The sequence below is a fragment of the Vanellus vanellus genome (assembly GCF_965231255.1).
Source record: "Vanellus vanellus genome assembly, chromosome: 18".
Classification (NCBI taxonomy): domain Eukaryota; kingdom Metazoa; phylum Chordata; class Aves; order Charadriiformes; family Charadriidae; genus Vanellus; species Vanellus vanellus.
This window is the reverse complement of record NC_138923.1, coordinates 10,958,966-11,100,880: the sequence shown is the minus strand read 5'-3', so window position 1 is coordinate 11,100,880 and position 141,915 is coordinate 10,958,966. Positions and strand designations below refer to the sequence as shown.

At 52.2% G+C, this 141,915-nt stretch overlaps 2 protein-coding genes across 2 annotated transcripts in view; one reads left to right on the top strand and one right to left on the bottom strand.

Moving 5' to 3' along the window:
* The window catches only part of TTLL11 (tubulin tyrosine ligase like 11), a 51,727-nt gene extending 48,170 nt beyond the window's left edge, over positions 1-3,557 (top strand). The window contains exon 9 of the mRNA XM_082492604.1: positions 2,587-3,557. Within this exon, the coding sequence (XP_082348730.1) occupies positions 2,587-2,876 (290 nt within the window). The 3' untranslated portion in view covers positions 2,877-3,557. The remainder of the gene's footprint in view (positions 1-2,586) is intronic.
* Positions 3,558-21,754: 18,197 nt separating this feature from the next.
* On the bottom strand, positions 21,755-78,739 carry DAB2IP (DAB2 interacting protein). Its single transcript, XM_082492459.1, has 14 exons — positions 78,693-78,739; positions 70,390-70,543; positions 62,772-62,870; positions 60,043-60,597; positions 48,625-48,769; positions 46,276-46,420; positions 41,826-42,062; positions 39,986-40,187; positions 39,185-39,363; positions 36,720-37,593; positions 33,698-33,850; positions 29,776-29,978; positions 28,978-29,065; positions 21,755-27,327 (listed from the first exon to the last, which is right to left on the bottom strand). Exons 2-14 carry the CDS (start codon positions 70,531-70,533, stop codon positions 27,160-27,162), a joined length of 3,192 nt encoding a protein of 1,063 aa, XP_082348585.1. The 5' UTR covers positions 70,534-70,543; positions 78,693-78,739; the 3' UTR covers positions 21,755-27,159.
* Between the last annotated feature and the right edge of the window lie 63,176 nt (positions 78,740-141,915).

Sequence of the window (141,915 nt, the reverse complement as noted above, 5' to 3'; positions counted from 1 at the left end):
CTAATATTCCCATCTCGAACAACAGCAACTAGAAATTGGTTCCTAACCATTTTTGAGCCATTTGTATAGCGAGGAAACACAGTTGGAGTATTCTTGAAGCTTTTATACCACTGTTCCTTGTGGCAAATCAGAGGAGGTAATTCACTACTAACAGTGGTTCACTGGTATAAACTGGCATGCTGGTCACAGAGCTGCAAGCTCACGTCTCCCAGAAATTATTTAAAATATATTTTTATATAAGAAGCTGAACATGGGCATCGGTGTATATACTCCTGCATCTTTTTTTTTAAATGCTAAAATAGCAGAAGAATCAAAAGTCTCCAAGATGAGACTGACTTTTGTATTTGTTATCCCACACCTGTAAAATACATCTGTAGTTCCCTCCTGCATAAACATCAAGAATCTCAGTGATACACATAATATTGTGAGAGTGTGGTCAGGTTATGACAGCAGTAAAATTATTTGTACATAACCTTTTTTTTGAATATTTGAACGTGCTTCAGAAATGTTAATGAGGCTTATATTTGTATGAAATAGGTAAGTATTATTTTGTCTTGCTTGAACATAGGTATCCTATAATATCCTGTAGAGTTTGTGTATAGGAATTCAGATTAGATAAGGCAAAAGGAGAGTAAAGTAAAATAGACTGTTCACATGGCTGATGGAAAGAATAAGTCCAGACCTAAGATTAAAAAGGGAAAAAATGAAGGTGTAGTGCAGAGGAGATAATATGGTTCGTTATACATGAACTCCTGCACTACTTTAGGTAGGTTAGGGTCACCTTAGTTTCACAGCTGTGTAAAATTTGAGTATTTGCATTTAGCATTTCGGTGTGGGTATAAGTCATTTATGTGGTTAGCTGATAGAATTTCGCTAGCAAAAATAAAAGAAATGCAAGTGAATCTTCAGGCTTTCAGAAATTAAGAGATTCGTTGAGTGTCTCAATGAACCAGATGTTTTCTAGATGTTAAACCACAAAATACTCCACCTTTTCTGTTGGCTTTGCCTTTGGCCCACTTCCAGCTGTAACCAACACAGTCACTATTTCTGTTGTTGTAAAACACCAGCTTCTAACTTTTTTTTTTTTTTCATTAAATGCTTCACATGAGTATCACTTCTGGGGGAGAAAGTGTATATGCTACCAAAGGTGCTTTCCCTGCCTGCAGCTCACCGTGACTGATAAAATAATTCTCTGAGCTGGCAGCTGCTGCTTTCAGATAACCCAACAATTCCTTTGCGACTGTTTGACAGCCGAGATCGTGAGCGACCCCAGCTGCAGCCGTGGTTGAGAGAAATTATACTTCCGAATGTAATTGTAATATTTTGAAAAGGTGCCTTTTCCTGCAGCATCAATAAGCCAACATTAAGTTAAAAAACCCAAATCTTTCAATGTCAGCCTAAAATAATAATCTTAAGTGTATGTTCAAACTGGGAGAGCCAGTTAAAGCACAAAGCAGCTATAACTGCTCCTCGTTGCTGCCGTTCTGCACAGCCGATTGTGGTCTGGCTTCTTAATTAAGAATTTAAGTAGATTTTACTTTAAAGTTTTAAATGCAGTAATTAGCGTTAAACATGCAGCCCCTCTTGCCATTGGCTGTGGTAATGTGTTATTAGTAAGATGTGATCAAGCAACACCTGAAGAGTCTGTGCTGCAGCCTGAGGTTTCTGTGGGGCGCTTCTGTTTGGGAAGGGGCAGAGAAGAGAGTTTTATTATAGCAGAGAAGTTTTTGGCACTGCGCCGCTTTCCCTTCATACCCACTTCGACTGTTTTTCATTCGGTTGAAAAAACCCCTAGTGCAGAGTTACTGGATATGGCTGAAAAATGGCCTCATCGCCGCCCATTGAAGGCTGAGGGTTCGTACCGAGCACAGTCTCTGCAGAAGGAAAGCGACACTTCAAATAAACTCACTTCTGCGATAAGGTGATACTTGGTAACGAGGTTACCTTTATAGTGCTACAGACTGAAATACCATCCTGTTTCAGTAGGTCTACATTTGAACTTTTGGGTTTGGTTCATCTCTAAAAATACAAGGTTTAAATTGACCCGATTTGGGTGCCGATACAAACTTGGTTTTCTCTGCAGGTGGATTGTTTTCCTTGCAGCTCAGCATGTTACTGCGTCTCTGATTCTGTTTCAACTTAATATTTGAGGCAGCAGAAATCAAGGCTGATGTTACGCCAATTTAATTGCACAACATCTTAAAATCAGCCGTCGCTGTCCCGGTTTGCCTCCGGATGCCGGGCTGCGGGGCAGGCTGATGGCTCAGCGACAGTGTCCCCCTCTGTGTCCCAGCCTGGGCGTACCCTCTACTGAAACTCTAAATGAGCTCATGGGCATGTTACATCCAAATAAAACCTTGTCTTTTGGTTTTTGAAGGACAGGCAATTTCTTTTCCTAGCTAGCATTCTAGATGGCTGCTGTTTAATTTAAAAGCCGTTAACTAACACAATTGTATGTGTCCGTACCCAGCACGTACCCGTTTGACCTTGGTGCTTAGGGAACAAGAGAGATCGGTATGTTTAAAGAATGCAGTTTGCTGGAGAACACTGTGCTGTGAATCTCCTATAAACACCTTTTCCTTGCAGGAATGTGTTTGCAAGCCTTTGTCGAAGCTTTCTTCTGCCTGGCTCAGAAAAAATACAAGTCCCTCCCACTTCATGAGCAAGTGGCATCGCTGATCGATTTTTGTGAGTATCACCTGGCTGCCCTGGATGAAAAGCGCCTGGTTTGTGGCCGGGGGATCGTGGAGCGACGAAGTGCAGTAGTTCCTTGTCAGACAGATGGGCTTCACCTTACACCAGCTACGCATACGCCCCTCCTGAGTCGCGCCGCCACAGCTGGTAAATTTGCAGATTATAGAAATCATCGCTATTAACGGTGCTAATTCACCAGGACAAAACTGAGAATTAATCCCCAGGTACGTACGTGTACTGCAGGAGGAGAGACAGACTCTTGAATTCCGTCATCTGATAGTCACAATTATTTATTTCAGCTTTTTTTAATTTATGCTCTTCAAAAAGTCTACCGCAGGGTCCCGTTCTCAGATAATGATCCTGGCAATGGCTGTGTATTTACCTCTCTGCTGGACCTATAGCACACCTCGTGACAAACTGTGCTTTCATCCCGAGTGTACGGAAACCCATGTGTGACGACAAGGACCAAAATACAGCGGGATGGTACCTGGTGTCATGGGGTTGGTTGTGCTGATGGAGAGGCACGCTCGTACCGAAGGAATTACATTGCTTTGTATGCACTGGATGTGTCACGGAAACCAAGTAAGGAGCTGCCGTCCCAAATACCAGTTGTGGACTTTGGAAAACTGAAACCTGGAATTACGTTTGTGGTCAGACTTCAGGCTTTGACCCTCTTCTTCCACGGCTTGGACTGCACGTGTTGGAATTAATACAGATTTGATCATTGTCTATGTACTTATTTTTTAAAGTTGGTCTTAAAACACTGAAATCACATTTTGCCGTCTGCTTCTTTGTACATGTATTTGCCATGACAAGTACTGTTAGTTTTTTAAAGAAAACCTAGAGATGTTTATCCTTTTGCTTCCACAGAACCAATAAGCTGACACTTATTCACAGAAAAAATTTACTTCATGAAGTCAAATTTGGTGAATCAAGTGGTGGTTTTGTCTTCAGGTACTAAGCACTGCTTCTGCGAAAAGCTTTACAGTGTGAAGGCCGAAGAGTCCATGTAAACTCCAGTGCAACCAATCCTGGCACTGACTTTAGGCTAAACTAATGGTATTCTAGGTTTGCCTATTTTTCGCCATTTGCGTGCTTGTCACCCAGTTTGGACCTGGAATAACATCTAGAGCAGATTTGTTTGTCTTTGCACATATTCTTAATTTCTCCCCTTAAATAATAGTATAAGTCTGTACAAATTAGATCTATATTATTTATCAGGATATTTTGTGAAGGATGCTGGACTGTACCACTGGAGTTGTACAGAGTAGTCTTTATTTTTCAAGACTTCCATAATCACACTCCTCTCGCGGGGGCCGAAGCAGAACTTGAGACTGGCTGAAAGGACGTGAGAAACTTGGAACTTCAGGGTTGTTTGGTCAAATTCGTTTCAGTCTCATATTTTATTACAATAACGTCTGTCTGCATCTGAATTTGATTTTCCTTCTTTGTTCTATTCTTCAATGTTAATGAATCGAGTTCTGTGCAAGTGTTCGTACTGTCAGAAATGGCAAAGCCGTAAGATGCCACAGCCTCAGGGCATTTAGCTTTGGAGCGGAGAAGAAATGACCTGAGCTTGCTATCGGCACGTTCCCACGGCCGGTGTGTCAGAAACACGACCTTAAAGGAAGCACACGGTCAGTGCAGAGGGAGTCCACCCATTTAATGTCACAGACTAAATTCACACACGGTGTTGAGTGAGTTTTTACTTCAGGAAGAGTTTAGAGTTCCTTTTTCCTGATGTTAGTTTTTGACAGCATGCGTTTTTCCTCAGTGGCAATCAGCAGCATGGCAATACAACGCAGAGCTCAAGCTGAGCCCACCAGAAACTAATACCCGGCATGTGTTGATATCAGACGTGGGCGTTCCTTCTTCTCTTTGTCTTTTTCTGTAACACCTATAGGAGTAGCAGTCGGTGATCTTTTTTTAGTTCAACGGCTAGACTGTTTGAAATGTTATGTATTGTACATAAGAGGATGATTGTAGACTAAAGCCACTGCCCTCAGCCTTGTTTAAGTTTCATAAAGATTATTGCAGTATGAAGATAAAATGCCAAACTCCAAGGTCTGGCATCTGTCAGAACCAATGAAGCTGAAAGGGTCATTTTTTTCACACTTTCGTTGTAATATATTTGAAGACATTCACAAGTTGAAAAATGGTTACTTCTCATTTTGTGACATCTGACATTTGTCTTGCGATTGGCAGTGTGTTACTAGAAAATAGCTTCGGTTTCTCTCATCTTGTGATTGATGTCCTGTAAAGACGGAATTATAGAAGAGTCGGATTTGGAATGCTACAACTGCGAATGCCTTTCCTTACAACTTTCAAGCAGTACAATCTGTGGCCTAAAATACCCGGGTTTTACTAGTGTATGAGCTACCGTGATATCAATGGAATAAATTAACTACTGTATATAATGAACACTGGTAAGATCTCGCTCTGTTTCGGAGATCTTTATATAGTCTCTGGGTCTAATACAGATTTTTATGGCCCATGCGTGCAGAGGCTGATGCAGTGTGCCCTGTTTATCTCCCACTTCAAATATGAAGGGTCCCTTGCAGAACAGTCAAAATATTCAATTATCTGCCTCTAGTAATCCAGTGTTCATGTATTTATATAATTGGAAAATTAAATGCCATGTTATTCTCAGGGGGAGGAGGGGGATGAAACAGGAGTGTACTTCAGAGACTTAATGACAAAGTCACATTTCTCTTCCCTGCCATCTAATGCAATTTCCTCTCAATATTATTTAGCATCCAAAACAGTTTCACGTAGCCTTTAAATTACCAGTCTGTGCACGTGCAAAAAAATGACCAGAGACACTTTATTCAGAATATGAAAGCTAACACACTGATAGTCTTTTAATCCTGAGATACCTTTCTAGCAGAAGAAATAATACATGAAAGGTAGTAGGTGTTGGTTTTTTAATAGTACTTTTCTGTGTATTCTTTTCAGAGAATAATACAGCACTGACTACTCCATTTATGGAATATGCGATATGAACATCGCATATCAGTGAAATCTTTCTTGTTACCAGACGCGCTGGGCCCGGTATTCCTCACTGGGTATAAATCAGAATAAAACACTTCAACATCTAAGGAAGGTTGGAGGCAGGTGAGTCCAGAATTTCAATCCAGACATCCCCCTTCCCTGCAGGCATGTATCGCCCAAATGGGCCTAAACTCAGCGACTCCTCATTCAGTTTTGAGTTCTTTCCCTGCACAGAGCTGATTGTGGGCTAAGTCACTTGAAATTCATCTTCAGCCTAATCTGGATCGGGCCCTTGACACTTAATTACCCTCTGCCCGAATGCCCAACTGGCCCCATTACAGCCGTACGTTTTGAGAACGTTTCCTGCATTCTCAGCAAGCCGCTTCACTTGCCATGTGCTTCTGGCTACTTTTAAAGCACAGCTGGAGGGGGAGGTACTCGGCTAATTACACAGTTCATGCCCAGGTGAGAGACGCAAGTGAGTCCACCTGCTTCAGGGTTCATCTCCTCACCTGGAGCTCGTACCCCGGCCATCGGGTGACTCCATTTTACTGGCTTTACCCCTCTGGTTGCATTAGTCTCGTGTTCAGCCCGTCGTCAGGAGGCCAAAACATCCTTCCCAGTTGATGGCAGTTGGGAAACCCCGGTGATGGGGAGGGATCTAGTCCTCATCCCTCTGAGCCTCGCACAGCTCTCTGGACCAGGTCGGTGCAGATCCTCCTATTCCAGGTGCTCGGGTCGGAGGGGGATGGAGCCTCTGTGGTGATTTTGGGATGTGAGAAGGGCATTGCTCCGGCACTGCTGGATGTGGGAGCTCCCAAGGGCTACACTAAGGCTGTAGAAGAGCTGCCAGCTGGGTCCCACCTGCATGGTGCCTCACATCCGTTGCCCTTGCTATGGCATGAGCTGTGAATGACTTCCACAGGCGCCATCACAGCTCCTCGTTTCTGGCCGGCCCTGTGTCTGACCTCACTCTGATCTCTCTCTGATGGTCAGTGACAATCTGCTTCTAAATATTACCCCGTTCTCTCTAATTTGTTTTCTTTTCCATCATGCTTTGCTGTGTTTCCTCCTAATTTCGTTTCTTAGCTTGCCTAATAAACTCATGTGGTTGATGTGGCTGAATCCATTAGTTCAGCTTCCTCTGTTGCTGTACAACTGTTTCTGGAAGACGCGTGTCTTCATTTTGAGGTGAATCTACCCTGCGTCATCTCTTCAGGGTGTTACTGTGCCTCAGCCTTTGCTCAGTCAATGCATCGGTTGGAGTTTTTTTTCTGTGGGTGGGTGGAGGACTGATCTCCGCAGCCCTGTTGGGTGGGTGATGGCCCTCCAGACCCTCTTCTCAGTCCCACTGCCATGGACACACTGGTTCCCAGCGCCCGGGCTGCCTTTCAGTTCCATGGAGCAGAAATGCACGATGAATAATATTTGGTCAGGTCCAGCCCTAGCAGCAGGAGCCTCCGTGGGCTTCCGGGAGCATCCCTACGCAGGGAAATCACCATGGCTGTCCCTGCCCGGTTCCCTGTGCCCTTCCAGAATGGCTCCAGCAGTGGCTGCTGTTGTGGGGAGAGGCCATTTCCCACCCGGGGGACCGTCCTGCAGCAGTAGGTTTGTCATGAGTGAAGTGGGCAATTCGTTAAAATTGTTGCTGTTTATCATCAGTGAGAAGGAAGCAGACTGCGGGGCCTGCCGGGGCTCTGCCCGCTGGCGCTCGGGGCGTGAGCCGCAGTGCTGCTGCGCAGTTCGTTAGTTTGAAATGCGGAGACGAGGTTGAAGCAATTGGCACGTCTGGTCTGGACTGTGCTTTTTTCCAGCTCCGTCCTCCGTCCTCCGCAGAGGCCAATCAAGGCCTCCCGCGGCAGGGAGCTGTGTGCGGCCTCAGCTGTGAGGTGGGGACATGGTGAGGATGTTGTGGTGGGGACACGGTGGGGACGGTGCGGTGGCATCAGCGGGTGGATCCTCTCCATTGTGAGCTCCTCACAAGCGCTCAGTCAGGGCTGTGCTTACCATTGGCTTTGCTGATACTATTCAGTTGCTATTAAACGGACCCAAATGCGGTAGCTATTTATAAATATTGTTAGGAAATGCATCGGTAACAAGCCCTGGGCAGGTCATGCTGAGCCCCGGAGAGGATGTGGAGATGCAGGTGCTGGGGCTGGTCGCTCGCCCAGCGGCTGGGTGGGGGCACAGGCAGGAGGGCTGCCGTGGTGCTCGGCGTCACAGTGAGCTGCCCGCACGAGTCCTCTTTGGTGGAACATAAACACATCTTTAGAAAAGTGATTTTTTTTTTTTTTCTCTCCCCTCTGCTCGCCCATTGCCCTCTGTTTTAATCAAAGAACTTTACTTCGTTTATTTTTTTGTTAAACTCTCATTCTCACAGCTTTTAACTTCTGCCTTTCAACTTTCACTTTTACCTCTGCTTTTCCCTTTTATCTTCCTACTTTTCCCTCCCTTATTGTCATGGTGAAGGAGGGGAGAACTGAACTCTCACCTTCACTCTCCTAATCCTGGGGGTTTTTTTGGTATTATCAAGAAGTTAGATTACTGAACTCTGTAGTTCGCACTGGTGTCTCCCGGTCTGGGGAGGTTTGCTTTGCAGGAGGCTCTGCCGGAGCCCGCGGGCGCAGCCCGGCTCCCCGGGCAGGGAACGCGGCACCTCAGCTCCCTCTGCGCCCGTCCGCGCCGGCGCTGCCGGCTGCCTTGTCCCTGCGTGCCCAGGCACCTTGTGCCGTCTGTGGCCGCTTTGCGCTACCTGATGCCGTTATCTGCAGCCGTTTGGCTCCGCGGGCGACTCTGCCAGCCTCGGCCACCCTCCGGGCGGGGTTTGTGGCCGTCACAATTTCTGTGACAAACAAACAAACAAACAGGTCTGTGCACGGTTACCTTAGGCTGTATCACCTGTGCTTACCAACTGACTGTAAAAATCCCTTGATAGCGAAGTCAGCCGTTAAAGCAATGGTATTGAGTGCTGCCTTATAAAAAGGTTTAGGAACAGCCGCTTTCTCGGCTCCCGTGGACGTGCTTTTTTGCAGCCCCACGCTGCCATCCCTGCTGCAGCCGCCGCGATGCCCTTCTCACCAGCCCACTGTCACAAACAAGCTGTGTGCCCGTCCCTCTCCATCGCTGTCCTGCAGCTCCTGCTGGCCCGGCGCGAAGCCTTCGGGTGCCACTGTGCCGCCAGGCGCGAGCTGGTTGTGCCAGGGGTGCTGTCTGTCCTGCGCAGCTCAGCTCATGGGCACCGGCTTTATCTTCTCTTCGTATTAGCGGTCCTGTCTTGGACCTGGTGGGACCGAGGTGTGCCTTGATATGGGCTGGGATTGATAAACTGTGAAGTGCTCCAGATGAGTCTCCCAGCTGCGTTGGAGGGCAAGGACCTGGGGACTGGAGCACCTTTCTGATGAGGAAAGGCTGAGGGACTCGGGGCTTTTTAGTCTGGAGAAGGGAAGACTAAGGGGGGATCTTATCAATGCCTATCACTACTCAAAGGGCGGGTGCCGGGGGGATGGGAACAGGCTTTTCTCGGTGGTGCCCAGTGACAGGACAAGAGGGAATGGGCACAAACTTGACCATAGGAAGTTCCACCTAAACGTGAGGAGGAACTTCTCTCCCGTGCGGGCGGCAGAGCACTGGCACAGCTGCCCAGAGAGGGGGGGAGTCTCCCCCTCTGGAGCCATTCCAAACCCGCTTGGACGTGTCCTGTGCCACTGCCGGAGGTGCCCCTGCTCTGGCGGGGGGTGGCACTGGGGGAGCTCCAGAGGGCCCTTCCAGCTCCCACCAGTCTGGGATGCCGTGTGACTCCCCATCCCTGATGAAAATAAAGTGTCTGTCCACCCGTTGACCGGCACTGCCCTGAGCTGCGTCGCCTGTTGCTCCGTTGCGCTTTGCTGTCGTGCTGTGTGGGTTTCTCACTGCTTTAACTATTGTAAACTCCTAGAGAGCTTTCTGCACAGCGATAGACTCGTCCAGGCTTTGTGCTGGGCCAAGCCACTGCAGCTCTGGCAGAGGTGCGGCTGTGTCCGCAGGCACCGGGCTGTTCCTCCCCGGGATGCTGCGGCGTGTCCCTGGGTGCCCGCTTGGGCAGGAACGCGCTGCTGCGAGCACGGGCTGAGCACTCGCTCTTCTCGGGTAATGGCTCTGTTTATATAGCTGTCACCTCCTCTCGGAGATGCCGACTGGCGTGACAGCTAACGCGCCTCTGCCTGCGAGTGCACACAGGTTCTGTAGCAAGCATTCGAGTGTGTTCAGTAATTAGAAACCTGTCCAAAAAAATGTGAGTGCTGTCACCACCTGTCTCTGTGCCCGTGTCTAGCAGTTCTGCTGCTCAATTACTGGTTTCGTTACCTGTCTCTGCTTTCAAACTTGTTTTTGTGTGGGAGAGATACTTATTCCCCTTTTCTTTTGGTGCACAGGTTTGGGAGGAGGAGTGAGCATAGTTCCCTTCTGAGCCAGTTTACTCCCAGCAGAGGCTTCCAGCGGCAGCAGACCGCGCAGAGGTGTAGGATGCCCCAGCGTTAGCCAGGCAGATAGAAGAGCACAGCCAAGACACTTAGCAATGGTTTGCTGTGGTTTTGGCTGGAGCTCTTTTCTGTACCCATGTTTTCTTCCTGAGGTTACTGCCGTAATCTAGAGGCTCAGGAACACCTACAGTGCTTGGAGAGGGACCTGTCAGTCTCAGAGGCTCCTTTTGCTGACACCCTTTCATGTCAGTGGGCTGTTCAGATCCATCTGGGTGACAGTAAGAGTTGTCTGTAAGGAGATGATGATGGCAAGAACGGACCTGATTTCCAGGTCCGGGCTGCGTGCTGTGTCTGTGTCCCATGCTGTATTCGAGGTAGGGCTGGTCAAACGCCAGAGGAGCTGTTAACCGTTTCTGGTGACACCAAGGGTCAGGAACCCGAGCTCCTGACTCCTTGACTCTGGGAGGGACTCTGATGTGTCCTCTGTGGTGCAGTGCTGTTGGCCTTTGGTGCCAAGGTATGAGTGTGCTGGAGGAGTACCTGTACCAGTGTACCAGTACCGGTGTGCAGAAGGAGCCACATCTCTCCCACCCCTACTGTGCTGCCCTGTGAATCATGGCGCTGGGGAAACGGGGTGGCTGCTGGCTGGGGCAAGAGCTGGTTGTGCACGCCTGGTGCTGAGACGGACGTGTGTGGGCAGCAGCAGCACGGTTTGGTCTTTGTATACCATTATCATCAGCCGCTGCAGGTCGCTCTGTGCACTCTCCTCACTTGTGTCTTCTTGAAAGTGTTGGTACGTGCTGGCATGGGAGAAGCAAGGGGGTGGCATCAGCATCTCACTGCATCAGGATTCCCCATGGGAAAAAGCATGCTGAGGCTGGCACACATACAAGACGGTGTGAGTGCTCGCTGTTTGTGAAGGAGAAATGAGCTTGTTCGGAGCCTCGGACAGTTTCTGGCTTTCATGTAATGAGGGATGTGTGTACCGGTCCCACTCACAGAAACGTGCAGCATTAGGTTGGCCCAGCTCGGAGCAGAGGAGAGCGATGTTACCGTTCACTTGTCTTATCTGGCTGCATCTCCATCTTCAGCCCACCGCTGAGATTTCCTTCTGTTATGAGTTTCTCTCCCGGCGGGAGCCTCATTTTTCTGTCAGTCCCTGCTGCAGCAGTGGCGTTATTCTGTGCCACAGACACACGGAGTAATTGCCCTCCCCTCTGCACGCCGGCAGTGGGCACGTTGCACTCCCAAGAGTGCGGGTGCTGCACAGGAGCTGTTAAAGCCTCTCGGCCAGATGTGGCCCCATAAATCCTGTGCCGGTGTTTGCACAGCACCCCTACATTTCAAGCAGTTTAATTTAAGCTTTATTTATTGCCATCTACTTTTTTCCATAACAGTCATTGTCTAATCTTGCGTCTGCTCTTGAATTACAAGGGTGAAAGAACTATGATTAGCTTGGACAATTAAAATTCTTCGATGAACGTGCCGTCATTTGGTGATTTACAGTAAGTGTCAGCCATGTGCCACCTTTCTCTTCATAGAGAAGTGCTTTTGTTTTCAAGGATGAGGTCATTTACTTGAATGCTCTGCTCTGAATTGAGGAGTTTCCTTCTGGCTTTGGAAGCCTGTAAGAGGAAGGGCTGGAAAGCAGATTTGCTGTGAGTGCCACAGCATCGTTCCCCCTTGCACGGACCCGGGACAGGGAGGACCCTGCAGCCTCCCCGGGCCGGGAACCCGGCTGTCTGTTGGATGCGGTCAACTCTTGTGTTTAACTTATACTGCCATTTTCCCTGTTTACAAAAACGTGAAAACTGGCATCAGCGCATGGTGTTGAAAGGGGCACTATGGGGCACTGCCACTCTGCTTGAAAACAGCTTGTCCGGCCCGTCAGCGGCCCACCCGCGCTCCGCTCAGCTGCCCCATGATGGAGATAGTCGTGTTCCTCACTGCTGCAGCCGTGCGCTCTCGGGGGGACGTGGTTAATCCCCGGATCGTAGCGGGTTACAAATGACCCTGGTCTTAGTCCAAATAAATAACAGGGACTGCAATTGAAACCTTATTAAATATCCTTTAGGGCTAGTTCCCTTTCTACACTGAGCTTCTGACTAATTTCCGGGACCTTTAAGAAAAGTTTGGTTTTCGGTTTTAACAGCGAAGTGCTGTGAATAGCTGCATTGTAAGGAAAAAACCTCCCGTGGGAAATTTCTGTTTTATGATGGTAATGTTTTGTGTTTTCAACCAAAGACCCACAAACCCAAACACTGATAACCTGTTTTTCAGCATCTCTAAGTGAAAATTCTAGCAAATTGAGCAAAAAGTGTGTTTTGACTTAACTTTCTCATGACCAGCTGAAGTACCGCGAAGCTGAAATCTGGGGGAAAAGTGATTGGGATTTTTTTGGATGTCCTAACCCCCTTTTTTTCCCAAAGACATTTTGTTTTAACCTCCCAACAGATACCCTCAGAGTGAGCTCGAGGCGAGCGCCGTAGGGCGTGCGCAGCAGTGCCTGCGTGGGCAGGGCGCTCGGGGCAGCAGGGACGGCCGGGGGGCACGGGCTGTCGGAGGCCGTGGCTGTAGCCCAGGCTCCCCGTCTCCTAGAGGACCGTTCGCTCTGTACGGGCTGTGTGCTGGGATGCTTTCCCCAGGCCATATGGACTGTGGAGGCAGTGCTACCCCACAGCTCCTGGAGGACATGGCTGCCACGGAGGACACGCGGTTACAGGGGGTCACAGTTCAGCAACTCTTGTGCAATTTTGAAGGCAGTGGGACAAACATCTCTGCTTTGGTGAGGGTTGGATGCTCACAGAGAGGAAGAGCATTTCTGTGGCTGGGCACGGGACCGATTTAATTCCTTCGTGTGCTGCAGAGGTACCGGGTGGATGAGAGATGGCGTTTGGGCTCCTAAATCCTGCAGAAATCTTGGAAGTTAGGTGTCTGCGTCTGCTCCGGCTCTTTGCCCAGCCAGGCTCAACTTGTCTCGCTCTGCCCTCTGCTTGTTCCTCCATAAGGTGAAATCAATAATTTCTTTTTGCCTGACTGTCTCCGCGAGTGCTGTGTGTGAGCGTCCTCCTGCTCGCTTGGTTTGTTGCAGCAGGACGAGGTCCCGAGCCTTCTGCTAACCCTGCCCTGACTGCGTACAGCCGAGCTCGTGCTTTTCTCTCGGATTATTTCTGCCTTACTTACCTTCACTTCACCTTAAGCACACAAAAAAAAAAAAAAAATCATCAGCACTACCCAGATAAATCCATCTGGTCTCTGTCTCAGCCTCATTTAACCTCCCATTGAAGAGATTGTATCACATGGTATTCAGCTGAAACCTATTACCTCGCATGCCCAAGCATATCATATTGAATTACCTTCGCCCATAGGCCTGGAGTGTTTGCTAATAGCTAATGGCATCTTTTTAAGTTTGAGGTGATTTATTTGAATGCGCTTCCATTCCGTAGTGCAGCAGGGGATGCGCCTTGGTGTGTTAAGCAGAGCTCGGCGAGGGAACGCCGGGGCGCTCCGCGGGAGCTGAGGGCTCCACACCCCCGAGCGAGGCAGCGCCGGGCGCTCGCCCTTCCCGCTGTTCCCATGCCTCCCCGCTGGCCCGCACAAAACAAACCTCAGTAACTGGGAGCGGAGCTCCTGGCTGCACTCGGCGAGGGATCCAGGAGGGCACAGTGCTCTCTCTGCGGCTGTCCCCACCCTCGGGGTGCCGGGGACTGCGTGGCACACTCGCGCCATCAGGAGTTCCCCGGGAAGGAGAGGGTGCCACGGACGTCCCCGGCCCCGCCGTTCCCTACCCTGTCCTTAACTGGCTCTGTGGGAGATGGGTATTTTTTGCAGTTCTGATGGCAGAAGCAAGTTCATTCATGTCATTGCTGATTTTTGAGAATTTACTGCAGGTGCGGGGTAGAACCGGTATGAAATTGTCGTGAAGTACGAAATCGAAATCCTATTATGGTGATGTGATGTAATTTTCCCTCCTTTTCCTCCTCCCCACCAGTGGAAGTATAAAAGCCCTTCTGTAGGTCAGGGTCAGGTGCACGAATGAACCAGCAGCCCTGGGTGTCGTCAGGGGTGTGAGCAGCCGTGCCGGGGACACCAGACACAGGGATCTGAGCTTCTGGGAAGGTACGGCAGCGGTTCAGGAAGGGGAACCAGGGATTTCGATGAGTGGATGGTTTCCATCGTGCTGCAGAAGCCCCCTCCAGCATGCCCATGACTCCCGGCCAGCTGCATGCGCTCCGGCCACTGTGCCAATGGCCCAAGGACAAAGCGCCCGGTGTGGGTAGTCCTCTGCAGGAAGGAACAGGGCTGTGGCTCTGTAAACCTCCGGGCTGATTTCTTATCAGCTCAGCGAGATTTCTGTTAAAAATCAACCCATCGACCCCGTGCTGAGCTGTGTGATCGCTGTGAGGTTGGGCTGGCCGGGCTGAGTGCCAGCAGCACTGCCTGTGTGTGCGAATACGCTGCCCCGCGCTCGCTGCGCAGTGGGATGGGGGATATGCATCTTCATGCCCCCCCAGCTCCCTGAAGCCAGTGGCAGTGTGGCAGAGGGGAGAGAATCATAGAATGGTTTGGGTTGGAAGAGACTTTGAAGATCATCCAGTCCCACCCCCTGCCCCGGGCAGGGACACCTCCCCCCAGCCCAGGTTGCTCCAAGCCCCGTCCAACCCGGCCTTGAACCCCTCCAGGGATGGGGCAGCCACAGCTTCTCGGGGCACCCTGCGCCAGGGGCTCACTGCCCGCACAGGGAAACATTTCTTCCTGATATCTCATTTAAATCTCCCCTCTTCCAGTTTGAAGCCATTCCCCCTCATCCTATCACTCCATGCCCTTGGAAAAAGTCCCTTCCCAGCTCTGCTGTAGCCCCTTTAGGGAAGGGGCTCTAATGTCCCCCCAGAGCCTTCTCTTCTCCAGGCTGATCTGGATGCGCTGGAGCTGGGTGCTGTGTGCCTGCCCATGGGGCTGAGGACTCGCAGGGACCCCAGGAGAAGGTGGGAATGCCAACTGCAGACACGAACCCGGCTGCCTGGTTTGCAGTTTGCAGAGCGAGTGTTGATCCTCACCTGTGTCTCGCCGGCAGCCCGGGTCCCCCAGCACACCGCTCTCCTCGCTCCGCACGTGAGGGAGAACCGGGGCTCCCAGCTGGGAAAATAGCGACTGTAATAAATCAAAGTCAATCAGCTTGGGACCTCTGTTATTCAGGTTTCATTCCTTGAAGATGTGGCACAAAAATCCAACAGTCGAGGTTATTCGATTATTGCTCACATCAGCCAAGGGGAAATCTGATACTGTACCAGGCCTGCATCAATATTATTTATGCGAAGAGGAGCTGCGCTTGCTGTCAGGTGGGAAGCGGCAGAAATCCTACAGGTGTCCGAGTCTTTCTCTCTCTTCCCCTCACCTCCTTTTTTAATAACCGAATAACCTAATCTGATGTCTCTCCAGGATCAGTAATAGTGCAGGGCACATAGTGACAAACTGGAAAACGCTTCCCCCCGGCAAAGGGAGCGCGTCCCAGAACAGAGCCCATGAGCAGGTCTGGTCCCGAGGCGGCATGGCAGAGGCGGCGCGGCACAGTGAGGGATGGCAGCGTGCCGCCCGCTCCTCCTGCCCTCCCGCTGTGCCCACCTTGCGAGCCCAGTAACTCATCCGCTCTTTCTCTGCTAATGTCGGTCTTCATTGGTATTTCAAGGTAGTGTTTGGCTCCCACTCAGCAGCCTGTGTGCTCCTCCCTGTGCTGCGCAGAGCGGGGGGACATTGCCCCCCGTGCGGGGCGCAGGCAGCGCTGGCCTGGAGCCTCCAGCCTTAACCCTCCCGCCTAAGGGCTGGGAGGTCACGTCTGAGGATACGTGTTGTCTGCTCCGGTGCTCAGGGTGCTCTGACTCCTTATCTGTGCAAGCAGAGGAGAGCGGGGCTGTGCGAGACCCTCTGCAGCTGCAGAGGTGCGGTGGGGAAGGATGTGGTGCCGGTGCGGGGGCCGTGCCGCCAGCCGTCCCTTCGGGTCGCGGGTTGTTAGTGTAGCCCCACATCCAGCATGGAGCTGGTGTCTGCGGCCAGCGTGGCTGCTCGGGCGCTCAGCGCTGGTTATCCGCGTGTTACAGTGTGGGTCGGAGCCTCTTTCCGTCTCATCTGTGCAGGGGGCAGCGCTTGCAAACCTTTGCCGTCTCTGACCGCTCGCAGGCCGTGCCGTGCGGCCTGTGCATGTGGTGCCGGAGCAGCGGCTGCAGCTTCGCGCCGGCTGTAGCCGTTCCCTGGTGCTGGCGCGTGTGGCTGTGGTGCGGGCTCCTCGGGGGGAGAGTTCAGTGGCGGCAGCGAAAGCACCACGAGGCACGGCGCGGAGGCGGTGCTGGAAGCGGCTGCGGGACGCGGGCAGCATCAAACACAGACTCTGCAATGTTTATCTGCCCGGTGCCAGGCTGCTGGCTGCCAGCGTGGGGGAGAGGAGGAGGATTAAGGAATGTTATGCATAACATTTCACACTTCTTTGCAAAGTGATGTTAATTACACCTACTACAAACTAATCTGCTGTCTGTTCTGTGCCCTCTCCCCTCCCTTCCTCGGGTACCCAAAGGGCCATGGTGGTCACCTCCAGCACCCAAAGGGCCGAGATGTTCACCTCCAGCACCCAAGGGGCCGAGGTGGTCACCTCCAGCACCCAAAGGGCCATGCTGGTCACCTCCAGCACCCCACAGCGCAGTGCAGCTGCCCCCGAAGGGAGGAGAGCACCCGCTCTGCCGCCGGCAGCTGTGCCAGAGGAGTGTGCGGGACAGGGAGAGTTGACGCTGACCCAAAGGGGATGCGTGTCCCCTTGCCGAAACCTCATGCCCATCCTTTGGCTGCATGGGTGAGCGCTGGACGGTGAGAAGCGAAGGGAGTTTGCTGCTGGGAAGGAGAGCAGCCTTTGCGCCCCAAGCGCTGCAGTTGGGGTGACTGGTTGTGTTCCTCTCCGGCACCTGTGTTCGCCTCCTCTCGCTGTGGTGGCCACACGGTGCTGGGCTGGTGCTTGTTGTGGTGGGTCAGGTCAGAGCATCTGACCATCTCCGTCCCAGCTTGGCTGCGGGCCGCATTGCCGGTCCTTTCTGCGGGACGTGGAAGAGAGTGGGCAGTCGATAGACACGGATAAAATAAAGTTGTGAACAGCAGCAGGAGCTGAAATAGCAACATCAATAGCAGTTTCCAGATAATGATCTAATTAGCACAAACAACAAGTTTCCACTAATGACTCTTGTTCTTCCAGCCCCTTCCTTTCTGCTCGCCTGTCGTTATTGACTTCCCTGGCAGGGAGCGGCTGCGCTCCCCCGTCTCTCGGGCCAAAGCTTTGGAGGGTTGTTTACCGCCTGGCTTTGAATTACTTCTCCAGGGGATGTTTGCTCTGGAGCTCGGGCTGACGTCTGCGGGATGGCTGCGCACAGGAGGGGGAGGGAGGAGAATCAGCTGTCTGGCTCGGGTGGCTCGCTGGGGGCCTTGGGAAAGTTGTGCTCCTGCTGCATGTCCCCAGGTGTAAAAATAAGGATGGTGATGTTCACCCACCACAGCGGAGGGTGGGAGCTGACTGCTTGTGAAGGGCTTGGAAAGCTGCGAGCACAGGGTGCTTGGCAGGAGCAAAGATTAGAGTTTATTATCGCAGGAGCAGAAACAATCTGTTTCTGTCCATGCCCTCCCTCACTGTAAGCCTCGTCTCTGCACCTCCCTCCTTCCCTCCCACTGAAACAGAAAGGCTCTTTCTTGCCGTTAAGGCCCCCGATTGACAAGTGTTGACTTAACACTGTCGTTTCCTCAGTCATCGGTGGCCGTGGTGTTGGCTGCTGCTTTGTCCCCAGTTGCGTGGTGGGCAGGACCCTCACATTTGCCCATTTCAAAGGTGCTGGAAGCCTGCGGCTGCCCCGGGTTGGAGATGTTTGGGGGGCGGTGGCCGAGGGGAACTGATCCCCGGCAGGTGCCCTGGGGAGCAGTGGCTGCTCATTCCCGGGATGCGCAGGGTACGACCGGAGCCGCAGCCCGCAGGGACGGGAGGTGGGACGGTCTCTGCCCTGTTACTCAGCGGTGTGGGGATCCTGGCGAGTGAGACTGGCGATGAAAAGCTGCGTTACAGGCTCAAGGCAAACACGCTGTGTTGGGGATGAAGTAGAAACTCATGCAGAGCTTGTTGAGGGTGGCAGCGTCGGGAGAAAGGCAGTGCTGGAGTGCTGCACGGGGACGGCACTCCCGGGGATGCCTACGCTCACCGGTGGCTCGCGGCAGCCTGGCGTATCGATATTAGCCCAACTTCCTGTAGTAGAAAATAGAATCGGCTGTTTCCATGGCTGTTTGGGTTTCAGTAACTTCTCAGCAGGGGCTCTGGACCTGCGCTGGTGAGGAGACCTGAGACCAAGTTTGGTTTTTTTCTTTTGTCTTAATCCCTGACCCCACTCTCCCCAGGCCCATCTGCGCATTCATACGTGGGGAGCACGCACATGCACACGCGCACACACACACACACTCTCTCTCTCTCTCTCTCTCCATATAAATATTTTTTTAACTTGTTCCTGTTCACAGAAGGTCTCTCAAAGCAGCTTTAGCCGACGCACCAAATCACTTTGCAGTGATGCTCTGCTCTGCGCGATGTCCCACTGTTACGCGCCCCCGGCTGGTGGGGATTTGAGTCCACTCTGGTCTGTAAGATCGCCAGTCCAAAGTGTTTAATAACCAGGAATCTACCTGTAAGGCTGGCTTAAAAATCACAACACTTATAAATTATCTCGGATGGTTGTTTTTAAGTTTGTCATCTGCTTGTTAAGGTTTCAGCGTGTCACCGCCAAACTTTGCCCTGCCTCTGCCAGGGCTGGGACTCCCCGCACAGGATCAGGAGAGCCGCTGGACTCATGCCTACGTCATGCACACGTTTCATCGAGTTTTACTGTCTTTGGCCAGTGGTTTTTTCCTAGGTCGGTCTCGCTGCGGTGCCCCAGTGTTTGTAAGGGAGGGCCAGCGGCACGCCGGTGGGGCGGGCTCAGCCCCGTGTGTCCCATCCTGGCACCCCACGCGGCCCGTTGCTGCTGTGGCGGTTTGCTCCACAGCCTCGCCAGGGCGATGGAGCGGGACCTTGGCTGGGCAAAGGCTCTGCTGCTTACGGGGCTGTGGCGGAGAAGACGCTGACTGGCAGCAGGAGCAGCCCACAGCCTGGTGACTCCCGCTTACTGAACTCCACACAAACCCTGTCAGGGTGTAATTACTAGACCATCATTATTGCTGATGAGTCTTGGGCTGAAATGACTCTCCGGATTAAACAACCTCAAGCGTAGCAAACATCCGCGGTGCCCAGCCCCCAGCCCCGTGTTCCCTGGGCTGTTCTGGCTGCTGCTGTCTGGCTGGCTGCTCCCAGCCCTGTCCCTCTGCGCCAACCTGCTGCGGCGGCTGCGGCGGCTCGGGCGCTGGGCGCTGTCGAGCGCGCAGAGGCGTTCTGGGTATTTTTAGCTGAGAATTTAGTTCTGCTCTAATGAAGCCATTACAGCCTGCCGAAGAGGTTTTATTCAAATCAAGGCGTTGCTGACTAACCCCTCCGTGCAGCAGCTTCTGCGATGCTCTCTGTTTCCTGGGCTGTTTTTTTCTTTCTCTCTCTGAACCTTCAAGCTTGAGAAGGTTAAACTTGGAGGCACAAGAGTTCCCCAGCCCGGCCTGGGAATGCCACAGAGCAGAGACGTGGGTTGGTGGAGCCGGTGGGACCTTCCCGTGCGGGCTGTGCCGCAGGGCCCGGGCTGCGGGCACACAGCCCGGTTCGGGCAACAACCTCGCCGTGGTGGCCAGCGGCGGGCAGTGGTTGAGGCTGCAGTGACCTGCAGTGAGGACCAAAGGTTCAAACCTCCCCCAAAGCACAGTTTCCGTGCCCGGGTGCATCGTGAGGAGGGGTCAGGCGTTCGGGTGCACGAGTGTGGTGCGGAGGATGCTCGGGGCTCTGGCAGCTGTGGTGGGAAGGGCAGCGGGAGCAGTCGCTGCCACCCAGACACTGGGGAGGTGCTGGAAGAGCGGCTGCCCGGGGACCTTCACCTTGAGGTGGCACAGGAGGAGCGCGAGAGCAGAACAGGCTGTGTTGGCACTCCTGGAGTGGAAACGCTGCCTCTTGTGCAGCCCTCTGCGGGGCCACGGGGCTCCTGCCCAAAATGCCGGGTGCAGTTAGATGCGGGTGACTGTAAAACGCTGCGATGTGGCCAGGAGGGACCGGAGAGGGGGAGGCAGGGCCTGGGGGGAGGATTTTAGCCTGGGTGGCTTTTCCCTTCCCTTCTTGGGCAGCTGCCGGCTCCTGGCAGGAGCAGCAGAGGGTTCTCTGGCCTGGCTGGCTGCTGCCGTGGGAAGCCAGCAGACCCCAGTGACCAGACTGGGTCCAGAGCGGCCGCCTGCGCGCAGGAATCGCCGCAGGCGCTCTCTGCATCCCCAGTCGTCCTGACGCCGCCAGCCTGTCTTCCCGCCTCTCGGAGGAGCTAATTATGGTGACGTTAATGAGGCAGAGGCGCTGATGCTGCCCAGGGTTTTAATGACTCTCCTCCAAGTTTTCTGCTGCTTTTCCTGGCGAGACGGGGGGAGGGCGGTTTGGCAGGAGCGGTGGGCCGTGGCCATCGCGGGCCGGCTGTGGGCAGCAGCAGACCAGCCTGCACGGGGTCGGCCGGGCAGTAACTGCCTGGGCAGGGGCTGGAGAAGGGTTTTCCTGGGATGGCAGGGACGGGCTGGTGCCGGCATTCAGGCAGCCTGCCCTCCCCGTCAGCAGAGGGACTGGTGGGGTGTTTTGCCCTCTACTGAGTCCAACCACAGTCCTCTGCTGTGTCTGCCCTCGCGCTGGAGCTGCCTTAGTCCCCGGGAGCGTGTGTCCAGCCTGCTGCGCACCTTCCGTCCCGGCCAAAGCTGGGCTCTGGCCCTCAGCACACTGCCTGGTGTCAGGGATGGCAGAGTAGCTGTGAGCATTTCATAGAATCACGGAATGGTTTGGGTTGGAAGGGACCTTGAAGATCATCCAGTCCCACTCCCTCAGCCCAGGTTGCTCCCAGCCCCGTCCAGCCTGGCCTTGAACACCTCCAGCGATGGGGCAGCCACAGCTTCCCAGGGCAACCTGCGCCAGGGGCTCACCGCCCCCACAGCAAATAACTTCTTCCTAATATCTCATCTAACTCTCCCCTCTTTCAGTGTAAAATCATTCCCCCTCGTCCTATGGGTCCCCTCCCTGATCAGAAGTCCCTCCCCAGCTCTGCTGTAGTCCCTTTAGGCACTGGAAGGGGCTCTGAGGTCCCCCCAGGGCCTTCTCTTCTCCAGGCTGAACCCCCCCAACTCTCCCAGCCTGTCCTCCCAGCAGAGGGGCTCCAGCCCATTTGCTGGTACCTTCCACAGCATATTCTCCTTCTGGCCTCTACTGCTGCTGCAAACATGCCCAAAATGGGGATGTGGCTCCTGGCCAAGTCCTGGGGGCTGCGGGCCCTTGGAGCTGCTTGTCCCCTTCTCCTCCCCTCGTGCCCAGCCCTCCCCCAAAGCCGGGCGATGGGTGCAAGGTGGGAAAGGGGTGGTCAGGCATGCCACAGCCAAAACGCTACCACGAGTAGTCTGGGGGGAGAGACAGGACAAATACTCGCGTCTGCGTGCGCGAGGATGCGCTAGAAACTGGAAATGACTGAGCTGAGGTGCTGGAGCACTTATATAAAATATCTAAATAAATCTTTAATATTTCTAATTGCAAATGTACATAAATTGCACGGCCACATCATTTCTTTAAACACCAACAACTTTCTCTGTACATTATTACATAGTTTAAAAGGAGCTGAAGGAGATTCAGCAAACACTTCCACTTTGCTTTTTTTGTTGTTTTTAAACATACTTACAAAAAAAGATTTGTTTTTCTTTATAAGAGGATATAAAACATAGCGACTGCTTATCAGGAACAAGTATCAGCCTAAGCAGATATACAGAGAGAGGTATATCTTAAGACACAGTGATGTATGATAAAGGAATACGTGAACGTGAGACTGCACTCTGGGTACTGGGAGCTGATGCAGAACCACATGGCATTTACAGCAATGTCACAGCTCAGGTGATCTGTGATAGTCAATGCTTGAATGTGACACCCTTTTTCAAAGCGTGGCGGTTTCTGGATGTTGTGCAACGCCCTCGAGATTGGATTTGGTTTCTAAAGCCCACGAGCTGCACCTTAGCATGCTGCTGTTGGCCTCCCTCTCCCCCATGTGTGATTTTTCCCGAGGGAAAAGAAGAAGGCAACAGTTCTGGGTGCAGGGGCAGGGTAGGGCTGGGCAGTTCTGGAGCAGGGCAGCACCACACGTCCAAGCCCCGTGGCTGCACAGCCTCCTCCGAAATTGTCCGGAAGAGTCAGAGACCTACGTGGAGATGGGCCGTGCCCCTTCTTGGGGCCGGTTAAGGGATGGGACATGGTGGCCGTGAGGCCATGTCGGGTCCCAGAGCTGGCCGGGCTGGAGGCTGCATTGCTCTGAAGGGAAACCTTTGGGGAGGAGGTTGACCCCAGCAGCCAGGGGGGTGGGAAGGTCGGAGTGCCGCACGGGAGCCCTGCCGCCCACCCCAGGGACGCTGTCACGGTTGCTCCCTCTGGACTTTCTGCTTGGCGCTCCCCAGGCAAAGCTACACGTTAGGGCCGGGGCAGAGACGCGGTGGAGCTGCCGGACACCGCGGGGCAGAGGTGCTGCTGGCAGAGAGGCGTCTCCCGGGGCTGCTACCCCCGTCCTGGGAGCGCCGGGGGAACAAGCCCTTGCAGAGCACATCCGATCCACACCTCGTGGCCGTCCTGGCTGAATGCATCAGTGCATTTCCCATCTCCCGGGACTAAAACTCCTCTCCTTGTTCCTCACACAACAGACCTCGGTATGTTTTCTAGTGCATCTGGGTATGGACATCAGTAACAGGGAAAAAGCCTACGAGTGCTCTAAACTTTGGAAGGATCGATTACTCGCTGCTTGCTGTCCTAGGAGAGCCCGTGCTGCCTCTCTTGGGTCCACCAAGTCCCTTCTCCCTTGAGGACTATCTAGTAGCAGAACCCATGTCCTGCACCCTGCAGCAACCGACGGGGCTGGCTGCCAGGCCAGAGGATTCAGCGTGTTCTCACAGTGCAATCAGTGCTTTACAACTGCAAAAGCAGAAAACAAAACCAACCGGACTCAAATGACAATGCAGAGTGACGCGGGACTCTTTGGATGGTGGCAGGATTTGCTTAAACTGGTGCAAAAAGGGGCTGGTGACTACACTGTGGGATTAGTTGGTGTGGGGAAGGACTTTGGTCCCTCCAATCTTTTGGCACTGAAGCCATAATCCCTGTCCCAAATGACGATACTTACAGTCCGCAGAGACCTTGGGAATACTGTTCAGTCCATTTCATCCCCCTTCACACGAAACATCACTTTTTTTTTTTTTTTTTTTTTTGAGGTGTTCACTACAGTTTAACAAAACCCCAAATCAAAACTCTTAAAACAGAATCCTTGAGGTGGACCAGCCCCAAACCTGGACCCCTGCCTTCCCTCCCTTCCCCTTCCCTCAGATCCCCGAAGGGAGGAGGCTGAATCAGAGCCCGTCTCTGGATCCAGATTTGGTAGTCTGAGTCCCCCTCTCCAAAACAGCAGTGAGATACAGCCAAATCCTGACCGAATAAGCAGCACCAGAAGTAAGTTACTATATACAACTGTTAGTGAGATAGATACGGTACAGTAAACACTGAAAACATTTACAAAAAAATATTAAGACTCGTATTAAGATAAAAATCTGAGTGTGTTTCCATTTTGTTTACACTTTAACGAGTTTGCACTAGAACAGCCTCTTACTGTAGAAAGCGCAAGACGGAAAAAGAAAACGGAGCCGATCACAAAAACGTTACGGGTAGTGGTTGCTTTGCCGGGGTGCTCAGGCACCTCCTGGGGGTGCCGCCGGTATTGCTACGCCGGTACCAGGGCCGAGGCCACGGCGGGTGACCTGGGCAGGCAGGGCTCACGCTGGCTCCCTCGCACTCGCTCACGCACGCACGCGTGCGCGCACACACACGCACACACCACACACACACACACGCGCGCGCGCACACAGAGAAATGTACAGTTTATAAATAACAGAAACACAAAGTGAAGTAACAGAACTGAACTGAGCCTGGATCTGAACGCCCACCCCCGAGCCTCGGCAGGGGAGCGCCACGGTCAGGTCCAGTTGTTGACCGTTGCAGGGGAAGGAGACAAGGGGAAAAGGGAGGGGGGATCTCTACGGCAACGAGACTTCGTCCTGATTGCAATTTCTTTTCATACTGGCTCAGGAAACTAAGCAACAACTCCAGAAGGCTGCAGAAGCACTGGAACTTCTAAGATTTGTAATAACTCGCTGTGGAAGGATCTAAGCGCTCCTGCTATCTCAGCAGAACGACGTGTGTTCAGTAATTTGCAAGTCTGAGGTTAAGCAGGAGTTTCTGACAGATCAGGGCTGGGGGGAGCAGTGCCTTGGCTGTGGCTGAGGAGAAGATGTACTGCGCTTAGCTTCAGTACTAAACAACTGTTTTGTGACCGTTTCTTTTTTTCCAGCTCTTACGGAGAGCACTGACTGCATCCCAAAATTACTTCCATGAATGGAAACCTGTTGCTGGTGGGGCGCCCGCCCCCGGGCCCTGCTAGCGTTTCCATTCCTCTACGTTACTTCTCTCTTGAAAAACTTCCGTCTCTCGCAACACCAATATTTTGGAACTCAGAAACAATCAGCTCTAAACGTACATCTCAGGGCAACAGCGGTTACAAATAGTCTCTTTGCAGGGTTCTTACAATGTATTTGGCTCTGAGCCAATGGCGGCTGTGAGTGTACGCACCCAACGGTTCACAGGACCCTGTGCACTCCTAACCTGTCTGCGTCTTTCTCCCGTTGTAACCTTGTCAGTTTTGTGAGGTTCTTCAAAGCCATCTGTGCTAGTCTCCAAAATTCAAAGGTGACTGTACTCGTCATAAATACTTAGTTATTACTTTTCTCTGAGGAGCTCCGCTTGGGGTCTGCGGTGCGACTGCGCCCCTCTGCAGGCGTTGGCGGGCTGTGGAGACCTCAGTGCAACACGTTCGCTCCTCCAAGGACCGAGCCGCGCCGGGCTTGGCCCAGGGCGTCCGGGGAACAGAAAAACGTTTAGGAAAAAAAAAAAACAAAAAAGCATCTTTAGTTTTGAAAACAATTGCACGTGGCAGAATGCTGTTAACGAGCCTTACGGCTGCGGGGCAGCACGGCAATGCAGAGCTTACTGGCAGCAGTGTCCTGCTCAGGCAGCCTCGGTAGCGTGAGGCTGGAGACGGTACCTACGCTGCGCGGAGCCCAGTGAACATCCTAGTCCCTTTGACTGTACATTACACATGGCGGGAGGAGCTAGGACAGGCGTTGAGCAGTGTATTAAACTTTAGTGGGAGGAATAGGCAGATGTCCTGTACACTGTACACTGTCATCCGTGTCTCAGAGAGCTCTCTGGCTCTGAGAGTGGGAGTCAGGAAGTACTAACTTAAAAAAAAAACAACAAACCACAAACCAACAAACACACCGTGGCGGCAGGTCAGCGGCACAATCCCCCGTTAAGGAGGTGACCCCTCCGCTGAGCACAACGTGTCTGAGTGTGCCGAATCTGCGTTTCAGCAGTAAGGAAAGTCTAATCCTGGCTTATGCCTGCACAGTGCTCCTGACAAGGGGGCTTTCGGTGGTGGCTGCTGTTCCTGTCGGTTACTCCCTTATGACCATGTTTTACATTCTTCGAGCCGGTTAATTTCCATGCAGTGCTCATTCCCAATTTAAAGAGGACAGTATTCCAGAAAATGGGATCTTTTTTTTTCTAATGCATACTGTGAAAGAAAAGAAATACAATTACCGATCTTCATGGTTCTTCAGGGCTTTTTCTTGTTTCTTTGTCTGTTTTTCTCCCCAGAAATAGCAAAAAACTCTGCACAGAGCATTACATCCCCATAACGCACCCTTTGTCAAGCGAGAAGCCGGCCGTTTCACGTAGCCCCTCGCTCCCCCTCTACCACAAACGGCACCGGGACATCCAGCCCTGTACCTGCTCCACAGCTCGGGGCCAACCTCGGGCAACGCTGACTTTACTCCGTGGCTAGAAGCGCGTGTGGGGACACTGCCCCGGGGGCTATTGCTTACAAAGACTCTTCCCCACTGTGAGCGAGCAGAAGCTGGAGGGAGGACTCCCACGCCACCGCTCAGCGGGTGCCAGCTCCTCCCTCCGCTGGCGTGCCAGGGCCGGGGGCTCGCTCCGCTCCCCCGGGGTTGCCCAGGGACCCCCAGGAGCCCCAGCAGAACCAGTCATGCCCTTCTCCACTGCCCTGCCACCGCGGTTCCCTGCGCACAACCCCTTTGGCTGCCACATCGCACAGAGTGCGCCCTGACCTTTCATTGGGGCTGTGCTCCCTACATGGGCGGAGTGAATTAAGCACTAATTAGCCGCGTAAATGCCCTGTGGACAGTCACCCGCTGCAAGAGTCGGCGGCCTCCCAAAAGCCACGTAGGGAAAGACGGCTCGGGGTTTGTTTTGGGAGAGGGCTGTGCTCCAGGGGCAGTCAGGAGGAGCGGGCCAAGCTTCGCTGCCGCCCCTCGTACGGCTGCGTCCAGCAGCACACTTTAACTGGACTTACTGGGCCATTGCCTGCTGCAGGCTCTGCCCAGCTCCCTTCATTTCGCTTACTGCAAGGACAAGGACGTTATTCCTTGCCGGGAGGGGTGAGGCGTATCCTTTGGGCAGTTTAGAAGGAAAAGGTTACTTTTGTTTAAACATTAAACACTGATTTAAATCCAACAGCGACAGCGATTCTCAAATATGTGTTATTTCCTTATGCCACTCATCTCACACTCGCTCTTCCCGTCCCCTCAATGTGCTGGCATTAGCATCTCCCACAAAGGCTCAGTCAAGCGCGCCGTCCGCAGCAAGGAGCTGGTTTCTCTGGGGGGAGAGAGCAGCCGTTCTTTGAAGCCGGGGCTCACACCTGCTGCTGCACGGTCTCTCTGGCCAGGCCTCCTCTCCTGCGGCAGCGCCCTCCACGGGTTAACAATTACTGCTGTTTCTGAATTCTCCATTCTCTGTAATCTGCAATTTAGTTGGGTTTGTGGGGGAGATCCCATTACGTGTCTGCATGCTGTACCTCTCTTTCAGCTGAGTAAGGGCACTCATTAACCGTGCGTTGGCAGCATCCAATGAAGCAATGCGTTTCTCCTGCAACCGAACAGGCAGAGGGGAAGAGTCAGTGGAACGGCACGGAGCCCTCTCCCTCTGTGACGCCAGCGCTCGTCCTCACACAGCGACCCAGAGGCCTCCTGCAGCAGCACCTTTCTCTACGGCATTCTCAGGTGGGGGGGGTTAAGTGCTACGCGGCATTTTTTGAAATCTGCTTCTATTAGAAGGGCCACAAAGGTACTTTGCAATGTGAGCTAAATTCATCTGAGCATCCTGAAGAAAATGGAGATAATATAGTTTCTCTAATTCTTCAGTTATACAGAAATTCACTGTACTGTTTGCTCTAACTGCAGCTGTTAAAAAGATGGTAAGATCCCTTTTCTAAAACCAAGCTCTCCCAAGATAGTTATTCCTGACAGTGTTTAATTGATTTTGTTAGTGTAAATTAATAGTTTAAATGACTTGTGGCCTCCCAGGATGGCTTTGATGGCAGCTCTCACCGATTACAGTATCGTCAGGATGGGAGCATGAGCTGCCGTGTTGCAGCCTGATTCTGCCACTCCTGTTCTTTGCGACGCTGAACAAGTCATCATCCTTCTCTGTCTGCCATTAGCAGGAGGGAAAAGAAACAACTCAGAGGGGCACAGTAGTCCGCCTCTGTCTAACTCTGAAGGTCCATGTATGACCACATCCAACACTACCGTACAGCCTGAGATGACAAAAAGAGAAGAGTGTAGACTGGCTCATGGTAAAAGCCTCACATGTAACACACGGGGCGGCAGGAGACAGGACAGCCCGTCGAGAGCTGCTGGCAGGCTGCGGGCTGCACCGCTCACACCTTACGGACACCCCTGTATCTGCTCGGCTTTGCCAGCGTGCAGAAGGGAACGCGATGATTTACTAGCTTTGAACAAATTACCCTGCAGAAAAACAGTGATTTCTTTTTTACAAAGTTACTACTGTCTCATCTCTTTTTTAATTAGCTATACAGTAAATTAGTCATGAGTAGTGACTCACAGGTGCTTAATAGGGCTGTTAAGAACAAGCCTAGAATATACTATCACCTAGCCACAACCTGTAGGAAGGCCTAGATGCTGAGAAGATGCCGATCTCTGCCTCGACAAATAAAAAGAGTATGGAGCGTATTTACATATTCCCTTTCCCAAGCATAGTGTTTTGCACCCATCACCTGATGCTCCTCTGCCATTGTAATCTATAGCAACAATTGAGCTTAACGATTCTGCAAGCCACAACCCAAAGGCTGAAAAAACATGTTGGCTTTGCTCTGGCCAGGCTTTGTGTTTCTTGTATCCAGGTCCTGCAACAATTACTGGAACATGAAGCACCAAGCAAAGCTCCGGGAACCTCAGACTGAGCCAACAAGGATCTGATCCTCCCAAAAACTGACCAATTGTGGGCATTATCCTTCCACAAACGGCCACCCCCCGTATCCTCTGTGTCACCTGCCAAGCTCCAAGGCCGGAAGCAGCAGTACGAATGCGAATGCTGTGACAATAAATCGCATCCTGCTGAAGTCTGACGGGCTCTGTCCCTGACTGCAGCTTGCTGCTGACTCACCCACGCGTGCAGTCCCGCCGTGACTGCGCTGGCACTGCCGCACGGCAGGGAGGCTGCATGTTGGCAGACGCACCCTGAAAAGTGCTGCAGCCCTTGGTATCACGGACTCACCTGTGCATCAATAATCTTCTGCTTGGAATCCACGGCAGCCTGCATTTCTGCATGGTCCTTCTTTAACTCCTCCTCAACTGACATCAGTCTGGTAACCGAACAGACAAGAAAAAAATTACATTTGTTGGGCTCTGCTAGGCCCAGATATTAATCTCATACACATCTAAATCAGCCACCCAGAGTGAATGATACAGGTCATGTCCTCATTTAGTCCTTGACACCAAGGGAGCAAAGGGGTGGTGTGATGTACATCTCTGAAGCACATAGGAAGAGATGTGAAATAGCAGAGAAGCCAGTCTGCAGACAGAACTGCCCTCACACACCAGTTCCCATCACCCATACCAGGTCAAACCATCTCATCTGAAATTGCAACGCCGAAGCACACACCGAGATGCTCCCAGGACCCGCAGCTGTGCATTCGAGCCCAACGGAGACACACCGTCATTGGCACTACCTCTTCTTACGCACAAAAGAGTAGTTCAGAACCAGTCTTTTTCTCTTACTCTTCTCTAGAGATGTCTATAGCAGACTGCCCCAGAGCTTCTGTGATAGAGAACCGTGAAGGCCAACCCATTTATGAGGGCTGATTAACAGCACTACGTGGGCTTGGCTCAGGTTAAGGTGAAGCTGGCTGCACCAGAACAGTCTATGTCCTGGACAGATGTAAACACCACATCACACGGAGAGAGGGAAAGGGATTTACAGCTAGGAGTAATGGGATGGTGACATGAGATCTTTACTCTAACCGCAGCTGGGCTGCCCGCCTTACTATCGCCAGCGCTCCCACCTCCCCTGTACCTGCTGATGATGCCCTTCATCTGGATCTCCTTATCCTCCTGCTGTCTCCGGAGCCGCTCCTCGCTCTCCTCCAGCCTGGCCTGGTACTCCAGCACCAGCTTCTGCGTTGTCTCCTCCTGGCACTTGAAGCGAGTCTCGTATTCCTCCAGCTTCTTGTTGGAGATGCGAAGCTTGTCCTGCAGCACCACCAGGTCCTGCTGGTACTACAGCACGCAAGGACAGACACAGGAGGAGAAAACACATGTGGCATGTTACCTAGTAGGGCTCTGCCCTTGCCAGGGTTTCCCCATAACCCGATTATGCCCCTCTCCTTGCATTAGACTAGCTGCAAACCCGTGTCAGATAACCCCGCTTGCCGACACCTCCTCTTCAGTCTTCTCCACGCTGCGCTAGGAGCGATGCTGCGTTCCACTGGGCGGGCAGGTCACTGGCAGGTTCAGAGAATGGGTTGTTAGCAGAGTCTGGCATTTCACATGGGGAATGCAGGTTAGAGCGAGTGAATGGCAAACGCATCCGGCACCTTCCTCACGCTAACAGCGCGGGGCTAAACACAGGCAGAAGAAACTGCACTGGTGGGATTTTGGGTTTACACGTGAGCTCTTCAGTCTACAACAATAAATGTGGGTGTTTTGGAGCTGCTGGAAGCCAAGCAGGAGCTGTGAGCGCCGCGTGCCTCCTGCCAGGCAGCAGCAGGGACAGGCGCAGGCCACTGCCGGCTCGGCACACAGTGGTCACCCTTCATCGAGGTGAGGGCAACTGGCTGGCGTGAGCACGGGCAGTGAGCGCTACTGCCTTTTGGAGCCCTGCATCTTAAACAACGAAATCGAACATCAAACCAGGGTTCAATCCAAGAAGAGCTGCTACGTGAAGCCAAGACCCCACAGTTGTACTGTTCATTCAGATGAAGCTAAAAATCAGCAGCAGAAGCACCACATAAAGCAATTATAAAAATTAAGAGCTTTCTAACTCAGTAAAAGTAGGTTCAGTTATTGCAGAAGCACAGCATACAGTACAACTTGCTTTGTTAAAGGAAAATTCAGTGTGTATCTGTACAAAAAAAACCCCACTTTAATTTTAAAAAATGATCTTTGAAAATTGTCTTTAAAAAAAAATCTCGACTGGAGTAACCTTAGAATTAACATGCAGCTGACAATTTGACAAGCTGCTTTGAAAGAGTCAGATATGGGAAAAAGACTTCCATCTGACTCACGAAGTCTATTACAAAGCTACAAGTGTTATTCATGAACTGACAAAAATGTGTATTGACTTGGTTAGCTGAAAATACAGCCTTCCCCTTTGGCCATCGCCACCCGTGTAAGCGCTCAAACGATGGACTTGGTCATGTCCCAGCTCTGAGAGTCCTGCCGGGGAGCCGGAGCAGCAGATCAGCTCTTGGTGAGAGGGGAAGGCAGCCGGGCTGCTGCCCGCGCCCCGCTCAGCCCGACCCCCCTGCGCCCCGCTCAGCCGGACCCCCGGCCCACGGAAATCCACGGTGCTTTCCTAACAGCACTGCCTTAACTGACCGGCTGACAGCAGAAGTAACTGTAACTCCCAGGGATAGAAAATTTATGATGCTGATGGTCCTCCCGAATTGCCAAAGTATTCGAGCCGTGGCGAGGAGACGGGCAGGACCCCTGAGCTCCTTCTGCCTGGGCAGGGTCGGGCACAGCCGATCACTCTGTTTTTCCTTTAGCAAAGCTTTTACTGCGGCACCGAAACAACACAGTTTGCACACGTAACCTGGAGCGATGAGGGAACACAGACGCCCATAGAGTTACACAGAAGCACTGAAGTCAGACAGAAGGGAGTTGCTTGAACAGGAAAGATTAAATACCTACCCTAGCCTTAAAATAGGAGCAGCGTAAGTGAGCTCAAATGATAGCAGGAGAGGCCTCAGAGACCGAAGGAGTCGCTCCTGTCTCTAGAACACTTGTCTCATTCTCGGTTACCATTCACGTCTTACAGTAATGGGGAGAGAGATTATGCTAATGGCGGTCTTTAATGTCAGTGACTGATGTGACAGCAAAGTAAGAAAAGATGCTGCATGGGAATGAGACGGCAGGCTCCGGGGGTGGGGGCTCCCTCTGAGCTCGGGACAGGGACCGGTTTGCTGCAGTACCCTCAGAGTTGGTAATCCCACCCTCGGGTACCTTGAGCAGGGCCCGCGCCGGCGAGCCCCTCTCTGCCCAGGAGAGGGCCAGCCGGGCACGTCCCAGGGGGGCAGCGGCCCCTCGGGCCAGCGTGGCAGGAGAACGTCCCCCTGTGAGTGCCCACCCGGTAAAAGCCGAGTTTCACAGGAAAGGGCGCCAGGAAGGGGATTAGTGACAACGCTTGGCATGCACCGCGTCCACACTGGAGGCCATCTGCCCGCCGGCGGGAGCTGGCAGGCGTGGGCTGGGGGAGGCCAGCACACCGCTCTCGGCGCCCGTGCTCCTTCGGCGCCTCCCATGGCTCCAGTTCCACTGGAACAGCAAAGCCTGCCACTGGCGTCTCAATTACAGACTCGAATGAGCACTGAACCCTTTTAGAAGTCCTTCAATGACTAAATGCAGCAATAACCCAGTGCATGATGCACCGGTCTGAGAACGCCTCCTCTTTGATTTGCCGCCTGCTAGCGTCTCCGCTTAGGTGGTACTCCAGATTTCTGTAGCTCTGCAAACCAAGTCTGCTAAACATGTACGTGTTTCTGTCTCAGCTGCTGTCTGATCAGTCCACGCCTGTGTCGCTACAGGAATACCCGAGGAGCAGAAAGCCAGTAGGAAAGGGGCCGAACTCTCACTAAGCTCTGCTGTGCTCTCCCTGGGGCAGCCGGGAGCCGTTGCCTTGTACCTCCCCGTCCCTGCGATACCTGCCCTTGGCATTTCACCTGAACTTGATAGGTGACAGTCCCAAAACGATACAGCACAGAAAAACAACAGGAAGGCTATTGTAACAAAACCAGAAACCTGTCTGTGCTGGAAAAACAGGAAAGAGATTCAGGGAGGGTGATGTCTGCCGTTCTGTGGGAGCGGGCGGTAGCACACGGCCGGTGTGACAGAAGAGCAGCACCATGAGGAAACATCCCAAATGGTAACTGTGCCCAACTGCAGCGGTCCCGGCAGAGCCAGGCTGCTGAGAAAGCACCTGGCAGAAGCAGCAAAGATGGGATTTTCTCAGCTCTTGACTGCTGCATCCTTATTTCTAACCCTCCTTCACCCCTGGCCAGGCCTACTCGGTCTCTTCCCTGCTTGTCCCACCGCAGTCTCCCCCGGGAAGGGGGGGCGTGAGCAGCACAGGGCCCCTCTGGGACGGTGGGCTCCGACTGACTGCTCTGGAACTGATGTCCTGACAGAGCTCCAGACTGGTCAGGCTCTGGTTTGTGTGACACAGCCATGAGCTCGGGGCAGTGTCACTGCACCAGTGAAGTCACCCCAGGCGCCAGTGCTGTCTCTGAGACCAGATCTGGACTTAATTTTTAGGTCTGTTTACAGCCTTTTGACACAGAAGCTGCTTCTTGCTACACGTCCTTGTTGAGAGGCACAAGGCTGCCGGTACCTTACTCTCATCTCTTTTATAGGTGTGCTTAATTCACTTTTTCAGCTTTCTCCCCCTGCAGCCGGGGGAATAGGAATGGGGAAGTAACGGGCACTGGCTGCCTTCAGAGTTTGCTGCGGAGCAGCACCAGCACTTGATTCCTGGCTCCTGTTTTTCTGACTCGCTTTCATCTGAGGGTAATTCCAGTCACTGAGGGTGTGAAAACCTCCCAAACCTTCCCCAGAAGTGCCTCGTGAGGCTGAGCAGGGCACAGAGCACCCTGACGCCCCTCTCTCCTGGGCAGGGACGTGCCACACAGCCCACCTTGTCCCCAGGGTGCTCAGATGAACGACATTCAAGGAAATCCTCTCTCTATTTAGAAACTTGTTTCAATCCAATCAGGTTTTACCTTTTCTGCTTGGCTGAGCTCGTCCTTATTCCTGAGCTTATCCCTGTGCTTGGAATCTGGGTCAATGCTTTCATCTTCTAAAAACTGCATGTTCATATTCAAAAGCCAAGCAGCAGTGCGGTCCAGGGCATTGGGGTTCACAGGAGAAGGGGCCTACAATGAAACATACAACCATAACAAAAGAAAAACCTGTAACAGAAATGGTCATGAAGCTGGAGAGAGAGAATTTCCTTCCAAGCAGGCCCTCTCCCATGCTGCTCAAACAGCAACGAACAGGCTGAGCTACCGGAGTGGTTGGGGCTGGGGTTTGGAACAGCTCCGGGTCGGCACCTCACGGTACTTTAGGTCAAACAGCCTTTGACAGGCTGGGTTCTTCCCTGTGCCGCCCCCGCAGGACAGACGTACAACGGCGCGCTGCAGCGGGGTCCTGCTGAACGGCACAGGCCGGGTTTCTGAGCAGGTCCCGTCACCTCAGGAGGACATGGCCTGAGCAGCGCAGAGCTGTGGGCGAACGGAGCGGCTCAGATGTGACATATTCACTCCGTAAGCAGAGATTTCACTCAACTCTTCAGCCTCTTTTACTGAGCCGTCTTTTGCCTTGCTGTGGAGATTTCGTACAGATAAAACCAGATCTGCAAACTGAAACGCTACTTTTGGTCATGCCGGTGCCTTCTTGGAAAAGGTCGGTTTCTTTTTGGCTGAGACTACACTTAACGATGCTGGAGAGGTCTAAATGCGCGACATCTTAGCAGTTCATCTCTCGGTTTGTTCATGTAGCTATCTGTGGGAGCTCAAGGAGCAGTGCTGTTCTACGCTCAGTGAGACAGAGCTGCTGCTTTTCACTCCCCGCCTGGGCAGGGACTGCAAATGGCATTGCCGAAATATTTTCCAACCACATTACAAGGTAGAGGAAGTGAATCTCCAGCTATTTCCCCTCCGTCCTGGCTCATTATAAACTGCAGTAAACAGTTTCTTGGATGAGCACGAGGGATCTGGATGACTTGGTCGAGGGAATTCAAGTTAACCAGTCGGAAATGTTGGGGACTTTCTCCTTCATTCAAACCTCTGGACAGCAGAGAAACCTGTCACTGGCGAGTGGCAGAACAGGAGGTTCTGTACTTGGAAGGAGTGGGGACCAGTTTAATCACCTCACTGGGGTTGGGGGCTTTCCCATGCCATCTTCCAGTCTGGTCTTCTACTTCCATAATTTTAAATCAGAAGTTTCGGACTCAGCTCATGAACATCACTTGCTATAAAACCTCACCCGCCTTGTGGCTTTCTGCTTCGACTCGCATCTCCGGTGCGGGCACTGCGCTTGTGGCAGCTGCTCACTGCCCAGCCAGGCTCATTTCAGCAGTGCTGGGGCCACCACTCCAAGGCTGTCAGTGAACAGAGCTCAGCCCACTGTGCACGAGTCCTTCTGCCTCTTTCTTCTGCCTCTGAAGAAGTAAAAAAGGGCATCTGCTCTGGCCTGGGACAGTCTGGAAGTCAGTTCAGCAGATGAACTCACAGAGGTAGAGGAAGCGCTTCTGGCTGGTAGGAATGAAGTTCATGACTTCTACTAAAACGGCCACCAAACAGGATTTCTTTGCTCTCAGACAGCATTTGATACCACCAACTATTAGCAAGCAGTTTCCTTATGGTTCACAGATGCTGCTAACATACAACTCAAATACGCAGATTAAGGGTAGGAGAGACATTCTGAGGACTTCAGGTCTTGAGAGAAACTTTGAGAGGACAATAGGAGTGGGCGGAGGAAAGATCTGCAAACACAATTTGGCCAGGGCCTTCCGAAGGTCACCCGGAGTTCACCGTTCTCTCTTTCTGCAAGAAACTCTGCTACCAAACAGGCTGCTGCCGCTCGCAGAGCTCGGTGCCCTCTGCACCTAATGAGTATTGATCCACTTTACACAAATGCTGCTACACGGCATGCTTGCTAATGTCAGCGCTCGTGAATCAATACCGTATGAACAGGTCGGCTCCTGATAAAACAGCCCGCAATGGGCAGCACTGGCGACGGCCTCTGCGGCTGCCCTGCCACGGAGAGGTATTTACACCAACTCTGTTGCTCCTTCAACACTGCGCTGCTGAAGAGGTGTCTTAGCACCGTGTCTGGGCTGAGACGCAGCGAGCTCTTGCCAGCTGTCCACATTCTCTGGGTTGGCATTATTTTTAAAACGCTTCCTTTAGGCACCGAGAGGCCCTACTGTGTTAACTTTCTATAGGGTTAGTTCTGAAATGTAGAATGAATAAATGAGCGCTAGAAAAACAATTTATCCATGCCAGGAAAACCAGAGGGCCCTGGGTCTGTGACCTGCTGCTTTCGATTCTGGCACCACGGGTAAGTGAAATTTGTTTCTGTGCAGACCAGCAGGTGGTCTGGGACCCAAATCACTGCAGAGCTCTGCACAGCAGGACCTTCGCTCTCGGCGGGAAGCACGCTCCTTCCTCCCCACGCTCACCTCCCCAGACGCACTGACAGGAGGGTCTGGGAGAGCAAGCAAACAGGAGTGTCCAGGAGGGCCATGGCTCTGCTAGGACGGGGCGGCAGCAGGGAGACTTTTAGTTACAAGAGGAGAGTAGGGCCTGGTCCAAGTCTGGGAGATGGCGCGGGTTGGCTATGGCATGGGATGAGAGCCTGGGCATGGAGAGGCAAAGCAGTGACAAGATGGTAGCGCAGGACAGAGGCACGGCTGCCATGGCCCTCGTGTCTCTGCCACCTACCGCCTTGCGGCAGTCACACGCCAACATGCCACGCGACGGAGGAATACAGGGAACGAACACTGGTCTGTGTCCCCTTCCCTGGAGGGCCTCCGTCTCGGGCCGAGCTGGGTGCAAGAGCCAGGGTACATCCCCACACGCAGCGCCACCATGGGGTTGGCACTGATGGGGTAACCCAAAGCCAGGATAACGTCCCCTCCCATTGCAGCAATCCCCACCAGCCAGTTTCTTCTCCGAGCCCACGGGCTGACCCCTGCCTGGCCCCTTCAACACCCGGGGCTGGCACAGCCCCCAGACTCACCTGTTTGTGCATCGTGCGCTGCTTCATCTCAGGGCTGTCGCCCTTGGAGGAGGAGGACTGCTGCCGGAGGCGGGCCCCGCTGCCGGGCCAGTCGGGCGAGGAGGACATCATGCTGCCGCTGGAGGGTCGCTGGTACTGAACCGTGTTCAGCAAGGAGGGCGGCGTCCGGCCCCGGGTGACAGGCGGGGGCGGCGGGGGCGGCTGGTCTATCCGCCTCTGCGGTCCCGCGCTGTTCTGCCGTGGCATGGTGGGCTGGCCGCCCTTCTCCGTCAGCGAGAGCTGCCGGCGGGCCAGCTCTCCCGTCCGGCGGGTGAAGTCCTCGCTGGCGGCGGGGGCGGCGAAGCCGTGCTTGTTGGCCGTCAGCTCCTCGCTGTTGCTGTGGGAGCTGAGCGAGCTGTGGCACTCGGAGCCGGAGTCACCCAGGCCGCGGGGGGAGAGCGGCAGCCCGGCGGCCATCTGGTAGACGGGGTTCTGGAAGGAGAGGGGCGCCAGGAGCTGGGGCCGGCCGGGCGCGCTCTCGCCGCTCGGTGTGGTGGGGGTCTGGCCCACCCGGCGCACGGTGGCCATGCCCGTCACGCTGTTCTGCTGAGTCCGTGTGGTCCATACGCCCTGCAACTGCCCGAGGGACGACTGACTGTCATTGAGGGAGTCAGCCGTGCCGGGCGCGTTGGCCCCACTGTCCAAGAGCCGATTGTCCTGCAAGTCCACCATGGACAAACTCTTGCTGCCATTAGACATCTGCACGTCGGGCTCATTGGCCTCTGAGTAACTGGAGCTTCGGGCAGGCGAGGGCTGGGCCCCAGCAGACCTTGTGACAAAAAACAAGTCCTTGTTTTCAGGGGTTGGAGATGGTAACCGTGTGAAATCTATCAGACTGCGGGGAAGTCAGTGCGTAAGGAAGAGGAGAGGAAAACAAAACAAAAAAGAAGAGTTGTGAATGCTGCACTGGAGCAGGAAAACGAAATCACTCAGAAGAAATCAGTGTGGCGCAGCTGTGCGGGACAGGGACGTAGCCCAGCCCCTGCGGCAGTGCTGGCCTGGCCAGGTCCGCCTGCGGGGAGGGACAGTGCCGGGGAGCGGGGAGGACGGGGGTGCAGGGAAGCCCTGGGCCAGCCCCGCAGGAGCAGGAGGCGCAGGCAGGGGAGCGAGGGGCGCGCGGATGCCGGGGAGAGCTGTGCAGGAGGCACCGCGGACACGCTCTGCCCCGCCGGCTGGATCTGCTCATCGCGCTGGCAGCACGTGTCACCCTTTCTGCTTCCAATTGGCTGTACCAGCGCCACTCTCGTGTCCCCTGTGCTGGACCTGGGCAGCAAGCCCCTGAGGGCACGCTGGCCAGTGTCTGCACAACACGGAGCACCCTGGGGGCCTGATCCCCACTGGGCCTCCAAGGGTCAGACAGAGAGCTGTACCAGCAGAGCTAAAGCCTGGCAACGGAAGGTTATCCACCCATTGCTCCCGCTGTAACACCCGTTCATGCAATATTGATTTCTTGGGGATAGGAAGAGAGCTTTGCCGCAGCTTAATGTGAATATATCACTGATCAAAGATGGTGCATTGTAAGCAAGTATTTGGGTGAAAGCATATTGTCAGAGATCCTCCATAGCATTACATTTAAATAATTGCACCTCACGCTGGGAAGCATTAGAGATGAAAGCTCTGATTAGAGCAAGTCCAACACCATTGCTGCCTTTCATTCTTAATTACACTGTTAAATATTATGTAGTTTCCACTTAGAAACTATATTACTAGCACAGTCTTTCAATTTGTGTGGGCTCCATTTCATTTGCCACAAACACAAACATTATAGGTCTGCAACAGAGTCATCTTCCCCATGAATGAAACTCCTTACGTAATTAGGCCAAAAAGCATGTCAAGTGACTGTGTCTGTGAATCACTGCTCATCATTAAAAACACCCACTGTTATAAAAACTGGACAGAGTAGACTGGAATTCTTTGTTAGGCCTCTACCGCTTGGCAACTGGTAGAGGAATGTCCAGATTTGGATCTCAGTGAATTCAGCACATACCCTATGTCTTACAAAGATGGAGAAAGCCAATCCTATAAATATTGCATACTCAGGGACCTAATGAACTTCATGGCAATACCCACCACTTAAAGTTTAGCACAAACAAGTCCTCAAAGGATGCATGTTCTGCTTCTGCAGCCACATCTCAGCAGCTGAGACTGGAATGGCCAGGTTCTTGGTCTCCCAGACCACATCCCCAGTTTTGGCTCTCAAGGGACCCAGGATGGAGCCATGTGCTTCCACTACCGCCCACTGCTTTCTCTAGATTCAGAGCTGAACTACATCCAGTACCAGTTCTGCAACTGGAAAGCCTAGTCAATGGCTCAGGCAACTCCACGCTACACCCTGCCCCGCCTGTCCCTGCAGGTGCTCAGGTTTTGGCAGCAGATGAATATTCCGTATTTCCCTGGTCATGGCCAGGCCACCTTTAAGTTCTTACCCAGATAAGTCATTCTCTATCACCATTTTCTGTAGCCCCGCAGAGATGCTGTTGCCGGCGTTAGGCGTGGACGCAGTATGATCGGCCGTGACCGAGACCTGCACGCAGGCCGGGTTGCTGAGTGCCGAGTTGACGTCCCTCAGGATCCGAGGCAGAGGCCCAAGTTTTGTTGCAGTGGCCTAGGCAGAAAAGAGAGCAGAATTACTACCAGCACCTTGTATTTTTCCTAGAGAACTGTGGGCTTTGCCAGTTTCTGGACAGTCTCTTCAGTGAATCACATTAGCATTCATTTTCTCCATCATCTACCCCCTCCTCTGAGGCTATGGGATGTCCCAGCAACCATTTGCTGCTGTGGGGCAGAGGAAGCAAGCATGATTAACAAAGTTCTGATACACAAGACGACAGCTATAGCCAAGGCTGGTCCAGGTCTCTTGACAAAAATCCTTTTAGTTAAAAAGAAACCTTTTGAACCTGCTGGGACAGACAAAATCCTGGTGTTCAGCATCTCTGCCTTCTCATCCCACGTGCTCCTCCATGCTCACCCCTCGATGATAAACAGCAGAGGAGGGAGAGAGCTATACTTGCCTGCTTCAAAGAAGGATGTAAAGAGAATAAGCTACTTCTGCAGCACGTGCAAAGGCCGGGGAGGCGCTAAGGGTTAGTATCAGCTGTGCTCTGCACACACACAGCCAACGGACTGGTACCTGCTGGACATGGGGAGGTGTGCGGTGCGGTACGCATGCCCAGCACTGGCCAACTGCGCTTCCCCCACAGCCTGCCCCTGCGATTCCCCCCAGATACCTGCTCCAGTTGAGAAATGACTTCCCAGAGCAGCGAGTGCAAAGTGGACAGTTCCCGGCCCAGGTCAATGTAGCCTTCAAAGCCAGCTGTGTTTGAGATGGTTTCGGGATTGGAAATCTCCAGTAGAAATCTCTGCATGTTAGTCCATTCATGTTCCAGGAACTGATTCATAAAGGACATGTATTCCTCTTTGCTGCCAAACCTATGAAGACAGCAACACGAATTTCAGCTATGTCCTGTAAACAGCAGTGCAGTCACCAGAACGGGCAGGTATATACGTAGGTTAAGAACGCCAGAGCCCTCCTCTGGCATCTGAACCCTTCAAAGCCTTTGGGATCCCCAGGTTGCTAGCAGGCACCTGGTACACCTCACTGACCGTGAAACCAAAATTAACTCCAGCCTAATCCACCTAAGTCCTCGTCAGCATGGGATCTCCGCAGCAGAAATGAAGGTGAAAGCTAAAGAAACAAAGCCGCTCTTGGTACTGGAGCGATCTAACTGCTGGGTCAGGGCACAGCCTCCAGAAATAGGACCTGTCACTGGAAATAAAGAAATCGTAATACCAAGCACCATCAACTGACTGAAGCCCAGTGAATGATGGCGGTAGGAATCCTGCACTCTCCCCGCCCTTCCACGGGCACTGAGGATAACCCCGGCTATGCCGGCGGCTGCTGCCCCGGCACAACCGCCCTGGGCATCACCCTGGAGAGCCATACCCACAGCTGGGCCAGCCCGTTTGTCCCTTTGGGCTTCCTGCAACCTCCTTCTGCCCTCCAAGCACTCCGCCCAGACTTTGCTCTCAGTTAGATGTCTTATTTAGAGCACAACAGGGAGGGCCTCGTGGTTCAACCGTACCAGCGGCAGTTGGTGCTCTGCCAATGCCAGCGACCCTGCGAGGAGAGGCTCGGCTGTGTGCCATCGACAGCACAGCTCGGCTTGATCGCTTGGGCTTGACTAATGTCAGCTTAGTTAAAGAGTCTTTCCTGCAAAGTGCTGAAAATCTGAAAACCCTTTAGTTAGGGATTGGTCAGGAATATAGAGAATTTCTGTCATCTAGTGTAACACACTTGCACGTCTTCCGTCTGCGTCTGCGTGCACGTACGCGCATTCCTGACTGCGAGCCTGTGTACTAAGCTAGTTTCCAAATCTAAGAAGCTTTGGACAGAAACTGTCCATTCATGTTTCGGAAAGCTCATCATTTTGTTATCAGAGCTCAGGATAAGCAGCTCAGAGCTGCAGCCAGTGGAAAGGTTTTCAGAAATCTCTCGCTTTGTTTCCATCAAACCAATGGGCTTAGTCGGAAATTGATAGCGTCCCCGTTCCCTCTTCACACCTTCCCAGTTCAGACAACTGCATTTTAATAGCAGGGAAGGTCCCAGAGCTCCCAGGAGGGAAAGACCAGTTCCTGAGCTATGCACACCATTGCTGTCGGGGTTCTGGCCCTGCTGGTGCCTGAGGGGACGCAGAGGGGAGGCAGGCAGTGCCCTGCCACCAGCCGTGTCCTGCACAGCGCTCACGGGACCAAGGGCCTGGCTGTGCTGGGATGGTCCTGCTGCCGCCCTGCCTGCTCGCCTGTGCAATCAAACCAGCCTGTTTTCCTGCTCACAAAACATGTCCTGTTTTGGAAACTTAAATGCTCTCCCTGACCCGACAGTGGGGGAATGGGTCCCAGAGAGACGTCGGGGAAAAAGCCAACAGGAAACAAACAGGCCCTTTCCCTCGAGGAACGGAGCGGCCAGCGTGGGACTCCTGGTGCCGCAGCCGTGGCTCTGCCTGCACCCCCGGAGTTTCCGCCCCCCTCTCCCGACCTGCTCCGTCCCGCTCCCGCGCCCCGGCTTACTTGGCGAAGTTGGCGAGGTTCTGGGTGACCTTGGCAATGAGGGTCAAAGTGCGTGCAGTGCGGTCATCCGGGTACTCCTGCAGGAGACTGAAGAGGGACGGGGACATGATGGCCGGGCAGAGGAACCGGAGGAATAGGGAGGCACTGATCAGTCGCTCACTGATGTCTGGGCGGCCTCGGTTGCTGCATTCTTGTCTCCATGAGGCAAAAACTTCTTTGAGCTCCCTTGGGAAGACACTGAAATGACAGAAAGACATGAAGGGATGGTAAGTTCAAGGCCAGGGTGTTCAACCTGCCACACGGCCTTAACTAAACATGGTACATGGCAGCTGCGGGACACGACACCCAGACCTGTACGACGTAGAGCCCTCTCCCCCTGCTGACCCACAGCAGCACCGCTACCTACACAGGCTCTTGGCCTTTTTTCTTTTGCCGAGTGTCCATTAGGAGACTCAAACTGCAAAAGAAAACGCAAAGCCGCTCCGTAAAGTTGTAAGAGAAGCCGCTTTCATCAGACAGATGCTCCTGGTTGTGCTGGGTGCCAAAACCCCACACAAGTGGAAGGACAGAGATATGAAACAAACCGTGCAAAGCGGCTCATCGCAAGCCGTGGCTGTGTCACGGGCCACTTCGAACCGGGGGGAAGCTCGGCCACCATGGTGGAAAGTGTCTCCTGAAGAAACACAGCATCGTGGGACCCCTTGGCAGAAACACCAGCAGCACCGGGGTCACCAGCACAGCCGGTGCTTGGAGGGAGGGCTGTGCAAATTGTAATAACTCCTATTCAAGCACCCGGATCAAATCCCACTGTGACTAGCATAGACGCGGAGCCCCACTGGAGTCACCCCAGCCCTGTAACTGCACGGAGCTCAGCCTGCCTTTCCCGGATACCAGCGCTCCCCCGGGGCCGGCCGACGCTCGCTGCAGCAGCCCTTATCGCCGCAGAACGCGCCGCCTGTTTCTGCTCGGCCCTCCCCAGCTCCCTGCTCCCACCTTATCCTGTTCCCAGCGTGCGTTATTTATTCAGCTGGAATCTCCCACCCGTGGGAGCGGGCTGGCAATGGGTCCCACCGCGGGCCCTGGGTCCCCTGGGTCCCTGGGACACAGCTCCCCACCCGCCCCGGGGCCGCCCCGGCCACCAACCACTGTCTTTGTTTGAGAACCAGAACTGTTTACCGACAGAGCTGCACGGTACAAAAGCAGACCGAAGAGGGGTCAGACTCCATTTTAGGCCATAAATCTCCTTAACAAACAGCCATTTCAGAGGACAGTTTCCCGGTTTTGCTGCAGGGACTACGTGGGAGAAGCAAAGCAGTGTCAGCCGGCTTCTCCCTGGCCTGCCCCCCCCCGGGACCGCCTGCCCCGCGGCTGAACCTCGCGCGGGTCGGGGAGAAGAGAAAACTGTGGGAGTTGCCCGGCCAGAGACACCATCCACTATCCCACAGCAGCAAGAAACAGGTGGGAAACTCCAAAATGGAGGAGCACTGAGAGCGAAGAACCCCCGTGGCAGCACCACCAGGCCTCCGGGCGAACACAAGAGCGCCCGCCCTGCTGCCAGCACTCCCCGGCCTCCGGCCTCTGCTTCCCCGGGCTACGGACACGGACTTCCTCACGGCCAAGTGACCGCTCCTCGCCACAGCTGCAGCACTCAGGCCCTGCGGGGTTCGTGGTCCATCAGAGCAGCACGTCCCCCGCAGCCAAATGGCCGTGGCCCCGAGCTCTGCGGCCGTTCTCGGAGCCAGCAGCGTGCACGCTGAGCGGGCAGAGCCCTCGGCCCTCAGTTCACCCATCTGCCGGCGGCAGAGCGTGCTGCCCGGCCGCACGCCCGGGTCTGGTGCTGCCGCCGGTAACGCCAGGCTGGGGGCACCCCGCCGCGCACGGCCCGCCCCGGGCAGCCCCCTCGGCGCAGCACTGCTGCATTCGGAGGACCACGTAGCTGTGCTCCGGGTTTTCAGGTTTTGCTCCGACCTTCTGACATGGGCGGTGACACTCCGTGGAAGCGCTCGGCAAATGCCGCCATCACGTTCAGCCTCTGCTCCGTGCTGGCTTCGTGCTTTCACACTCATGAGCTTTTACCCTGTGCTTTATAAATAACATTAGCCAACGTCTTTGGCTGGATAAATTCTCCTCTGTCTTTGGCTTGATCCACACAATTGGACAAAGCCCTTTTGCTTCATGGTATTTGCCCAGAAACAGGAGAATCCTTTAAGCAATTTAAGGCTTGAATGATCAGGACAGGTTGTACAGTTACTGGAAAGTAAACCCTTGAAAATGTATGCACCGGCTGTGTACAGCCCATGAGTACTGCTCGCTATCGCAGGCTGGGAGACCATAAAAGTTTAATTGTGTAACAGCGGATGGAATTCAGTTAGCCGGCTTTATGTGACAAACGGGCCCGTAATTCATTACCCAACTTTCCAGTAACGAGCTTCCACATGCTGAATTTCTGCTTACACTGAAACTTTCCAGATGTCCAAATTATGTCATAATTATAACAATTTTCAGTTATTGTAAACCTTTTTCCTCTCTCTGACTCTCTCCGGCAGATAAGTATGCACACTCTGGCACTCTATTTAAAGCAAGATTGTTAGCTGTCAGGATACCTTGGCCAATCCCGAACCCTCATCAGCCCAATTAATCCCCAAGAACCGCTGAGCGCAAAGGACCGAGGGGGAATCACTCAGAGCAGCAGCTCAGCTCCTCCGGCCTTCCTTGGGAGGACAGGGCAGGAGGAACAAACGGCCCGTGCATTCCTCACTTCCCTTAGGTCACTTTTCAAGCCTATTTTTAGAGTGACCTTTTAGTGCTGCCTTTGGTATTTTTAGGAAGATGCTAATTCAAACAATTAAAATCCACTGGTGACTAAAAGCAGTGAATCCCTCCTGGGAGAGCAGGTGAACGCCATTCCTGAGTCGGGGAGTTATTAATTGGCCCAGGATAAGGTATAGGATACCTGTACAGAAATCTGCCCTTTGCTTATTCGTGTTAGGTAAAGGAAGGCCGAGCGAGCCTCTCGCTGCTCGGCCTCTCCCTGAGCAGTATCAGGAAAAGCAGTTCCCTTCCCGGGCTTGCAGCAGGGCACGCTCCGTATCCTGGGAGATTCATTACATAGAATGAGTTTTCAGACCTCAACACAAGAGCTGGGATAGGAAGGAAAATGAGAAATCCTTATTATCCCCGACTTCCTTCCTCCGATATTATCCGTAGTTGATGTTTTGCAACAACAGTGTTGCTACTAAACATGTTAATGAAAACTAAGCCCAGACTTTTAAGCAGGAAGACTGCAAATCCAGCAGGAAGACAAAAATGATCGTTCTCTCATGCGATCAGGACAAGAGTCTCTGGGTATGTTAGCAAAAAGCAGAAATAAAATATTTTTATTTCCCTAGGTAAAAAGAGTCACAGGCCCATTTTTTCCCCCGTTCAGGTCATGTTTGCAGGCAGCAGCTGTAACAGGCCCGCGGGCTGCCGGCTGCCTGTCCCCCAGGCTGAGCAGTAGGTGACACCATGAGCACAGCCATGCTTGACGGCCACCTCCACAACACGACACGACTACCTTACTCCGATCAATTTTGCATATTCGGCCTGTCCCAACTGGTTGCCAGAACCTTTACCCTGAGAACAAACAAGTAGGAAATGCCTCAAACTGCATACCAGGCCTTGGGCCAAGGAGGCAATGGGCTCCCCATCCCCGCCGCGGCGAGCGCCCCGCGGCGAGAGAGAGGGGTTAACCCAGAGGAATGCAGGATGCTGAGCCAAACAGCAGCCCAGGAGTAACAGCATCTCCTCCCGGGCTCCAGCACTCTGCAACAAGAGAACATGTGCCTGAACACAAGCTCCCTGTGCCGGTGGGGCTGCCTCGCAGGCGGGAGTGCCACAGACCCCGCCTGCAGCCCAGAGGATTTCCAAACTTCACCTGATGCTCTGGGAAGGCAGGCAGGGTCCGTCAGTCTGACCCACGCTGAATTGTCACATGGGCAGGAGACCCAGGACACGCATTTCTGCCCTTCATTCCAGACCTTCACATACAGCTGGCACCACGTCCCTCTCTGAACTGGTCACACTGGCAAAGGCATTTTGTGTTCCTTGACTCCACTGCCCTCTCCCCGTGTCTGTGTGCCAGGAACCCTTCAGCACCCACCGCAAACGAGCGTGACGGAGAATCAGTGGGGCTGTCGCACCCCCAGAGCAGATACTCCAAACTCCGGCAGAGTGGGAGCTGCCTTGTCACCTCCTGGCCATGCCCACCCTTCCTCCTGGACCCACCAGGACGCCCTTCTGCACTGCGGGATGTGGACACGTCTCCCTCCAGAGCTGCCCGTCAGCGCAGCTAAGGGACAGGTACCAACAGCCCGAAGGCGGACTGCTGCCACCCTCGTCCCCTGCAGCTGTACTGCCTCTGTGCGAGCTGGGGATGTGCGGAGGGGAGTGACACTCGCGGGATACCGACCAGTAGGAGTTGATGATTTTGCAGAAGGCCAGCTCGCAGCACATTTTCAGGTTGCTCTGATGTTCAGGAAGGTCCGAGGATGAACACTTACTGGGATCCACCTCACAATTTTCATCTGATTCATACAGTGCCTTGATAAATTCCCCTGTAAAACAGACAGTCGGTGATGAGTTTTGGAGACGTGAAAGATGCAGGCTTCAAGCAATTCTGTCTGCAATCCCCCGTGCCTGAGCGGTTACCCCACACCCCAACACACGGCTGAAGAGAAGCGGGGTACGCGAGCAGGGGCAGTGGCTCCCGGGCAGGCTGTGCCCCAGCTCTCAGCATCTCCGAGCAGACCCAAGAGCAGCCGGCACAGCCTCGGGAGCTCACGAAACAATACGGCACACCCCGCCGAAAGGCACCCGCACTCCCGACGTGCACGTTTCATCCCTCTTCCCCAGCTGGCAGCTCTGCCTCTGTGGCTATGGGCTATTGCATCAGAACGCCGCTGCCAAAACACCCGCTCCCTCAGCCTGCTCCGACCCCCATCACACCCGTTCCAGAGACGCTCCCTTGGGCTAATCCAGTAGGAAGTATGCTGGCAAGTTCTGTAATTATTTGTAGGATGGCCTGCTACTGCAGACTGTGCCCTGGTGCTGACGAGCCAGCGTGATTCACCAGGAGAAATAGGTAATTAAAGGAAAGAAACAATTTACTTGGTTTATTTTGAGCTGAACATAACACAAAATTGAATTAAAATATTTCTCTGCATTTCCCTGCGCTCCTGTTTGCTGCCTGGCTGCTCCTCACCCTTGCGGACACGCACGCTGTGCTCCTGCCCTGCCAGCTCCTCACCTTCCTGCCACCTTACACCCCCGGGCAGTGGGCGCAGACCCCTGCCGCCCCCGCTGTGGGCGCTCCCCACCGCCTCCACGCGTGCCCAGCTGCAGGGACGGCAGTCATCCGTCCCAGTTAGCACACAGCAGCAGCTGGGGACACCGGGGGCTGGGATAACGGGGAGAAAGAGGCAGAGTTTAGCTAGGGACCTGCAGGGTTGGGTGACGTTCTGGGAGAGAGCTTTGCTTTGGTTTTCTTCTAATTCCAGATGGTTTGCTCATTTCCTAATTCCTGACTGTCTTGGATTTTCCCATCCTCTTGTTTTTTGCCCACTCTAGTCTGCATTCCTCCCCTATTGCCAAAACAGATTTTAATTACGTACTGGAGAGCCTCTCCAATGTATTTTCAGCTCTGCCAGGGAGCTCTGGAGCCTCTCTGCTCGCCTGCAGGTGATGCCTGCTGTTATTATCCGGCCCTATAACTTGCTTGTGCTTCATGGTTTAAAGGAAAGCTGTATTGTGTTACCTTGTGGCACACAGATGAATCATTTCACTGATAAAAGGTCTACACAGAATCAGCGTCCTGAGCAGCCAGCAAGGACCGCAGGCTCCTCTGGTACTAGATGGAGCTGGCTTGGCGGCATTTGCATCGCGCCCCAAAAGGGGAATATTTCAAAATTCTCTGCCTTCATTAATCTCCTGGCTTTTTAGAAATTTTATAAGGTAGTCTACTTACAGACTTGCATTCAACCAGAAAGCATTACAAGGCATAAATAAATAATACTCCTTTTCCTATTCTTGTGGGCTGTCTGATGGTTTGACTGAATTTGCTCAACGATCTCCCTTTCCTCAACTTTGTCATCTTAATAAAGTATTTACGCTTCTTTGCTCCTTGCTAAAATTACCCAAATCCACTGGTAGGAACCCAACATACTGAAAAATTAACAGCTCCACAGAAACTCTGCTCTTCCTGCAGCTAGGACGTGGACCCGAGCTAGCCGCCTCCGGCTGAGGTTGGGCCGTACGGCTTCGGAGACTGCCTCTCCCCGTGCGCGTGCTGTGCTGCCTGCACGCAGCCACGCAGCCGTTCCTTCCTGACCTGCCCAGAAGCAGAAGTTCTAATTATTTTCATTTGCATCAAGAGAAATATTTTTGGAGCCATAAACATAGCCAGCACTTCAAAAAAAACACAACCAAAAAGCACCAGGAGGGTTCCCAGCGCGACGCGGGAGGCGACCCCCGTCACTGTAACTCGGGAGATTTCACCTGACTCCCCGGCACTGCGAGGAACCGGGGGAGCGTCTCTGGTGGGGGTGTGCGATCAGCGGCAGGATTCCATCAGCCGCTGTGACACCGCCAGCGCCATGGCTGCGCCCCGGGCTCAGACCCCTGCCAGAGACACCCTCCAGCAGGTACATGCTGGTGGCTCTGATGGCCATCAGGGCTCAGGTGACAGTCCCCACCGCGTAGAGCACCCTGCAGCTTAGAGGAGGACCTCTCTGGGTGAGACGTGCCAACCCTCTGTACATACCTAAGGCATCTTGCAAGTATTTCTGCCCCACCAGCTTCAGGTATTCTTCGATTGCTTTGGTGGCCAATGTATTCTCCCTGAAAATGAGATGCTCATTCTCACCACAGCGATCAACTTCAGACATCATCAGGTCAGTCAAGAAATCCTGGAAAGCAAAGCCCATGGTGGGTCACCACGCACTGACATACACTTTGTTCAGCAGAGCCGCCTCCCAGGCACCGGAGAGGTCTCCCCTTGGTGAGACACAGAAGGGAGTGGAGGTGCTGCGGGTGACCCCGTGTGTGCACCCTGTGCCACCACCAGCCCGACTTTTCTCATGGTTTCTCCAACCTCATGGAGACAAGAGGAGAAATAAGTCTCTGGAGAGTCACGACCTTTGCACCCCGAAAAATTATTCATTCCAGGCCCGCATCACATTCACCCCTCCATCAGCGTCGGTTTTTGGCTGGGTCTCATTATCAGCATCACGTTTTGTGGGTGAAACGTTTTCTCTGCTGTTAAGCGTGGCTGTGCTCGGTGCCTAACCGCACTGGCTGCAAAACAGGGGCACACCGAGACGTCACAGGCTGCGCCCCACAGGCAACGGCTGAGAATCAAGCCTGTAATACCCATGACGATGCTCAAATGTCCCATTTCCTTAGCATTCGTGGAAATAAACAGCACTGCTACAGCACACATTTCGGGCACGTTTTTGGTCTGATGCGCACATAACCAAATGCCACACAATTTTATAATCCTCTGTGCCGCAGAGCAATGGAAGGCGGGGTGGGAGCAGAGCGCATGCTGACAGCCGCCCCGCGCATCAGTCCGGGCTACTGAATTGCAAATTCTAACAGAAAAACAGCACTTCAGGCCGAGCTCCGTGTCTGCTCCAGCGACAGCGTTATCTGATCGGAGAGGGTCACGTAGCTCCCCATGCATTCTGCTGAAAATCCACTACGCGGTGTAATATTTAGTGCGCTGTAGCTAGCGTTAATGCAGGAGAAACGCCATGCAGCTTTTAATGCTAATACATATTCAGGTTCTGTCCTCTGCACCGCTCATGGGAAAAGCAGCTCTGGGCCCCCACCCAGCTGAAAGGGTCGCCCTCCTCCCACCCAGCACCACTCACCTGGGCCCCGGGGACAGAGGGACGCAGGCTGCTGGCACCCCGTGAATCACAGGCATTAAACCTCTTACTGCTTCCCCATGCGGGACGCAGAGAACACAATGCTGACGTACAACCAAGGGCACCTTTTTTAAACTGCCTCCCTCTAAAACAAAGTAATCTGCTCGGTAATAACCTTTCACTAAGAAATTCTCCTTCATTTGTCACGGCCGTACCAGACGTAACCCGTTCCTGGCAGGGGTGGCAGGAGCACCCGAGCTGCCGCGCAGGGACCCAGGTCCCGTCCTTGCCGTCCCCACGCAGAGCGCGGCTCCCAGAGCCCCCGAAGCGCTGTGCCCGTGACCCAGCCTGCTCCAGCCCAGGACACGCGGGTCCCAGTCCCTGCCAGCGGCAGTCTGGGAGACTTGCAAGAGAGACGCTTAGCTCCATTTCATTTTTCATACAGATACCTGTGCACTGAAAGTTTAATCAAGGTTTGACAAACAGCTCCACCTGAACCCAAGGGACCCAAATCATTTAATCCACAGGCCCTTCATCGCTGTGCCTCTGTCCCAGCCGAAGGAAAACCCAGGCGGCAGGGAGGTACGCCTCCCGACGCAGAGCAGAGGAGGAGGGGAGGAAGGCTGACACCTCTGCAGCATCCAACCACCCGATCTTTCCCATCTCCCACAAGACCGGGACTGGGACCGACACGTTGCCGTGACCTTCCTAGAAGAGCCTCCAAAAAAGCCAGAGCAGGAGCTTTGGGGGGGGGGGGGAAGTCACTTCCATTATTTCTTTAGCCAGAAGATCCCCTTCCGCAGATCCCGCTACATCAGCAATGCTCCGGCAGCTGCAGAGGCAGAAATCCCGCCTGGAAGTAAAGCACGCGCCTCCCCCCACTATTTTCTCTCATTTTGCCCCTTTTATCAGCCAAGCTGGAATGAAACGTTAAACCCCTGCTCAAATCCCGTTAGCTGCTATCTGGGTAACTCCATCACCTTTATCTGCCTGGGTCTCTCCCGGGGTACGTTTCAATTCCAAGCCACAGCTCAGGCTGACACAAGGTGCTGATTCTTAATTAGCAGCCGCTGACCTTGGCTTTGCTTGATTCTCTATCCTGTCACTTTCCCAACATACTAATTATCTCAGGAACACTGAGTTTTATAGCTTCTCTTAGCCAAGTGTTTGCTTTTCCCCCCTCCTGTCAGCTGAGGCCTGGCTGCCGCGGGACGCAGGGCCGAGCTGCCACGCACAACCCAGCCGCGCGCCGGGGCTGCCGAAACCCAGGGGCCAAGTTTCAGCCAGCGGTAATGTGAATTTTGAAGATTTTAGCTGATCTACAGAATTCACTAGAATTTAAAACGAGGCAAAATTCCAGTGTGGGGCTCAACACAAAGCCAGAGAAGATCCCCCTGAAACCTCTGCTGCGGTGGTTATCCCCTACGGAGCGTCCGCAGCGCGAGAGCTGAGAAAATGACCGCTTGTCTCCGAAGCGGAAAGGAAAGCTGCTGAAATCCCAAAGAGCTCCATTACGGCACAGCACCCGAAGCCGGGGTGTAACGTGGCAGAATCCAGCCTTGTTACTGACCAGGGGACGGAGGCAAGAGCCGGGACACCCACCAGCGTCGCCCAGGCCAGGGCTTCGCACCGTCCCCAGCAGGTCCAGCCTCCCTAGGCTGCAGGAGGCACCGTGCCGGGCTGTACGAACTGGCCCCAAGACGTATCAGGGATCAAAACACCCACAGCCCGCGTCCTTGAGCGAGTTCCTCGGCCGAGACTGCTCTCAGCAGCCCAGCGGAGCTCTGCTGGCCGCGGGAAAGGAGCCTCGTCCGTGGGTCAGTTCCCATGACATCCCGCCGTTTCTGTCCCAGGGCCATCTTCCAGATCTTGCCTTCCCTCCACGCAAAAAAGCCACATCGGCTCTGGATCACACGTCTGGTATCTCCGCTTTAAGTACGCCAGCAGCCAGCACTCGGAAGACACAAATGGAATGCAAATACTTGTCGAGTCCCTCCGGGGGCCTCACTCACCCACATACAAGGCTCTGAATAAAATGCAATAACTAAAGCCAATAAAACTCCCTGTTTCTGAGCAGCAGAGATCAGCAGGGGGTTGTTTTCAGTTAGGGCCCCTGGCAATGGAAGAAAATAAGATGCTTTATTTCATTACATCGGAGTCGAGAGGGGAAGGAAAAGGTCTACAGTAAAAATTAAGGGCTGTGGCAGCGTTCCTCAGGCTTGCTCCCCTGTTTATTTTAAGGATATTTGCTTCAGACTGGACACAGCTGAACCTGTGCAACTTCAGTCACTGCACATACGCTGATAAAGAAGAGCAATTCATAAATAAATAAATGCAGAGCATGACAGCACAAGGCTGCACTGGTTTCCAGCACTTTTCAAATAAACCAAGCGTGAGCCCACAGCAGCGGGTGCTATTCTACGGCAGCTCCTCCGCTCCTCCAGAGGCAGGAGGAGCTCCACACAGGCAGGAGCGTGGCGGCCAGAGTGCAGCCCGGTGCCCACAGCAGGGACAGTCCCCGGCAGCACCGTGGGGCTCAAACACCCCACCGCAAAGCGCTCCCAGTGCTGCGGCCTCCCCTCTGCCTGGGACGCCCGCGCTGCCCTGCCGCTCATCTCCCCACAGCCTCGGCCGCAGCACCCTCCGGGCGGCCGTCCCCAATGCTCCCCGGCGGTGTCACCCCCAGCACCCGCCGTGCCTGCCGGGAGCCTGGGTTTGCTCCTTGCGCCTCAGCTCCATCCCTCAAACGTCTCCAGCCTGATTCACCTGTAGTGTAGCCTAAAAACATTCCAGTTTCCCCTGGGTTTTGCATCCGTTGAGCTTCAGATGCTGCTTCCCCTGCCCCACCTGGGTCCACTATTCATCCTCCTGTCTCAAACCACAACCAAACAGCATCTTCTTGTGGGTGAGGAAGTGTCTCCTAACCCCTGCCTCGTCCCTCCCACCTGCAGCAATTAAGGACATCTGACTAAATAAGTCATCTCAGCGCAGGGCTGTGACAGGATCCCCCAAACCTTTGCCCGGGGAAGCTGGAAGGAGACCATGGAAACAGGGGTGATGCCCTGGGAATGAGGATGCTGCTGCCCTGCGCCGCTCTGTGCAGGGTCCCCGCGGGTGGCCCTCGGAGGCTGCTGCCCCGTGTCAGCCGGCACCAGCGCCGTGCCCTGGGGGTGGCCCGAGTTTGAAAAGGCTCATTGAAAGGTGAAACCCACCAAGAGAAAAACCAACATCTGCTCACGGAAACAACCCTTCATGGCCCACGTCAATGGGGCCAAGGAAGCGAACTAATTGCAATGCTCAAACACAAAAAATTGGAAGAAAAAGCTTCTTCGCAGGGGACGAAGCCGGAGCAGAGAAGACAGCTAATTCAGTGACACATCCCCTCAGCAGCGGACAGCCCTGCCTGCCCAGAGCACCGGCACCCCCGGCCCCGCACACCCCGCACGTCTGGGGGGACCCAGCACCCCACAGTGCTTGAAACTCGCCGTGCTCACGCTTGGCAGTGCTGGGAAAGCCCAGCCCACCCTGGTGAAGGGTCCCAAAGGGGATCAAGGTGCCAGTCCCTGTGCCCAAGGGGGTGTCACTGGGCAATGCCGGCCCCCTCCAGATCCTCGGCCCAGGAGGCAGAAAGATGGAGGCCCGGCATGGCTGCGGTGGGAGCAGGAGTGCTTCCCAGGCAAAGGGAGACAATGAGCAACACAAGTCTTGCAGGAGGGACTGTCCATGACCAGGAAGGATTTTGCACCTCGCCATCCCAGGGACAGTCCTCCAGCCCCAGGGACATGCCCACAGCCGGAGCACATGGGGTGTCACCGAGCTGATGAGACCCGTGGCCCCGCAGATGCCACTTGGGTCACGCACCCCGCTGGGCTGGGGCCAATCGTTCCCAATATCGTAACTGACTGATGGGCAGATTGACTTTGAAATAATAAGGTTCTCCACATCACAAGCCTGATTAATAGGATTGACTTAACCTTAAGAGGATTGAATTGATAAAGGTAATAAGATTACTGCGTATTTCAAAGACTATCCCAGAGTCCAGCTGGGCTTTTATGCAAAGGTGGAAAACACCAGGGGTTGGCAGGGCTGTAGGTTACAGTTGGACGAGCGTCAGGACACACCGACGTGTCAACGCTGTAGTGGCAGAGAACTGCGGCACTCAATGGTGCGGAGACGTGAGCGCTCCGGAGAGCGGCGGAGGGGCAGCAACTGCGTCCTGGGCAGACGGCGCGAAACGAAAGACCCCAACCACTAGTCCTCAACTTTTCACCATCACACGGCTCCTCTGAGCATCTGCGCTGGACACCTCTCTGCCAGGAAATGCAGTGATGTTCCCTCCTTTGAGCACTGGAGCTCATCCTCGATGCTTCTGGCATTTTCTAACTCTCCTTGGGAAAAGGAGGTGCGGTGGCAATGTCAGGGTTAATGTACAGGCATCTGCATCCATCACCTTGCTCAGGGCAATAAGAAAACCTCACGGGTGTAACACTAACACAGGTACTGACCTCCACCTCCCTGTGAGGGCAGAGGGGCTGGATCCCACGCAGCATCTCAGCACCCGCACGCCTCCCCGACAGCCAGGACACCGATCCCTGCAGCCGCCATGCACCGACCTTCTCCCTCCTTTCAACCTTCCAACAGTGGGGGTGCTCATATAACTGATTAAAAGCCTTATTAGCCCAACTATGGCTGCTATAAAATATTATCAGAGAAATAAACTCTTTGTGGGGGGAATGATATGGCTGCTGCCAGTCCCGTCTAGGGCTGAACGTGCGGAGCATCCTTCCTTCCCCTCGTGCGCAGCCCTTCCATGGCAGGGCAGGGATCCGTGCTTCCTGAAGGGACCGACCCAAGCCCTGGTGCCAGCCTCCAAGCCCATCCGTGCCAGGCACCTCCTGGTGCCCTCCCTGAGCTGAGCAGGCACTTTTGGGCAGCCTTGCACGATATTTGCAGGTCCTGCACTGGAAGCGGCGCCGCCAGTGGAGCTCTGACCAGGAGGGAACCATGGGGTTTCCAGCAGCGCTGCACAGGGGAGTAAATACATCTGCTCAGCCCAAGCAAATCCTTGCAGCATAAACAAACAGGGACACATGTTTATTCTTCACTCCATTCACAACACGATAAATATTTATTTCAAGTGAGCAGCTGCTTAGTTAGAGCTTTGTCTAATGCTGGGTTTGATCTACCGACCGTTTGGACAAGAGAGGGTTTTTTTTTATGTATATATGGTCATGAACTGAGCTCCGAAAGCTGTAAGACAGCCCTGAAACAAATCTAAGCATGGGAAATATTCTGGAAGCATCAAAAGTCACAACTGGTCTCGCTCTGGGAGGGATGCAGCCTGCCTCTCCCAGCCACATCACAGGGACCACATCAAGCCATGCTAATGGCAGGGGTGAGCACTCCCGGTAACACCGAGTATGGCAACAGAAATACTTGTAATTACGACTGTGTCCTTCTCATCTATGGGTTGCAAAACACATGAAGATAGTTAGGCATCTCTCCACGCCCTTACAGGTAACATTTTATCAGCGCTCTCACTGGGAGGATGGAAGCACATAACAATTCAAGGACAGATGCTGAGCGCCCACACCTCTCTGTTCAGCCACAAAACCACGTCCCTCGCGCGGCACAGCGATGCCTCTTCCAGTCCAGTCCCCCCTTGCCATAAATAGAGACAGTGAAGAACCGCTCCCACCGAGAGCTGGTTTAGTGCTGGATGTTTGTCAGAGTTTCCAGAGGGCCGGGGCGGCTCCGTCAGCGGACTGTTTGCACTCTTTGCTTTATCAAAATGCCTTTCCCCCTCCTCTCCACCTATTTGCCTTGGCGGCTGCACAGGGCTTCCCAGGCGTGCCCCGATGCGCACCAAAGCCTTGCGCAGCACCGCAGGGATGAAGCTTTTCCCTTTCCCAAACAGAGATCAAAGGAAGCATGGACTACAACTCCAGAGAGGACTCTCTGCTTTCACGGACAGGCTGAGAGAGTTCAGCCTGTTCCCCCGTTCAGCCTGGAGAAGAGAAGGCTTCAGGGGGACCTTAGAGACCCTTCCAGTCCCTAGAGAGGCTCCAGGAGAGCTGGGGAAGGACTCCTTCCAAGGGCATGGAGTGATAGGACGAGGGGGAATGGCTTCAAACTGGAAGAGGGGAGATTTAGATTAGATATTAGGAAGAAATCTTTCACTCTGAGGGTGGTAAGGCACTGGCCCAGGTTGCCCAGAGAAGCTGCAGCTGCCCCAGGTTGGACGGGGCTTGGAGCAACCTGGGCTGGGGGGAGATGTCCCTGCCCAGGGCAGGGGGTGAAACTGGATGATTTTCAAGGTTCCTTCCAAACTAAACCATTCCATGGTTCTATGATTCTCCACCTTTTAATCTATTGTGATATGGCTATGAAGCCCAGGAAGAAGATATTTAGGGAGAAAACTCATCTACAGTTCTTGTCCCCCCTCTACCAGCAGCCGTATGTGCTGTGCCTCTCCGGCAGGAGGGACTCGGGCAGCGCCGCCGCGTTTTAGCAGCTTTAGGGAATGAGACCTGGCTGGCGGGGGGCAGCTCAGTACTGCAAAGGAGCCAAGTGGGGTGTCGGGGGGGTAAGGATTGTCCTCCTGCCGTCTGCGGGGCTGCACGGGGACGCTGGTGGTGTCTGGCTGTGGCTGGCACGTGCATCATCTGCGCGGCACCGCATCACACCTCTCCCGCACGGGAACTCCTGCTGCGTGGCTCCGGGTGGACACATGTACCCAATCGGTCGTGCCTCATTAAGGGATTACACCATATTTACAGCAAATCGCTACAGGAAAACAGGGCCTGAAACAGCGCAAGAGCAATTAGCTGCTAACGAGTCTTCATAGATAATCTACTGGACACTTGTTTCTCACTCCAACTGTAATTGCTGCTTTAGCGTCAGCTACAGCAGCCAAGAGCCACAAAAACCCCTTTATCAGCAAAATAAATTAGTGGTTGCTGATTGCCACGTCTGCACTCTTCAGGGCAGGGGAGAGCTCTGAAGAGGTCATTGCGAAGGCTCTCGGCAAGGCACAAGGACGGGGAACCCACCCCCGGCCCGGGCAAGCTTCGGAGGGTCAGGGGAGGACAGAGGAGGAGGGGGACTCCCCACGGCCCCCGCACGCGGTCCCGGGGAGCAGCGGGGCGCTCGCCGCTGCCCACTGGGCTGAGGTCCCCACCCAGCAGAGGCTGCGACCCGGCTCCACCGTCTACAGCCTCAAGCCTCAGCCGGCAGCGCGCCGGCTCCCCACGGGGGTCTGTTCTCCTCCCCCCAGGCGCCGAACCCCATTTCACACCCCACTGTGCCCTGCTTCGGGACGAGGCTGTTTTATGTTCCTGCTCAGTGTCCTGAAGGAGCAGTGCTGGGTGAGTCTGGGCTGAGGGAACCGTGTCCTCAGCATCCAACCCAGCCGGAGTGCAGAGCTGGGCCTGCCTGCCGCTGCGTGCCATCCCCGACACACACAACCACGTACAGAGCCACCCGACCTTCACGTAAAAGAAAAATGAAACAAACTGGAGGACTGGAGCATCTTTCTGATGAGGACAGGCTGAGGGACTCGGGGCTTTTCAGTCTGGGGAAGAGAAGACTGAGGGGGGATCTTATCAACGCTTATCAATACCTAAAGGGAGGGTGCCGGGGGGATGGGAACAGCCTTTTCTCAGCGGTGCCCAGTGACAGGACAAGAGGGAACAGGCACAAACGTGACCATAGGACGTTCCATCTCAACCTGAGGAGGGACTTCTCTCCTGTGCGGGCAGCAGAGCACTGGCACAGCTGCCCAGAGAGGGGGGGGAGTCTCCCCCTCTGGAGCCATTCCAAACCCGCCTGGACGTGTCCTGTGCCACTGCTGGAGGTGCCCCTGCTCTGGCAGGGGTGGCACTGGGGGAGCTCCAGAGGGGACTTCCAACCCTGACCATTCTGGGATGCTGTGAAACTGTTTCTCCTGCAGACGGGCTGGGAAGAAAGAGTAAGCAACTGTTGTTTCTGAGTTGAAACTCTGGGGAGATGCTCAGAGCCCCCCAGGGGGCCAGCCGGGCAATGCCGAGGGACGGGGAGCAGGCAGCACGGCAATCAGCATGGCAATCGGACTCATCCTGCCCTGTCCTCCCCGGCGCAGGCGGAGAGGGGCTGCCCCGCGCAGGGCAGGGACCGCAGCCCCAGCAGAGCCCCCCGTGCAGCCCAGGCACCAGCCTGCCCTCTCCTGCCGCTGCGTCCCCTCACTGCGCCGCGGTGCTCAGCCACAGGGGTGCACCCTGGCACACACGCAGGGGTGAGTCGTTGTTGTCCTCTCCCATGCGTTGGTTTTTCTACCTTACTGCTGCTTTTCCCTCTCCCTGCTTGTCCAACTCCTCTACAAAGGACGCACCACCCCATTCCCATGCTCCAATTACTCCTGTTGCTCTGACAGCTCCCTAAACCCCGTGCTAATGCTGATGGCAGATGACAGGCAGGGAAAGAAGAGGCTCCATTTTAGGGGGGAAATTCATCAAGCCTGTTTACTGTTTGCTGTGTCCCCTGTGTAGAGCCTCTGGGATCTCAAGCACTGATGCAGACACATGTCTAGAAACACACTTGCTCTCTCCAGAGCATCTCCAGTACCGATGAGAAGAGGGAAAAGGCAGAAGCAGTGACAACAGCTCTCAAGTCATGCCTGCACGCGATCCACGGTGCCGAGACCAGGGTGCCACCTGAAGTCTCTTGCACCAGAACCGTGTAAGCCATGGACAGGATCTTTAATGGCAATGTCACCCCAACAAGAGCAGTGGCACTAGTGCCGCCAGAGCCGCGGCAAAGGGCAGCACAGCCCCCCAGGCGCGGGGAGGAACGGCACTGCAGAAGGCAGGGCTGTGCCCAGGAACCACGTGCTGACGGTGCCGCAACCCCGGCACGAGGAGTGAGGACGGGGACACCTACAATGGTCTCCTCCTGTAACCACAGAGCGGTACTTCACACGCTGTGAGCCACAAGCCACTTCTGTCCCCAGTGAGGGTATTGCAGCCAAGGGGACCGGGACTGCCATCCTCCCCTGTGCTCCTGCGGTCAGACGCTGCCACCGGGATCAGGAAGGCTTTAACTGAGCTATTTTCTCTGCCGCTGCAGTAATGGGCCCACGGCCTCACAATCCTCTCAGTGAGCTTTGCCTGCCTTGAACTAGATCAGGAGGCCAAGCCACTTCTCTGTGTGACAGATGGCAACTAAATCTAATCCATGAGCCCTGCCACGGTCCTGGGCAGCAGCGGCAGCTGCAGAGGAAGCAGAGCCGCACGACTGCCCCTCAGGTGAGCAGCTCACGTCTCTGCAGCGCTGGAAAAGCTTTGGAAATCTTGCTCTTCCCTGCAGAGTTCAGGGAGATGTCAACAGAGAAAAATGCTGATGATTTAACTCCTGCAGTCCTGGCACTGCCCGCCACGGCTGTGCCGTGCCAGCTGGGGACAGAGGACGCAACTCCATGCCCCGTGTGCTGGGGACCTCAGCGCCTGCCTGTGCTCTCCAGTGAGGGGGTCCCCAGCTCTGCTCACCCTGCCTGTACCCCAACCAGGAATAAATCCCACTCTCCGCCTCCTCCTGGCCTGCTTCTCCCCCAGACCTGGCGGGGGATCCCCAGCCACGAAGGGTGTTCACACAAAGTGGTCCACAAAAGATGAACTTCCACCACTCGCGAGTTGGGCAGCACCAACCCCGCAACGAGCACAGCCCTGGGGGCACCCCAGGACCCCATGGCTTTCCCGCACGGCTGCCCCACACACACCCTGCCTTCCAGAAGCACCAGGAGAGACCCCAAAGACTGAGAGCTGATTGAGAGCCACATGTGCCCGCGGGCGGACTTTGCTCTGAAGTGCTCGAGAGGCTGTTTGCTCCCGATGGGCTCCTGCCGTGCCGGGTGCTCAGCGCAGCAGGACGGCGCCAGGAGGGAGCGGAGCGGGGAACCTGCTGGCTTCCCACGGGAATACCCAGCACACACAGGCTGCTTAGGTCAAGCCAGCGCTGCTTACATTTCATCCCTGAAAAGCGCCTTTTGCTTACTTTCGCATTTGTGCCTGTTTATAAAGTAAGAGCCTGGCCCCTGAGCCTCCAGAAGGAGAGAAAAATCACTCAGTTGGTATCTTGTGGTCCCACCAACTTCTTCGCTAATTAAGCAATTTGCACTGCACATGCTACCAACTTGTTTGTAATTAAAAGCAAAATTAGCATGTATTAATGATGGCTAGGCCTGAAACCCAACTGATGTGGTGACTTCCAACAACCCAACACAGGAATCTGCTCCTGATGGACACTGGTGGGATGGTACCGGCAACGAAAGGTCTTACCTTGGCCTTGCCTGTACTCTGCAGGATGTGCACCAGTGCAGATGCCATCTCCTCTTTGTTCTTCACACTCAGCGAGGGCTCCAGCACCGAGCACAGCACCATATAATTGTTAGTGATGTATTCGGCAAACTCTTTGTACATCTCCATGGGAAGAATGCTCATACTCTGGTAGCGTGACTTGATGCGGATCATGGGCCCCGGGGACTTGCCCTTACCGGGGTTGGCGCTGACCACTGGGTACCATTTCTCTACAAACTGCCGGCCCGTGACAGAGCTGACAGGGATGTTCACTTGTCCAATGAAATTGGTCTTGTCCTTCTTTTTCTTCTTGTCAGTCTCTTTGTATAAGTGCACCGTAACATTTTTGAGCGATGGGAGGTTATTAAATTCAAAGTGCTCCCCCCAAAATACATTATCAGTTTTCAATTTACAGGTAGTTCGTGCATAAAGAACGTCATCCAGGCATAATTCACACAAGTACTTTTTCTTAGCTGGCAGGTCCTTGGCTTCAATAATCCATAACTTTAACATATTCTCTACCCTTCTGCTGTTGTCCTGAAAAAAAGATGCAAAGAAAAAAAGGTCAATAAAAAAACCTACAAAGCTAAGCACAACAAAACTGAAGATATGAGTTAATTATTTCGGATGTGCTAAATGAGCAGAGGCTTAATTACATTTTATTTTAAGGAAATACTGGCTCTCAGGAATGTGCATAATAACACTACTTATGTTAATTTTCCAAATATCACCATGCTCTCCATGTCTGTTGGTGACAATTAATATAAGGAACAAGGAAGATAAAACCCCTCCAAATCATAAACGTACCATTTCCCGTTCACAGCCAAGAGGGCCTCAAAAGAACCTCACCGATCACTAATGGCTTTTGCAAAACAGAAGCTACATTACAGGTGTCTCACAACCATCTCCCTTTTTAGTAGAGCTGCTTTGCAGCAGCCCTGGAGTACATTTTCTTTGCTGTAACAGAGCACCAATAAAGGGATGTGAGGCACACCCAGAGATCACCTCATCCATGGCTGGAACACACCCACCTCTGCCAGGGGAAGAAGCATTTACAAACTTCACGATATTTTAGGGCAGAAGTCCAGAGCACCCAACTAAAACATCGAGAGGAATTATGGGAGACAGAGTGAGTCACACAGGAGAATCATTACAATTCAGAAACAGAAATTTGGCTTGGGTATCTTTCAAACAGTAACGGAGAAAAGGGTAACCGTGGATCTTTCGAGCTCCTCAGTGATGCTGACCTCATCCTGGAAGAACATCCAGGGGCATTTGTTGCAGGAGGGACTTGAACGATAAAGCACTCGCAGCTGAACCGCTGCTAGGGACTCTGCAGTAACCTGTTTTGTTTGGAAACCCCTCACTGAAAGAGCAACCGCTCAGCCTAGGAGTCTGGGCAGGAACCCTTCTGCTGGAAGTCCACAATGGGGTACTGTAGGTTCAGGAAGTACAGGCAGGAACTACACAAGAACACTGAATTCCTGACAGAATATCAAGTCAGATACTGAGAGTTTATTGTCTACGAACTCAAAGATGGAAAGTTAGCCATCAATTAATGGCACGTTTTGAGATGAGGGCACACTTCCAAATGAGTTTCCATTGCACACTGCATCTCAAAGCCATAGTGACATGCCCAGCCCCAGCTCACGTTCCCAGGACTTTTCTCATGGTAAGTGTGACCGCGCAAACTTTACACAGCTCTTTCAGATCATTACTACCAGGCTGCTGCACTCGGAAAGCACCGGAGTCACTGAACTCCACGTGCAGGAACACGCTGCTAGAGGCAGAAGTCCACCTCTCCCCTCTGCTGCTCCCACTCTGATATTGAAGGAAATCTTTTATACTGACATTTGGCACTGCACTGGGAACAATAAACTCCAACACGGAGGGCTCCTTTAGCAACCCGCCAGAATGGACCTAACTCGTATGCACAGTGACGTGGCTCTGATATAGGAATGAATTCACAGGATCCCGTCATTTGAGTCTTCTCTGATCAGCAGAATAAGACTTGTTGATTGAGCTCATCAGCCGTGAAATCCTGCGGCTGATTAGTCCTGATCAACCTTTGCTAGCTAACTCCAGCGCAGAGAGGGAGAAGCAGCTGTAGATTTTATTTTAGGATGTACTTAGTCTTAGCGGGCCATGAAAGCGTATATTGGGTGTCCCTGCGTTGTAGTGAAGAGAAGGGTTTGTTTCTGTAGACCCCCGAGGGGATGACTTTGCCACCTCAACTGACTGGAGAGGGGACAGCTATGTTCCACTGTCACCTCAGAGAACTTCTTGTGATGGGCACCCGAGTTTCTCCATCACTAAAGCAGACGCTGCAGGTACTACCAGGGTCAGGAAGTGTGGCGTGGCAACCCTTCGGACTAGTCAGTCTTGGAACTACCTGACATCTGTCCCAGAGCTTTTGGGGGGTGGAAAGTCCTACGTGAGTGGCAAGTATCATCAGTAACAGAGCATTCTTCAGGTCCGATCAATTCTTAGCAACAGCTGAAGCAGCGTGTGCTGAGAAAAGAGGGGAAGAAATAATTGGCACTTGCCTGTAAATATAATTGTGGAAGAAAGCAATATGGAAAAAGGCTGACCCACAGTTACACTTGCTCACTGAAATGACAATACGTCCCCTGCTGATACTATGCACTGGGCTATAAAATGCAATAACGAGGAACTGAACTATAGCAGAGGCAATTCCTCAAAGCCACTACCTTATTTGGGTGCACGGCACGCCGCAGGTTTTCCATCCATTTATCTCGCTCTGCTGCAGAACGACACGAGAAGCACTTACTTCCTGATGAAGTCGTCACCTACAGGGAAAGGAACAGGATTATGTCTTGACCAGCACACTGCAGACTGTGATTTGGGGGGAGAGGGGGAGTTAGGAAAGATGCTAGTGGATTTTTATTCTTTTTTTAAGTAAACAGCTTTACCCAAGCATGAAGCAACAGCCCCTAAGGCTAGCGGAAAAACAGGGCAACTCTATGTCACAGAAATAATCATGGAAGCAAATTCCAATTACTTCTCCTCTTCCACACCAGAAAACACTAGATAATGGGCCCCATGCATGCGACGCTTTAAACCACCAAGTTCCACTACTGAGAGAGTGCAAATCCTCAGATGAACTAAAGATAAATTGCAACCACTCGGCATTCCTCCCGATTCAGCCCAAAGCTTGTGACAGCAACAACCCATCCCTTGTTTTCAGCAGAACATCAGGCCCAGAACGGCTGGTTTCCTCCCTTCCCCCTTCGTGCCCTGCTGCTTCTGAAGAGCACGCTGTGAAGAACATGGGGACAAGTATATACACCCCACTCCTGGCAGCAATACGAGAAGGCGCTCAAAGCCCGGCCAGAGGCACTCTGGTGCTCACAGTAGTAGTCCCCCCGCTGGGCAGGACCGGGCTGGGGCTCCTGGGCCTGGAGATGGCCGGTGAAGTGCTGCTGAGCTCTCCTCTCACGCTTCCAGTGTCGCTCCAAGGGATCTTTCCGCAGTACCTGTGTGGCTGTCTCTGGCCGTCGGGATGCCATAGCCCGGCTGCGAAGAAGCATGCGTCCAGCAGTGACACTTCCAGTGGTGCAAACGCCCCTCGTTCCTTATCACATTCCTGCTGCCACACGGCGACTCAACCCTGCTGAGACCCCACTGAAGCGACCACTGCCCAGCAGCCCCGGCATGACAGGCACCAAACGTTGCTTCCTACCCACCACGCCAAGCTTCCTCGGCAAGGAAGCCCAGGTCTAAAAGGCCAGGAGTTCTCTGCATCTTCTCCCACACAGGTATCCTCGAGCCGCTGTCTCTCCAGGCCCTGCTGCCCAGCTGACAGCCCGTGACCGTGGTACCAGAGCTCTGCACCGCCCATAAAGCCCTCCGCCAGCGGCTCTGCCCTCCTCTGCACTCGCTGCTTTTGGTCATGTCCAGTCACATTCATTATGTACATCCCTGTTTGCAGGCCAAATGGACCTGGCTAGTACTTTAAATAACTCCCCTCTGAGCTTCATTTCTGCCAGTCTCGAGCCACAGAATTATTTCCGAGTACTTTATCATCTCACAGCGTTTGTGTTTACACCCTCCACACTGGCTTATCTGCTCCTGGGAGACACAATCTCCTTTAATTTCATGTATCTCCCAGAAGCCTAACCTGTTCTTACAGCAGAGCTGGCACTTGCTAAGATTTGTCATTAGCTAACCTCAACGACGAGCTGAACACATCCCTTCCTTTGAACACAGGCATCTTCTAACCAGGACAAAACGAGAAGAGGCCTACTCTGTCTTTACACAGCAAATGCAAGAAATCTCCCAACCCTTCATGTCCCAGAAGCTCTCTCCCACAGGCGGACACTCTCCCCTGTCCGTACATGCTTTCATCCTCTGTCCTGTAAAACCACAGATTCTTCTGAGCACAAGTTATCTTCTGTTTCCAAGAAAAGAAGACTCCATATTAGTAGCCACAGCAATATGATCTTTTCAGCATCCTTTCGCACGTCAGTGTATTTCCAGCTTCTTCAGTTTCCCGTTACAGATCTGGCCTGCTTCATCTCCTGTTTGCTGCTGCAGATGCTCACGCAAACCTCCATCCCTGAACCTTCACAAACGGACTTCTGGTGGCACAAGAGATGTATCACTTGCAAGACTGTGTCCACGGCGTGCGATCCCTGCGCCCTGATCTGACAGAGGGTATGGCCCTTTTGCATCTTGATCCTTCCCTCAGTAAAAGCTCCTGCAGCCGCATTCACACCGAGCACAGCCACACCTCTGACCGGTAATGACACCTAAAGCCAAGCAACGCGCGGCTGCATCACTGCTGACACGGTGCTGTACCGTCTTAGCACTGGACCACAAACACAAAGAACCCAGAAGTACCATTTAGCAACAGTTTTTAAGAACAGAACTTACAGTGAAGTAACACGGAAGATGCACAGCAAACGAGCATTGCTCCAGTCAGCTCCCTGGCTGCTCCATCAATGTGAATTTCTAAGGCTTCAAAACGGTTCTTCAGACAAGAACTGAACAATTCAGAACTTGAGCCCTGTCTTACCTGGCCTATCTAATTCAGCTGCAAAAGACTCAAAATCATCCATGTTCAAGTCCAAAACACCAAAGTCCTGACACCCCTGGTACAGCCGCGCTGCCCCGCAGGCATTCCACATGGGTTTCTGTACTCCACAGTGGGAAAAACCCTCCCACTGACATCCTGACCGAGGTCCACATAATTCAGCCACCATTGATGGCTTAGAAATCAGTTAATAAAGATGGAATGGGTCAAATACACCTTTTAGTAAATTATACCATTAGTCCATTGCCTCAAAGGCCATTTCTCACCTAGCTTTTTGGCTCTTTTGTTTTGATGGGAGTTTGGTGTAGAAATACGCTTGAAAGCACATGTTCTCAGATCTAGAGAATTTGGCAGGAAACTTGGAAGCTCTTCCGTAAAAGAGAGTTATGACTTCTTTGATTGCTGTTGAAAGATGCTCTCTTAAAGACAAGTTCTCCTTGGTGACACACATGGATCCCACAGCTGCCTCGAGGATTCATATCCAAATAAATAAGCATGCAATTTAGCAGTCCTTCTACTGAGTCTGTTAATTAAATGTCAGGTTTTTACCAGCTATCTGTTAGGTTGAACATCTAATATATTTTCTTGCCACACTTAAGTCAACATATTATCATTGAGTTATCATGGTAAACTTTATTATTCGATTCCAAAACAATTACCGATTAACTAATCACTCAAAACCTAAAAACCCTGTTAACTCATACCAAGTGAGAGAAGGGGAAAATCCTCATGTGTCAGATATGAAGCCCTCTCGATCTGATGGGAGTTGAAGGTCATCTCTACCATGAGCGACCAAAAATGTAATTTCCCTCAGATCTGCAAGAACATCCCTGCTTTGAGCTCTGACCTAAACATCATGCGGCATTAATGATCTTCATGAGATATTAATTATCTTGATAAAGAGAGTATTCTGGTCTCATCAAGATTTTGGATATGCTAGAATACTATTAATGTACAGGATAAACTCAATTAATAAAACTCATTAATTTCTAAAATGTTACTTATTCACATTCATTATCCACAGTCCTCGGATGGGTGATCCCTTAAGTCAGATAAAATTTTGCCATTTTAAGAATGTCTTAGGTACAACGTAGGTTCCTCAAAGCATGCTGGACGGCATCTCAGTGGAGTAACACCAGAAGATGACAACTGAGCTACTGAAGCTGCTTCATGCAAAGTGTTCAAAAGATTTTAGGAGGAAAAGTGTGGGCTCGAGCTGGTGAATACCACCATACCCCAGTGCAGAAGGGCGAACCAGCCTGCCCGGCCAGCCCCGCGGCCGACGGGCCACGCCAGCAACGGCAAACGTTTGCACAGCTGGACTAAATTTAGCAGAGCTAAATTTAGCTCCGCTAAACCCTCTCTTGCTCGGGCAAGGCCAGGACGAGGTGACACGGTTCCAGTTGTATTGCAGCAACGACGGTTTTTCGTTCTCCTGCTCCACAACCCCCCGCTACATCCCGCGACAGCCCAGACATGAGCTATGCCACAGGACAGGACCCCGGTCTGCCGAGACTGACACGGAGCGCTTCTGTCCCGGCTCCCCCCAGGCCCCGTCACCGGGACCCCACAGACAGAGGGCCGGGAACAGGTTGGACTCCCGGTCTCCTTTGCCGGACCGAGATGCCCACTGCATATTGAGCACACGCGGTGGCACTAGATGACTGTGCTGACCAGGAGGTCTTATAAGGAGAAAGAAGATGACGTTGAGTAACTTTAAAAAAAAAAAAAAAATCAATGAAGAAAACAGGTAAATACTGGCTGCCAAGTACTCAGTGAGTCAGAAAAAATCAAGTTCCGTAGCAGAAAAAGCCAAATGCAGCATTTGAAAAAGCACTGCGTTACTGCTGGCTCTCCTCCCCGCCGGCAGCCCCAGCTGAGGGGAGCAGGGCCCGGTGGCACGCTTCCGCACCTCTGACCGCCGGGCAGTCCAGCCAAAGGGGAGAAACAATTGCACCGTACCTTCATGCAGCCAGCTCCCTCCAAACGAGCCACTTGGTTTTTTTCCACTGCAGATGGCTTTGGCACCTCTTGCTTTTGTCTGCGTTTGGGTGCGCTGCCAGTTCTCTCCCTGAACCTGCCCTCTTCTGCGCCACTCCATCTGCAGCCACGTCAAATCCTGCCATCCTCTCCTCCGAGCCACGAGGCTGGTGCTGCAGGGCGGTGGAGGAGGACCTGTGCCTCACACCGCCCGTGCCGGGCAGCCTGGACCACCATCAGCTTCTGGAGAAGGTGCTGCACGCCGCTGTTGGTGAGGGACCCTAGAGAGCACGCCGAGCGAGCCCGGCCAACCGAGCACCACCATCCCAAGTGAGAACCAAGAGACACCAGCCAGGTGGTGATGGAAGCAGCCTCCTAGGTGCTGCCCACTGCCCGACCACCCCACCGCAAGGAGAAAGTAGTTAAGAACTGTGTAAGGTCGGCACTGCCCAACAACAGCAACATTTCACTTCTCAATTTGAGACAGCAAACTTGGCCGTTCCTGATAGATCTCCCTTGAGAACAGATCCACAATAGCCTCTAAGTGCAGGGACAAGGCACCATTGCCGACCCGCAGCACCTTCACAATCCACTGTGCAGAAAATGCCTTGGTTCCCCTTGTCTCCGTCACTCCGGCAGTAACTTCTCACTTGGCATTTCGTAGTCAGGGCTCCTTTTCCAGGACATCAGCTGAGCTTCTCACTCTTCACTGTTCCTCCACACACAGCAGTGCCATGGCTCTGGGCCATCAGCTTCAGTCCTCCTTTCAGCCTCGTGCAGACTTCACCCAGAGCTTGCCCAGTCCCAGGCCACAGGAACCACCACAGGTTTTACTGTTCCCTGCTGAACTTCCACTGAAAGGCGGCAGCAGTCTTTGCCAAGTCTTGCATCTACTCTCAGATAAAGCAACACTGAGGGACTCGGGGTCACAGGCCACAGATGGGACCCTCAGGACAGTAATAACTGAAGGCAACATTCAAGCACTGAGGAGGAAAAGATGTGCATGCAGTTTTGTTGCTCAGCTTTCATTCTTGTCTGACATGGAGAACCATGGAAACATCATAGAGTCACAGAATGGTTTGGGTTGGAAGGGACCTTGAAGATCACCACGTGCCACCCCCTGCCCTGGGCAGGGACACCTCCCCCCAGCCCAGGTTGCTCCAAGCCCCGTCCAACCCGGCCTTGAACCCCTCCAGGGATGGGGCAGCCACAGCTTCTCGGGGCACCCTGCGCCAGGGGCTCACCGCCCACACAGCCAAGAAGTTCTTCCTCAGACCTCATCTACATCTCCCCTCTTCTAGTTTGAAGCCATTCCCCCTTGTCTTATCGCTCCATGCCCTTGGAAAAAGTCCCTCCCCAGCTCTGCTGTAGTCCCTTTAGGCACTGGAAGGGGCTCTGAGGTCTCCCCGGAGCCTTCTCCTCTCCAGGCTGACCCCCCCCAACTCTCCCAGTCTGTCCTCCCAGCAGAGGGGCTCCAGTCCTCACAGCATCTCCGGGGTCTCCTCTGGCCCCGCTCCAACAGCTCCGGGGCCTTCTGCTGTTGGGGCCCCCAGAGTGACAGAGCTGTCTGTGCCACTGCCAGCGAGGGTCCAGAGGGGACAGCAGCAGCCGCCGAGCCTGTTCCAGCCCACGCTGCTCCTCTGCCCAGGCCTGAGGCACGGCCCAGGCCTGTCCTCCAGCCCAGAGGACACACTAACCCCTCTCCTCGGCCAGCTGCACCTAGGTGCAGAGTGGACTGTGCTCACTGCCTGCTGCCCAGGGACCCTGGGAGATCTCAAACTCATTTTGGTGCCGACCGCACTCCGAATTTGAAAGAGGCTCTCTGGAGATACAAGACCAACCCATCAACACAACACGCCATTTAGCTCTCACCTCAGCCCTTCCCACTGGACTTTGCTGATGAGTAACCGTCCGTTACGGATCAATGTCCCTTTTGTTTTCTGGCGTTCTTCCTTTCCTCTGCAGGATTTGCAGATCAGCAATTAATGTTTTCTTTTTTTCTGGATGACTCTTCTTTATCCAACTCACTTAAAAATAAAATTTTCTTCCTCCTTACAAGTGCATGACTTGTGTAATTTCCCTCTCAGTCAACTTTCTACAAGTACTGCTCATATCCCTTCCTCTGCTCTTGTGCGCTGAACAGAATTGGTAAACAACTCTTATATTATGGATGTCACATCTATTTTCCATCTAGCTTCATTTTATCTTTCTTGAGTGGAATGTAATAGAGGCCATATAATTTACAAAACTGTTCTCCTCCTGACCTGCCGCACTTGCTCAATTCTACAGAGAATGAACAGCACTGGAAAATTTATACCTCGGCGCACTTCAGAGTTTATGTTTGGGGCTATTTTTTGGAAGACTGTTTTTGTGTTACCTGCGTACATTTTAAGAAACAGATCTTTTAACTCATTTCTTTCCAAGTGTGCTAATTTCAGTAAAGAAAAAAAACCTTCATCTCTCCAGTCTGACTCCTCTTGGACGCTGCCGAGGTCATCTTCACCTACCACTGCCCACCCAAGAAACGCCTGCAGCCCCATCACGCGCCCACAGCACCATCCAGCCACGGATATATCGTCTGTCTGCTGCTCTGTGTCCAAGTACAAACAGGTTACCTTCTCTTCACAGAAACACAAGTATTGACCACCTTTTCCCTTTAAGAAAACCATTTCCCAGTTCTCTATTCAGTCACTGCCATAAGCAATAACACTTTGCCACCCATGACATGGGACAAATGATTCCCAAGACATACTACATCGAATTATCCAACCACAGACTGGTTTGTACGTGTCCTACCACCTCCCGCGAGTACAGACCTAACCACATGCCAGAACAGGTGTTAAAAAAAAGTGAAATACTCACAGATTTTTCTATTTACCCAAGCAAGCGAAGCTTCAGTTTTCTAGACAAAGTCCTCAACCCTCCCACTGACAGCAGCAGGCTGTCTTTGAGACCACGTATAACGTCTTTGTGAACACCAAGTAGGGATTAGCACTTTCTGATAAGTGTACGAACATAAACTACAGATTGATGCTCTGCTAACACACAGCCTGACGTAGCTCAGCACCTGTGCCAGCAGCAAGCTCCGTGCCGACAGGGGCTGCAAGGCAAGGAGCTCTCTGCTCTCATGGCGTGGGTGTGGGCCTCCTTGGAAAGATGGGAGTCGCTTTCTGCTTATGAAACGGTCTCTGTGCAGCAATTCAGAGCAGAAATGTTCTACAGCAGTGAAAGCCTGCGGTGCAAGCCCACGCCGGGCTCCCCAACGCAGCAGGACGGACAGAAAGGCTCCTTACCTCAAAGCAGTAGTCCTGTCCCAGGATGCTGCTGTGCACCGGCTTGATGACCACTTCTTCCTCCATACTGAGATCCAGAGCCTCCACAGCACTACTGGGACTGAGCAAAGACTCGTGGGAGCGCGATTCTTTCAGCCTCGGCATTAGATGGGATCTAGAGGAAAAACATAATGCTATCAGTGGATGCTTTGCTTCCCCGAGACATGATTTAGTCATCTGTTAGCAAAAACTGCAAAATATTCCTGGGAAGTTTTTGCCATGAGATAACCGAGGGCCCGGAACAGCAGGGGCTGCTGTGTCGTCCCATTTATAATTTGGTGAGCGGGTTCTATTACAGGCTTTATGTTTGGTAAAAACGTTTTTTTCCCAAACCCCGATGCAGTCAGGACGACACTATTCGCGGTTTGCAGACTGCGGGTCCCTGCACAGCCGAGTACGCCTCTAAACGGCCATCACACCTACTGTGCGGGACTGCCCAGGTGTGCCGCGGTGGCAGCGGACGAGGGAGGCCAACCAGACCCAGCACCAGCCATTCTGCTCGTCCGTACCACGGCTGCATCTGCAGCACCCAGCGCCGCGCTCTGGCAGCACTGAGCACCCACTGCCAGCACAGGACCGGGTCTGCGCGCCTGCGGGAGATCCCATTAGCATCCTGCTTCACCACACCCAGGCCCTCCCGACAGAAAGAATTTACCTGCAAGTGAGGAGGAATAAACAACATGAAGATGCTGGGAGGGCTGGAGCCCCTCTGCTGGGAGGACAGACCGGGAGAGTTGGGGGGGTTCAGCCTGGAGAGGAGAAGGCTCCGGGGAGACCTCAGAGCCCCTTCCAGTGCCTAAAGGGACTACAGCAGAGCTGGAGAGGGACCTCTTCCAAGGGCATGGAGTGATAGGACAAGGGGGAATGGCTTCAAACTAGAAGAGGGGAGATTTAGATGAGATAACAGGAAGAAATTCTTTCCTGTTCGGGCGGTGAGCCCCCGGCCCAGGTTGCCCCGAGAAGCTGTGGCTGCCCCATCCCTGGAGGGGTTCAAGGCCAAGTTGGACGGGGCTGGGAGCAGCCTGGGCTGGGGGGAGGTGTCCCTGCCCAGGGCAGGGGGTGGGACTGGATGACCTTTACGGTCCCTTCCAACCCAAACCATTCTGTGATTCTATAACACATCCCTGTCAAACCCCTGCCCCATGTCCACTCATCACACACTGAGTGTGCCCGGGGAGTGGGTGGCACTGCCAGGGCAGATGCCGTCCCTGCACATAGGTGCCCTTCTCCCCACCGAAATGCACACAGCTGTATCACAGCTGCAGCCGGTGTCTGGATCCGCACGCTGTAACCAACAACCCGAGGGCTCGTGTGCTCTCTCCAATTGTCACACACATCCCTGGGATGGGGACAGCGTGGAAAATAAGGCCATGATAGCCCTATCGATTGATCTAAATGCTTTGAGTCCCACTGGCAGCATTTAGCAGCAGGGAGCCCGCAGACAGCAAGCAGCACACCATTTTCGAGACAGCCAATACAATCAATGGTGCTGTAACTCTTAAAGCAAAACCAGAGAGCTCAAGGGGAAAGAAAAAAAAAAAAAAAGAAAGATAGCTAGGTACTCCCAGGGAAAACAGAGCAAAACCATAAAGTGGCAAGAGAAAAAATAACTTGAGACCAAAGGGAGCAGTTGCCTTCTCTATAGACCATGCCATGGAAAATGTTCCCACGCCAGCCAGCTCACAAAAGCTCCGATCCCGGTAACTCTGACCTTTAAAACCTCTGGCAGCCGCTTTAGGGTCTTCCAAAGAGACCACGTGTCCCTCTGTCTACAAAGAGAGTACGACGCCTTCTTCAAAGGCACGGAAGGACAGAAATAAGGGGACTTTGAGATATTCTCAGCATGGTCTTTTATAAGCGAAACAACAATGCTCCTAGTATGCTCCCGGATTGCCTTGTCTGTGTGTGTTGAGTTTTGTCGTTCTCTAGAATAAAGCTGACCAAACCACAGAGAAATGTCAATAGTACATGCAAAATTCATCGCTCGCAGTGAATCACACGCCAAGCTGAATCTAAGAAACAGCCAAAGGAGACTCCAAGATAAACAGCAGCGGAAGATAACCAGGTGCTTCTCTAGATTTGCCATTAAGATTCACTCCATCGATGACGCCCCAGGTGATAACGCGTCAGCCCGCAGCTGGGTTCTCCAGCTGAGCATGCTAAACGGACAGCTGGGAAAGCTGCCGGCCACCCCTCCTCCCCAGCCTGGGGACATGCTGCCCCGGGGTGCAGGGACAGCACGGCCTCCGGACACCCCCCGGCATCTGCTGTGTCCCACAGCCAGGACCAGCTCCAGCGGCACTGGTTCTGGTCAGCAGAAAAAGAGGCAACGCCACCACGATCTCTTTCTCAGGGGACAACCACCAGCCCTGGAACGCTAAAAGCCCCGGGCTGGCGCAGCCCTGCGCGGGAGCAGAGGCGGTGGCTTTGAAGCAAAAGGCTCTCTATCCCATTAGCCATTCTCTAAACTGCCCACTCACCCCCTATCTCTATGGTGAATAAATTGATCTTTAGGAACTGAGCACAGTCGTTTCCCAGTACTTTCTGGCAATTTTACACTATTTTCACAGAAAAGGGTCCATATCCTTTTTCTCTGGATGATACTGTAAATTAACTCTAATACAGGCAGATGGATTGAGCCACCTCTGGATGCTGAGTGCAGAACTAATATCCAGCAGCTCAAGCACCGACAATAGAGACTGCTCACCCAGCCCCGATAAGCCCAGAACCATGGCATGAATGGCAAATTTTATTTCCATATTTTACAGATGAAACGAGAAAAGGTAAGTAACCAAGCTGAGGCTTGCGTTCTTGTTTGGACAAATATAAATATTGATAATCTGAACCCACAGCTCAGGAACTACATCCCGTAACGCACACATGCACGTCACCAAGCGGGACGGCTTCACGCTGGCCTAAGGATTTTTGTTAAAATTAAAACAAAACAAGTCTATTTTTCGTTTAAAACTACCGCAGCTGCAAGGCCACGGGTGGGAGTGCAGATGTGCAATGCGAAGAATTACCAAGGGGGAGTTTCTGAGGACATCTTATGTTCTCACCAGATTCAGCAAATGCGTATTTATATCCCTCCATACTCTGCCGTATGCCTCTGGGAATCCTAAAATTAACTGGACTTTTCTTGGGCAGGAGGTTATTTGTCAGGTTCTTGCCTCGGCAGGACCCGCTCCCACGGCGTCTTTTACTCCTGAACGGCCCATCAGACCCAACCCGGGTCAGTCACAGGAACATTTTTCGCCAGATGCTGCGCGGTACGGAGGGAGCGCTCCAGGTCTCACACCAGCCCTAAAAAGCGCATCATCTGTCAGTGTATCAAGAGCGAAGCGGGGAGATGCCATTAATTAGAGACTCTCGGAAGGGATGCGGGATCCCTCTGCCAGAGGCAGCCCGGCAGAGCAGAATGAGCGCCGCCTGCGGGAGCCTCCTCGCGGGGCGACGGGCCCCATCCCCTCCCAGCATCCCTGGAGCCGCCCCCGAGGCTACGGCGCTTGGCCCGCAAATGCCCCGGGGTGCCAGGAGGGCTATACACCACCAGTCTTCAAAGCATACACCGTCCTTTCATTTTCATACCCTTCTCTAGAGGAGAGAGCATTGCTCGTGTCCTTCGGTACGTAACACATTTGCGGCAGGAGTCCATTTACTGGAAGACGTTTGCGAGTCCCTGTTGCGGCTCCCACAGATTTCCCTTCGTATTGACAGTAGGAAAAAGTTCCTGCTAAGGCCATAAGCTGCTTCCCCGACTCAGAGGGTGAGGGCACTCTTCGTACCGAAAGGACCACTCAGCCTCCCCCCCATTTGGGCACAGAGAACATCAACCTGCCCCACACGTGTTACAGTGAAACCCTCCAAGCGATAGCGTCTGTCTGCACTGGGCCATAAAGGACCGAGATGGCTTTGTCCAAAGACAATTTACTGGGTGAGAGCTGGCAAGTGCTAAAAAAAAAAACAAACAACAAAATCCACTTGCTGACGGAGAAGTGCAGAAATATTAAACACATGATGCGAGGGCCAGACTCAGCCCGACGCAGGGCACCAGGCACCGGTGTGGCTGTGCTGGTGTGTCCCAGCTCCTGCGGGGACTCGTCTCCATTTCCTCCAGCTCTGCTCTGAGATTCACCACCCACAGCCATGATCATAAAATCAGAGAATCACAGAATGGTTTGGGTTGGAAGGGACCTTGAAGATCACCCAGTGCCACCCCCTGCCCTGGGCAGGGACACCCCCCACCAGCCCAGGTTGCTCCAAGCCCCGTCCAACCTGGCCTTGAACATCTCCAGGGATGGGGCAGCCACAGCTTCTCGGGGAAAACAGATCTCCTCCTGGAGAGGCAGGCACATTTCTACCAGGGAACCCCACCAACCTGATGGCCCTGAAGGAGTGTCACAATGCCCCTGGGGCAGCAGCGGTCACGTAAGCAGGAGACGGATGCTCCTCAGCTCTGCCTGCTTCCACCCGGCGTGGGCAGAGGGCAGTGCCCGTGGGGACAGAGATACCACAGTCCCTGTAAACTCGGGCTCTTCCTTGGCCATCCCAGAGCCATCCAACATCCCAACAGGCTGGAACATCATTTGCTTACTGTGTACGTACACTTCCAAGATGACAGAGGTCCTTTGTTCAAATTTATCTCTCTACCATCACTTTTCAAACCGCTGCCCGTGGGGCGATCCGACCTCTCGCTGTAATAACTCGCTGTGTATTCCAGGTCCCGTCCCGGCTTATGTGAGCTGATCAAATTCAGTTCCTATACCTTTGTTTTAATACGGGGGGAACGGCCAGCTGCCCAGAGACAGCTCACAGCAGGAAACCCTCTTTCCAAAGAGCACATTCAGTTCCTTTTGCCATGGGCCCTATTTTAATCCCTTTCTACTTGCCTAAAGTTCAGTTGAAATGAAGGGGGGGCGGGAGGGGGGGAAATCTCATAAAAGACCACATTAGTTCTAAAGAGAAATAACATTACTGCTACCGGCACTGACCTGGAGAGTCCTACGGAGAGGCAGCCAGTCTCTGGTTATTAAAGAAAGAAGTTTACTGCCCAAGAGCAATGAGAGCAGATTGTTGTTCTAAATAATAAAAGTCATAAAACATTACCACGTGAAGGGATGCGGTCCCCCTCTGCCTGCTTCCTTCACAGGCAGCCGGGAAGAATTAGGGACATCGAGTATTACCGGGCTGTGACAGCACACCTGACCTGACCGGGACCTCATGGGCCGCAGCGAAGACTTTGTGGACACCGAGGGACAACCTGTCCTCTCCTCGGGAATCTTCAGGGTTGGGTTTTGAGCAACTGAGGCAGCAACCGTCCGTCTGCAGCAGCGGCACCACGCGCGCAGCAGCTCCACAGAATGACGGCAGGGACTGCCGGGAGCCCAGGCTCGATGCTCTTTCAAGAGCAAAGATGCTCTGCCCAGGCTACCAGGAAGGAAAAAATTCAGGGCCAGTCTACACAGAGTTATTCTGGAATAGGTCCTGCGTGTTAAACTCATACACTCTTTTTCCAGAAGCGCTTTCTTGTGAAGATAAGCCCTCAAAGGGGCAACCCCGAGGGTTTTCATTTTAGAACCTCACCTGCCTGAAACCACCCAGCTGCCGCTTCTGTGGGTTTACGATGAGAATTTTCCTGATGCTTTGGAGAGACAGAAACAAGCAGGGAACCCGGCCAGATCGCTGCAGGGGGATGGAGCAGGCACAAAATGCAACACCGAAACATGAGGAAAAAATAAAGAGCCTTTCTTAAATCTCCTACTGCTCCACTCTGAGAGCACAAGCAGACTGGGGAATTTGGAAGGCACTAAGCTGAAGATGTCCCATTGATACCAGCTGCAGCGTCGGCCTTTGCAACGTGAAAGCCTCCCCACTGTCAGAGGTATCTGATCTCCTAAATTACAGGTTTGACTCTACGACACGTCTCCTGGTCAGGAAACATTCCCTGCTTACAGCTTTTCAAGGGCTGACGGTTCTTGTCTCGGACCAGCTGGGAAGAGGCTCTTTAGGGCAGCCCTCACCCAGCACACGTCTGCTGCAGGGGGTCCTGCAGGCACAAACGCAGCGGAACAGACCGTCAGATCCACGTGCAGCGTAGACAGAATTTAAATCTGTCTCCAGCCTGCGGATTAGGTTTTGTTACGACCGAGAACAAAGTGGACAACTCCACCAAATTGATTTGCAACATCAGATGGGAGAAGGATTTTAGCTGCCGCAGACAGGAGTAAATCACACGCCATCCTCTGCCAGCTTCACCGGGGGCAGCGAAATCAGGCGCCCGGGAGCTCTGCCGCGCGCAGGCTGTCCCACCTGAGGCTCTGGGCCTCGCCGCTGCTGGTTACGAACTGGGACTACGCTCTCTGCAAAGCTCAAACTGGTCTGATGGCTGTGTTTCTTCCCGCAGCAGATGCGAACCGGGCTGTCCTACCCAGCAGGTCCCCTCCAAGCCCGCTCCTTGCCTCGTCAGCGTCGCCTGTGTGACCCCCCTGACTTCCCACTGACCTCCTGACCACTGCTGGGAGTTCTCATCCATTCCTCCCCAGTGCCTCATCCTGCTTCAATTTAACAAATAAATACCAAAGTGATGTTATGGGAATAACTAAGAACAACAGCACTGGAGGGCCTGCACGCTTCCAGCTGATGACAGAACGTTTTCTTTCCTGTAGGACAGGACGCGTGGATGAAGTCTCAGCATGCAGCACATCCTTCTCCATGTTCTGCTAACCTGAACTTTCTCCCGCAGCTTACTGAACGCCGGCTGCTGATCTCTGCCCCGGCAGCGCTGCGCAGGGCTGGAGCGGAGGAGGAAGCTCCGCAGCCTTTGGGGCTCTCGGGGCGGCAGGGCGCCGGGCAGCCCCCCTCGGCACACTCCCGATGGGAAGCTGGTGTCACATGTTACCCTCACCAACGCAACACCTTCGCTGTGCAACACAAAGGACATGTAATTAAACTTATTAATGCCTGCCCTTGTTTTCAGACTGCTCTCAGTTTTAACCTGCAGCAGAATTAATTACATTCAAAAGGAGTTTGTCAGCTCATACCAGATTCCAAATGTTGTTTTTGCCAGAGCCAACCTGAAGGATTATTTTAACCAGTGACGTTCACCTGAGCATGGAGATGTGTTTGTTTAACAATGCACCACGGCAAAGTTTGTCAGTGACAACCTGCGGGTCCGGCACAGTATAACCAGCAAGGACGGTGGCCGGATTCGTAATGTGCGAGATGAGAGAAACCCCAAAAGCAAGCAAAATGCCTCACCAGCAACCAACAAAAGGTGATCAGAAGGATTACATGGGTTTCAATAATAAAAAACATTGTACAGAAGCAAAGGAAGTAACTTCTCCCTCTTCCCCAAGAGCAGAATGGCACCACCATCTTGCTTTTAACAGAAATTGACTCTTCATCTGAAAAGACCCTATTTTTACTTATCCCATCAGTGTAAGCCAGCGCCCAGCAGCAGCGCGGTCCCCGCGCACGGCCGACGCACGCAGCGGGACCACAGAGCCCCCAGACCTGCCGGGGAACCGCCAAGGAGGCCCAAGCAAAAGCGGGGCGCTCGGCTGCCGCACGCTGACCGGAGCCCCCCGGAGCCCCCCGGTCCCCACCGCCCCCGCGGACGGGCACCGCCGGACCCCCAAGTTCCCACGGTGGTAGGAGCCCGGGGGGAGGGAGAGGGGGGGTAAAGGTTTTGATTTTTATCACCAAAATTTTTGCTTAACGCCAAGTCTGGCGGCGGAACCTGGACAAGCAAGAAACAAAAAAAAGGCACGGCGGGGGCCGTCCTTCCCAACCAACCGGGAGGGAAGCGCAGCGCCCGCCCGGCCGCCACAGCGCGGCCCCGCCGGCACAGCCCGGCCCGGGGCGGCCGCCGCCACCGCTTCACAACGAACGACGAAAACAAAAATACTTCGCACACGGAATCATGGCCGGAGCGCTGCTAAAAATAAACCATCCGTGCCGAGGAACGGGCTGGGGGCGGGCGGCGGGGTGACACCCCCCACCCCCCCCCCCAGCCCCGGCGGCGGTACGGACACCCGCAGCGGCTCCTGCCCCGCTCCGGGCCTCCCCCCGCCCCGTCCCCGTCCCCGTCCCACCCCCCCGGGCGATGCGCGGGGTCCGGTCCCCGATGGCGACCGCAGCCCGGGCGCGGAGTTTCGAACCGGGGCCGTACCCGAGGTGGAGGGGAAGGGGGGGGGGGGGGGGGGGGGACGGGACACTGCCGCGCCGCGGAACGGAGACCCCCACCCGCCCCGACGCCCACTCACCCGCAGGCCCCGCTCCGGCTCGGCCATGCCGCGCTCCCGCCGCCCGCGGGCGGGCCGCCCCCCCCGGCCCCGCTCCCCGCCCGGTCCCCCCGCCGCCTCGGTCCGGCCCCGCCCGCGGCCGCCGGATTGGCTGGGCTGTAGCCGGGCAGAGCGCCCCGGGCCCGCCGCCCCCGCCCCGCGCCGAGCCCGGGATGCGCTGCCGGGAAGGGAGAGCGGGCGGAGAACGGCTCTTCCCCCGAGGCCGGCGGGGACCCGACTGCCGCCCGCCCCCCCCCCCCCCCCCCCCCCCCGCGCTGGCCGAGCCGCTCAGCCCTCGCCCAGACCAGCCCGGCCCCGCGTGTCCCTTCGCCGCTTTCATTTTGCTGTGAGAAACGTGGGAAAAACCCAATTGTCCCAGGAACCTTTATTTTTGCAGAAATCTGCACTAGGACACTTCATCTCCGCGGTGCGGCGGGGGACAGGGGACAGGGGACAGGCCCGGTGTCCTTGCCCTGGGATGGACAGGCACATCCATCCCTTTCCCCCCTGGGAAAGCCCAGGCACTGACCTTTGCAGCAGCGCAATCCACAGTAGGGAGTAGCGCCTGCAGCAGCAGCCACCGGCTCCGGCGTGAGCCATGGCGGGCGCCCCGGCACCCCTCACCGCAGGCGGCGATCCCGCATGGGCACCCAACGCCGGCCGGCACCCGGCGAGGCTCGGGGGCCGCTGTCCTCAGGGCCGGGCTCCTCGCCGCTCCCCGCACAGCTCGGGGCTGCTGAAGTGCAGACTCACGAAACGCGGTGCCCCGAGCGGCAGGTGAGCGCGAGAGGAGGACGCGAGACAGCGGCGAGCGGAGGGGAAGGCGACACAGCATGGTCCAACTGTCCTGATTGCCACCATCCTCACCCAGCCCACGCCGACACGCTCCCAGAGCCAGACTGCTGCTGTCATCGTGGCGTATTCAAATGCCTCCATTACTCATCAAGAACAAAGTAGGACTATCTAGTAAATGAAAAACCACCACATGGCACTGTCCCCTGCCTGTTATTTATGGCTGCTTCCTTTTCCACTTTTCAAAGGCTACCGTCCATGTCTGCAGCAAACCATAAATCCTCCAGCTCGTGCGAGGAGGCTGCTCCGCGTCAGGGGAGAACACAGCACCTGGGCTGCAGCCGCCGGTCAGCGTTGGAGGGGAAAACAGGAGCAAAGGTAAAGATCCCCGATTAAAAAGAGTCCTGAGGGTTTCCCGGCAGCAGAGGGGAAGGAAGCAGGTCTCGGCGCGGGAGACGGGCAGGTCCCACCCGAGGCAGCGGGCACGAGTCTCGCCTCCTACGGTGACTTGCAAGCTGGATTCCCAGACGGACCATCCCTCCGGCTGGCACCACCGTGCACGGCACCGACCAATGAGTCAGAATTGGTAGGTTCTCTGCCCAGCTCCGACACTAACCCCCTGCACATCCTCACTTACGCGCCTCTCCTCAGCCAGAGAGGTGGGCACGACCCTCTCCCACCGCCAAAGGATCCAGAAAACATGAAGGGCTGGCAGCATTATTGCTGGGCTCAAATAATAAGGAGCACTGCCTGTCACCTAAGTCCAGTGGGGTCCTTTTCTTTCTTGCAGGGTAAACCGGTCCCCACCGCGCCCTGGGGATGATGGCGTCAGCTCAAGAGCCATGCCGGCCACAGAACACCCCAGTCCGCACGTTTCCCACCTTGCCTCCTTAGCTGAGAACAGGCAGAGCCCTTCCCCTTGGCACTCTGCAAACAGTGCTCTGCATTTAGCACATTTTGCCGCGGTTTTGCCACCCCCCCGTTTTCCCCGCCAGCGGTTTGAAGTTTTCTCACCCTTTGTTGGCAGATGCCATGCAGAGAGAGAAGCTCGCTGTCCTCGATCTGCTTTTCAGGGCTTCTATAAAGTAGGGCACCAGCATCAACCCAGCCTCGGGTTTTTGATACATCGCTGGAGTCGCCAAAAATAATAACAGGCGGCTTCGGTCAACCTTTTCGTCCTCAAATCTGCAGCAGCACAGGGGTCCTTCGTGCGGCAGAGCAAAAATATGGTGCACGCCAGACCAAAGTCCCGGTCAGCAATCCACAGCCGTTCCCGCCTCTGAGCCGGGCTCACCGGCAGCTCCCGAGTCAGCGCACTTGGGTCCTCAACGGGGAGCCCTCGCCTTGCGGGGTCCCCTTTCCCACAGCCATCCGGGCTTTGCCCTCCCTATTTCCTTTAGCACCTTATCTCCCTCGCTGCGGCGTAACGCTAAGGTCAAGTTACAGTTTTACCAACCCTTTTATCTTTCTGGCAAAGCACGAAAATACAGAACCTGAACTTTGGAACGAGCCACGGCACTCGCAGTGGTGGAGAGCAGAGCGGACCCGAGGCAGCGGGAGAAGGGAGAATCCAGGTTCTCTCTGCAGCCCGGCACTGGAATATTTTCTGTTGCACATTCAGACACATTATTAGGACAATCTGGAAGGAAGTACCGAACCCGACAAGCATGTGCTCTTGGCCGGCGTTCCAGCAGGAAGCCAGATGTGCTGGGAGCTGCGGCAGCCCCAGCTGACGTAAGGACCCGGCACCGCTCCGCTGCCGATACCCGACAACAAAGAAGACGTCCAGCAGGACCCAGCGAAAGAGCTGTTTGCTGGGAACTGCCCGCTTGAATTTCCCCTGTCCCAAACCTGAAATTCCAGACGGTCAGCCCGTGTAGGGCCAGCACGCGAGCCAGGCATCGGGAGATGGAGTAACGTATGGACTCGGAGCCCCCGGGTGCTCGGTGGTACTGTCCTCCTGCACATTCATTCTTCGCACTCTCACCTCCACGAATGACACACGTGTTTCCTGAAGGTAAGGCGCTGCCGTGCCCCTGCCCCAGCGGGCAGTCCCTGCCGCCATCACGCCGTACTTGGGTTGGTGTCTAAACCACACAAACTGCGTGGGGCTTCAGGTCCGTGACACACGGGGCACCCATTGCCCCCCACCCTCCCCACGGCCTCCGCGCTGAGCATCCCTGTGCCGCACGGGAGGTACAGATGCTAAAACTTTGCGGACTGGGGCCCCAGGGCTGTGCTCTCCCCCTCCCCAGGGAGCGCCAGGCAGTGAACAAACCCCGCTCCGTTGACTGAGTGCGGTGGACATTACTGACACCAAAACCAAGTCTGTACGGCAAAGTCTCAGCTAATTTTATTCCAAGCCGGGGTTTATCCCGGCTTCCTTAAAGCAGGCTCGTACCTCATTCCTCATCTCCAGAAGGTGGTGGTTCGCTGCAGACGGCTGTTCTCCCCACAGGCAGCTCCGTTCGGAGGGTGATGTGCAATTGTACAACAGGGTTGGAGCTGTAATGGTCATTGCCAGTGCCGACATCCTCCCCGGGGCACCGCACGTCACCTCTGCCCCTTCTCCCCGTCTGCACCGCGCGGGGTCCCAGCACCCGCCCGACTCTCAGAAACGGCATTTGTGAAAGGAAAGCCACCGTGCTTCGTCAGAGGGCAGGTAAAATAGTACCTTCCGTGGGTTATTAAAGTAACTTCTCCATTCACAGTTAGGCTCAGTGACTATTAGTTGTGTTATTTGTAGTTCCGCTCTCTTGGGTCACTTTTCCCCCTTTGGTGCCAGCCGGGCCGGGCTTACTCCGCTGCCTCGGCTGGAGGGGGGAGGACGGCCCCACACGGCTTTGCCTCGGCCCTCTGGGCAGCGATCTTCCCCGACTCCTGCTGTATTTACCCGTTCGAGCTATTACGCCCAGGTATCTCTCGCGCTGTAGTGACTGCGAAGCCAACGCCTCACGACCACACTGCCTATCACTGGAAAACCCAAATTCCCTCATCACCTTGGCGAGTTCGCAGTGGAAGGGACTGTGATTACCCAGATACATTCCAAATGTACAGCTTAAATCAAAATGCCCGTCGATGTCCTAAAAAGCACGTATTGTAGAAAGTTTGAAGAATCCCATATTTCAGCATAATTAACATTAAAAGACGTGTAACTGCACAACTGGCTGGCCGTTACTGGGACGCTGCTCAAGCGCTGGGGTGGGCACGGTCATTATCATGGCGCTCTTCTGAAAAACTCTTCAACGCGTGTAGTACAACCTACGGCAGTGTGAAGCAACGTACAGATTTGGCTGCAGATAGCATTAAATTGACTCTCAGGACTCGCGACGTTCCTCCATCAACCCGCAGGTCCGCGCAGTGGCCTCCGAGCGCTGGAGAACTGCGGCTCAGCAGCCCGTAACCCTGAGGGCCGGTGCGCTTGTTTATTTTGTCCTTCAGTTCAGTTTCAGCCATAAGGTAATCTGAAGCTGAAGGGCACAAGAATTACCCAGGCCTTGAGACTAGAGGAACAACGGCCAGATTAAAGGAAGAGACTATTCAAAGATTTCTTCACCTGCGTTATTAAAATGTGCTCGACGTTCACAGAAGCCGAGCGGCAGCAATGGAGCAGAATTGACATCTCGCACTCCTGAGAAATCAGGCACCGTATCAAATAGTATTGACACTGAAGGAATATTTAACCTCTGACTAATGCTGCCTTTTACTCTGTATTTCATAGCGGCTAAACAGTGGATCTGGACCGGCCAATTTCTCTTTCTGCTTGTAATTGGCTTCACTTTTCTGCTCTCCTGAACAAGCATTAGACTTTCCTCTAGGAGTGTAATCCCCATCAACAGGAAACCTGTCTTTATGGAGATGCCACTCATCTTTTCTGGAGGTTTTATTTAAAACGTAACATTGCTATTAGCAGCAGCTTTTTAGAAACCTTTTTGTGAGGTCCCATTCCTGCAAACATTCAATATCATTTTGGGCTATTAGTCTCGCTTCGGAGACGCTACTTAACATTCAACGACAATTTGAGCCAAGAAGCATTTGCAGGAGTCAAGTTTTGAATTTCAAATCTAAACTACACAGGGGTAGCGATGGCAGATGACTTTGAGCCTGACAAACACAAATACATGGTTTAGCATCCAAACTACATTTTATTTTGATTTGTCCTTCTGTCTAACAATATTGGCATATATCATAGCTTCAGTTTAATAGGCAATAGCTGACTTCAGAGACTGAACGATGTTCTTAAACAAAATGATCTTAAAAAGCAACATCCAATCAATGAAAAGCTTAGAATCAGAATAAAGTTAGGAAAATGTTCTTTTGCTGCTGCTGAACTCTTGCTTAAAAAAAACCCAAACCAAGAAGAAGAAAAGCTCAAAGCATTTTAAAGTTTGTTTTGATTGTGTGTATTTTATCCAGAGATGGCACCAGGATATAAAGCTAATTTCTTCCAATTGCTATCTGCCTTCTAGCCAGAGAGATTTTAGTGTCTTTTAGGGATATAAAGCACATCCTTCTCATGGGAACCTTCTTTTCAGATGGAATGAGAGATTCACGCTGATGAAGTCAGTGATTATTCTATGGCTTTCGGAGCTGTAACTGTAGGCGATCCATCCCAGGGAGCGCACGCGCTATCCCCTGCTCTCCTCTGCCTCCGGCACGTTACGGGAGACCGCAGCCCTTGGAAGACACCGCATATTTCTGCAGTCTTGTACACTGCCTCTGAGCGTACACTGACAAGGGAAATCGGGGCAAAGGGAAATCAGAAAGCACTAAGGAATGCTGAAGGCAGCGCCGGTGCCTGAGTGGGTGCCCGCTCCTGGCCCGTTAGCGCTGGCCCTGGGCTCGTCTCGCAGGCTGGAGGTGGCCACGGGCCCCCTTCTCCTGACAGCCTGGAGCTTTTCCCCCGGGGTGCTCTCTACAGCCAACAGGAATCAGTAATACCGACGCAGGAACCACAGTACCTCCGCAAACAGCCACATCCATACTAAAACCAACCCCAAATCCCCAGGCAGTAAGACTGTCTGCAGAATCCGTGCCGCGACAGAATGGGACCTCAGGAAAAGCCGTCGGCACTGGAAAGCTTGCAAATCCTGACGGCAGCCCCCATCTACCCCCCAACACACAGGCAGGGAAAGGAGAGGTATTTTTAAAGACCATCTCACTGCTTTTTACTGGTGTCTCCATATCTCTTTTCTGACTCGCGCTGATAACCCATTTCCAGGGATGAGCCGGCTGTTCCCCCCAGGCAGCGCACGGTCCAGCTCCGCGCCCAGCCCCGTCAGCCCCCCGACCCCCTCTAGCCCCGCTGGCTCTCACCCTTCCAGACTCCCTGACCAGGAATTAAACTTTACCATACGGGTGTACTGCATCAGTTCTCCAGCTCATTTTTTAAAGTGCAAGTATCATTGCTGCGTGCTTCACGCGATGCCAAGGGCAGCTGCTTCCAAAGCTGATGTCAAAATTGTTATTAAAACTTACAAACTGTGAAACACTCTTATAAAGTCCAAATCCTGGCACTGCCCTAAATTAAATGACCGCCGCAGCCTGCTAGGGGTACGCGGATAAGCACAGAGCCACGCTTGCATGCAGTCCTTACCCACAGCCCACACCTGCTGCTCCCTTCTCAAAGTTTAACTAATGAACACAGCGTGCAGCCCAGAGGATCTAAGACACGGGAAAGGTCAGAGCGAAGATTCAGGAGTGAAGGACAGATTGAACGGGGTTCATAAATGACAGCCCCATTTTAAACCTACAATTAATTTTTTCAATAAATTAGGGCAAGTGAGCTTTCCTCCACCTCAGACAATGCCGCCCTCCCTGGATATGGACCGCTGGCGGGAGGAGGGGGGCACGCGCGCTCAGGAATCTCTAAAAAATTAATCTCTGAAAATTACTTTAATGGAATAGAAATGATTTCATATAAATCTCTGTATAGCAAGAGCTGATGAAGTATCACAGTGAGACCTAGAGCAAGTGCAGCCCCCTAAAAAAGCTTTGTCTTTGTTAGACGGGGTCAGTGCGGTCCCTCTGCCTTTTCGTGCCTCAGTTTCCCAGCGGCGGACACAGGCTGTTGGGTCGGTGAAAGCTGCTGGGGTCGGGTGAGAGCTGGTTACGGTTACACGGGACTGAGGATAGTCCTGTGTGGAAGGTGAAAACACAGGCTGGTCTGCGGGAAATGGGAGTCACGGTCTGCGGTTTCAGAATGAGTCAGGATGGCACTCTCCAGGGACGGGGGATGGGCTCTTGTCAAGGCCGCGGTGAGTGCATCCGACTCTGCAGGTGTTTATGTATTCGGTGTGTTTATACGGAGTGTCCCTCTCGGTACCTGCAGGACCATGGTGGCCACCACTTTGCCAATCCCCATCAGCCCTCAGAAGGACAAAGTCTCTCAGCCTGGCCGAATAACGGAACTAATGGAAAGAAGACGACGAGCAGCATGGCAGTGTTGCAGTGACGGGAGCGCCTTGTACCTGTGTCCAGCCCTCACCTCGGCCGGGTGCTGGGGAGGGGACAGCCCGGCTGCCATTCGGGGGGAGAAGGGGCCACAGAGCCATTACTGCCAACGTGGAAGGACGGTCCCGGCTGCGTTCCCCGTGATGCACTGGCGCCGACGGACCCTCCAGCCCCGAGAGCAGACAGGGGTGCGGGGACCTCGCACCCATCTTCCCTTCGAGGGATGAAAGCTCAGCTCTCAATTTGGTCCCAGCTCTCCTTAAAGAGTCATGTGTGATAGCCAAAGGTAACAAGTTGAAAACCCCCGAACTGCTGTTACCAACATAGGCGTTTCAGAGAGAGGTCAACCAACATTTGTTTTCCTAACGTTTGTTTACTTATTTCTGTCGGAGATGTGAATTTAGACCCAGTAAATCATTCTGACCAGAAACACTTTTTACTGTCTTCTGGACGGGACACGGTGATTCCCGAACGAGCTCTGCAAGCCGCCCTGTCTGGTACACGACTGTCTCCATCCTTGTCTTCTATACAAGGGAACCCGAGCGCAACGGGACCAAAAGCTTCACGCTGCAGGAAGGGAACGGAGGCGGGAGCCGGGACAGGTCTGGGCCCCAATTCAGTAGGTGTACAGCAGAAACAAGTTCCTTTTGTGACCAAGTTGTTTCAAATCAATCTAGTGAGACAGATGCAAAGCACTGACACAGATGCACTGAAACTGGTTTGATCCTTGCCTGAACAGGATTAACTTGCCTCAGTTATTAACCAAATTAAACTACAGCTCATCTTCATTGCAAAAATGGCTGTGTTTTACATGGATAGTCGTGTTGTGCAGAATTTTTATAGACACAGAATCTAGGAGGATTTTCCTTTGCGGTGGGTATTCAGGGTCACCACACAGCTCCCCACAACCTGGCTTGGCCTCCGTTAACTCTGGGGAGGTAGAAATGTGCCTGTCCCATCTGCAATTTTACTCCATTTATCAGGTGTAAACCTGCATTTTAGGCCATTAGCCCGTACCGATCACAAGAAGAGTTAAAGCTGTTTAGGCACACTACACCAAGAGCCTGAGCTGATGTAACTATGAGTTAAAATAACCGAAGTTGCACAGACACATCTTTTTCTGCAGATCTAGCCTGGGTTCCACTCCTCACCCGCAGCCCTGACTCGCCTTCTCCGCTCACTGACGCGGACTTTGCTTTGGGGCTCCCCAGCTCCGAAGGGTTAAATCTGCATAGCAGAAAACAAAAACTCTCATTTTACTTTCTTCTGAGAAAATGCAAAATGTTTTGATCTGGAGAGTTAGGGTTTAGATTTTGTTCTTGCATTTCATTTCTTAAAACACTCATTTCCACAAATATTTTTTCTGCCTCTGCTGGAATATAAAACCGTCCCGCAGAAGGGCAGAGCCAGCAGCCCTCTGCGCCCCGCTGCCCACCCGCTGAACTGCCACTGCGCCACTGCCACCGAACCACTTTTTCTTATCCCGACAGATGCTGAGCTTAGGTCAAATCCCCGGGAATACACGGGGCCAGCGTATGTTCTCATTAACAAAATTGCAATCTCCTCCTGAGCTGATGAGGCTGCCCCGGATTTACACCATCACAGCTACAACCAGGCTCTGTTTTGGAGGGGCGCGCGTCCGTGGGCACACGCGGCCGACGGCTCTGCAAAGGGCTCTGCGCCTTCTCTAATGAGAAATAAGATGAGGCAAAGAGAAGGGGCAGAGCACGATGGGCCACAGAGTGCCCCCCGCCAGGGTGACACCTCCAGCACGCCGGGGAAGTTCACCCCGCTGAGGACTGCGAAGGTGCCGGACTCCCATCAGCGTCGTTAGCAGCGTGATTTACTCTGGTAACACAAGCTGTAAATCGGTTAATCAGAACCGACTCCACTTGGGCAGGCGGCTGACAGATTTGTAGGTTTAAGTGCCTATAAAGACCAGCCCGCCTCACCGAGCACGGCCCCGCCGGCCCGGGGCGCTGAGCTGCCCACAGCACCGCAGCACCCGCCCGGCACGGCACCCCTCGCCCCGCAGCGACCGCAGCTGCCGGGCCCCACCGTCAGACCGGGCACACCGCAACGGGGCCCAGAGAGCTTCTCCGGAGCTGACAGCTACCGACTGGGACAGAGTTACGCCAGAACGGCCCACAGCACCAGGCTGAACTCTGGGGTCCAGCTCTGCAAATTCCTTCCCAACACGCACCGCCCTCGCTCCGCCTGCTCCCAGCCCCCTGCCGCCTCCTCTCCCCACTGCCCGCACCTCTTCTCCTGCCCAACGCGCCATCAGACGGGAACACGGGTAAGAGGGTTTGAAAGAGAAACGAGCTACCAGAGACCCAGCGCTGCCCAAGAAGGTGGTGGGTGCCGCAGTATCCCCAGTGTGGGGAAGGACGGAGGCTCCCACCGGGTACCGGCGCCTGCCCATCGCTCCCTGAGGCAGCGGCCGGCCCCGGGGCACGGAAGCCGGAGAGGAGAAGGGCGGGTGGTGCGGCTGGGTGGGCACCGAACGGGCAGTGCCTGGGCATCTCCCAGCCCGGGGCCAGCGGATGAGTGGGACTCACCTCCCTCCGGCGGCACCGCATCTTCTCCCCGCCAGCCTCGCGAGCGGGAGGCTCGGACGTCTCTATATATACCACTGCAGTGGCAAAATCGAAAGCAGCAGGTGAGGTCCCAAATGAGCAACAGGGCTGTAAACTGCATGAAGCAAAGTCCAGTCCAGCCCAGCCCAACCAGCCCCAACCGCTTTCCACTTCCCATCACAAACATGAGCTGTCAGCCGCTGCAGTCACCAGTCCTGCAGAAGCAGCATTAAAACCTACAATGGCTTCGTAAAACAACTGGAGCCGTTTAAAAAGTACATGCTGTGCGGCGCTAGATGGTACCTCCTTCCCGGGACAGGGCTGACCCCCAGCCATCTCCAGAAGTCTCTGTTACACGGCTGGAGGCAGAGCAGGATCCATCCAGGCGCCACGCAGGCACAGCCAAACGCCACTGATTCAGCTGAAGCTCCCAAACCAGCTCAGGTGAAAGGGGAGCTCTTTTCGGCAAGAGCCGTGCCACCTCCCCAGCCAGGAGCCCGGCCAGGACCCCAGCCTCCCCCCCCGGCCGCATGTCCCCTGCCCAGGCTGCCGGCCAGGGTGGCAGAGGGCACACGGGGCTGTAGCGGAATGGCCTTGGGGGGACCTCATACAGTGCCGCTTCTCCAGTGCTCCTCAGGAGCAGCGGGCGGCCACCTCAGCCCAGACTGGCTTCAGACGGCGAGGGGAAAAGCTGCATCTCCTATTATCGGCCCCCGAGTACTACGTCTCTCTGCCTGCGCTGTATTTGCAGCTTCCTGACATCATCCTCCAGACTCGCTTCCGAAACCCAGACGCACACATGCGCTGGGGAATGGTCTTGCTGGAGGTGATCACGTGGAGCATGATTCACTGCGGGCCCGGGCTGGGAGGCTGCGCGCATGCCTGCGGTGTCAGGGCTGTCCTTCCATCGGGAAATCATCAGCTTGTCAACAGGAATTACAGGAACGGACCCTGGCTGTTGATGGGCAATTGAGCACGTTCTGCGACTAAGTCACTCCATAACCTCCAGTCATATCTCATTTACAGAGCACGAGGCCCATGATGCCAATTGCTGGGCTTATTTGGCAGCAAAGGGGTGGGACAGGGGCAGTACTGACACAATGCAGATTTCCGAGAAATAAAAGCAATTGCCAAGTGAGAAAAAATGTTCCACGATTTCTTCAGCGCTTCTTTGGACACTTGAGAAATGCAGAACTGGTGAGGATCTGGCTGGCCGATTACGGAGGGTAGCGCAGGGGTAACCCACGCCAACCATCCCCCGGCGCAGAGGGATGGGTTACACGCTCCGCGCGCTCCAACGCTTCTGAGAAAACCGGCTACACCGGCAGCCACCGCACAGCATCTCCACAACTTCGGAAAAGCTGCCCAGCACCTCCTCTCTGAAGTGCCCATGACGCACACATCCGTGTTTATCACTGATGGGATAATAATTTAGGGTTTTTTTGTTTTGTTTAAGGTTTTTTTTTAGTTTAGTTTTGTTTTGTTTTTTTTTCTAAAGGCATTAGAGGTGGTGGGAAGTGTCACCCCAGTCCCTGTGCAACAGAGGGTCGGAGTTGGGGCTGGCAGCAGCAGCAGCGGCGTGGGCTCCCCACGATGGTGCGCTGGCGGCAGCCTTCAGCCCGGCTCCGATGGTGTCCCCGCCAGGAGGGAGAGCCGCAGCTCGCATGTCTGCACCCGATCTGGCCGACCCTGAGGGACGATGGTGCCAGGGCAAACACCGATTTTTTGGTCCCAGTCAGAAACACTGTCGCTACCACATCTGAGCCCTCCCGGGCGGACAAGGACACAGCCTTCTGAGCAGTCCCGTCCCTTGGACACAGCACGTTGTCCTCGGCAGACACGTTCCTGCCGACGTTGAATTAATGACACTGGCAAAGCTGCTTGGGAAAAGGAATCATTTTACTCCCCTTCTGGTTTTATTTTAGTAACGACCAACGTAATGGTCTTGACAAAAGGCAGACCGAGCTGGAAGGAAGCTCGGGGAGGAAACCCAACGCTTGCCCCAGTGCCCGCCTGTGATGTGAGGTTGGTGGGGCCGTGCCTAACGCTGGTCGTGCTCCTGCTCAGGCAGAAAGCCCCAAGGACGCAGCAAAGGACTCGATGTTTGATCTAAGACTGAACACGACTGTTTGGAACATGGCAATAAAAAGAAAAACCTGCATTAGGTTGATGTGCAATTTCAGAGTACAGTCTTGGACGTGTGGCTTCCCTTATACCATCCCTTATACACTTTATTACCTTATAAACTTTAAGAAACAAAAATGCTTTAAAATGCCTTTGACTGTAGAAGCGTGAAAGCAGCTTCTTCGTAAATCCAATGAGATCCCAAGTGGAGCCAGAAAGCCACTTGAGTTGTGCACCGTAAAGACTTCCACGATGTAAATTAATAAGTCTCTCTGAGGATTGGGAAGTGTGCCACATGCAGCATTTCTGAGTCCATAGCCCTTTTATCTAAGTTGTTTTTTTCCTTTATCTTTGTCTCACTCCATGACAGTTTTGAGATTTTTGGCATCGTAACTGCAGCCTGGCTTGTCAAGCTAAACATCAACAGAGACTTTATATGTACGTGAGAAATGAGAATAGAGATAAAAATAGTCATTAGCTCTGCTTTTAGAATACTAAACAAGCAAAATGGCTGCGTTCCAGTAAAGGAAGAGGTTCGAACCATTTCTGATCCACATCTGTTTAACGCTGTCCAGTACCGCTGCCCTCACTGGAGTTACTCCTCAGGAGCAGCCGGGAGGGCTTTCCTCCTCCGCACGGTTCTCGTACCCCACCAACGCTGTATTTGGGCCGTGACCACATGAGCAGGCAGCGCGGTGCACGAGGGGCAAATTGAAGCAGGAAGAGTGGGTGCTGAGGACCGATGCCCCGTCTGTGCCCCGCGGGGGCGGCTGGAGCAGAGCCACGCGGCTCCGGCAGCGGGTTCAGCTCCTGCTGAAAGCACTGCGGGGGCTGAGACGGCTCCGTGGTGCAGACCCAAGCCCAGTAAGTGGGGACAACTGGGAGAGGCTCCTGAGAAGCATGTGGCCGATCCACCCTGAGACACTGCCATGGACCGTCGCGGAGATCGCAGCCTTCCAAGCGCGGGTGGGAGCAACATCCCTCCCTTCCCGTCCCCAGCGCTGGAGAGCCCTGCGGAGACTCTGGTGCTCCCAACACGACGATGCTGTTGTGCTCTAAACCAGATCCAGACAAACTGTTTCTCGGAGACCATCCCAGCTTGCTGCAAACACTAGAACAAGTTTGGAAACACTGGGAACACTGGACTCCATTAAAAAGAGGCGCTCCATGCCAAGGCTGAGAGAGCAAGAATGTGACCCAGCGGGACTGCCTGGGCTGGCAAACGGCTCACGGACAAAGCTCGCTCTTTCTGCCTTGCTTTTCACCATTGCCAAGCAGTGCCCCGCTCCCTTTATTCTGGCAAGTGTCTTAGGTAAAACGTACAAGAACTTCTCTCCGTGCCAGTGAATTTTCGTGGGGAAAATGGAAAACGGCGCTGGGTGACAAGCCAGAGTTCAGCAAGGCGCCCCAGCAAAATCCTGCATAGGTGCACAGCAGGGAATGGACCAAAACGCTGCAAAAGTACTCCTGTGCGGCAGAACGCCGGGGCCCATTACTGCAGAATGCTGTAATACCTGTGCCGCGCTTAGAAGAAATGTTAATTATAAATAGGAATAATAGGCGCGGCCCAGATACTCCCCCACTGCAGGGTATTTTCCTCACACTCTGAAATAAACCTACTAAAATCGGAGATGTTCAATGCCCGTTGTAAGAATGCTAAAACCCCCAGCTACTTTGGCAATTACTACAAAATACTTTCAGGCAGTTTTTAAAGGCGTTAGTAAGATAAAAAGAAGAAAAGAAATATGCTTTTAAAAGGTATGTTAAACATTTCGCCTTATCACCCGGCCACTTTATTTTAATGAGGTTTGTTTTACTTCTTCTGGTATTTGCTTTGTCACACAGTGTACGTCTCGGAGTCTTTCTGCGTAAGATAAATGATTGTGCTTGAGCGGGGGGGGGCAGAGCGCCGCGGGAAGGTGCCGGTGGACCCCATCCAGGCAGGGCACGGCGGTAAACGCAGGTCGCCGCTCATGCCCTGCCTCACTGTGGGCAAGCAAAGCCTCGGCTTTCATCACACAAAAGCTTTGAGCCCGGGAGATCAGACGCGTTAGGAGAGAGCCACACGCCGGTGCCAGAAGTGGGAACGCAGCTACAGGATTTTTATTTATGGTGATATTAAATATGCAACAATCATTCCCCAACATCAGAGTAATAAACACCACAGCTCCATCTGATCTGAAATCAGCAAGCGTGCGTCTCACATTCACAGAGAGAGACAAAATGCTAAATTATTTATGCTTTGAATATGAACAAATACAGAGAAATAAGTTAATTCGGTACAATGCAGCAGAGCAGATTCAGGGCAGATTATTGTACATCCTTCAATCAAAACGTACTCTCTCATTACTCTAAACAATTGTTTCTCCTCCAAAAAGTGGGTTAAAGAATTCTAATTAAGGGATCAGCAGAATCATTTCTGACAAGTTTTTTTAGATCTGACTACACATGTAAAACCACCACCCCTCTAAATCCTTGAGCGTTCACGGGGAGAGAGCAGCAGTGCTGCGCAGAGCACGCCAACCGCAGCAATCAAATTAGGAAAGTAGTGGTTGAATGACTTTCCGGGACATGAGCAGATTCAATTGGTTGGCAGGAGCAAACATATTCCCAACGATGTTCTACAAAACCCCTTCTAAAACAAAACAATTCTGTCGTGGTCCCCAAATATCAAAGCAGCAGAGGAAAAAAAGAAATCGAGCCATTCCGCCTCCTATTTGCACTTCTCCTTATCAGTAATCGTACCCTCACAGACTTTTCAAAGCCACCGTCTGTCCATCTCAGCAGAGGGATTTACAGTACTGCCCTGTTCGTTACAGAGTGGAAATAACCCTGCAAATGCCAGTTAGCAGTCACAAAGTGGTCACAGGGCTATAAAATGCCATGTCCCCACAGCAGCTGTCCTCTCCCGCGTACAGGGATGAGCTGCAGGACCGGCGCAGACCCCAGACACGGGCTGTTGGCTCAGCCAGGGCAGTCACCCCCCCAGGGGAGGACGGGCATTTCTGGGCACTGTCACTCAGCCGGTGACCCAGGCAGCGGCACACACGGGCAGGGACACTCGAGCCCCGCTCCCGGCACGGGGCTCCAGCCCCATGGGATTTTGGCGGTGGCCGGGAGCTCTGGCCATGCAGGGTGCCGCGCTCTCCCACCACCGTCCCGCTTCGAACCACGTTGTCTTCTGGTCGAGGCAAGTCATTGCAAACATTTTCAGTCCAGTGTTTTCATTGTACCTGCAGAGGTTTATGTTTCATTCAACACTCCCCTGCCCATATAGAAGGCGGTAAATGCCAGCACGTTAATGAACTCATATTACAATCATATAAGCTATTAACCAGGAGGGCTGTGAAGTTTCGGGGCCGTTGGGCAAGCCTGCGCTCCGGGGAGCTACAGAACCATCCCCGGCCCCTGCTGTCTGAAGCAGATGAAAAGTTGTCCAAACTTGGGGTCCTGGACGGCAGCGCTGTGCCTCAGCCCTGCCACCGACGGATTTTAAACATCCCCGAAAGCTCAGTCATTAAATGAACGAATGAACGATACAGCTGCACTGAAACTCCTACTTGCCATGTAAACGCAGAATTGCTATTAAACCTTCCACGCTGCCCTGAGACCTACGGCCAGTATTAGCCACGTGTTTGCCATGTCCCACTGACATTTCAAGCTTGGCAGGAATGAAAATCCACAGGGAAAGTGGTGCAACTGCAGGAGGAACGACAGGAATTCCGGGACAGGAATGCCTTTGGAGACTGATGTCTCAGCAGCCACATCAAGCCCTCTACTACCCACACGTGTGTGCACGTGATGGGGAAAGGGATGAGATGAGAAAGAGGGGATGAGAGCTGCCCTTCAATTTCTCAACAGTTTCTTAACTTAAATCCTTCATTCTGAGCATAAGTACTAAATCAGGCTCAAGGAAGGAAAAACTTAATTAATCAGAGGTAGCTAAGTTCAAAGTGCGCCCGGGGTCAGCTTTATTACTATCCTTCGCTTTGGAGGTACAGGGTTTATGGATAATCCCTGTCTGCTGCAGAATGACAACTATGTGGGGCTGAAATTTGAAGGTCTCCTTTCTTTCCACTCATCTTTTTTTAAAACTTAATATTGTCGCTGTAATATAACAGAGGGACACATATAGCACAAGGGTTAAAATACCTTGCACGGTCTGGTGACGCCACGGACAAGCTCCGTGTCGTGCCTTGCAGACTCCCCTAAGGCTTTTGAACGCGTGGTTTACGCCCGCCCCAGTAAAACTGAGAATTACTGGAGACGCACAAGCGCTGTGTGGTACCCCACCGGGGTAACAGGCCAAGGAAGCCCACCGTGATCTGCTCATTTAGCATCTCCCCATCCACAAACGTACTGCTCAATCCAGGGAACTAAACCATCATTGCAAACGCTTTATTATCTATGTGGACAGAATCTCTCGAGAATCTAACCAATACCGACAGCCATCAATTAAATACCAACAATGATAATGCCACTGAAAGCAGAACCGGACCTTTGTGACCTACCAGGCTTGGCAGACACCCTGCAAGGGTGACCAGATGCTTTGTACCAGCTACGGACTCATATTTTCATCCCTTCCACCTGAGCTGACAGGCGTCCCCCGACAGCAGCGCTGATAACGAGCAGCCAGTCTCTTATCAGACATTTTTCTTGAGTACGGATGAGATGGGCACTCTGTGTGTGCTCGGCGAAGGCTGCACGGGGTTTCTGTGCCCAGCAGCGTGTTCCCCCGGGGCTCGGGGAAGGAGAGCTCTCCCACAACACGTGCGGCAGATGAACTTGTTCCTGCTCCGCAAACTCTGCTGCTGCGTCGGTGTTTGCCCTCATTCCCAGTCGGCCGCCAGTAACGGGGTAGTTTCGTTTTCAGCCCCAGAGGTGTTTGGCTACGGATCACCCGCGCAGATTCGCAGAGTGTTTCGACTGGGCACAGCAATGGGAAAGTGCCCGCCTCTGCCCCATGGGATCAACCCCAGTCTCGATTCAGAGCGGGGTGGGGGATGTGTCACCTGCTGGGACATACTCAGCTTGATGCTGGAGCGTCGTGACACTCGGCTTGTTTGGTCTCCGAGAAAAGACCGAGGGGCAGGAGGACTGTACGTACGCCAGAGTAAGTACATGGGAAAGACAAGAGCTATTCAAGCTACAGGTGGAACAAGTGGCTAAAACCTGGCTGTGAATAGATTCAGACTCAAAAATCAGAAAAGGGCCCTTAACCGTGAGAGAAGTGAAATTTGAGGTTAGCCTTCCAGAAGGAGGGAGGATGGGGGAGAAAACCTCAATGATGTTAAGATGGAGAAAAGGTGTTTATGAAGGATATTCTAAAACATGGTCGTCAGTAACAGAACAGCTCTGGACCTGCTGAACAAAGAGGTCCCTTCTGGTCATATGGCAAATGGCTTGGCCGGTCTAACAACGTCCCAGGAGAGTCTCTTTGGTGCGTACAGAGATGTATAGCCAGTTCTTGGAGGTCCTTCCTGGAGGTCTGGTGAAGAGGGACAAGCTGAGACAGAGGTACCCTGCATAACAGCTGTCCCCAACCACCGCAGCAGCCCAACACTTGCATGAGGAGTGCAAATGAGGGCGATCGGGGAGGCTGCGGTCATTTAGTCTGAGGCTCGCTGAGCTCCCGCCTGTCCCATAGAGTCAGACGGGAACATACGTATCGGGCAGAAAGAGCCACATCCCCGTCAGCCCCACAGCTGTCCGCTGACCTCGCTCAGCATCGAACTCCCCGATGCGGAACGGGGAACAGGAGGCGCTGGCTGGTCCCCGGCCAGGAACGGGCAGGTGCAGGGGGGTCCCCGAGGTCCCCCCCCAGCACCCTGCGGTGGGATCCGCGCCAGAGCCCCGTCAGCAGCGTCTTCCCGGGAAACATTTGTTGGACCCGGGATGGTGAGTTCTACCCCATGCCTAAATAGTAAAGCCAGCAGTTAGTTCCTTCATCTCCACACGAAGTATCTCATTTCAATTTAATTTCACAGTTGTAATGGATTTTTTGAAAATATTCAAGAACATATTTACTTTCCAACATCTTATTTCCTTTCACATTTGAAAAAACTTTCTATCTAATCCCCCAAGTCATCCTACAGTCTGAATAATTTCAGGTTTTTAATCAATAGCTGTCAGACTTGTCAAATTACTTTAGGGACCACAAAGCAATTTTTAAACATTCATAAACCCTCGTAGAACAGTTAAGTGCACTGAATTTTAAAAGAAAGAGGAACTGAATAACACTGATCAAATAGGATTATATTCTGGCAAATTATAAATTATTTTTTTATGAATCATCTCACAGCTACTTATCTAGCGTCAGGCTTCTACTGCTGGGGGAAGGAGAAGTGACTGTTCACCTCTAGAGAAAGGAGCCTTTTCTCTTTTGCTTCCAACCCTCCCAAGCAGCAGCAGGGTGCAACACGCGTTTTTGTTGTCCTTTTTAAAAGCAACGTGGTTACGAGCTAGCTGCCTCGGGGTTCTCTCCATCCTCCTGCTGCCTAGGCCAGACCTGGCCAAGCTGCTGCTCCACAGCTGTACAAACGCGTCGCGGCTCCTGGCATCCTTCCCAAGCCAGTCTTTGCTTCCCAGTGTGCTTCTGGCACGTGAATCTGTCTGACATGTCAGTCTAGCGACGAGGGTCACCACAAGTTCTCGATTTGTTGGACTTCTGTACCCAAACCACAGCCTGAACCCTTTATGGGGACGATTTTCCGCATCGTACCGAGTCAAACAATTAGATGAATGTGGGAGCCTGTGCTGTGGCTGCCTGTTCTGTGCCTGTTCTAGGAAGAAAGACAGATCAAGAACATCTGAAGAAGTCAAACGTGTTTATCCAGAAATGACTTTATACACAACAGTCCCACCTCATCTTCACAGTGTCTTTCTTAAACTTGAGGGATGTGGCCGGCACAGGGAGCTTCATAGCTACCCCAAGAATGTTGGAAGTCTTCCAGGAAAAAGTACGTCTCAGATCAAAGACGGGATGAAGGATGATCAGAAGAAAGGAACGTTTCAGCTGGCCACATGCAGATTAACAGGTCCGAACCCTCCACCCTCCTCTTTCCAGCTGAACTTACTCTTCCGCTGCCTCAGAACTGCCCCAAACATACCTGTGCTTCTCCTGTTCCCGTGTGAGACTGTCTCCCTCTGTGGCAGACCTCCTGGCATTTAATTAGAAGAGGTGGGCGCCAGCGCAGAGCCCCCACAGGGACTCGCCAGCCACCAGGCCACACTGAAGAAGGAGTTGAACCCCGTCTGTGGCGCTGGATGCGCCGTGACACCAGGGAAATCCCTGGTCCTTGGCCACTGAAGACAGGACGGGGCAGGACAGAGTGTTTTCTGGAGGAGGGATCACAGCTCAGGCAGGGGCGCGGGAGCCGGCAGGGCTGGCAGGGCTGTGCGGGACACGTGCTGCCTGCTCCAGGGGGGACAGAGGGTGCTGGGGACATGCACTCTGCTACAGCTTCACGGCCCATACAGACATGGCCACGAACCAGAGCGCAGGCCTCCAGGGGCCTTCTTTGGAACGGTTTCCCTTACCCCACGCCTTCTTCCAGCACCGGTTCTCTCTGTGCCCTTTCCCGGAGCTCCGGCTCACACCGGTCTGCGGAGCCATCAGCACTGTCGGTTCTGCGTCGCGCTCCCGTCCCGCAGACCGCAGCTCACTGAGGCATTAAGCACATTCCCTGACTATCTGCATCTGCCGCAGATGTCCTTTGCCAGAGACGTGCAATTTTATCTGCAAAGCCTCTAAATACCAAACAATGACTGCTTTTAACCTTTACACTGGTTTCTGGTTTCCCAAAGGACTCTCGCTGTTGCCATCTTAGTCAGCGCAGTACTGACAGCAACAGGAGAGAGCCATCTCGCGCAGTCCTGTTGCCGGACGCTGACAGCCCGCAGTTGCCGTACGCTTGCCCGGGCTCAAATGCCCCAGAGCAGGATAGCCAGCAAACACAGATTTTGATACCCGGCTGACCTAGTTTTGACAATGGTTCGATGTCTAAACCATCGCTCTGGAAGCTGAACCTGTCCGGGCGCTGGGAAGCCCCGTCCCTAGCGCCCAGGTGGCCAACATCTGCCCCCGCTGCCCTCTCAGCCTTCAGCTGGGTCTGCAGGTAATCAACACAAACAGCTCGGGGCAGGAGGCGGGGAAGGGGAGTGTAGGAACCCAAGCCAGTCCAATTCAGGAGGAAATGCGGGATCGACTGACTGATTCACAGAGCTGCTTCTTTTTGTGGTTCAAATTGAAGACGCGAAACTATTTCTCAATGAGAACATCTCAGCAAGTTCAGATGTTCTTAAGGCTCACTTTTCCTCTCTTAGTGAGGCGCTTAGTAGGTTTGCCAAGCTAGACATCACCGACATCGAAAGTCTATTATTCTTTCAGCTTTCCCAGTATTTAGCTTATTGCAAACTGTTTGCCCAGTGAACTAGAAAACCAAACATATTCAAGCACGCCGTGCCAGCATACAGAAGCTCATTCGTATGTGCAATTGTATGTTCTAGGCCAGACGATATAGTCTCAAGATCTAAATAAACAGTAAAGAATGTAACAGGACGCTGAGCAGATCAGTTCAGCACCAGTGATGGAGCTAACTTTTCCTTTCGACTGAAATGATTAACCCCCTGAATTACACTTGATAAGGATTCAAACATTTCATTACTTTGCATTAGTAATAATAATAAAATCAGAGCGCTTTTTGTCATGAGATACCCTGCCCAGGGATTTGTTAGAGAACACTTAATTACAGGACTATTTCATTAAATTTAAAAATTAAAGTAAAGACAAGAGGTTGTGATTTTGGAAAAAAAACCCCAAACCTAGCAGTGAAAAAGACACTTGTAGGGCATAAAAGGAGGCGGAGAAAACACCTGACAAGAAGCACTGAGAGCAATTTTTCCTTCTATTTAGAGAAAGAAACCTGCCTGGGATCACCCTGGCACAGTGGCACGGGCAGGACTGCCCCAGCCAGCCCAGCGCCTGCGCGGAGCCAGGAAGGACCGGCCAGCACCCACGGGCACCCCGCGGGCGGACGGGCCATCGTGGCCACGGCCTCTCCGCTCCCAGCTCAGCCTCGGCATGGCCACGCTGGCGTCCATGTGCCGTGCTGTGCCACACCATGCCGTGCTGCGCCATGCCATGCCACGCTGTTCCATGCTGCGCCGTGCCATGATGTGCCATGCCATGCTGCACCATGCCGTGCCGTACCATGCCATGCCATGCCATGCCGTGCCGTGCTGTGCCATGCCATGCTGTGCCATACTGTGCCATGCCATGCTGTGCTGTGCCATGCCATGCTGTGCCGTACCATGCCATGCCATGCCGTGCCGTGCTATGCCATGCTGTGCCGTGCTGTGCCGTGCCACACCGTGCTGTGCCGTGCTGTGCCAAGCCGTGCCGTGCCATGCTGTGCCAAGCCGTGCCGTGCCATGCTGTGCCATCCCATGCCATGCTGTGCCATGCCATGCCGTGTCGTGCCGTACTCTGCAAGGCCACAGCTCCCGTTCCTGCCAGCCCCACGCGGCAGCTCAGCCCCCTCCTCCCTGCAGCTACAGCCGAAGTGACGTTTAAAGGCTCAGCCTTGCTGGAGCTGGGGTATCTCAGCTCAGCAGGTCTGTCTAAACCGGTGTTTGTTTTATTTGACGTGACGAGATGCCCCTCACCATTTTGCCTTTTTCTGTCACCTTTCACCTCGGGAGACTCTCCCAGACTAACAGCTGTCTTTTAGGTACGGATTTGTGCAGCCCGTGGCAGCAGCGGGCTGGGACTGCTATGCATGCTTGGCTGTAATTCAAAGAATTAATTAATAAATAACATTAGTTACCATGGGGGCACTGCCAAAATGAAAACTACTCAAAAATCACGAGACAGAGCGGTTTGAGCCCAGGCAGCTGCCGGCACCGGGCGACGCTCTCCCTCCTGCCAGAGAGGCACAGACCGGTCGCACTGACAAAACCGGAGAGACGCTGACGGAACAAAATACTATCAAGCAGACGAGGGGGAAAAAGCTCATCAAATGGAGTAAGAAAGCTGCAACAACTACTTGGAACATGAATTTTAAGTTGGCTATAGTGTCCTCAGTCTGTCCCCCCACCAGGTGGGTTATGGGGAAACCAGAGGCAGGAGCTGCCCTCCCGCACGCTCACCGCAGGCAGAGGAAGGGTCAGGAGGGACTTCCAGGGTTTGGTTTTCAGCTGTTAGTGCTTATCTGTATTTGTGGAAGCATTTCAGAACCTCCGTCAGTGCCTCAGGGGGCTGTCTCGTGGTCTGAGCGGACGGGGAGCTGGGGATAGCTCGGGGACCAGCCGGAGCGGTTCAGCTCCCCCCCGCAGAGGAGCGGGAGCAGAGCAGATCCCACCTCACTGCAGTCCCAAGGTGGGGGGTTGGGGGGGAGAGAAAAAATACCAAACAGAAAAGCTGAGCTCTATGGGAACGCATTGGGTTTCTCTTAAGCCAGGCTGTCCCTTTGCTTTCCAGAACATCTCCCTCACAGCTGCCGCTGCGATTTTTTTTTTCTTTTAAAATAGTTGGTGCCGCTTCCGAACTGTGTTTGCACTACTTCCAAAAGTGATAGTTTCTCTAATATGAAAAATAAAATCCACCCTGAATGAATGTTAACATTAATAATGGCCCCAAAATCATTTACTGTCATGCTGGCATAGCGTTATTGCTATATATACCCAACAGCCATTTAATCTCTACCTGCCAGCTCAAGCCGCCGCTCAGAGCCCAGCTGTGGGACTGGGACTAAATGGACTCGCCACCCAGCTGGGCTGCTGCGAACACTGGTGTTAATGGACAGAAACACCCTCTGCTTTCAAACCCGTAAGTGCTTTTCACAGCTGAGTAACTCCAGTCACCATCAGCCAGGCTTACAGCTGGATCAGTAAATAAGACAGAAAAAACAGCCGTTTGCCTCCGAAAAGTTATATGCTTGTCATCGTCTTTAAAAGGATGCTCTGAATAGAGATCAGCATAGAAAGAGCATGAGCACATAAAAATTGAGACACACTTTTTTAAACTCCCCTGAAATGCCCAATGCCACAGGAAGGTTTCTAGGGGGGCAAGTGGAGAAAACGCCGCATAAAGTGCTGAAATACGCGGACAGCCCTCCTGCTGAGGAGTGTGCTCTGGCGCAGCCCTGCCCACGAATGTGACCGGTTCTGGGACAGGTCTTAGAAGCCCAAGACCACAGGAGTTATCCTGTGTTACAGTTCATTCCTCTCATTAAAATAATAAATCCGGTTTCAGACTACAGTTCCATATAAATACCATGAGATCTGGCCTTAATACACTCAGCTTTATAATTAACACCAACTTTAGTGTCTGTGAAGGCTAAGAGGTCTCTGGGGCTCTTGATCAGGGACTAAGTCTATTTAAGGCCCCGATTTACGGTGTATTACAGCTGTGTGTTTAGCGGGGTCTCAGGGCTCCAACAGTTCCCTTCAAAAGTCCTTTACGGGGACGTTCTCGCAGCGCAGCGGGTGTGCGCGAGCCCCCGCTCTGGGCGATGAGCGAGGCTGCCCGGGCAGCGGAGGGACTGCAGCACCGCTTCTAACCAGCTCCTGCCTGAGCAGGAGGAAGAAGGAGAGATGGAAAACGCCCTGAGGTCATAAGATGGTATTTAAAAAAAGAAGTTCCATTGAGAAGCTACTGCTGGGATTTGATTTGCCGCCATTCCCACTGGCATTTCTGGGAAATTTCCTCTTTATAAATAAAACACATTTTCAAGTTAAGCGCCTCGCTTCTAGGTTTTCTGGTGCAACCTGGTGAAGAACGCTGCACGGTATCTTTGTAGAAGATCAAGCCCAATTATCTAATAGGCCTCGGACCTGTGTTGCCATCATAGCAACGGAGACGGTGCCCCAGGCAACGGGAACCGCACAAATACAGAACACGAGCACAGCCACGGGGACTCACCGTTCCGAACAGCAACCGCCACAGTCCCCCAGTCACTCAACTTTGCCACCCGTGAAATGGGAATACGGTCTGTAGCTGCTCCCTTGAAGAGTTGTTAGGAGGACTTACACAAGAGTAATTAGAACACATTAGCTATGTGTTAGACGTTGCTTTTCCAAGAGGATTTTCCTGTAAGCTGCTCGGCGGCCTGACTCACTCCACGGCCTTTGGGAAGATGCTTATCTTCTCTGTCCTTTCCTTTATGTTTCCAGCCCAGTATCCCACAACAAGCTTCTAGTCTATCTAACAGGGTACGCTGCCTCCAGCAGTAGCTAACAGCTGGTGTTTCAAAGGCAGGCAATCTTGTTAACAGAGGGAAAATACAGTTCCTGACCCTTGAAGGCAGGCAGGCAGAGCCCTCAAACTTTTGATTTATTCTTCCTGCTGATGTTGGTTGCTTAGCTACAAATATTCTCAATGCTGATAAAAGGCTCTCTCCCTTACTCCTCCTCACCGCTATGTTTTAAGTCCAGCCACAGTTTATTTTTCTTGAAACCTAGGTGATGAGATTTCATGTTGATGTTACATCTGAGATGCAGAATGCCCCGCTCCCTCTCCAGCGCCCGGGTCACTGCTGCGGGCACTAACAGGAGCAGAGGGGGCTCCGTGCCACGCAGAGGAGAGAAGTCGTCCTCCAACACCGCAGAGGGGCAGCAGCGCCCAGCCTTGATGTAAGAGCACTCGTAAAAAAGAAAACAGAAAGGAAAAAAAAAGTAAATAACGAGAAAAATGGAACCTGCGGCTAAACCAGACCTGCTGGCAGCTCCTTCCGTGGACCCACCAAGCGTTGGAGGCGATGCCTCGGAGTCTGGCGGGTCTCAGAGGCGGCGCTCGGCACCTGTGGCCGGAGGGTCTCAGGGTGCAGCACCCGGGAGCAGATTCGGCTGGATGGGATCAGCTGATATAAGTCTGCCATAACAAGGGGCAAAACATCCCGAACGCATGGCAACGTCCCCTCTACAGATCCCCCTCTCCCCATCCTCCCGGCTCGGGTCCCGGGCTGCCCGCGGAGCGCGTGGCTGCAGCTCCGCTGCGCTCTGCCCTGCGGGGCGGCTCCCGGCCTCCCTGCGACGGGTGAGCGTTCCGTCAACCTGAGGCCCGGTCACCCTCTCCATCTCCCACCCCTGCGCTGCGTTTGTGTGAGGGACGGGAAGAGGCCATCAACAGGTGACATGAGTCAATAGGAAACAACGGTCCGGCCTCAGTCGGGGATAAATAAAATTACTGCAAAAACAATAACCTCGCAGAGCTACCCGTAGGAAAACAAAGAAAGCGGGTCTGGGTGGGAACACCGGGACAATTGCTAGCACCAGCTGTGGGGACACGGCAGGCAACAGAATTCAACGGTGGGTTTTTTCCTGTCTGCTGAAATTAGAGAACAATGAGCAAAACTGCTCTTGGTAGGAAAGGGAAGCAGCTTAGCAGGAACAGGCGGCCCCGGTGCCCGACTCCAAAGCCACGACCAGCCCAGGAGCCGCGCGAGGGGTCTGGGGGGCTCCCGTGGGACCGGTCACTCGGCCAAAACACCGACCCGCTGCTCCGGCTTCTCCTTATTGCCTAGGAAGACGTACCCCGCTGTGGGTTCGTGTTCGAAAACCACTTTGAGATCTCTCGCTGAACACCGCTAGCACAGACGTCAGAATTACATCAAGTGTTAATAAGGTTTTTATGCTTCTACTACATAACGACTCCCTGCGTTGTGCTTCAGAAGTCACACGCGTACATACAGCTGTCTTTGCACACATACAGACAGGGGAACACGAGTTCCTGCGGGCGGCCGGGGGACGCTGTCTGGCGCTCAGGGCAGAGGATGCCACCTGACTTGACAACGCCACCAGTTTTTATAGGCCACCTGCAGGAGCCCAGAGCCATTTGTAACTCCTTTTGCTGTGGCACAGCCCCTCTAAAGCACTTGCGAGTGCTTTAACCCAGAGCTGAGCCACTCTGTTGCTGCTGTGAAAACGTGGTAATGAAGAACGAGAGCTTGAGGCAAAAGCCTTCTGGTCCCATCAACCTCTTGCTGAAGCCCGAGGAGGGGCTCTTGCGCAGTTTAAACCTCCAGCGGACCAGCAGCACCCAGCTCCTCCCAGCCCAAACTGGACAGCAGATCATTAAGTGATCCCAAAATTACTGCACAGGAAGCAACAAACAAGCGCAGAGAACCGTTAGTGCTGTCACATCCTGATGACTAAAAGCTGGAGCAACCTGAACAATAAAAAGCACCTCTTGGGCTAATGGCGCCTGGTGTTTGGTGAGCAGGTAAGAGAGGAGACAGAAGCTGGGAGCCAAGGGTCCCTTTATCAAACTTGGGTTTTAACTAACAACCTTGCAAGGATGCCAAGAGAGAAGCAGAAAGCTCCCAGTCAGCACTGCGCCGCAATCAGTGATTAATTTGTTGCACAATGTTTTGCTTGCCGTACGTGACAGAGCTCATAAATTCTCATTGTTATTGGTGGTGTCCTGGCCGAGGGGGCACGCTGGAAGAGGCTGGCTCGTGCCGCAGGCCTCCCGGCCAGCTACCCGGGGGTGGTCAGCGCAAGCAGCCTGAGCCTTCCGACTGGGGACAGCCCTGATCTACTGAGGACACAGGCTCAGGACCAGACACCCAGGGGCACGGCGCGCGTACAGACACACAGACACACACCGGGGAGGTGTCACTGTCCCCTCAGCGCAGCGGTTCTCTCTCAGCAGTGGGCTGCGAGCTGCGGCCCCGCAGAAGGGCTCCCACCGGCGATACTTGCAGCACGCTTCATTCAGGCCCATCACCTGGCTCCCGAAAGAAACCACAATTTCAGTGACAACACCCTCAGGAGCTCTGCGAGGCCGCGTCTGTGGCGCTCTGCGTACAGAGCCCGGGACCCGTTAGTACAGTTCAACATCTGCTCTGTACGTTGGGTGGGATTGTCCTGCTCCCACACGGGAGGCAGCTCTGCCATTTCTCTCTTGCGCAGTCTATGTAATTAATGCCCTTGGGCCCCAGGCTCATCAGGCACTGACGACTCTCCTCACTATTTCATGTGTTCTCTTCACGTCACGTTTCCCTAGATGCCGACCACCTTCCCCACACCCAGCAGGAGAGTTTGCTACGGTGCGCGGCTGCCCATTCTCTGAGTCTCGGGGAGGGAAAGAGCGACCCAAGAGCAAACAGCACTAACACGGGGCCTGGAAGATGCCCAATACGCTGTTGGGACAATAAACATTGGGAAATGTCCCACGCTGTGACAATCAGTCCCGCGAGTGGAAAGCCTGATGGGAATCCCTCTGTCGGAGCTTTCTGCCCTCTCCCATGGGATGGCACCAGCACATGCACCGCATCGCACAACCCCTTTGAGAACGTTCCCCTCCAGCACATCAGCCAATCAAGCAAGTCGCACAATCAGTCAAGCAGGATGTGACAAACTCCTTTGAGGCTTTGTTAAAGCCTTTTAATCATTTTATCAGCCTAATTCTTGTTTTTATTGTCTTTGCTGTAAATCTACTGGCCACAGCCCAGTCTGCATCCTGCTCTTGACTGGGAAACGGGGTGTGCGAGACCCTCCCATCGCAGCGGGGCAGAGGCTGCCGCCTCTCACTGCAATCGCCCCGCGAAACGCAGAGCATCTCCAGTACCACCAGCAAGCTCCTACCCAGACCACTGACCCCACAGCCCCACTCGCTGCTGCTGGGACACGTGGCGAACAAAACGTCCCCAGGGATGTTGGAGCCTGTTACCCCTTCCCATTAACTGGCACTGGTATTACCAGGGTAGAGCGGATAGCATGAGGAAAAAGAAATGATGTCTGTTTAAGAAAAGACAGAAAACTCTTGTACGGGGAAGGGGTGGAAGAGGGAACCAGTGCTGGGGGATGGGAGAACCTCTTGGAACAAGTCTTCAGTTGCAAAAAATGAATAAGCCCGTGCATGTAACGTATTCGCTGACGGGAGTAACTGGCAGTTTAGGCCCAGCATTGAACACAACTCCAGAAGACATCAAAGCCCAACAAGTCTTAAAAATTGGGTCTCAAGCACCTAAAATTGGGACCGAACAAATCGGTGCCTTTACGTTTTGCTATCCCAGGTGATACAACTGCAAGTTCTTTCAATAGCTCTTCTCAACCCAGCTGACAATTGTACCTTATATTATTAAATCTGTCATCAAATTGCAGGTCTCTGAAATGGTGAAAGTCAAAGAGAAGCGAAGAAGGGGGTGTTTCTGTACAATACCCAGTGGAGCTGAGGGAGGCTTTTAAATAAGAAAAGGTGTTATTCCTGTCACTTTCAGCAGAAGGAAGCTCACAAAATGACTGAGTGCTTTTCATCCCACTCACTATCTTCCCAGCTTCCCAAGCACGCACCCACGTGCCACCAAAGCCTGGGAAGTGGCTGTGATAGACCACCGGACAGGCAGAGAGCTGCAGCTCGGACTGGGAGCGAACGGAGCACCGCGCACGGAGCTTCACCGCAGAGAACATCGACGTCTCTTGCTGAACTGCGGCTCCCCTTTGCCTACAGCGCTGCTTTTCCGCCCGCTCCCTTCACATCTCCCTGTTCTAATATTGTCACTAACGAGGCCACGGGAGGCGGCTTAGCCTCACAGGAGTCTACGTTAGTTGTACAAACCCCATGGCAGCCCTCTTCGCCCCGGGCACTGCCGTCATGCCCAGGGACACCTCCTGCTAATTGCCGCGTAGTGGGAAGGACGGTGCCGGGCGCGCAGCCGCGGCGCTGCAGCATCGCGCCGCACAAACATGCCACGAAGCCATGTGTCCTGGTGGCTGGGTCTCTCCAAAGATCATCCAGACCCAACGCTGCTTCATCTGTGCTGCTCAAAGGAAAACAACCGGAATGATGGCTGGAAATCACAAGGAAGCAAGGAGAGTCCTATCAGCTCACCTCTGAACATTGACATGACTGTTAATTACCATTTGCTACATCAAGCTATGATTTAATGAGAAGAAATACGGATGCAGCCTTGACCTTTTCTCCCTCAGCGCTCACTCCTTTCTGTACGCCTTTCCTACGAGCCACCATCCCCGGCCGAGACTGGGGCACGTGCTCCGTGTCGCTGCTGGGGCCGCTCGTCAGCTGTCCCCAGCTCCCAGGTCTGAACGAGGCTTGTCTTAATAGAAGAATTCACTGCTTTCCTTATATTTATTAGGTGTTCCTAGTTGTACACATTATTACAAATATGATTTGTTTTCAAACTGTGATTATTACCTGCTGCATTTATTGAACCGCGAATGGCTAAAGGGGATTCTGCCGCTGTTTAAGATATCGCAATACTGCTCACCCTGCTACTTTGGGGGGAAAAGACGGGAGGCAGGGAGGAAGCGTGTCTGAAGCTTAATGAGGACGCAAATGCTTGCCAGACTTTAATTTGAAATACTTTCTTTCTTTCCTTTTCAACAATATCCTTTTCCGCTGGGCTCTGAACAGAGCGGAGCCGGACAATTGTACGGGAAGCTGGGAGAGACTAACAATAGAGGAGGAGCGGAGAGGGGAGTGAAACCAGCCTATCTCCTTTTACTCGAAATAAAACGTGAAAAGAAACAAATTGCACAAAGGATGACTAACAAAGACAGCTTTAAAAATCATTTCAGGGTTAGTCTTTTCAGGTTCACAGCGGGGACGTCAGGAAAGGACATTCAGTTTCATACATTACATAAGTTTTAGTACATCTCCCTTTAAAGTTAGCTCTGCTGTACTCCTACCACGCACACAGCCGCCTACACGCACCCGGGACTGCTTGCAAACACACCCTACCCCAGTCCACGGCCAATTCTTTTTTTACAATCACACAGATCTTTTACAATGGCTTTGAAAACCTATTAATTCTGTACGCAGAGTGAATGCAGCGGCTGCTCCGCACGCTCCGTGCCCTGTGGACGCGAGGGAATCGCTGTGCTCCCAAATCCCCCAATCCCTTTTGCAAGAGTATCGGGGCACCTTCCGAGCAAACCATTTTACCACTTGGTTCCTGCATCTCTCTTTCCCTGTGAACGTCTAGAGACAGCGCCGCACGCTCCTTTTCCCGGCGGATGATTGAATGCAGAGGTTGGCTGGAGGCGCAGCTGCCTCGACCCCCACAGGCTGATTTCACAGGAAACAGCCCAAACATCTGCACCGTTGAACCGAGCGACAGACCTCGGGAGATCTCTGTTCTGAGCAATCCAACATTTGAAAATCCATCACGCGTCGTGCGACGCTGTAGCCCCAGCAGTCCCCACCAGCTGAAACAAGGCGCTGGAAAGTCTGTTTTCTCCATATCTGCTCCCTGGCCCTGTTTTACAAAGCAGCTGAGGAATTCAAAGGATTTTAAAGGTCCAGCTTTTCAAACCTGGATCATCCACTTTCAGAGCAAGCGCGTGAAGGTGCAGGAAATACTCTGTCATTGCCGTTCCATTGTAATTTGGCAAATCCCAGTGAAACCACTGAAAAGAAAGCTAAGTGGAAAACTACCAGGCACTTACCCGAGCCTCCACGCGACAGAAAAATCAGATCAGGATAGAAAACCAATTCCGAGGTCCCCAGGAAAGTCAGCTCCTCCGAGCGCAGCGCGAGGAGTCCATCCCTGGGCCGCCCTGCCTCGGCCGGGGGGCGGCTCTGTTTGCCGCGTAGGGTTTGGGCGGCTCTTCAACCGCTCGCAGCCTCCCGGACCGCCAGCCTTCCCCTGCAGCTGATAGCGGGGTTATTACAGTAAACTGACTATTGCCCTTTGTGAAGGGAGGTGGGGGGGGGAGGGAAGCTCAGCCCCTTCCCTTCCTTTGTAATTCAAACCCTTCCTTGAGGCTGCTCTGGAGGAGAGGCATCTGCTCCCAGCCCCGTCCCGCCGAGCTCACGCAGCCGCTGGCTGCGGTCCAGGCTGAAGAAACTGCACTGCACTCCGAGTTTACATGACAAAGCAGCTCATTCCTAATTAAACTCCATCCAGCGTTTTTCTTTCTCATACATAATTTGTGCAGAACAGCGAACATACAGGTGAGAAGTGAGAGCCTTCTCACGTAAGCGCGGGCTCCTCTCTCTGCACCTCTGATTAATTTTAAGATTTCATCTTCATTTATTCAGTAAGAGGCTCCCACCGCTTCCAAAATGTTATGTATTCACCGTCCCCACTGGGGACACATGCCCAGCCGACACGACTGAAGACTGGACACCGCTGGTGGCATTGGAGGAGCGCGCGTTCCCGAACCCTTCCCGAGACGCGCTGCTCCTGACGGCTGTCACTGCAGTGGCACCCTGCTTCCGCGGGCACTTGCATCGGCATGGGGCAGCTCTGATCTTTATTACTTCCTCAAGGCCATTAATCTTTAAAGCTGAAAGTATAAATGCCGCCAGTTCAGCTTGCAGCCTCCTTCTATTGGTATTTACAATTCACATTTTAAATTATAAACCAGTCCGGGCATACAGGAACGCGTCCGCAGTTCAGGCATATAGGAACTAATGGACATTCTCCTCAAATCCTCTTGAAATCTAAACCGTCACTATTAGCCATACCCAGTGTGATCACAAACTCCAGTCCCCGACAGCGACGCACGTATCTCATCTCCACTGCATTTCAGTATGGCAATGCTCCGCCGTGACCTGGTACGCAGCCGCAATCCAACCGATCTTACTTCACTCCGTCAATGAGAAACTTCTGGCGCATTACAGAAGTAAAAGAAAAAAACAAACCCTGAATATTTTGTTCGAGTTCCCACAACTCCCTATGCCTCTCCTCTTCCCCAAAACACATCCTCCTTGAGGCAGAGGGTTTTGCTCATTTCCGACGGCAAAGGTTTAGATTTGCTGCTCTGGTGATGACCACAAACAGTGGGGAGGGTCAGATTATCTGTTTCAGCCAACGTCCCATTCCCTGGGTTGGCGGGGCAGGGAACCCAGAGCATCTGCTGTCAACCAGAGCTCACCGTGATTCGGGCGAGCGCTGAGCAAGGACTTGCTACTCTTCTGGACATGTTTTTATTGAGAGGAGCAGGCGGCAGGGCGGAATTGCACGGCTGTTTTCTGTCACACCTCTGTTCAGTGTCCCAACCTTACGCTAACAGCTCGCTGCCACTTGGGAGTAGTCGCAACACGGATTTCACCGTCACTCCAACGCAAACGAGCATCTTTCTGATCCCCGGCGGGATCTGCACAGCTGCCTCTCCGGGCGCGCGGGCACACGCTCCGGCCGGCCGGGGGCACTTTGCCCTTCAACTCAGCTGTTCTTGCGCCAGAAATCGCGCTATACCCAAACCTGAGGGGCAAGAATGAAACCCTTCTCGCAATACCCATGATGAGCGCGTGTTTGGTGTCCGTGGGCCAAACGCCACTGCCGCGCCAGTGCAGCGGTTGTGCTCTCAGCGATTTAGCGGGAGCAGGATGCGCCCATGAAGCAGCCGCGGCGGGGAGCTGCGAGCGGCCCGGTCCCCGGGGTGTCCTCCCCGCTCACACCCATCCCGGGTCGGCTGTGCTGCCGACGCAGCAGGCAGGCGCGTCAGAACTCATCCCAACTTATGGCCTTAGCTAAATATTAAATCACACAGTCGAGACATGGACAGGCTCAGCTGAGACCGGCAAAACAGAACAGCTAAGCAAACAAACAAGGGAAACCCCAAGTATGGGTGTTTGCATCGTTACAAGACACAAGGAGCTTGCTTTTCTTCTATGTTACACTGGTACAAGTTCAAGCTAATTTCACTCCTTTTTCCTCTATATACATGGACATATTAAAGTAAGAATTGACCCCGCATTGAATATTCCCTGTTTTAGGAATTATTCCTGGCTGCTGGTAGCACAGAAGGCCCATAAGAGCCTGGGAGAATGTATCCATGCGCGCTCTTATCTCTTCATTTCAGATCATTCATCATTCCTTGCCTGGAAGCAACAGTTAATTTACAATAACTCAATGTCAAGATGGCAGTTTAAAATCCTCTTGAGGATTGCCCTGGGAGAAGATTTTGTCCCGGCTCTCTGGAGCCACTGCAGATTCAGCTGAGCCTCTTCTGAAGCCACTTAGTTGAGCACGATAGAAATACAGAGAGAAGAGCTGCTCGGCTGTAGCTAGCGCGCGTCCAAAACCGATGCAGGATCATCTCTCTTTTGGGATACCAGTAGTCCCAGAAGTTAGAGAGAGAAAGGAAGAATACGGCCAGTCAGAAAACCCTGCATGCGACAGAGATTTATTGTTTTGGCCGGATATAGATGTAAATAACATGTGACTGCTGCAGAGAGTAGGAAATACTTCCAGCTCGGAGTGGAGGAGGAGGTGCCCCTCGGCTGACCGCAACAGATCGGACCTTTCTGAAAAGGCCGAGTCGCAACCAGACCTGCCCCAATCCTCCCCAACAGCAATCCCGCCGCGACCTGGAGCTCACTGCGGACTGAGCCGCCACATCCCCTTCTCCCCTTTTCTCTCTCCTGCATTTTGCTTGGACTCAGCTCTACCTCTTCATTTTAAGGACTTCGCTTACCGCATTTTTCTAGCGCTGCTGGCCCTTGCCTTTTATCAAGGACAACCCGCATCTAATATTTTGGAAAGCAATTATTTAAAGACGTTGAGGTAGTGCCGCAGACAATGGCTGACATGCCGTCTGTGTAAATCAGAAGGTGTCTAAAGAGGGTGTTTACAAGCAGAGCGCTGCTAACGTCTGCCTTGGTTGCAGATAACAAGGCTGAGACAATGACAGATTTCCTTCCCCTCGCAGCCAAGAGCGGCTCCCTCGGATTGGCTTCGCCGTGTTTATCCAGGATGCCGGGAGAGAGCAGGCACCAAATATGCAATTAATTGGCAGTTTGCAAGAGCATATTGCCTAAAGATAAACAGAGTGGGTGATCGTGTCGTATGTAAAATGGCTGAGTGCTGCAGATGTAGTGTTGACCCACTTTAAAAAAAAAGAGAGGGTTTTTTTTGTTCTCTTGGAAAATAATTGTATTCAAATGAATACTTTTTTGCACGGTCCCTCTGGCCTTTGAATATTTTGTGTATGTAAGCCATTCCAGGTTCTTCCTTAATCTGGAAGTACTTAGAAAATTAAGAATTCGCTGAAAACTTTTACTGCTGACATCAGTGGAGCGTTGCACCGAGGGAAAACGTTTGGTGCAGGAGCAGACAAGTACATTGCGACACGGTGTTAATGGCCTTTACTCTTCACAGCGGGTGTTCTGCAAGCAGGAAAAGACAGGACTACTGGATGTGAGTCTAACGGGACATCGGGTGACGTGAGAAGGAACAAAACTCCCTGGGACAGACACGGGCGCGTGAAGGAGATCGGGTCTGGAAGACGGGAGGGGGGAATGGTTACTCAGGGAGGGCGGGAGCAGGGGCAGGGGAACGACTGATGCTGGGGAAACGGAGAGTGCTCCCAGTGCAAGGGACGGGCTACGGTTTCGAAATTTGTCAGCCAAAAAGGGACAAAGGTGACATAAACCCCACAGTCAGGTAAGGAAATAAAGAAAATTGTACGGGAGAGGACTGAACGCTACTCCGGAGCTCAAGATACACACTGGGGGAAATGTGCTGAGCTGGAAAGGAAAGGGGAAAGGCAACTTGAAGGTGATGCCAGACCAGCTGGGAGCCTGAGAGCCTTCGGAGGGGGTATCTGTGACACCATCAGAGCAGCAGCACAAACCTGGGGATCAAGTGGGAGACAGTTCTGCTCGACAGAAAAGCATCTCCGTTTCAGGAGAGAGAATGCACGAGGAGAACATTCCTCAATGTAGACATGTTCTGCAGAACAAAACAGAGGCGCACACAGCTGCCAGGCAGAGCCGCAACAGGCAATGAAAATCAATGACCTCGCAGGACAAAAGGACACTTGCCTCTCTCATTTTTTATATGTAGTGCTATAAAATTAAAGACCAAAGCATGTGACAAATCTCTCACTCCGTTTTACCGAGACCACACGGACGTTACCAGCGCTGTTCAGATCGAGCGAGGAAACAAGTCATGACCCGGCAACTTCTTTGCGAGGGACAATGCACCGAGATTGTATCTGGCCCGACTGATGTGATGACTTCAAAGATGCCTTTGTGGGAATTACTGATCCCGTGGAGAGATTTTCACAGCGTGCTTTGACTTGTTTTGCTCGGTACTCTCCCTTTGCCCCAGCCGAGGCTGCGAACCGAGAGCGGACAGTATCGTGCACTTTGCACTCCACAGATGACGCCCATCCTTCTACCGCGCTCGGGTGATTCAGACCAATTCTTGATGCGGGGCTCAGCCCCGCTTCCCTTTGAGTGCCCCGCAACGCCAGGCCTCAGCCGCGGAGCTCGGTGTTCCAGAACCGCGGCAAAAATTCAGCAGCGTTTAAAAAATCTTTTTCTTTTAGATCAAAGTGTCTGTATTTGGGTACCTAAAATTAGCTAGCAAATTAAGTGACATTTTTATTCAGAGATGCAGAACTTCCATTGATTTTAATGGATGCAGCATCCCAGAAAAGTAGGCCACTTATTTATGTACCTACACGAGCATTTGCATGCCTAACTTGAAGGAGCCAAGTTTGTAAATGATGACCTTATGTTTTAAAATATCATGAGACAACTCTGCGCGCATCAGTCTGCTATTCCCTTTACTTCTGCCAGCGAGTCTCATCTGAGAGGCAGATTTAAGCTGTAAAATGTGCCTCCAAAGTTCCTCGCAGTAAGGTCCCCTCTGTTGAGCAAACCCCTTAGGCACAAGCTCCACGTCTCCCTGCAGAGGGGCCCTTCCGTGCACCCCGGCTAATGGCTTCCTCCTGCCCCTTCGGCTGAGATGGGGAACCAAGCGTTGTCTCCCGGCAGAAAATTCTTGATCCTGATGGGAACGGCGCAGCAGCTTCGAAGCCTGTTTCTGCCTCGTCGCTCTACCCTAGGAACAGACTACAACATCCGAGAGCACGCAGTGCATCGAGGCACAGCAAGCTCACCAGCACTGGAAGAACGGCACGACGTTCCGCAGCGACCTGCGTTTGGGGCAGGGCTGGGGGCACCGGCGCCGGCGCCGCGGGCGGAGGGAGGGAAGGGGAACCCGAGCAGCCGCCGGACACTGAGCACGGGGCGTCCTGGGGAGGGCGATGGGGCACGAACATTCTGCTAACGCACATGGGAGGAACTCCTCAACCCGCTACTTATCTCGCCACTTATCTATTTTAATCTTGTGCGAGTGAATGACTATCAGCGGACTGCCATGTGGCTGCTTAAGGAAATAGCTGTATAATTTAGCTCTGATTGTTTAAAGCACTTGGCAGGAAACAATAGATAAAACCTGACAGGACTTTCGCGGTTAACAATACAAACTAATGAAGTGAAATACTGCTCGGAGAAATATTGTGATGGGTATCCACGGATTCAAATGAAGGAAAAGAGGTGGCAGGGTAGATTCTGCGCTGCAGTCCCTCCGTCTTGACTTTGAAGAAAAGTCATCAAATCTTCCTTCTCTCTGTCTACTCTTGTGTCACGCTGCTTTGGTTACACAGCGCTGTATGCAAGTTTGTAAAATCACGCTGGTTTAAAAAATTCCCAGAGAGGAACCACAAATGAGCTTAGCTCAGATGTGCCACGCTTTGGCGTTCCCAGAGCTGTTACCGGCAGGAGTTCACCTGCGGAATGCCACGGACCACGGGAGGGGAGCGATGGGGGAAGACCCTGAAGCGGGATGAAGGCACAAGCAGGGCCGAGCTTCCCACAGGAGCGTGCGGTGCAGGAGTGCTCACAGCGCCACGGCTACGGGAACCCGGCACGTGGCAGCGCAGGCGTGGAGGACTCCGACTGTCCAACTCGCTCCTATAGGCCATTGCCGGATATTGAACTGTGGTAGAAAGAGTTACTGCCGCTCAGACAGCTACAGGCGCTTTTTATTTCCCTTTACCTTACAAATTGCAGCTCCGAGTCGGAATTATTCAAAGCAGACTCCCCTGACAGCTCCTCGAAGCGGGGGGGCACGCAGACACGCAGATGGCGGCTGTAGTTTTCCCCTGCGCACGGCGTATCCCAATTCCCAAGTGTGTTTCACCGGACAATTAGTGCAATTTGTTAAGCAGGCAGAAGGCAGCGAGGTGGAGCGCACTGTGCTGTGCAGACAGAGTCGGTACAGAGCCCCGCGCACCTTCGTGTCTTCGGCGCAGAGGATGCTGCAGAGGTGAAGCTTTCCCAAAAAATCAGGACCATGTTTTCTCACGTGCAAACAGAGCATCTGGACTTTGACGGAAGTAAACGCTATTAACTAATTTGGTTTCCATGGTGAAGAACTGCAAAGTTTCGCTTACCCTAGGAAGAAGGGGATGTTTTCATTTTCTGGCCCCAGGTAAACGCATAAGGAAAATCACACCTCATTGGGGGTGGACACAACTTGTAGAAAAAAAAAAAAAAATTAAGCAGGAAAGTGGTGCAGATATCGCAGAGCACTGCCTAACTAAAACCCAGCGTAATGCACCCCGGGCAAATTTTTGTGATTACTTGTCCAACTTTTTCACACAATTGAATAAAGACCACCCTGACCTATGGTGGGGAAGGTGCTCCAGCAGCTCCGAGGAAAAGAGAAGGCAAATCCCTCGCAAGGCGTGAGGCTGTGAGCGGTGCCCGTGCGGAGAGCCGGGACGAGCCCCATGCAGGGCTCGCAGCCACCTTCCAGCCACTGCGGACCCCGTCGCCCCATCCCGCGCTCCCGCTGGGCAGATCCACCACATCTGCGGCCCCGTGTGAGCCCTCTGCACAGGACTGAGTTTATCTGCTCCGAACAAATCTAGAGAGGGAACGCCTTTAAAAGCAGTTGTTTCTGCTCCTAGCAATCCCTTCCAGCATGAAGGCACTGCGTTCCCCAGTACTGCAAGCTAAAGCTGTTCAAGTGAACGTGAGACACACCAGACTCCATATTCTAATGGGAGCTGACACCGCCAGCACTGAAATGATCTTCATTTGATGGGACAAAGTCCTCAGACAAGGAGACTAATTAAAAAACACAACTGACACTGGCAAATAGCTTAAAAGATTACAAAACCCCCAAAACTAAAACCATCCTCATCCCAAAAATAAAACACACACACAAAAAAATACTTACTTTTATACAAGTCAGAGTTGATTTAAAACCAAGGAAATACTCTAGAGGTCACGTGGATCTTTCGCATGTATCCATACACCTGAAAGCCAAGGCACTGTTTTCCAACTCCACTTGAAACGTTAAAGTGTACAAATGTTTCCCAAGTCATTAAACTAGAGCTTCACAGGAAAAGGCAAACAGGGGCAAGTGGATCAGATCAAACAGCACTTTCTAGGCGCTGAGAGGCAGGAGGAGTCCCGCCGCCCGGAGCACTGGCAGCCACAGCACAGACACCACCACCCCTTCCTCTGGAAGAGCTGCCCCTCTCCCCGCCCAGGCTGCTGCACCCCCCGCACAAAGGGCTTTGGAGCTGTGTGTTGGCTGCCAAGTTCCAACCTCCGAGGGAGAAACGTCTCACCTCTGCCGCAGGGGCCGGCGCGGTTTGGGGCTGGTACAGCCTGGCCCCACAGGAGGACCCCAACTGGTTTAAAATTCCCTTCATTGTACCGATGTTCTCACCACGGAACGTCACCGGTATTGTCTTTCAGTGTATTGTTCTCTCTGAGTTAAATATAACTTATGTACCATTCACAGAAGAAAACTACTCTGTGTGTGAGCAAATGGGTCGCAGGCTGTTAGTGTGACACTGTTGTTACCATACCGCCGCAAAGACTAAAGAAACAATACTAATAGTAACCAAAAGTTTAAAAATAACTCTATGCATATTTCACTGTGTCATAGAGTGCTCACCTCTAAAACTGGGTGAAAAAATGTCTTAAAAAAATGGTTTTGCTATTTTAATTGAAAATATGGGAGGCTTTTTCTGTCTCTACCTGTTCAATGAGTTCATTTCAAGACATTTTTCAACTTTTTCATTACACAAAAAAGGGAAAAAATGGAAGGAAAGAAGTAAAACCATGGCTTTGACGAGTGAAAACTCAAAGCACGTCAAAGCTATAAGATATAATTTTAAGAAAATGAGGGAAGTTGTCAGTATGGCCGTGAATCAGGGTAGGTTCTGGAAAGCTGAACAACTGTCGCAGCGGGTACAACGCGCACGGCCTTTCCAGCCCCCCTCGTACCTGCCTGTGGGGACTCCGGCATCCCAACTGCCGGTCCCTTCCGTCTCAGCCGGTGCTGCCCCCGTCCCCGTGGCTGCGCAAGTGACACCGTCCTGTCGCTCGACCAAGACAAGTATCGCAGGAGAGCGAATCTCTCAAACCAAGTGTCTGAAGGCTGCAAGCAACCTGCTTGTGCAGCTTGCTGAATCACAGCTTGCGGCAGTCCATGAAGACCTCTGTGTCTGTCGTGACTACGATTAATCTCTCACATACATCCCCAAAATCAAAGTTTCAAAGGCCCCTGGCTGCACCCAAGCCCTGACGGTACCCCCGGGTCACCGGGGTATTCGTGTTTCCAACTGGACCCTCCTGCAGTCGATGGCAAAGCCCCCGTCGACTCGAGGGGCAGAGGAACAGCCTGCAAAGGGCTGGATTTTCCTGGCTGAACTGTGCCGTCAGCCGCTTTGCTGTCATGAAGGGCACTGTCCGTCACCCTGGGAATAGCAGAAGCTGGTTACTGGAAAGGGGCTCGGCAGCCGGGAGGGAACAGGGGCACTCGAGTTTCTACACTGATGTGCAAAAGCGGTAGCGGTAGTAACAGACTGTGAGTGGGTACGAAGGGAAAATGGCAGTATGTGCTTCCTCCGAGCAGACCTGTGCCTGCTCTTGGGTCAGCCCATCACGCGTCACCAGTTTGCTGTGCTGGGGGGGCACAGAGAGGGCTGAGAGCCTCCCTGCGGCGAGGAGGTGGCTGCGACGAGACGACGGCACTTCGTCAGGTCCGGCAGCGGGGTCAGGCGCGGCGGTGGATGCCAGATGGGGCTGTGGGAGTCAAGGTGGGAGCCCCAGCTGTGAGGACAGGTAGCCACACAAGCCACGCAGTCAGTGCGAACCTTCTCTCAGCATTCCAGGCTCAGAGAAAGGCCAAGGGATGTATGAGACCAAACTACTGCGATTTCCCCAGGGAAGCTCAGAAATGCCTGGGTTTTTTTCTGTTGTTCCCAATTTAACCCCTGCCAAGTCATCTTTTTTTTAAAGTTCATAAAAATATACCCCCCAGGACAAGGAAGACCAAAACTACACAGAGTTAACCCCAGACTCTGTCTAATTAATGTATTATCTTCCCAGTAACTTATGTATAAGCGCAGAGTTTTACTGCAGTCATCATAACAGAATCCATCACTGCTGTGTCCTCTGGATGTCATTATTAAATAATAAATGGAACCGTTCAGAAAGAGGGAGAAAAAACATATCTCAGATTTTTTGGAGCACGTTGAGGGGTCAGTAGCAGTGACAGGCACGAAAGGAAAAGTCTTAACAGGACAAACTCTGGGGAACACCAGCTTCACAGTGTGACAGAGACAGGCAGAAAGAACAGCCGAGCCTGCAGGCACAGGCAGCGTCCGCTGGTTCCCCCGGGGGGGCAAAGCAGGCAGCAAAGCCCTGGCCCCGGCATGGCACCGGCCGCCCTGACAGATCAGAAATAAAAGCACGGCGTTACACCGACAGCACCAACGTTTGCCAGAGAAGGTCAATATATTTTCACTGTCAGCTCTTGGGAGGTTTCTTTTAACATGGTTTAATTGGGTTTTAGCACCGGTGAAAGCCCTGGAGAGAGATCACTTGTGCTCAGTCACAGAAGAGTTACGAGCACTGACAACGGTAACGTCCCTCTTCGCACAGTCAACGTAGGAACCAATTCTCTCCTCCCTCTCTGCCGGGCTAGATCCAGGAGCCAGTCCCCCCTGTTCTTTCTCTCGTTAGTTCAATACACAGTATTTTGCCTCCCAAAAGTTCCTCTCCTCTCGCACTGTTAATAGTGGGTGAGACAGACAGGTGGTGTCACCAACCGGTGGCACAGGAGACCTACTGGTCCTGGAGAAACTGCCTGGATCTGCTTGTCCTCCTTCCTCCCTCATGGGTGTTCGCGACCTGGCCTGACCAGAGCCGTCTCATTCTCTCCCTCTCCCCTCCACCGCTCCACGTCTCTGAGGACCTCCAGCTCTTCTCAACCACACTAATTTAAACCATCTTCCCGTGAGTGGGGTGCTTGGTGGGCAAGTTTTGACCACCACCCTACCTGTACTGTTCTTGAGTCGGCTTATCCCACCCTGAGCTACGGGGACGCCCTGCATCCCAGGTAACTCACCGACATCTTAAGAGTAAATAGATAACCGGCATTCAGTTGTTTCCAGAGATTGCTCTCCCAACCTCTGCTCTTCCTCAGCTGCTTCATACTCACCCTGACTCACAATTATCAGAAAGAAGGAAAGAATGAAAACAAACAGCAGGAGCAATTCCTTTTCTTAAAGACAAGCGACAAACTGTTCTCAAAACAGCTGCTTGAATATTAACTAGAGCAGAAAAATCATCCAAACCCAAAGTCCAGGCAAGTCAAACACACCCTGTCGATTGGAGGAAAATGGCTTCATCATCCTTTACCAAGTTAATATTCTCCCCGTGCGTGCCAAGCCAGCCAGGGAACAGTGAGGGAAAGCGCGCTGCTTTTCATTTCCTGAGCACTTCTTAAACTATGGAAGATTCAAATTCATCATCCCAAACATGGCGTCAACCATGTCTCTGCCTCGTCTGCCCTGCTTCTCTCTAAGAACCTCAGTCTGTTGGAGCTCCGTTGTGGCCATTTTCCGTGTTTTAGAAAGGATTATTCTTGAGAAATGCGCAGCCCCACGTGCAGCAACAAAAGGGATATTTTCACCCCCGCGCATATTACGGTCAACGAATTTCTTTAGTTTCCTGTAGCCTGGGATGGGATTTCAAAACGTGTCAGATCTTTCCAAGATGCCGTTCCTGTTCCCGCTCCCCACCCTCTGCTCTTCAGGGTGATCCTTTGGGGAGGCTGAGACTGACATCTATTTCCTTGCCAAAGAGTTTTCCTTTCCAGCACCTACACTTCCCCTCGCGCTCATCGGAGGCGCCGGGAGCGCGGAGCTGCTGGCGCTCACTCCTGCTGAGCGAACGCACCTTGTTTGATGGGGGCGGAGAGTGGAAGAAATCTGCTTCGCATCAGTTTTTGTGAGTCTGGTTTGCAGGAAGGGCATTATTTCTTAGAGGATGAGTCTGTTTATTGGCTGGGGATATTTCTAGTGCGTTTATTTTTTGTTGTTGTGAATTTTGGATTAAAGGCATCTCCTTCCTCCTGACAGTTGCTGGCAGCATGGTGGAAAAATATGATTAATTAAAGTGTGACTATGAATCCACTCAGAGGCTTAGTCTGTTCCTCCTCTAACATTAAACAGAGAAAGGGCCATTTAACAAAGTTCAGATGTTCAAGCAGATTTCAAAGTACACTGCAGTTCAGCTCAGCACGACTAGGAGGTTCAACCTTCAGCGTTTAAAGGCTACGAGCCCTCGGAGAGAAGAGACTTCTGCTTCTGCTCCAATCCCAAATATAGAAATAAATAAATAAGAGAGAAATAACCAAGCCATGCTCAAAGACAGCACAGCAGAAATACACCGGCCACCTGAGGGGCTCCTTCTCAGCCTACGTGACATTTTTACCTTTGTAGACAGTTCAGCCGTCGAATACGTGCAGTCCTGTTGCACTGAGATTTTTAGATTAAAACAACACATTCTGGCTGCCGCTCTGAGAGAAGCCACTGGAAATCCTGGAAGACCTTCAAAAATGAACAGTGTAATACTTGAAAAAGAGACACAACTTTACTAAATTGAAAAATTTGAATTTCCTAACATGGACTTAAAAGGTACTACTGAATCTTTAATGACTGCAATATAGAGATGGCTCAATCTGAGAAGGGCTGAAGGTCTTCCTTTGAAGAAGCCAAACTTTAAAAAAAAAAAAAGAAAAATGCCTGCTACATTCCAAGGTCACAGAGGGTTTCATGAAACTCCGCAACCCTCCTGACTCTGACTTCCTAAATGATAGTCGCTTGTTAATCCAGAGCACCTACTTGAAACCGAACATAATTAGCCGGGGAAAGGAAAAACATGCCAGACCAAAAAAGTATTTCTACAACAAAAGGTTGCGAGGAACAATGTGCTGCAGATAGAGATGGGAAACGGGCCATTTATTTATTTCAAGAGCACAGAATTCTTATTCATTAAATGATACTTTTAAGCTTGACATGTTTTGAGCTGTTTGGTATTCCACAGCCTTCCGAGGGACTGACAGCTTGGAGGAAAGGATCAAGCGCGGGAAGCACGGGCTCTGGCACTCGGCGGCATCTGCGGGGCCAGTGGCTAGCCCACCTTCCCAAGCCAGCTCTCATCCCATTCATCTCCCATTTCCAGCATCATCTTCAACCCCCCCCCCCCAGTCAGTTCCTCTGTCTGCACCACATCTCGGACCACCCCCCAGACCCTCCGCTAGTGAACAACTCTCTCCTTAATGACCAGAGTAAACCTCTGCTTTGAATGCTGAATATTGTAGGAGGCGACCTGCTAGACAAAGTGTCCCGTTTTAAGAGGGCCAGGCCACAAGGAGGCCCCAGCACAGGCGAGGCTCAGAGGGTTTAAAACCAGCAGGGGGTTGTATGGCACAGCCCAGCGCTGGCGTTGAAGCTGCTGCCCGAGCGCTGGTGGCCGGCAACCCTCCACGCTGGACACGCGCTGCAGCCTAAGCCTGGGTTCTTGTCAAGCCTACACACAAACGTGACGTGAAAGAAACAGCCCTTTGCTTCTTAAAAAAATAAATACACCAATAATTCTCTGTTGGTAGGCAAGAACCCAGGCTATAGGAAAGCGGCTGAACAGATAAACTGTCAGGCAAAGCCATAAATTTAGACGGTGCAAGTCTAGGAATGTAAATTTAAAATTAAACATTTGAAATTTGGGTGAATGTAAAAAAAATATATATAAACTCTTTGAAAAGAGAGTAGTTATTAGAGATTATAAATCTGCATGCTAATTCATGTGATTTCTATTGACGTTTTCTTTCTAATTAAGTTTTTATTCATTTTATTGCATGCAGATAAATTCTAGATAAGAGCATTGTGATGTGCAGCAGGCTTAATCCAACAGAAACCCCCTAACATGCAATTTAAGGATCTCCGATTCATTAATAATCCTAGGAGCATCTTGTTTAATCTAGTTTATTTGCATGGGACTGAGTACATCTGAGCAAGACAGGGTATGGCAGCCGTTGTCTTCGCTTTAGAGACACCCTTTGGTGTGTCCACACCAGGCACCCTGTGGGGATGGAGCTCCTTTCAAGAGCATTCTCCATCCTCTGTCCATTTACTGGGCAGGTAAAGACTGGACAATCCTAGAAAGGTCTGTTTCCCCAAGATTCCAGCATGATCTGTCCTCTCTGCAGGCATTTTGATAAGAAAATAAAATTAGTACCCAGACACTATCCTTCTCATCAACCCATCGATTCACCTACTGTCAGTTTCAATAATAAATTAGATCAACATGAATTATTGTGTGTGCGAACAGATGTCAAATCACAATATTCTATGGACAAATCAGATGGGCGTTTCCTAGAAAAACAGTATTTATCCATAGTTGGTAGAGAAGGTGCATCTGCTCATCCAGAAGCCAAAAGAGAGAAGTCTCCCAATGAGGCTTGGAAAATACAACTGTTTCGTGGACTAAATCCTGAAAAGAATTGGTTTTACTCTGGGAAACAAATACTACTTTTTTTTTTTTTTCTTGTTCTGTGCTCTATCCAACTGCTTCCTCTTCAATAGATCCAACTGTAAGAAAGCCTAAAACTTCCTCAAACTTTGTAGCTTACAGTGTATTGGCACAAGACAATATTTTGTGGCCATGACCCATCTCTAGTTTTGTCCATGAAAGACAACATCTGAGGCTTACAAGAGAACGCAAAGACTATCACACCCAGCTAACATTTGCTAGACAACAAAACCCTGCACCCATGCTAGGACCTTCAAACAAGATGCACCAATACATTCTCCCACTCTTGCCCCAGACCTCCCTTTCCCCCGTAAATCTCCCTGACTGGGATCCTCGGGTGCTAATGGAAAGCAGCAGAGACCTGTTGGGTGATTGACTCCTCCAGCACATCCTCGAGGACCGTGTCAGTAACGGGAGAGCTTTCACCGCTTCTCGGGGCAGCCTGCTCCAGACTGACACATTGGCGTACGCAGGGAATTTCCTGATGCCTGGATTCCTGCACCTTCCCACCTTGTCCCACGTTTATCTGTCAATTATCCACCCTAAATTCTTTCACCTCCCCACTGTTGACACCCTTTAAATACATGGTTATGAAATTAATCTTCTGTTATCTCTCAGCCGACCTAGATAACAGAACTGGCGGTGCTCTGCGCTCCGTTCAGCTTCTCGAGAACTTATTCAGCCAGAGATGTTTCCCAAACTCCGAATTTGATCCTATCGAGGGGCTATGTTTAGATCACACATCAGGGCCTCGTCAGACGCCATCCCAAAGAGCATCTGTCATGGCTTTATTCTACGTTGCTGCCTCCAATCTAGCTTGTTAACCATTCCCAAAAATGAGCATATTTTAATTACTGTTTTCTGAGAATTGGGATTATTTTCCTTCTAAATGTATTCGTCTGATTATCTCCAGGATGAAATTCATTTGGTTAATTACCATCCTTTTAATTTGTTTAAGACTATGTTTCTGTTTTCCGTGCTGTAACACCTCCCTGCTAGCTCTTCCTGCATTTATTCAGTGTCTGACAGGCTCCCATTTTGGGGAACAAACAGAAGATTTCCATAAAAACACACACCGAACGCAGCCTTGCAGGCAGAGCCTGCGATCTCACCCCAAACCCAGTGTAAGGGAGAAACATCATTCCAACATACACACTGACTGCTCACGTTTATCACTGGAGGTCCCCATCTGGTGCCCGTTTGGGTTTGAGCCGCACAGCCCCCAGCGCTCCCACCAGCCGAGAGCCACCGGCCGTGGGCAGGGACGGGGGGCTCTCCCCACATCCACAGACTCGCGAGGACTCACAGCCCACCCGCAGCCACCCTGGACCCTCCCTCGGCTGCTCCAGCTCCCGCCTGTCCCCAGGTGCCGTCACACCCCGGGGGGCACTCACAAAGGTCTCACACAAGTGGAGCCTCCACCGGACTGTCCTCCATGCCCTTGGCCTCCCCCCTCCGGGCGTCCCGCACCCCCTCAGCCTCCAGTGCCGCTCCCAATCTCTATACGTAGTCCAAGCTATCCTCCTGTCAGACACAATCGTTTATAACATCTCATTCATTTGCCAAAACCTGGGAGTTTTGTACCTAATGCCCAGCTTATTCTATCATCGTCTTATTACCACCCTGAAACAGAGGTAGACGAATTCCAATTTCATTATCAAGATCTCGGTTCCAGTCAATGACGCACATACTGGAGGAAACCTAATGTAATGTTATTAGTTTTCCAAACCCTCCCAATAATAAAAAAAAAAAAAAAAAAAATCTTCCACAGATAATGCAAACGAGACCAACTGAGACATTAGGAGAAATTTCAAATATTCTTAAGCCGGTGGAAAAGCCTCCCAAAAGGAAAGGTCATGGCACCTAATAAAATTACACGCATAGACTTGAACTGCAGTAACACTAGAGAGCATCCAATAGTTTGGGAAAAACTACGGAGCTGTACGCGTTTACTGCGACATGTAGGACGCCGGCTGTCCTAGCTGCGTGGGCAGGCGCCCTGCTCTCGCTCTTCCCTTAGCAAGGACGATTCCCCTTCAGCTCACAAGAAATCAGTGCGGCAGCTCAGGATGCACTCCCAGGGCGGCCCCTCTGGTCCGCCCCTGTGTCCCAGCGCAGCCCCCGTGTCCCCACAGCCTCTGCTGCACCCACCTTTCTCTTCCACGCCAACGTGCTCCCCTCTTACTCAGAAAGCCGTTTGTCCCCCCAATAGGGCACATTTTCCAACCAGCTTTGTTGTTCTGCAAATTCTGGGATATAAAGAATTACTGGCTGAATATAAATCAATTTAGTTCACTGGGAGAGTATGTGTTTTATGCGGTAGAGGTTTTCAAAGAAAAGTAATTAGTTGATTTGGCATTTTAATCTTCAGAAAAATAAAGAAGCTATTTTTCTGCTAAGAGGATGTGTTTGAAGACATAAACATATGCTGTAGTTTCTGAAACTATATTAAGAAATACTGTTTATCGTCGAGATGCGGCATAGCTGATAGTCATTTCTATTGTCTCAAGAAGATTCTTTGCGATAAAGATCTCACCTCAGAGACTGCTTTTTGCTTTCCAAAGTGCCTGACTAGAGGCTTCAGAAGAGCCCGGGAGGTCCGTGTCTCTGCCGGGCAGGCTGCTTCTGGGCACCGTTATGAGGAGATGGAACAAACGGGATCGAGGTCAGGATTCAGACCGACCTTGGCGGCAGTCAGGACGGTGGGTGCATCTGGCCGCTGTTGCACAGCCGGCGAGAGTCCAGGGGAAGGTCTGGGACCTGCTTTTAGCTCACGGGGGCTCAGGTGTCCACCGTCCTTCCCCGCGCATGCGGCCACCAGCCCCGCTGGGCACAGGGCGTTGCGGTGAGACGGGCAGGTCAGCCCCGGCGAGCCCACGCTGCGGCTGCCACCCATTCCTCCGTGGCGGAACTCATAGAATCACAGAATCGTCTAGGCTGGAAAGGACCTTTAAGATCATCAAGTCCTACCATTAACCCGGCACTGCCAAGTCCACCACTCAGCCATGTCCCTCAGCACCACGTCTGCCCATCTTTTCAATACCTCCAGGGATAGTGATTCCACCGCTTCCCTGGGCAGCCTGTTCCAATGCTTGATTACCCTTTTGGTGGAGAAATTTTTCCTAATACCCATCCTAAACCTCCCCTGGCACACCTTGGGACTGCCCAACTCAGGACTGTCCATCTGGCCGCTCTCATATCGCAGCAAACCCCTACCAGGGAAAGAAAAAGTACTTTGCTGCTGCCGGTGTCTGAGGAACGGAGAAGCTCGTTCTCGCTGGAGAGCCTGCAGGAGCTCAGCCCGGCCGTGCGGGACGATTCAGAGCGACTGACCCACCTCTGGGGACCGTTGCCTAAGGTGCCACTGCTTTGCAATTTGTTTTCCTCCCTCGTTGCAGCGGGAATATCTGAAGGCGAAAGGCTGTGTTGTGCTTTGTGAGAGAATCGGCCCGTCCCGCTGGTGAGTCTCATTTGCCCTCCCTACGTCCGTGTCATACAAAAAATAATTTCCCCCTTACTCCTTTTGTTGATTTCACACATTAACACCCTGGGCGTGCTCGGCAGAGACAAACCCAAGCTAGCCGGCAACACATCTGAGTGTGCTTTCCCCCTACTCCCCGCCAACGACTCATTTAGCAGCAGCACGGCAATTAGCAAATCGATACTCCATTCAGTCACGAACGTTTCGTCTCGACCATTACTTAAGGAACGTCTCTCGCAGCCTCTTCTTTGCCTGGACGAAGGATAAGGCAGAAAGGCCGCTCTGGCGTTAGGTTATCTGACTGATTTAGGATGATTCCTCTTCAGGCCCACGCGGTATTTGCAGGATGTTTCAGGCCAGGTATAGCCGGTGTGGATATGACACTCTACTAATAAGCACCTCTGTGCCAGGGAGCGTGCACATAAACACAGTCGCAGAGAAGTGCACGCTTGCTTTCTTGCTTAATATCATACCACCCACCTGACTAAAACAGAGCCTGACACATGTCATAAGGAATTACTCTAAGAACGCAAGGCCCTTAGGCATTGAAGCCCCATTTGTATTCCAGTCGTATTAACCAAAAATAAAATAAATAAGTAACAATCACATCTTCTTTGCTCTGAAAGGATTTTCCAGCCATTCAAGTGCTTACTACGTGGCTGTTACAAGCTCCCTTACGGGAAGTGCAAGGGCAGCAAAGGGGAAGAAAAGCAGAGACAAAGTGAACAGCAGAAATCACGACGGAGAGATTATTCCAATTTGCTGCATTTGAGTTTGTGCCGGAAGACTCAGCCCTCGCCCGGCACAGCCCCACGCGCTCCCGCCCCGGTCCCCGTCGGGCGCAGCGCAGCAGCCCCGCCGTCTTCCCCGAATTCTATAATTAGCATCAGTGATTATTCAAGCAGGAATCAAAACACTGCCCATCTGCAGCGTCCAGGGCGGGAGCAGTCTGCTTTCTTTTCATGTTATTTAGAATAAGAGCTGCACTTGCCAGTTGTTGTTGTGGAAAACCACTCCGTTGCACGCAGAGGAGCAAGGAGGGCAAGACACTATGTGGACTCGGGGAAAGTCACCACCTTTCCGAGTCATTAGAGAGTGGCAACAGCAAAAATTCCCTAAGCCCAGAGCAGAACCAGCCACATTCCTTCCCACCTTCTCCAGAAAACTGAAAATCGGATGTATGTGTTACTAAATTAAGTAGCAGGAATTCTTTTCGCGGGGAATACGAGTGATGAAAGCTGTACAACACCACTTTCCTAATCCGCCCCACACAGTAACTCCCTGGTTTGTTTGCGTGTGTGCGTGCGGGTTGTGTAAGCCATAATTATGCAATCTCACAATTTACCATTGAGCAGATTCTCAGCGTGTTACAGCTCAGCAACAGACATCAGCTTATGACCGTAACAACAAGGCTCCATTTTCCTGCAAACTTACCGACACAGAAGAACGTGACCTCTCGTATCATGGAAACGGGCGGTGCAAAGGTGAGCTCCAGGAAAAGGGGCCACTGCTGACAAGATTTCCTAGCAATGCACGGGACTGGGACCTCTTCCTAGTAAATGGAAAATTAAGCTGACCACGGGAGCGACAGGTAGAACCTTTAAAATAGGTCTGTGCCGAGGCTGCTATGAATTGGATGCCATGACACAGAAAAATTGGAGCCCCGTGACCTCATAAACAGCAGAACAAACAACTACCCAGAGCTAGACACTTGACTGAGATAAAACATTTTCCAGTGCACTTTTTGATACAACTAATAGATAAAATCACTGGACAAAAGAGCCCATCCTACGTAACCTTCACAAACTGCTGAATTTGATGACATTTGGGGGGTGGCAAGCGATTAGTCACTCAAATAATTTTTCAACAAGTAACTAATGAAGAATTCTCAGTAGATTTTTCAGATGAGACTAAGTATAATTTTCAAGGTGTACAAATCGTTGTAAACAATGGTCAGATTACAAGAATAGCTGCAACGCCCATTCACAATATTTATTAGAGTAGGAGTTTACTAATCACTGCTTCAAACAGTTGGCCTGCCCTAATCTCCATAGAGGTATACAATGGGTTTTGAAGATCTATTTATGTTTAACTCGATTATAAGGGTGAACACAGTTAGGAGTCAATTTCTCCAATATATTTTACTGATACCAAACAAACAGCGTTATTCTTTAAGTCCCAATAGCACAAATCAAATTTAATCCTGCATTCTTTATACACTGACATTTATAGAAAGAAAAAAAAAATAAATAAGAGGAAGAAAAGCATCCAGAAAAACTACTCAGAGCTGAATGATGCTTTTTCAGCTTACTGATGACAAGGTCTGTAGTTTTAATACATCACATAGGAGAAAACAAAAATGCCAGAGATGCAGGCGATACAGCATTCGTCCTGTTCTGAAAATACTGACACATTGCTCTAACCCGTAACGTATTGGAGTCAGGAACAAGAATGCCACATGCTGATTTGGAACCAAGGAGGATAATGGGCTGGGTGAAGTCAGGGACTGTGGAAATATCTTAAATGTTTAAGGGAATTTGATTCTTCCAAAACCTTCAGAATTATGATTGGATTGGTGGAATTATTTAGGTCAGGTCCTGTTCTGCATTTTAATTAAAAAAAAAAAAAAAAAGTAAAATCGAACCTGAGTTTCAGAACAGCAAGGCCAGGACAGGTAGCCCGGGAAGCCACCGATGAGTCTTCAAACCACAGGCAGTGGTGTAGGACTAAAACAATAAGAGTTCCCATTCGGTTGCCTGTGAGCAGCCTGGTGACCGAGTCCTCTTCTCAGCAGCGGGTGCTTAACCCGCGCAGAGCTGCCGGGCCAGCACACGGGAGGGGACGGCCTCCCCAGGGCAGGCGTGGACGGGACACTTTTCTTCCTCTTACGCTTTTTCTCCTCTCTATAAATGTCAGTGGGGGACAGAGAGCCTGACTGCCCTTCGCAGAGGTCCCTGTGGCGGGGGCTCGAGGCACGCGGGCCGGGAGGCGCAGGAAAAGCTGCCGTCACCACCGGTGCTATACCTGTTGTGTGGGTAGAGAGAGGAGATCCCCAAGCTGTCAGTCAGAGCTGCAGTCATACGGAGGATTTTTTTTTTTTCATTTCTAAAAGTTGTTATTGGAAAATGTCACTATTCATTGCCAAGAGTTCCCGTGATGCAGTAACTCTCATTACACCTAAGCCCTCTCAGCACAAAATAGCCACACACTGATAACCTGACTATATTTGCCGCAGCTGCTCTTCCGTAGACTGCACTCCTGTACAGTCAGGTTATTTTACATGCTTATTAGCCCCATTATTTTATAACTCGTTCCTCTGTGTCATGCTGACTCTATATCACTTCATTTTAACAAAAGGATGTGTTCCTCTGAGACAAGAAGGGATGAGGAGTCTCGGAGATGGAGAGGGCGGGTGGAGTAAAGGCAGCGGGCCGCGTTGTGCCTGGGCTGAGGAGCGCCCGGCGGCGGGAGCCCTGGAGGCCCCGTTCCCACGGGAACCCTGAAGCCTCTGTCCCCATGGGAGCCCTGGAGTCTCCGCTCTGCTGCTGCTGCTCCCCCTGCCCCGGAGGGGCCCCCCAGAGAGCTGTGCCCCAGACGGGTGCTCCCAGGGGAGCGGAGGTGACAGCGAAGCGGGAGGGCGGCAGCCTGCGCCCTCCTGGGCGCCACCGAGGAGCACTGTGCTCCGACGCAGAGCATCGTCCCTCTGCTCGAGGTTTGCTTGGCCCACGCCACTTCAACGTGGCTGGAACGCCACAGAGCCGCGGCACCTGACACAGCTCTTACAGCCGTGGCGCTAAGGCCCCGACCATCAGCACCGCTCACACCGGCGGCTTGGCCGCCCTGGAGAGGGAAAAGGTGCCGACAGTTCACGGCCTGTGCCGCTGCACACAGTGCTCGCAGCAGGTGCCCCCGTTCCGCTCGCTCGGGAACGCTCCCTGCTGAAAAGTCTTCCAGCAGCCCGCCCGCCCCTCTCCTCCCTCCTCCTCCGCCCCAGAATTTCTCTGAAGGCCCCGCAAGCGCAGGATGTGGATGCCACCGAACTCACAGCTCCGTGTTCCTCGCGGTTCAGTCCTTCGCAGCCGCGGCCCCCCTAAGACACCGCTCTCACACAGAACACCGATGCCGGTGCTTTCAAGAAAAACAGGTGTAGCGACGGTGTTTCTTCCAAAGGCGCACTAATGTACGTGTGCAATACATTTATCGGGAAAGCCTCAAGAAGGGATATAAACCATGGAAAAGAGTCAAAGAGGAGTCTCTCTAGCTGGAAAGGACAAGGAGAGACGACATGACAAATGTCCCCTTAGCAAATTATCAGCAAATAATGCGCAGTAAAATAAGAAAGAAACCATCTGTTTCTATTTACTGTCTTTTACTAAAATGGCCATGGAATAGATAATAAAGATGAAAGATAACTACCAATAGATTAAAAAGCGTTAGTGATATAAATTACATACCACACATCTCACTCTGTCCGTGGAACTCGTTGATACAAGATGTAATTGAGAACAAAATCTTCACACGAATCAAACAGGATTATTCTTTTTTTAAGACAATGACCTTTTTTATAACATTCCGAAGAGATAACCAAGCTCTGGAGCCAGGGAATAAACCGACCTCGAACCGGCTCCAGGCACGGGGCTCCGTCACTCTGACGTGCTCTTGTCGTTCTGTTTTCTCACTCCTCCGCCATCAAAACGTTTGCTCTAAGCGAGGGGTGCGCGGAGGCGCTGCCTGTTGTGCGCGAGGGTCGGAAATAAGGCTAAGAAAGTGAGGGATAGCCTCAACGTGAGAGGCTTTATCTAAGGAGGGCGAGACACCTCACCTTGGTTTATACAAAGAGAGAGCTTTAGATATAAAGGCATCAAGTAAGAAAACGTCTCTCAAGTGCACGTCAGAACAGGTACAAGAGGGCCATGATAATGAAAAAAGACAAATAATTCTTTGCCCTTTTCTTGCAGCTTTCACTTAAGGACTTGGAATTGCTTTATGAATCCGTATCGCGGAAGCTGCCAACAGCCTTGGGAAGCAGCAATGCTCTACAAAGATCATAAGCCACATTTAAGAGCTGAGAGTTAATAAAAAAAATCAAATGCAGAAGTCAGCTGATGATTTTTCCTAAGTTACACGTTTTGTCAGAACATGTTAAAACAGAATTAAAATTATTACCCACTCTGTAGGGCTCAAATGTCATTGTAAACGAAGCCAGGAGTAACTAGTTAAAGGAAGAAGGATTGAGGAGATTAATATTAGCTAGACTTGCTTCCCTAGATGGCTCATAGAGCTTCTAATAGAATGGGGATGCAAGAAAGCAATTAAAAGGACTAACTTAAATAAATCTCTGAGTGCTGAAAGTTTGCCAGAATATACCTCTAAATTCTTCTGCAATGCAACTGGGCCCCTTCCTCTAGGGACTTTCTAACAGCCTTTCAGACATCAGGATAATTATTGCAAAGTGTGACCCAGACTGTGGTTACTGGTATAATCAAGAAAACCCCTTGAGGTTCCAGCATTAGACACAATCTCACCAGCGAAGCAGACTTTCAGCTGTTGGCTAACATTTTTGTAATGACTAAACTTCAATCACATTCTCTGCGACCGGGCGATGCACCCAGCGGGTCGGGGCTCCCATCGCCTGCTGCAGGACGGCTCACCCAGACCGGCTTCGGTGTCCGTTCTGGATCGGCCACAACCACAACCAGAGGACTCCTGGCAAGGAGCACACTCAAGGAGATGGGAAAGGGGCGAAGACAGATAATGGGTGGAGAGAGCCAATGTCTAAACGCTCTTCTCGTGAGGGCAGGACACGGCTAGTGAAGTGCTCCTGCCTTGGCAGACTGGGCACTGCTGCTCCCTCGCAACATTTTCTAAACAAAACTTGCTCCCCCAATGTTTCAACTCCTCAAATCGACCGAGTGTTTTATCTCTTTGGGAAGCTTAAAGACTGTAGTGGATTTGCTGTTTTCTGGTGCACTGGGAACTTCCACTGCTGGGATATAAATCCTTGCTTGGTTCTAACGTGCAATCTCCAATTTAAGCAAACAGGGAGTAAGGAAAGAAATTAAATACTAATAGCATCCAAATTCTTCCATCTTCTACCCACCCCCTGCCAACCCTCCTCCCTTCTCCCTAATCCACAAGGTCTGAGCGATGATCAGTGAATAATTAATTCTGGGTGAGCTGGAGAGGTTTCCTGCAGAGAGCCTCCGCAGATGCCATCTCCGGTTCGGGACACGCATGGTCGGCATTCCGCTGTCCCCCGTGGGTGCCTCCGGTACCCGCACCCACCACGGCACTCCCACGCACGCAGCCTGGCGTCACCCCGCTAATTACACTTTGTTGGTCAAACCCTCTGTGCTCACCAATACAGACGCTGCACAAACAACACGTGCTTCCACGTTTACGTAGAGCATTAGTAAAAGGTATAGTGAAAATATAGTGAAATCGTGAACAATGCCGGTGATTAAAGCTACTAAGCTATAGCATTAAAGCAACCGTTTCAGCAGGTATCAAAAGAAATAAAAAATGCCACGCACTGGTTTTTAAACCATGCAAACCTGATCTTCTGAAAGCACAAAAGTTAAAATAAAAGAGAGTTCACAAACAGCCAAATTTTATACCTCAGTCTCCTCCACTGATGCGGAATGTGACTGTGTAGGAGAAATGACACACTGCAAATGTCTCTTTCCTTTACAATAGCCCTAAGCTGAACCTCTTGATCCAAGTAGCACCAAATTCAAGCAGCTCGCAACTTCAATGCAGATTTTCTTCTTACTGTTTTTTAGCAACAGCCAGGACTTCAGTTGTTTGTATGTCACAAGGTAGCAGGAGACATTTTTTATTGTGATTGAAGATGCCAAACATCTCTCTCTCTCTCTCTCTCTCTCTCTTTCTCTTTCTCTCTCTCTCTCTCACACACACACACACACACACACTCTCTCCAGGCTCCAGATTCGAGAGACCCGGATAACTGAGGGACATCTCCGAAGCACCTGTGTCTCACCCCGCACTAGCGGCAGAATGGGTCTTTCTGTGCCCGGAGGGAGAGCCGCTGCGCGGCGCGGCGCGGCGGCTGATCGGGAGCAACACGGGAGACACGTTCCTCCTCGTTGGGGAAATGTCACAGCCCGGCTGACGCGGAGCCTGCCCCGCAGCCTGGATTCGCGTCCCGACAGCACGGCGCTGGCCCCTCCGTAGTGCCCAGGAGGATTATTCCCAGGCGGAGGAGAAACGGCAGATTCCAAGCTGAGCTAATGGCAGCCCCCAGCTCTGCGTTTCAGTTCTCAGAAGCAACGCGTTTTTTAAAAATTTTGTTCTCACAAGAAAAAAGAAAATAAATCCTTCTCTCTTTCTCTCTCCGTACATATACATATCATTTAAAGTGTTACTATATAGCAACAAACACACCCATAATAGAAGAAATCTCCCCACACAGCAAGGACAGCGAAATATTAATTATTCAAGGTACATACAAGAGAGTTATGTAAATCATTTGGTGAGTACCGCAGGAGCACTTTGCAGAGGGACTCCTATGGGGAAGAAGCACCGAATGGTTCAACCAGGGGATGTGTGTAATCTCTCCCGTACAGCCGTGGAGCGCGGGGGCTATTGTACACGGCCAACGTAATCCCAGAGACATTTGTAAATGGGAGCAAAGGGGACAGTCTGATATAATACCCACGGCTTTATAATTACTGAGACATTTGCATCATTTTGTGAATGAATGCCACCCTCCTGCACGCTATCAATCATGCACAATGCATGCCACGTCCCTTTCTCATATAATTACTTATATAACACACGTGGATTAATGCTAAATTCATATTTCTGGCTTTAATTCAAATCAGTTAAGTATTTTTAACCAGATTATATTTTAATTCCAGCTGAAATGCACTGGTTTAATTCAATTAAAATCAGTTCTTGCCTCTTCTCATCACACCTGACCTGAATTTTGCTGAAGAGAAGCTAAGTGAGATATTCTGTTGTTGTACTGAAAATCAAAATTATAAACACTCCCAACCAGATACACAAGATCATCATATCAGTATCATATGAAGATATCCATACACGAACAGTCTACTTGAAATCTCTCTAATAATCATTCGCGAAGAGGCTCCATATCATAAGGCATTATTAAAGAGTATGGAAAGGAGGAAGGACAGAGGAGCATATTTTTCCTCCCTCTGTTTTTAAGTCCCCTCCCAGCTGATGGATGAACTTGACATAGTTATTTTACATTCACAAGTCTTGAACATCATTATACCCAGTGCTCTGTACAACTCACTGCCAGCAGTGAGCTCAGTGCACAGGCTGCCTCCAGCTACAATCAACGGATTTCTGCGCACGATCACTGCAATATGAAATTGGATAACAAGATATACATGTCAAACACGCGTGTCTTCCAGCTCTCCGAACAAAGGCTGGAAAGCTTTGCCCACCTCCGTTGTTATATGTTCACTTACAACTCTGTCTCTGCCCCTCACACAGATTTTCCAATCAAGGTTTTACAGAGTTTCAATAAAGAACGGAGAGAAACTTGTTTTTAAACGTTTTCTCCTTCCAAAAGAGAAAGACATCTATTGCTAATACTAATTGCCAATAGAAACGACAGAGTAGAGGACAGAAAGGTTTGCTCCACCGAGCAATGTACCTCTCCTCTGAGATGGGAAATTCCATTTTGAAAGCTGGAAAACCGCGGCCGATGCCAGGCGGATATCCCTTCCCAATGCCTACCCAGCGCCAGGGGCGGAAACTGAGAGTACAGCGGGACATTCGATCTCATTAAATGCATCTGCACGCTGCCATTGAAAGGAAAAGCCCTTCTGCTGCCATCTTCCCGTACTCTGCAGTTACACGAGTTGGTTCAGTGCCCTAACCAAACAGAAACCCACCCCCCCAATAATAATTTGCCATTGCATCAACGTGCTGACCTTCCTAAGATCGCGCGATGATGGGATCTGCTGCAAGGGGGCACGTGGCCAGGAGACAGTGGGCTGGGGAGAGCGTGACTGTTCCTCCCAGTTTTAAAGGAATATTTTCATCATGAGCAGTTTTCACTGTGTGCCAGAATGTTTAAGCCCGGGATAAAAGTATCTTAGGCTTTGTTGTAAACAAATAACAATTAAAAAAGCAAACAGAGAGTCTAGAACTAAGAGAAAGCATCTTCTGCTATAAAAGCTGTAGTGACGGCATTTTCTTTCCCTTTTTTTTCCTTGAGTTTATTGACGTGAGGAGTAACGGTAATGTAATTGCACTGAAATTCATGCACATGAAAATCTCACCAGGGCGAAGTGAGAATAAATGGTCTGTTTGGAAACAAAATGTTAATGCCATGGAGCAGCAGTATCTGTCTTCGATGCGAAGAATATCAAGACACCATCAGCCACAACGTAACTGAGCTGTCACCCTCGCTCCGAGTCTTTGCTGAAAGGACACGAACAGAACTCTCTGCTTGTAACCCTGAGGTGTACACTGGTGCACCACCACGTCACGGCTGGCAGGCAATGGCCAAAGGAGTCAATAATATGTATTCAGACTGCGAGAACAGCAAAATGAAAGAAAGCATCCTTCTATCCATTAATCAACCCGATCTTCCGCTGCAGAAACAATGCCTTCCGATTGTCAGCATTTACCAAACATTCTTCACACGCTAACCATCTGCAGCTGTAATACAATGCTTTGATTACAAACGTCAAAAAGATAGAGCATAAAATTAACTTCTCCTTATTTAGTAGGTTTAGAGAAATGTGGCTTCACGCTACACTAATTCAGTGCCCTCAGTATGAAAACTCCCCATTATGATGTCTCGTCAAATTAGAGCCAACGATACAACGATGTCATCTCTATCCTCACACAACACTATATTTTGTAATTAAGCAGGACAGTGAAACAATGGCCTTGCTTATAGAGAAAAGGTCAGGAATGCAAAACATATTTTTGCAAGCTAATTGTAAGATGCATGAAGCCAATTATCCCCGTAGCACTGCATACGCCTGAGCAGGGAGGATTTGATAATTTTGCTCCATGACTCCCAGTCGCGCCGCCGCCGCGCGAGCTGCAGCCCGGGGGGCACTGTGCTGTTCGCTTGGGCCGTTAGGAAGCCGGGGAGCGGGGAAACGTGAAGAAGGCCATTAAAATAATTCCAGCCTCTTCGCCCTCCCCTTGACATTTTACCGGGGCTTGAAAAATTTCTAGGAATTGACATAGTCTTTTACTGAGAGATAATAGACACGACCTCCCTCTTCAATTAGCAAGTTAGTTTGATTATGTAGGATAAGGGGAAGTGTTTACGTAGTTCTTTGAGACTGTCAAATGCCTTTACCTCAGGTAGCCTCAGGTACAAATCACACATTCACATGCATGCGCCAAAGCCTGAACAAATATATGTATGCGTGGAACAAAACCCAATTTGACAGGAGGAATGGCTGAGAGCGTGCCGTTGCCTTGGGAGAAGCTGAAAGGCACCACCTTGCTTTCGGTCCACCTCTGCCCCCCTTGGGGTTATTAATGGCTTTAGGCACGCGGAGCAGCGCATTGCTCAACGGGGCTTCGTAACAAATATTTCTATATGCCGGTACAATTGATCTGCAACCTTCCTGATTTACCGGGACCTCTACTTCCCTTAATCAAGAAAATGGAACACAAAGAATGCTGACCAGGGAAGGGCCTGAGCTTTGCCGAGCGCCCGCTGCCACTGCCGGCGCTGCCGTGCCGTGAAACTCCCGATTCCTCACCTGGTTTTAAACCCCCTCCCGCTCTACTGCCCACCGCCAGCCATCAACTGCGGCGTCAGACTCACTCCAAAGGGGAATAAATGCCACTCTTCACCCAACGGAAACCCCAACCACCTGTGTAAGGGAACTGTACGTTATTTTTACAAAGCAGAGTATTAGTCTTTCTTACATAGAAAGGATTAATTTTTTTTTGTTTCACTGCCTCCCCAAAAAACCCTCCCAAATCCCCTCTTTCCATTAAGAGCATTATCCTTTTAAAAAGATTTGAATACCAGTTTCTAGATTTCCTAATACCATGAGAGGGAGATGAGGAACATAACGGTTTCTGGGGAGAACCGGTAATTTCCTCCTGCATCTCTCCTTCAAAGCAGTTCTCTCAGATTTTACTCTAGCCTCCTAACATAGCCATTAATTAGAGATCAGTAATTAACTTTCTGGTTCAAGAAATATTTTGCAAAGGAACCCCATTAAAAGGCCGATTTGCATATTCCAGGACAAGGCAGCCTTGATAGAAACGCAGGTACTGAACGAGTCTCAATCCTGAGAGTGTCCTTGAATCGTTAAGCTGCCGACGTTTGCTCCCCGCCTGCGGGGGGGAGCGGGCACCGACGTTACCCGCCGCACGGGAACGTGGACATTGCTACCCGCCCCACGCTCCCATTCCTGACTTTGCATTTCCGTCATTGTTGACAGCGCCGCGTGGTTTCCCTGGACAAACTCAGCGCTCCCTCAAAATATTTTCATTCTCATGAAAACCAGCGGCCCCTGCGCTGCGCTTAACAGGCCGCTAGTGTCACCCTTCGCTGTGCACCGACTATGGTAAGTCTTCCTATTTAGAAAGCCTCGCTGGCTAATGCCGTTTAAGTGAGGAGCCAGAAGAGAAAGCACGCTCTCCAGCACTCGGCGCACTGACCTGAAAGCCCTTCGCGCGCTCCGGGGTCTGCCCCTGTCCCCGTGCTGCGGGGGGAGTCACTGCGCTCGCCAAAGGAAACAGAGCGACTTCCGCACCCTTTGCAATGCAGCACTCGCCGTATTCTCATCCAACTTAACCAATTTCGTCATGCCTAAAAATATTTGGCATAGCAGGTTTGTTGGCAATAAACAAATAATGATAATTAGATCTAAAAAGAACTCACAAGCTAAGTTCACTGCAAGACTACAGGCGTTCATAAGTTATTGATGCTCTCCTCTTGCATCAAAGTAAGTTTTATGAACATTTGAGAAGCCATAGAGCAGACTGCATTAGCACTGGCTTAGGAATTAAATGCACTACAGTACATGACTTGTACACTTCCTCTTCCCTCTGTGGGTTATTAGCAAAAATTTTTGATGGGATAAAAAAAAAAAAAAGAGGAAGTAGCAGTAGTGCAAGTTGTTGCTGTTATTAATGCGTGGCTGTACCCTTCCAAGGCTGAGGCTCATTTAACAATCAACCATATGCTCAGACTTTTGTAGTGCCAAGAAAAAGCTTAAATAGAACGTTATCTTCTGGAATTATGAAAAAAAAAAAAATCACAAATGTTAGTAATTGAGAGTCCCTTAGCCTGAAATGAGTTGTAGGTGCACTGAGAATAGGTGTCCCTAGGAATGATCAGCTTGGGGGTTACATCAGAACACGGAGTTACACCGGGTACGCACCTTCCACCAAATCAAGAAAGTCTGAAGGTACTTGTCCCACAAAGTGACACCGCGTCCCTGCCCTCCCGGTGCTAGCGCAAAGTCCCGGCAGCCTTTCCCAGTTTCAGAGGAGATGGGACCAAGTTCGTGTATTTAGATTTAAAAAAAGAACAAAACCCATATAAACCCCCCATATAAACTGACTTTCTAAATTCTTGAAAAGTTGTCAGAAATTATTTTTAAAATATTACTGTAACGAAGTAACAGCAGTGACTGAAAAAGGTCACTACAAGAAAACAACCAGAAATGCACTAATAACCATAATTAAGACCTGCGGAATAACCTTCTGCCAGTTCTCTGGCTCTACTCCCTGTGCCCAAAGCCCCACCCGGAAACTTTCTCCATCACCAATTCTGTAGGAGAAATGTGGGCCCAATCAAGAAAAATCCATCTGCCAAATGCTTGATTTGTGGCTGATTCCAGAGAGGTTCCTACGAAGACAAACATTCAGCACTCCATGATAAAAACTTTGCTAGCTGCCGTAATAACCCAGGACGCAGGAGCCATCGTTAGCCAAGAGGCACGTTACCGGAACCCTTTTTAGCTCTAACAAGCAATCTGGCCAGCCAGCTAATTGAAAGGAGCGCTCATTCCACAATCCTCCTTTAAATCTCACATTTATATGAACTGATTGTTCCAGATTACCGCGCCTCTCATACAGAATACTAGTTATACTTGGTCTGATTTTGCTTCTCTTAGTCACAATCAATAGTTTTATCACTGTTACTGTAAGAGGGCTCCTAGAAAAAAATCAGTATGCAAAAGACTAGCAAAATTTGGCCAACCACTCCAGTGTGAACCCCGCCGTATTTCACTTATTCCACCTTTTTCAAACAAAAGGTCTCTTCTCAGTCAATATAAAATCCAATACAATGAGAAACAACCAGGTTTTTCTACAGACATAAGCTCTGCTTGACTATGATCAGCGCATTTATCTAACATACCACTTTGAGCAATTCCTCAGGTGTTCTCTGTAGAAAAAAAATGGCGGGCCGAGCTTTTCCCAACCCGGAATTCGCTCAGTTTTCCTAGTTGCCCTGAAGATGCACGGCCGCGCCATGGCAGAGCTGCAAACAGCCGCCTGGCGATGGACACGGGACCCTGGCAGACGGCACGTCACCTCGACGAAGAGGTCCCCCCTCCCCGGGCCGCAGCGACCACGCTTTGCGGGAGCGGCTCTGCACGGCTCCCCCGGAACCCGGCTGCTCTCTTTGCGCCGGCGCAAGGTATGAAACCCAGACCCTCCCGGCACAAAATTAACAGGGTGATTCTGAACTGATGCCAGTGGGACATTCTCTGACTTTTCCAGTGTTTCGTGGTTTTTCCTTGTTTTCCTTTGATATAAAACTCACGCTGTACAAACCTCTCACTGTTGTAGGAGGTAATAATTCTCCATTTTAAATTTACATGATGTGTAATGCATGTATTAATCAAACATGGGATAAAAAGCATAGATATGTTGGTTTCTATTCTCTTCTCTGCTCTACCTACACGCCACCCCCACCTAGTTAGCTGTCTGTACATGTATGTGCACATTTCACACACCCATACGCATCTGCTGTCCGTGGCAGGATAAACAGGACGTGCAAGAAAAGGAAAAATAGAGAAACTAAGAGGCATGACACAGTACCAATTTAGATACACAGAAGCCAAGTAACAGAATCATTCGTGATCCGCTATAGCTCAATATTTCAACCTTGAGTGTTTTCACTGCTTTTATTGCACTATTCGGTTTTGCTATGGCATCTCCTGCAAAAATTCTACAGAGCTCCAGAACAGAACGCTGTTACAACGGTTACTTCCATGAGCAAAGGAGCAGTTCGCGAACAATCAGCCTGGATACAAGATGGAGTCAAGAATCAAATATTTAAGAGGGAAATATTCCGATACCAGATGCTTCTTCGAAGCAGCTCTTGGATTTCAAGACAGACAAGGAAGCGCAGCAGCAAGTGAACGAGAGTGATCTAAAAGGCTCGAGCCCTTTCCCATACAGAAGGGAGTGCATTGTGCATTTTAGCAGCTGTGGACGGGAATGTTCAGGAAGATAAAATTACCTTCCATACCCAAAACGTCGATGCATGACCGAGAAGCCCAGCTGCTGCTTCTCCTTCACCGCTCTGAGAGCACCAGGACCTATGGCCAAGATCTCCAGCAGAAGGGCACTCGCTCACGTTATAGACCCTGACGCTACTGTGAAAGCCAGGGGACTAAAAGCTTGCTGTCAAAAGCTACCTAGTGGCAGACAGTTCCTCCCCTCCCCATCAGGGCACGTCTCTGTACCAGAGATTAAGTGTATTTATGGTTGATACCTGCCTAGCGGAAGCCTTTCATTTTCAGTTTCTAAAATGCTCCTATAAGAAAATCCTTGGGTTTCCTTCAAGGCTGCCAAACTCTACCTCTCCTCTAACCCACCCTTTAAGCTCTACACTGAAAATGCGCCACAGCCATGTGCTGAATCTCTTTAAAGAAAAGTTGCAGCAAACCTGGCTGTGTCCGAAAGGACACTGCCCAGCAAGCTCCAGGGCTCTGGTGCTGGGAGGGCAGGGAAACTACAAGGCTTAATTTGGGAAAATGACTTTGGCTGCGGGGCTGGCCGGAAGAGTTAATTCCCATGTCCTAACCGCCAGTTCACAGAAAGAAACAAAACTCATCTAGGTAGAAAGAAAACATTGCCTAATTTGCCCGTTCTTTGGGTGAAGCAGCAGCACCGTAGGCAGATTCCCGGCAGCCCGGCTACGCTCGCTCGTCTTCCATATGGAAC

What these genes read in the sequence shown, in the direction of transcription:
- DAB2IP (XM_082492459.1), bottom strand. Translation starts at nt 70,533, where the DNA reads ATGCCGAGGCTGAAAGAATCGCGCTCCCACGAGTCTTTGCTCAGTCCC. An exon ending in AACCTCGCCAACTTCGCCAA is followed by an intron (nt 40,188 to 41,825) that starts GTAAGCCGGGGC and finishes CTGTCTTCATAG; the next exon opens with GTTTGGCAGCAAAGAGGAAT. An exon ending in AGCTCAGCCAAGCAGAAAAG is followed by an intron (nt 29,979 to 33,697) that starts GTAAAACCTGAT and finishes TGCGTGCTGTAG; the next exon opens with TACCAGCAGGACCTGGTGGT.